This window comes from Nomascus leucogenys, chromosome 7b (genome assembly GCF_006542625.1).
Source record: "Nomascus leucogenys isolate Asia chromosome 7b, Asia_NLE_v1, whole genome shotgun sequence".
NCBI classification, from domain to species: Eukaryota; Metazoa; Chordata; class Mammalia; order Primates; family Hylobatidae; genus Nomascus; species Nomascus leucogenys.
The window spans coordinates 23,116,118-23,260,296 of NC_044387.1; the positions used below are offsets into that span (position 1 = coordinate 23,116,118).

Genomic DNA, 144,179 nt, shown 5'->3' on the forward strand with positions numbered 1-144,179 from the left:
TCTGGTGCTCAATACCTAGATGTGGCTACTATTAGTGGCTACTGTATTGGATAGTGTAGCTGTATTTATATGTCTCTTTGCATTTATTTTTTAATGATTGTAAAAAGTCTAACCTTACTAATATTTTTCTCTTATGATATGTGGAAAATTTAAAAACCTGTGAAATCACAATTCTACTCAATGAAAGCTAAAGGCAGACTTTAAGGATAGGCTTTCTTTATACCTTCTTGAAATAATTATCTAATACTTGGAGCATTTCAATAAGAAATATGAAGAATTATAATGTTATTATAGCATTTTTTGATAGCTCCATGGTCTTTCGTATGCTTTGAAATGTTTTATGATTAGTGCAGTAACTCTTAAGATGATAGCAAAAAGTGTAAAGACATTGCAAAAATAAGATAAGAACCTGTAAGGTATCTGAGATTTATAACGTATAACAGAAATCTGAGACTTATAACATTTAACATGGACTATTAAATATTAGAATATTGCCCTGGAAGAAACTTACTAAACCAGAAGCTACCTTCTGTCTTTTTAACATGAGAGATGTTATTTGGGGGTTGCTCTCCATGCAGCCCTCTTACAGAACTGTGTACCAATGAGGATCATGCCCTTTTTTTTTTTGTAGATGGACTCTTACTCTGTGGCCCAGGCTGGAGTGCAACTGTGCGATCTCAGCTCACTGCGACCTCCACCTCCCAGGTTCAAGCAATTCTCCTGCCTTGGCCTCCTGAGTAGCTGGGATTACAGGTGCCTGCCACCATGCCTGGCTAATTTTTTTGTATTTTTAGTAGAGACGGGGTTTCACCATGTTGGCCAGGCTGGTCTTGATCTCCTGACCTCAGGTGATCCACCTGCCTCATCATCCCAAAGTGCTGGGATTACAGACGTCAGCCACTGTGCTCAGCCAAGATCATGCCCATTTTTTAATGCCATTTCCACCATTCCCTCACACAGAGAGACTTTCATATAGAACAATCATAAAGTCAATACTAAGTAACACTGCCAAGAAAACCCCACACTAATGTACTTTATTTATTAAAAACATACTTTACCTATCTTTATTTTCTTCATTTTTCCTATCTGTGCTTGTTTAATGAATGACCAGACAGTTCAAATGTTACTCAAGGTTTCTTTCAGTTTTAAGACTACATTGATGTTAAAATGAGAACTAGTGAGTTATAATTACCATGTAAAGTGAAATTTACTGTAAAAATAATGGCAAATTGTTGAATAGGTGAAAACTCTGCCAGTATGTTTATTACCATCTCCAAAATAGTGCTAGTTCCTTAAATAGAACTATAGTTGTTACAATATGATTTTTATCCTTTGGTTTTTTTTATGCTTTCTTAAGTCTTGGCATTGTATTATCCGTGTTTGTTTCATGGTTGAATATGAATAAAACATGAGAAACTAGGTTATATGTCCAGATAATATAAAACTGGCTTGACCTCTCTGTAAATATCATCAAGTCTAGCAGGAAAACACATTTTCTTTATTTCCAAACTAGAAGGTAGTTTCTTTAGAAGTAAATTACATGCATTTGAAAATATGGATATAGGAAACTACAAAGAATAAAAAGAGCATGTAGGTCGGGGTAATGATCCTTTGCTTATCACAAGCTGACCAAAATCTATAAATGTTAAAATACTTTTTAGGATATTTTCTCTGCACAAATTTCAAGTATTTGAAAAACTGGCACAGAAATGCTATTCTTCACTACTGTTTTCTAAACACAGCCCAATTTTCCTTTTGGTGTTAATACTTGTAAGAAAATATGTAAACATCAGGCTTATGACTGCAGGGGCTTAGAGGAAGATAATTAGAAAGATTAAATCTAAAAAATAAAAAAGATTTTGTAGATGAAACAAAAAAGCGAAATGAGCTTTTTTTAAAAAAAGAAAAAATAACCATAAGCAACATGTGTTTTTCTTTAACTAAACTTACTTTTTTGTCTTAGCAACTTTTAGAATGAAATGGGATTACAGGTAAAATTTACAAATGGGTTAAGATTTTCAAGTTTTCGTATTTTGACTATATCTAATACCTGAACAATACTTGCAACTAGGATTGCTTTTACTTTAAAAATAAATCTACCGTTACAGCGACTCTACAGTTTGAATTAATTTATTGGAAATTAAAAGCATGGCAACAAACACAGGGAAGACAATAACTGCATTCTGAGTTCTGCTCTGACCTTTATCTTTCAAAACAGTAACTCTCCAAAATTGCTGAAAGGTTAACTAATCTCTTAAAAGGTCACCTGTCTTTAAACTAGCTGCAGTATATAAATGCTTTTCTGCTATCCTGGAGCAATTCATCAATAACTCATTAAAATAGCACTGTTTATTTCTTGAAGTTTTTACTTTCTTGAAACGCTATTTCCTCTTGGTCAATATAACATTTAATATTATGTCATAATTTACAGAAATATAATTATATAAAACTATGTAGTGCTGTTCAGTTAATTAAAACTATTTTTGAGTATGTAGTCTATGCCAGGCATACTTCCAGTTGCTAGAAAAGAAAGCTAAGAAATACAGAGCCATAGACCAGAAAAAATGTTTGTTGTAAAATGTGTTTATGTATAGTGAGTATGGTGTATGCCAGCATGTAATATTTAATCCAATACAATGGCCAATAAACCCTTTGAAAGATAATGAACTTATTTCAATATTGTTGAAATTAATTCCAACATTTTCAAAACTTTTTTTCTAACTCGTTTGAGAGCCGACAGCATTTAAAAAAATACCCTAAAGGTTAAATATAAATTAATGCAAAAATCTGTCCTTGAATGTACAATTGGATTCTTTTCATGTGATCAAATACCATTACAAGTTTAATGGGTTGAACAAGGTGACTATGATAGGTGACTATGACAGGTAAAAAGGGGTGCCTACTTGCAGACAAGAACAGAATTCTAAAGTAATAACACAGAATTGCTTCTATATTCTGCAACTGGTTTGAGACTATTTTTTTTGTTGTTACTCTGAAGGAAATAAATATTAGTTGTATAATCTTTGATTATTGTTTAAAATAAATCTCACTAAAGCCCACCAAAATGTCTTAATCATTACCCCACTCATTAATTGAGGCCCAGTATTTCATTCTACTCAGAATAACAATTATATACTTTATGAAGGCAGGCCTTTCTTTCAAAGAAATAACAATCTGTCCACCATTTGGATGAACAATTGCAGTTTTTAATAAAAGTACAAACAGTTTATAAATCCATTTTGCTTAAAAGAGTTCTCATTTTGCGTCATTTTGGGTATTTATTAAATTTATGTTTTTAAAACTGGCTTTTTGACGTATAGTATCCAAGTTTTAGCAAGCATAAAAGAGTATGAAACAGAAAATGCATCAATAAATACCAGAGTATTTATCATATGTGGTAGAACCAAGAATTGTTTTATGAATCTTGTGTTTTAATTTTGTTTCTTTATATGTTTTTATATATAATAAGTTGCAATGCATTTCTTACAAGAGTTTCTTTCAAAAGACTTGAAAGACACTGAATTAGAACATAAAGTGTGACAGCCTGAAAACATCAATAAACAATAATGTCTGATTTTCACAAATACACATTAATTTCACATCTCTTATTTTTCTTCCTGAAAGCTTCAGCATTCATTGAATGGAGATATAAATACTCATGTCTATTTGAATAAGGAACACAGAGTTTGATTGTAGTTACAGGAAAAAAATAGAAAAACAAATGGATATTATTTAAAGCCACTTAGCTATATTGACATTCAAAATATAAAAGTCCATTTATTATACCACACAACTTACATATATCCATGAGATAAACTTAAATAATACAGTTTACTTGGAAAATCATTTGCAATTGTAGCTATGTTAGCTTTCTAATAAATTTATTTTAAATGAAATTATATATATCATAATCTAGGCCTTTAAAATATTATATTCATTCAGTTTCTAATTCAATGAGGGAAATGGAGGTGACAGTTTTTGACATTGATGTTATTGTTGCATTTTAACTATCCAAATGAAATCCTGTAAAGCTTACTGATTCCTTATTTTTGAATTTGCATTCTTGTGTAGGGTTGAGTCTTAGTATACTCCTGTGTTTCTACTGAAAATTAAATAGGTACTACTCTGTTCCTGTCTTAGTATACATTTGTCAAGAAGTCAGAATTTATTCATTTACACTGACATCTACCATACACTCAATTGTTGTCCAATACAGTAAGTATGCACTTGTGCATATGAAGCATGTTATAAGCATAAAAAAACTGTGTAAAATATAGTCATATAGTTTGAAGGATTATAATATTATAAACATCCCTCTACCCACCTTAGAGATTAGAAAGTGAGTATTTTCAGAATTGTCCACCCTCACGAGCAACAAATGAAAGGTAATAACTTATGTGAATGATGGGTTCATTAGCCCCTTACTTTCTTTACAGATATGAGTCATTTATGATTCCTACGTATCAGACATCTCATTATGGACATTTTAAATTTTATATAAACAGAAATATACTGTATAAATTCTAGGCATGAGTCACTCACACCGATTTATATAATAGATGGTGTGATTCCCTGTCCAGATACTCTGTTTCACTGCTGTATTCTTTTCTCTATTGCTGAGAGTTTGGGCCATTAACAACTCAACAGTCCCTCTTATCCTCCCCCATTATTTTGGAAGAATTTTTTGTTTCACAGTAAAATCAGTACCGGGAAGAATGTGTGTCCCTACCCTTCAGGTGCCCCATGCCTAGTGACTGCTTAAAAGGAGGCAAAAGTGTCTGGTTCACTTACCTCAATAGGAGAAAACATTATTATGTGATGTGCGCTTAAGAGCCATACCCCCGTGAAACAGGCCAGGCTTAAACTTTGTCTCAGACTGCAAATTTGTTCACCCTTTTATCCTTATTTCTGCTGCTAAATTTCTTCCTTTAAATTTGAAATTATTTCTGGAAACGCATTCCATCAAAAAGTAAATTGGACATTAGACAATGAAGGACAGTAATTCCTGAAAGAAGGGAAACACACAAGGGAAGTTCTACAATTATCCATGAGATTATATTTTCCAGACCTTTGCAAAACAGAAATCCAGGAGAAGACTGGCAGTCTTCCTGAGTTAAGGAGATGAAGCTGGGAGTCCAATAGATTGAGTGGCTAGAGTCCACAGGGAAGGAAGGATATCAGAGAAGACAGAGCTATAATGAGGAATGTGTGGATCTGAAGAAGGTAGCTCTTTGAAGTCTATAGCTGAGAACTCCAGCATGTACCCATGAGGACAATGCCCAATATGGGGTAAGGAACCACTCCCCCAAAATCAATGGAAACAATATCTGTGTATCACACAGGGCTGAGAAAGCTTCTGTTCTCACTAGCTACCTGAAGGCATAGCAATAGAAACTACCAAAAATGAAAAACAGAAAAGAAAAACAACAAAAACAAATGAATTTATATTAGTGAGGTGTAGAATCTATTCAAGTGAGCTAATATGCATACAATTGTATGAGAAAGAGGGTGGAAGGAAAAATGATTGAAGAAGCTATGGCCAAAAGTTTTCAAAATTTGATTAAGACTATGCAGCCACAGATCCAAGAAACACAACACATTTCAAATATAAAAAACACAAAAATAGGCATATCAAAATCAAATTGGTTAAAAACAGCTGTAAAAAGCAAATCTTAAATCAGTCAGAGTGAAGAGCACATTATGTTCAGAGAAAATGTAAAAATAACATCAGACTTTTTTGGAAGAAGCAAGGCATCCTAGAACAAGATGGAATTGCATATTTCAAAAACAAAAGGGCAGAAAAGACATCAAACATATAAAAAATGAAAAACGATATCAGCAAAGATGAGAACTTCAAGAAATGTTAATAAAAGTTCTTCCAGTAGGACATAAATAATACTATGGTTCTGTCACATTTTGTGAGTGAGATGCGGTCATTGTCTGCCCATTGTTCTTTTTAAAGATGTTGTATAGTGCAGAAGTTTGGAAGATTGAGTAGATGTTTCTGTCTAGAGTCAAGAGCAGGTTTCCTCAGCCTTGAAAGATAAGGATAATGTATCCTTCTAGAGCAAATGGCAAGTGTGCTTGCTGCCCAATATAACAGAAAGTGTGCCCTATGGAAGAAAGCGAAGTCATGCTTACTGCCTATTGTAAAAGACTCAGATTCTCTAAGGTAAGACTTCCTTTCCTCTAATGCAACACAGGTAGTTTCTTGCCTTTTTTATGTTGCCCTGTGGGAATGAGGGCTTCAGGAATTAATATAAAATGATGATACTCTTGCTACTGCTATTGCTTCTGGTAATGAACTATCTTTTGTCTGACACAAGAACACAATAACTTCTGTCAATAACAATGAAACTCTGTCAGACTAGTTGCTTAGCATGAAAATAAGGTAAAATTAAACTCTTCACTCTTCTTGATGCTTGAACATATGCATTGGTCATTTCTTATTTCCTTGATACAGATTGGAATGCACATACTTAAGAGTTGGTCAAGTACTCACGCTGGTTTCTTTACCTGTAGTGTAAGAGATATTGTAATAAAAATGACCAATTGGAATTCCTTAAACTGAGCATCTTACACTTTGGCTGTAATAGTAAACTTCTGCCTTTCAAATACATTTCATATAAGATTATATCTCAACATTTTCACTTCCAATATGTGGACTCTGAGCTCTCCTCACAAGCCTAGATTTCTGTAATAGACTCCTAAAACTGATGCTCCTGATTCCACTCTTATAATCAATTAAGAAACAATTCTGGTTAAAAAAAAAAAAAGAGCCACTGTAGTCATTCTAAGTAGGAAACATTTTAATACAAGGCTTATATTTGATTGCAAATTATTTAAAAGGCTGAAGGAGCAAGTATTAGCTTGTGCCTCTGAGGCACACTCCCAGAATAATAAGCAGTCCTCAGAAATGTACCTGCTATCACTGCAGTCATGACTGTACCTATGACTTTCAGGGTCTGGAATTATCACTGCGCACAGAAGCCTCTGATATCAGCGAGCTGGAGAATAGGCACAGTTCTGACTTGAGGCTATGGTATCCGTTCAAGAGGTTACCTGTGATGATATTGTTTCTTGAAACTCAGGAGACCTCAGGTTTAGAATCTTTTTCAAAAGATCCCAAACTGTCAAATATTGGTTAAAATCCAGGAGCTACAAGAGGTAGTGTTCCTTTGACTTCCTTCCATGCCAAGTGTCTAAATGACAGAACTTTCTTTGCGTCTAGAATCTTAATCGAAAAGGAGGCTGGAAAAATAGGCTTAGCTTTCCAACGCTAGAAAATAGAAGATGTAATGATGTTTTGAGAAAAGAAATTCACATTTCTACTACAACACCTCTATAAGGCTTTTCCCATACAGCTACTTTAGTGATATCATTTTGTTACATAAAACATAAAGCCTTACCATTGTATATAGAATAAACCATACAATTCCTATTATGGCTCAAAGGTTACTCCATAATCTAATTCCTTTCTTACCCCATCTCCTGCTTTTGCCCTTCTCTTCATTACACTTCATCCACACTCATCATCTTTCTTTTCTGCCAACACTAGGATTTTTCTCTTTAGACTTGGAGAAATTGTCCCTGGAATTCTTCACTAGACTTTTGTATGGTGAATGAATTATATCATGTTTTAGCTCCAGTGACAATCCCTATTAGATTTCCTTTGACACTCCAATATTAAGCAATAACAAAAATTTCACATGTCGATTCATAACTTTTCTCAGTTCTAGTACTTTTTCTTCCATAACATTTTTATTGTAATTTTAGTTATAATTGTTTTAACTTTTTATCAACAATGCCTATTAATGGTTAGGTCAAAGTCTTATTTATGTCTATTATATAAACTTATCCTTCATTATTTTGAAACTTGTTTTTCTCTTGAATTTTTTGGTCTATTTTCTATTTTTAAAAAATTTAAATTAGAGGTATTTATATATTCTTTTGTTTTTCCTTTATTTTCATATTATTCTGTCTTTGGGGATATTTTATTTCTGTCTCACAGAGAATACCATTTAGAATTTCTAATCATTCTTTGCTTTTTTTTAGTACTGGTAACAACTCATTTTTTGAATTATTTTTACTTTCGGTTAAATGTGATTATTACTTTTCAACAGGCCTAGTCTTATTATTTGTTTTCTCTTTTTACTCATTATCACAGACACATATGTCCATCTGTTTGCAAAACACAGAGCCTTACTGTTTTATATAGAATAAATCCCAAAACTCTTTATGGTTTAAAGCTTACTCCATAATCTAATTCCTTTCTTACCCTATCTCCTACTTTTCCCCTTCTCTTCATTATGCTTTATCCACACTGACCTTCTTTCTTTTCTCACAACAGATGGATACATCTATTTTGTTTTCATTATTCAGTGATTTCTAAATATTCTTTTTGGACATTTAATTGTGAAAGTGACAAGGTCATATAAATCTTGAAACCTAGTTTCTAGTTCCTGTTCATCTGTACTATAGAGGTATACTTTTCAACCTCTTATTGAACTGGAAGCCCCTTTCAAATCAATATATAATCACATGAAAACTATAAGGTGTTATTTAAAAGAATCTTCAGTATAAAATGTATTTTAGTTCAACTTTTATTAAAAAATGCATTATAAATTTAGTTTAGATATAGTATTTAATAATATTGATAATATATGACTAATGTTTGTGATTGTATATTTAATAGGAACACATTCTTATTAATTTAATTTATTATAAATATATGGATTTATTGCCAAAACTCTCTGTGTTTTAAATGGAGTGTTTAGCCCATTTACATTTAGGGTTAGTTTTGATATGTGAGATTTTGACCCTGTCGTCATGTTGTTAACTAGTTGTTAAGGAAACTTGACTATGTAGCTCCTTTATAGTGCCTGCGGGCTAGATGCTTAAGTGGGTTTTTGGGGATAGTAGGTGTCATTCTTTTGATTTCATGTTTAGCACTCACTTAAGAACCTCTTGTATGGCTGGACTACTTGAAACAAATTTCCTCAGTCTTTGAGTATCTGAGAAGGATTTTTATCTCTCCTTCACTTATGAAGCTGAGTTTGGTGGGACATAAACTTCTTGGTTGGCATTCGTTTTCTTTAAAGATGCTGAAAATAGGTCCTCTATCTCTTCTGGCTTGTAGGGTTTCTTCTGAGAGGTCTTCTGCTAGCCTAATGGGAGTCCCTCTGTAAGCAACTTAACTCATCTTTTTAGCTGACTTTAATTTTTTTCTTTTTCCTTAACCTTGATGAATCTGATGACTATGTGCCTTGGGGATTGTTGTCTTGTATAGTATCTCGCCAGGATTCTCTATATCTCTATATTTCTTAAATTTGAATGTCAACCTCTCTAGCAATATTAAGGTAATCTTTGTGAACGATATCCTTAAATATATTTTCCAAGTTGTTTATTCTCTTTCTCTCTCCGGAATGCCAATGAATCATGGATTTTGTCTCTTTATATAATCCTATATTTCTCAGAGGTTTTGTTTATTTTTATTAATTATTTTTTCTTTTGTCTGACTGAGCTGATTTGTAGAACCAGTCTTTCAGCTCTGAGGTTCTTTCCTCAGCTTGATCAATTCCAGTGTTAATACTTCCAATTGTATTATGAAATTCTTGTAGTGAATTTTTTAGTTCTAGAAATTCAGTTTGATTCTTTATTTAAATGGTTATTTCATCTTTTTGTTCTTGTATCATTTTACCAGGTTCCTTATATTGGGTCACAACTTCCTCCTAGATCTTCATGGGCTTCTTTGCCATACAGATTCTGAATTCTATGTTTGTCACTTCAGACATTTCAGACTGATTGAGAACCATTGCCAGAGAGCTAGTGAACTTGTTTGAAAGTAGGAGACAATCTGGCTTTTTAAATTTCCAGAGTTGTTGCACTGATTCTTTCTCATCTGGGAGGGTTGATGTTCTTTTAACTGTGGTACAACTTGTGTATAGTCAATTGCCTTCATTTCTAGATATTTTCACAGGGCCAGGGCTCTGGACAGGGTCTTTATGGCTGAATTCTTGCCCTTGATTTCACAGGGAAGTATATTAGAAAAATACTTTTGGTATTGTAGTTTAGGCTGCAATTCAGTAAATGGTGCAGTTGTGTTCTGCAGTTCAAGGGACAGAGAAGTGATCCCTCTTACCTGGCCCACTCCTGGGCTTTGGGGCAACCCCATCTTATCACTTGCCCTGCACCCACATTTCTTTTGTTAGTGGTTCCAGGCTGTGGGGTTCCCTAGGCAGAGGCCACAGCAGGGAGATAGGTACACACCCTTTCCAGGACTGCCCTGCAGAGGAAGGCACATCCCACTCCCACTCCAGCCCACAAACCCACACATCTCACCTGTATTATTGCTGTGAGAGTGTAGGCTTCTCTCCCGCTCAAGTGCTGGCCATAGATCTCAGATTGGCCCTCCTAAGTTACATGTTGCAGCCCTGGGGGCCCAGGATCAGCTGGCAGCTTTGTCCTTTGGACCCTCTGAGTCAGGTTCTGGGTGTGACTGGGTATCTGAAGTGCTCCCAGGCTGCCAGGAACATAATCAGGTGGATCAAAGCACCCAGGCTAGGCAGCGGAGGCTGCACTGTGCACATGGTCTTGCAAGGAGGTCATACAGGTGCCATGGGAGGGCCCGCAAAACAGATGTGCCCTAGTCCCATGGGTAAGTCGGTGCCACATTCTCTTTGCCCAACGGTCAGCTGGGACTAGAAATTATTGGATGGAGATGGGGAGCCTTGGGTAATGGAAGCCTATGGTCACACTCACTCAGAGCTACGCCATGCACAAAGACCCTTGGTTCCACACCAGCTGAAACCCTGTCTCAGTCTACTCTGTGGGCAGATCCCTCTGTCAGCTCAAATGTCCATGGGAGACATGGGATCACCTTCAGCCAGGATTCCAGAGGTTTTCAGAGAAGGTGGGCAGTCCCACACTCCCTTTACTCACCCATTTCCCAGGAGCCATTTGGAATACCCCATGTAGGGTTCCCAGCCTCCTCCTTCCTCAGCCTCAGTGTCTGCTTCACATCTCCATCCACTATTGGTGTCTTGTCTCTGAAGATCTGTTCAAATTACATTTGTTTACTCAAAACCTTGGTCTGTCTCCATGAAAGTGAAGTTTCCCAGCCATGTCTAGTCAGCCATCTTATCCCCGCCACCAAAAAAAAATACCTAAACCCACTTTAGATATAATGACACACACTAGATTAACCAAAAATTCTGACAACACCAAGTGTTTGCAAAGATGTGAAGTAATCCTCTTATGGTGCTGGTGGAAAATGTTGTCAGTGTCTACTCAAGCTGGGTTTCTGTCATACAGTATATTATTGTCATAGAGAGCACAAGGAATTGCAATTCCAAATTGACTAATTATCAATTGCCAGCATCTCTGTTAAGGAGAATTCAAAACCTGTCAGACTTGGAGCATTCGGGGCTGTGATACTTGGGGATATATTCCAATATTAAGAAATTTGGCCTTAACAAGAAGTGTAAGGAAAGTAATATGGATCAAAGCCTAACCTACTGTGTTCCACCAAGGTTAGACATTTTGTGTAAATTGCCTATTCTACAAGGGGCATCATTTAAATTGCAAGCTATGTAAATGGAAGGCTCCAGACCTATGAAGTACACTCTCCGATGATTTTACGTGATGGTCCTTTCCATGAGCAGATAACAAAACAAACTGAGGACTGCATATAAAGAATCACATGTAAAAATTCACTTGGGTTCACCTAAAACTAACAGTTGAAAGAAAATAGAGAAGATGTCTGTAAGTATACCTTTGTAAAATATTTTCAGCAGATAATAACAATAACTAATAAGACCTTGACCATAAGTACCGGTCAATGTTACGAGTGAAAGATCAACTGTTTTTGTGCACACTGCTAGATTTAATTATTAAAATAATCATCTAAGTGGCAATCATAATGTAAAATGAAAGATATTGCTTTCAAATAGATTATATATTTAAGCATTTATAAAAGAAAATAAAATAGGAAGCAGCCAACTTACAAATGAAAGAACGTTAACATTTCTATCTAACTTTATGTTAGGTAAAATAAAGCAATGAAGTATTTTGTTGGTATACAGCAATTATGAACAATTGGTGCCAATCACAGTAAATTGGATAGAAAGTGGTAATAACTACAGTATTAATAGATAAGTTTTTCCCCCTGTAGTATGATATGTCAAAATGTTGACCATACAATAGGTTATATTAAAAAAGAAGTGCATTTTCCCTCATAGTATTTGTGAAACAGTCTGTTAACACATTTTCCCACTAAAGTGTTTTGTAAATAAATAAAAGATTTTTCAAAATGAAATTATATTAAAGCCATGCTTCATTATGAAATCTGGTATATACATATAAATTAGCTTCATAAAGTATTCCATTGGTTCTGAAACTAGATTCACTGCCTAGTAAAAATATAGATAATACAGAGAGCACATTTATTCTTAAAAGTTACCACCACATGCAATCTATCAGAACACTGTAGCAGTAATGTGTTATGTGACCCCCGTTAATGTCTCATCATGTAGAAGCTTATTTTTGAGGAGCTTCTGTTCTCTTTCATAATCCACCTATAGGGCACAGAAAACTTTACTCTTATACTAACCACTACTAGTTAAAATTCCCAAGCTTAAGGTAAATGCTCATCATCAGTATAATAAATTTTTGAAAAGAAAGGAATTGATTGTCAACTTTGTGGCCATATCTTAATGGGAGACAAAGTAGGGAATAATTTCAACAACTGGAAAGTTATCTATTAACTCTCAAGTCTGCATTTGTTTCTTACTCCTAGTATTAATTATTCTGGCAGAAAAAAGCAATATGAAATACATTTGGAGAAAGTTATAAATCAAATATTGAATTAAGTAAAAAGGATTTATATCACTTTTCAAAGAAAAGACACTGATAGTGACCTATTATGAAAGACATTAAACAGTCTTTTCTATAAGCCCCGCAAAAATTGAACAGAATATGGAATCATCTTCCATTATCTCCTCCATGTATTTCTTGGGTACTCAACTTCTACGCAGGGGAAAAAGAAAGAATTTCCCAAAGATATAATCTTTGTAAATTGATTTATTTAATCTGTCTAATATTTATTTGAAGAAAAGTTATTAATTACCTTCTGTTTTAATAAGAATACAGTTGATGGCAAAGAATAGAACACCATCACAAATTAATTAATGATAAAATGATAATTTATTTCTCCTGAATTCTAAAATGCAAATAAATAATGACATCAGATTTCTTTCTCTTTCATTGGCTCAGTTTTGCTTACCTTCCATTTTTGTCTCATTCTTATTTCTTTCTCTGCAGATAGCCTGTGTTTACTTGCTTGGAAAGAAGAAATTCCAGCATCTTCAGAGTTAATGTCCTTGTTAGGTAAAATCCAAAAAGAGAAGGTAAATACTACCTACTTACAGTTCAGAAAATTCTGGGCAATGGGGCACTTTGGACTACACGCCTATACTCCAGGTATGGTTCAATGAGCAATAATCACACCAAGACCACAAGTAGTAGTTATCTACTAAGCCAACACTTTCCTAAATTTATGTTGTACTCTCTCAACTGGTTGGCTAGCCTTCCTTGTTGTGTTCCAAACACCTAAAACCATGCCTTGTACATAGTAATGCCTGGTATAAAATTATATGATTGTATACATCAGTGGTTCTTAAAGTATATTCCAGAATCTCTCAGGCTTTTTAGACACCTTCACAGGGTCCACAATATCAGAACTATTTTCATAAAAATACAAAGTTCAAAAAGTTGATTGATATGGCTTCAGAGTTTGCATTGCCAGTAACTTTTGGAAACAACAATTTAAGTTTTAGTATAGTATCAGGAAAAATATATACAAGTATCTAAGAAAAGTATTAAAATATCCTTCCCTTTTTCAACTATATGTCAACTATCTACTTTATATTCTTTAATCCTAAAATTACATAGCAAGAGATTAAGAATGGATGCATTTATAAGAATCCAGTTCTCTTATAATAGCTAGATATTAAAAAGATTTGCAAAGATATAAAACAAGGCCACTCTTGTCTTTTTTAATTAATTAATTTATTTATTTACACAAGATCTCACTCTGTCACCCAGGCTGTAGTTCAGTGACACAATCACAGCTCACTACAGCCTCGTCCTCCTGGGCTTAAGCAATCTGCCACCTCAGCCTCCTGAGTGGCTGAGACTACAGATATGTGCCACTTCGATTGGCTATTGATTTTTTTAAATTTTTTGTAGAGATGGAGTCTCACTACATTGCTTTTGAACTCCTGGGCTCAAGCAGTTCGCTCACCTTAGCCTCCCAGGGTGCTGGGATTGCATGTGTGAATCTGCAATCTATTGCAGATTGTGCTTCTATTCTATTGTGGCTTCTATTTCTTGTTTTGAAAAATATGGTTGTTAGTTATAAAGGTATATTATTTATATTAATATGCCATGGTTTTAATTTTTTAAACTTTTCATAAGTTTCTACAGATATATTTACAATTTTGTTTGTTACTTTTAATACAGAAAATATCAGTACATAAAACCCATATAAAACAAAAGGTCATTGGTGTCCTCGATAAATTTTTAGAGTGTTCAAGAGCTTTTGACCAAAAAGTTTGTGAACCACTGCTATATGCACATAAATATATAAATATATATGATATAGTAAACCAAATACAATTCTGCATGAGCAATTGAACTGATTTTACTAAGAGGCTAAATTGTTGTCAGCATGAGCTGGGCATTTTCCAACAAAGAGTCCTTCCAGGTCAGAGCATCAAGAGTACCAAAACGGCCGGGTGCGGTGGCTCACACCTGTAATCCCAGCACTTTGGGAGGACGAGGCAAGTGGATCACAAGGTCAGGAGATGGAGACCATCCTGGCTAACATGGTGAAACCCCGTCTCTACTGAAAATACAAAAAATTAGTCGGGCATGGTGGCGGGGTCCTGTAGTCCCAGCTGCTCGGGAGGCTGAGGCAGGAGAATGGCGTGAACCCGGGAGGTGAGGTTGCAGTGAGCCGAGGTGCACCACTGCCCTCCAGCCTGGGTGACAGAGCAAGACTCCATCTCAGAAACAACCCAACAACAACAAGAGTACCAAAACAATATTGTGTATTTTAAAGTCTGTACATCAAGTTTCTTCATGAGACTGAAAGTGAAATATTTTCCACAATTTTAAATTTCACTAGAGCATTTTCTTGTGTACATTTTCTTCTGTACACTTCTTCTTCTGAGACTGAAAGAATGGAAATTATGAAAAGTCTAATGGAAATATGAAGTGGAATGTTTCCACTTTAAAATTTCCAAAATTTTAAATTTCATGAGAGCACTTTCTTCTGTACACTGAAGACCGAGCATGAATAAGACACTCAGAATGTCTGCTCTCATAGAGTTTATGTACTTTTGGCTGCATACAGAGACCATGCAGGTAAACAAAATAGAAAAGATACTTCCAGATTCTTATTAGCATTTTTAGAAAAGAATAAAAGAACTAAATAAGCTAGTAAGAGACTTGCAAAAAGTCCATAAGAATTTAAGTGAGGTATGGGAATGTCTCCATGAGGTGAATTTTGAACTGAGATTTGAATGACAAAAAGAAACCACACAGCAATAGATGTTTGGGAAAAAAATTTAAGACTTTGGTTTTGGACATAATATGTTTGAGTGTCATATGACATCCAAGTAAAAGTTTTGAGTAAGCATTTTTATAGAAAAGTCTGTAGTTATCGGGAAACATAGAAGGCCATATTATCTCTGCTGTGAATCTGCAATCTAACAGAGCCCAACCAACTACACATTAAATGAATACTTGTTGAGTAAATAAATTAATGAAGCATCTACTTCCCTGACTGTTAATTTTTACTCCTCATGTAGTCTTCCATTTAATTAGTTCATTATTAATTACCTTCCAATCTTGCTCTATATGAGGAATAATGACATAAACAGGAAATCTGAGCCTTCACTTACTGAAATCTTGTTAAATAGATTCTTAAATGTTTCTTATAATGGAGATAACATTAATACTTACCTACTATATGAAAAAATCACTGGAATAACTAAGAAATTTAAGTTTCTGCTACTATATTTGCCTATTGTAAGTGTTTACCATGACAGGCTCTGCCTAAGATGAACATATGTATTCATGTATGTGTTCATTCATTCATTTATCCATTCATTTTTGATAAACACTTTTGAGTCTTTACTCTGCTGCAGCAATTTCTTAAGTATTAAAGATATTCACATATAAGGACAATGTCTGTCTCTGCTTTATAGGCCAGAGCTGGAGACTGTCTGTGCCTTATAGGCCAGGATGGTAACCAGTACTTTGGATTCAAGAGAATGGCAATTATGAAAAGTCTAATGGAAATATGAAGTGGAGTGTTCTATCAACTTCCTGGGGAAGTTAGGAAATATTTTGTAATATTTACATGAAACTTGGAACAGAGGGTGAGAAAGGCCAGTCCAAGCAAGGGCAACAGCATGTCATCTAATTGACATATTATAAAAACATTGTGGTAATATTTTTACACGTATTTATTTATTTATTTATTTTTGAGACAGAGTCTTGCTCTGTTGTCCAGGCTGGAGTGTAGTGGCGTGATCTCGGCTCACTGCAAGCTCCGCCTCCTGGGTTCATGCCATTCTCCTGTCTCAGCCTCCTGAGTAGCTGGGACTACAGGCGCCTGCCACCTCGCCTGGCTAATTTTTTTGTATTTTTAGTAGAGATGGTGTTTCACCATGTTAGCCAGGATGGTCTTGATCTCCTGACCTCGTGATCCACCCTCCTTGGACTCCCAAAGTGTTGGGATTACAGGAGTGAGCCACTGCACCCGACCGGTAATATTTTTAAAGAGAAACTGAAAAGGTTGGTGGAAGGGAAAGAGAAGAAAGCAGGAAAATAGGGACAGAGAACAGAATTGGAAAGTTATTTGAAAAATTCAAGGGAACTCCCTGAACTGAGGCAGTGACAGCTGGGATGAAGAGCGGCTTCCAAGTTTCAGTCTTTGAACTTTGGGAACAGATAATGTCATTCATCTGGAGGTGCTGAGGGTAAAATGGAAGATTAGAATACCCAAATGGAAGTATCAGATGGGCATATCTGGAAGGAGGTTGAAATTTAGTCTTTAAAGCATTGTTATATAAGTGATAATTTAAGAAATGACCATGAATATGATCACCCAGCAAAAGTAAAGAGACGATTGGAGAGGTAGAACCTAATAAAAACATGTTTAGGTAAAGGAAAAAAAGCATATGTAAAAACCTGAGTAGACAGAGATAAAAATATGGAAGAAAGGGGATGCGATGTCTTGAAAACCAAAAGAAGACAGTACTTTGAGGAGAAATTAAATAGTGCCAGATGACACCACTGTGAGTTTCAAAGTATAATATTTTAAATCAATTTTGATGTAGTGATGCAAGATGGAAAAGAAATAATAATGTCCTACTGTCATTTAGACCAATGTCTAGAATTTTGCTGGGAGATTTTGTGGAGTTTTGAACAGTGTAATTCAAGAAAATGCTCTTTGGAGAAGGTTTAAAAGATAATTAAAATGCTACAAGATTTGGCACAGCAACAGAAGATTAAAGAAAGTACAGATCTTCAGTCTGTGGAAAGGATAATTTAATGTAGTTCCTTGAGTAGTTCTCACTTATATGGAGAACTCTTAAATGCAGATTGTCATCTGGAACAAACCTGTGGAAGTCAAGAAGTTAAGACCAGAATATTTCACTGGGAAATGCACTATTCTAGTTTAGAAGAGTAGAACTAGTTTGTGATAAATGAGAAATGTATGTGTGAATTTGTTTGGGGTGGGAAGCATTAGGGAGGAGTTATATAGCCACACATTATGGTACCTAAGGAAACACTAATGTTTAATTCAAGAAAATAATGTCATATTGAAGTATTTGGGGAAGTTTTATTTTCAGAAAAAAATAAATATACATGAGTGTGTTTGTAGACTATATGAAGGTAGCATTTTATGGAGATTAAATAGCTTTTGCTTCCAGTTAATAAATGAGTAATACTATGTCACTTTAATATTCCCTCTAAGTTTCAACTGTAGATGCAGCTTTATATTTCTATAATGAGTATGGCAAGCACAGTAAAGTCTTGCTTTTCATCTCCAGTGGCTCCTGAACCTGGAAGATATCGTAAGCATTAGAGTCATTATTTAACGTTTATTAGATACTCTGGGATCATATGAAGGTTGAAGCTATAATTTAGTAACAAAAATAAGTATAAACTTGCTTTATTTTTGTTGCAATCCAAGAAAATAATGTAAATCTGTGTTATCCTTATAATTCTGGTTTACGACGTATTTTTATTGATCTTAATAGTATGAAAATAGCAAAACATTGTCTGCTTAGCTATACATAATACTAGACTTTAAATGATAGAATAGTATATTTAGAAATATATGACTGACCTTTCATAATTAATGGTTTGTGATTTATTATTTTACTTCCTTCCATAAAAGTGGACTTTAAGAGAGTGACAGATACTTAAAAAAATTGAGGGTTTTCTTCCTGTCCAAATTTATGATGGACTTTATTATGCTTCCAAGAAGGAAAAGGATAGCTTCAAGGATGGTGATCTTGAGTATAAATTTAGCCATTATTGATTATGTTGTACTCTAGTTGAAGTTGCTAATCCTTCAGTTGATAGCAAATGAAAGTAGAGTAGGCTGATTATTTCACTTTGAATTTTAAAAGGCACACAGTCAAGTTTAAACTTAGCCATCTAAAAATAAAATAATGGAAAAAGGTGTTGTCAGCTAACTAAACAAAAATAGATATGTTTTCATTACTTCAAAAATAATGAAAATATATTTTAGTAAAGGAGATATCAACACTCCATTTCCCAACATTATTTTGGAAACAGATCTTAGAATGACAATGTAAGAAGACCAGATGGAAAACACAGGAAATAAAAATTAGATTTTTGAAATAATTTAGTATATGGTATAATAGAATCTGGAAACTAAATCTGTGCTTTACAAATATAATTAATTACACGAAATTTACCAAAGATCTTTTTCATTTGGGCTTACATAAAAAAATTAAAGTGTATATGTGTGCACACATATATGCACTTATATAATGTCTACATATTCAAACTTGTGTAATATAAAACATATATACATTCATGTACAATGTATGCATATTTTTGTGAGTGTGTATGTGTGTATAAATATGCATATGTTTTAAACATATCTTGGTCTCAGTGAAGTGAAACAGAAAATTGGAAACCATTCAGTTGTTTTATAAATTGTGTAAAAAATAAATTACAAAACCTTTTTTGAATGTCATAACACATAATATGGTACTAAATTTAACCAACTGTAGCATATTAGAAATTATTTTCACAAACAGCTTGCTGTTATGACCATAATAGAAATGATTGCTAATAGTTTCCTCATTGGAACTTGTACTTTGTGTTTAAAGAGAACTTCAAAGGCAAATGCAAAGAAAATAATAGTAACATTCATTTCTTTTCATTTCAATAGGAGAGAAATGACACACAATCTAAATTAATGTTAATGTATTATATATGTAATTTCACATTTTGGTTAAATAGTCCATTTATCCAAACTTCAGGGCCCAATTTTAAAAATCAGTGTCTGTAATTTTTTAAATCAAATACCATTGAACAAAGTTACTTGTACATTTTTTACAGCTGTGCAACATCAAATATAATCAGAACTTCATAGTTAAAAATACATAGAAAATTTATTAAATTATTTTGATCACTGAGATCAATATTTCAATGTAATTTTTTCATATGGCTTCTTTTGAAAAAATAAAAGGGTGGACCATGGAATTGAAGCAATTGACTGTCAAAGGCTTTTATAGTTTCAAATAATATGATTAACCTTAGAGAAATCTATGCTGAAGAAGATGACTATCAGTCATGAGATAGTTTCAACCTATTAATATATATTCTTGTGAATAGTTTAAACTATCTATAAAAAAGGAAATCACGGAGCACTTTAATATATTTATATAAAGTGTTACAAGTAATTCATTCATTAAGAGCTATTAAACTTACTATTACCCTAGACTATAAAAGGTGCTTAGAATAAAGACATGCATAGAATGCGGTTCTTTAACTTGAGAATTGGAGTATCTCATGCAGTGGGTAGACATTGTAATCTAGCTTTTGTATCTCTGCATCGATCATCTGTATACCCATCTTTCTTACTTCTATCAGCCCACAATAGCCTACCCTTATTCCTCAGTTGCCACAAAGACTTTCCCACCTCAGTTGTTTGTGCTTGAGTTTCCCTCTGCCTGGACTGCTTGACATGAGTCCTTCTCAGTCTCCAGATCTTTGACATCCAGTGCTGTTTGCCTATACTTCCCTGTATAATACTCAGTATGCCTTATCTTTCCTTAAAATGTAGTTTAGGAGACAGAGATCATATTTGTTTTAAGCCAAATATAACAGCAGTCTACAATTTTCTAAGCTCCTTTGCTGTTAGAGCACAAGTAGTTCTCAGTTATGAGGATACAAATTAAGCAAAAATCTGCTGTGCACTTTTTTATGAAAGCTTTTGCTTCCCTAAAAACAGACATAGATGTGACTATTCCTTACATCTTTCTGCTTTGATCAGAAGTAGGAAAAGAAGTTATCGCAGCGAGGTATGCAAAAAAGTGAAGGAAACTTCAATCAGGTTAAAGAAATGTGATGGAAGAGGACTGATATATTAAAGAGACTTACGGGTTAAATCTATGCTTTAGTGATGAATTATAAGAAAAAAGATAATGCCATGCAAGTATTACAAAAGGAGAAACACTTTAGGCAGAACAATGAAATCAGTTTGATTCATATTGATTATGAGATTCCTATAGAAGAGTAAGTTGCCATTATGTCATGATGATCGCTAGGCAGTAGTTAATCCTAGCTTGAAAGTCTAAGAAATTGTCAGGTCTGAAGATACAAACATACAGGTGTCTGTTGAGAATATGGGAGTAGATAGATTCCTTTCATACAGTGCATGGAGAGTAAAATGAAAAGAAGGTGCAGGAGCAAACTTTGGGAAACCCAATATTGAATGGGCAAGGATGAAGAGAAAGAGAAAGAAAGTGAGAGAGATGGAGAAGTTATAGTTAAAGACCTAGGAAATCAGAAGTGAGAGAGATGGAGAAGTTATAGTTAAAGACCTAGGAAATCAGAAAAAAAAATTCTCAGAATGCAATTAAAAGGACAGTACCATATTTGGTGATAAAATATTTTAAGTGTTAACAATATATCAAGTTAGAAGATAATGTCAGAATGCATGCTGGATTTAGTATTTAAGACGTCTGCACTCAGAACAATAGAAAAATGTATGTTACATATAAATTATTTTTTGACTGATATGCATTTGTGTACATAACTCTCTGCTTTTTCCAAAATAACAGCAGCTAAAGAGGAAAGGTCCACTTTAGTGCCTGACAGTGGACATCCCTCCACTCTGGTCAATGTGATATTAGAGCCAAATATAATTTAATTTCAGAAATCAGAAGATATTATACCTACAACTCGCAACTTAAATTGAGAGCACTACTGAATATGACTACCTAGTGCTAAATAAAGAGTATATAACTCGCCAATGTATATAATTCTATCAGGAGCAACCTACACATTCTCAGGTTACAATTTCCAGTCGTTTTAAGAATATAAAATGACAAAAAACTGCTAGTTAATATTATTGAGCTGGGAGCAGTAGCTCCCATCATTCCCTCAATATAAGAAAAATATCTCTCTATTTATTGAGGGATGTTTCCAACTTAGATTTATACAGCAACACTAAATTTGGACCTCCACATTACATGGTACAGTAGTTTTTGTATACGTGATTATTTGGCCCTGTATAAGTTATTTTGAATTCTTATGGCTACCTCCTCTTTATGCATCACAAGCAGTTTATTCCTATAACAAAATTCTCCAACATCTCCCAAGAAGGACCTTTTTATTTTTGTATGCCTTTTCAGCAATTGTGTTCTTTATAGTTTCTTTAACTGTTTGCTAAACTTTAAAATGCATATAGAAAATTGCACATATCATAATCATAAAGCTTAGAATATTCACAAACTAAACACAACTAAATAATTAGCACCCAGGTCAAGAAACAGGATTACTCCAACACCCAGAATCCCTCCTCATTCACCTTTGGATAGTCCCCAACAAAGGGTAGCCATTATCCTGAATTCTAATACCATATATTATTCAGCTTCTTTTTGTACTTTATATCAAGATAATTTATAATGTGTGCTACTTTGTGTTATATTTTATTAGCTCAACCTTATATTTGTGAGAGTGCTCATATTATCCTGTATAATTATAGATGATTTATTCTCATCGCTATATAATAATCCATTGTATACCGATAATTACACTGCATCTATACATCTGCTTTGGCTGGTCATTTAAACAGATTTTGTTTTGTTTGTCTGTTTTATGGAAGCTACCTTTTTTGTTTTCTTTTAATATATTTCTTTTTGTGAGTGTTTCGCACAAATAGAGATTCCAGAAATATTCTCAAAATGGGTTTTGGTGAACTTATGTAACACTTTCTTGAAATGATTCCTTCTTAAAATGTGATGCTCAACTTTGGTCAATACTGCCCATTTTTCCATACTGAATAAGAGTTTTTGTTGCTTCACACCCTGCCCAAGAAATTGTAGTGGCTGTTTTTCATTGTAGACATTATAGTGAATTTGTAGTGTATCTCATTGTGGTCTTAACTTGCATTTTTCTGATAACCAATGTAGTTTAGACCTTTTTATATGTTTGCTGATCTTGGCAACTTGGATCTTTTTTATTGAGTATCTGTTCAAATCTTTTGCTCATTGGGTTTATTTATTTTTTTCTTATACTATTACTTTGTAAGTGTTCTTTGCTTATTTTGAATACAATTTCTTTTTTTGTTTTTGGGTACATATACTGTGAAACAGTTTCCCACTCTGTGGGTTGCCTATTCATTCTATATATGGTGTCTTTTGAAGAACAGAACCTCTTATTTTAAGCATTCCAAATTACCATTTTCCTTTATCATGAGTTGCATTTAAGACATCGTAATTCCTCCAAAGTGATAAAGATACTACACAATTTTTTTTCTAAAATGTTCACTTCATTGGTATTTGATTTTTGTGTATGGTGTGAAGTAGTAATCAACACATACACATAAATGCATACACATACATATATGAATATATGCATATTTAATGCATATTTAGCTAAACCTACTTACTTCAGTTTTACTTTGATAACATAAATGGAAAAAATTCTAAAGCTGCATATTATAGGACCCATTATTTTAAAGTGCCAGCCTAAAACCTTTGAGGCTTTCTTACAGTTTTAACAAGCAAAATATTGCAATAAGGCAAGACCACGCTATCCTGACACCTACTGTAGAGAGTTAATTACAATGAAACACAGAAAATCACACACTAACACTGCATTCTCATTATGAAGATCCTGTAATGCGAAGCTCACACAGAAAGCACTGAGCCATGGAGAAATGGAGACACAGAGGCTGGAAGGCAGAGTAGAGAGATATATAAAAGAGATCTATTGGCCAGGCCCGGTGGCTCACGCCTGTAGTCCCAGCACTTTGGGAGGCTGAGGCAGGTGGATACCAGCACCTAGGGAGGCCGAGTTCAGGAGTTTTAGAGCAGCCTGGCCAACATGGTGAAACCCTGTCTCTACTAAAAATACAAAAATTAGCCTGGTATACTGGCGCACACCTGTAGTCCCAGCTACTCTGGAGGCTGAGGCAGGAGAATCGCTTGAACCTGGGAGGCGGAGGTTGCAGTGAGCCAAGGTCCACCATTGCACTCCAGCCTGGGTAACGAGCTAAACTCCGTCTCAAGAAAAAAAAAAAAAAAAAGAGAGAGAGATCTATTTAGTGAGAGTTTTCATAAGAAACTAGGCATACTATAAAATTCATACGCTCTACTCTGTTTTCCCCACAACAATCCTAAATTTCTAACAAGACCCACTTAATAAAGAATATTGATTTGAAAGAGCACCAAGATAGTAATCTAAAGATGGCAGTTGTATTTCTCAAATCCTGGTGCATAATGGATTTCACTTTATAAAGTCATGTCACATCAGTAGTCCTGGTAATATATACCCTGTAATGTTTCATGTGTTTGGGTATGAGTAGTCTCTTATAATGTCTGAAAATGTAGAAAGCTGTGGTGGATACAGAATGACAAACGATATCAGGAGCAGATGTACATAGGAGATTTCAGCAGGCTTTCTTGTCCAGCACATCATTCATTAGATGGCCCAAGATATTTTTATAACAAATAACAGAAGATATAAAAGTTACACTGTTTAAAGTGTTTCTGAGTCAAATGACATTGATGGTTTAAGTTACTGCAATATAACAGACACAAAAAAAGAGAAATACATTCTCAGAAAAAAACATTTGCCTCTTAACACCCAAAGTTCAATACTGAGGAATCATTAAGTTTATCAGAGATTTCTTTTAACATTTTAAGTGTAAAGATCAATTACTACTAATGCCTAACTTGCTTCGATGGGAAAATAAAAGCAGCATTTTTTGCCTATCTATATATTATGAACTTTATTAGGCTACTCATATTTTGCTCTATTTTAGACTTGATTTCAAACTCGAAGAATAGTTTGTCTGCCTTGGAGCTCACAGCAGATCCTAAACCAGAAAATATGCTCAAGAAACGTATATTCTGTAGTTTTAGGAAATAATAAGTAATGAGCGTATTATCTTTTACTACAGAGAGGAGAAGTTCTTTTTGGTGGCCGTATGCTTACATGTATATTGTAAAAACAAAAAGATACATTATTTTATTAATACAGAACTCAATAATTTGGAAAAATTCAATAATTCAATAATTTTTGTGTCTTGCTTGATAAAACTTTTCTTATGACAATGTAATGGCATCGTCCTGATTACGGGTAGTTTCTTGAGTATGGCAGTGGAGGAGCGGTCACCTGCTGATGATAGATACGACAGTAGTTCTCCTAGAACTTAATCTTACAGCATGGCTTTCCTAAAATCTCAACCAAAATCTCTCCTGTTTTATCACTACTCAGGATTATGTGAGCCATTTAATAATCTTTAACGAATTCCTTCCTGCTTAAAATACCTACAGTGGACTTTTTTTTTTTCCCAATTGTACTTTCACCAACAGTGTTTGTGGTAAGAATTACATGTAATGTATATTGTTTAACACCATGATTAGGATACAGTCAAGGTTCAACAAAGGTTAGTGAGTATCATGATTATTGAGAAGTTCTCAAACTTACACGAAGCATGAGCTATAGTTAACCAATTATAGATAAAATACACTCCTAAAAAGTTTAAAAACAAAGTAAATTCATGGGAATTTTGAAATATGACTGGCTATCTTCTACAATTTATCCTTGTCAATTGTAACTTACTTTAGAGATGTTAAATTCAGTGTGAAGTGTCTAACAGCATGCTGCCTCACTTATAATTCAGAAAATATTAAAAACTCATTTCTGATTGCCTGCTTTGAAACAGAGTATGGAACATAAGATATACTTGATGATTGAATGAAGGAACACAACTGATCTTTGGTTGTACTCCAAGCTTATTTTTCTAAATTTTGAATTCAAGCCAGGAAGGATGCTATTCTGCTCCATCTGATAAAAGGATAAAATAAATTTTTCAGACCAGATGAAGGCAATTCAGTCCTTGTCAGTTCACATTTTAGTGTTCTTCACAATTATAGAAAATTTGTGCATAATGGGAACATTAGAATATAAGCTTTTGGTTGGTTTGTTTGTATGTTTTAAGACAGTTTCACTTTGTAGTCCAGGCTCGGGTGCAGTGGCATGATCTTGGCTCACTGCAACCTCTGATTCTGGGGTTCAAGTGACTCTCATGCCTCAGCCTCCCAAGAAGCTGGGGTTACAGGCGCACACCACCCCTCCTAGCTAATTTTTGTATTTTTGTTAGAGATGGGGTTTCACCATATTGATTGGCTAGGCTGATCTCGAACTCCTGACTTCAAGTGATCTTCCCACCTTGGCTTCCCAAAGTGCTGGGATTACAGGCATGAGCCACCTTGCCCAGCCAGAATATAAGGTTTTGAACACCAGAGCTCTCTTACTTATTGAATCTCATGGTCTTCTTTCAGGACCTGTAGTAGTGGCTCACTTAAAAATCAATATTTTTGCCATCATTAATATCAGAGCAACAGCAAAAAGTCTACCAGTTATTGTCACTTTATAAAATGTTCATATGGCAATGCTTGAGAAAAATCATTACAAACCCAAATTTACCTAGGGGCTCTGAGGCTCAGGGAAATTACCCACAGTTACAAAGACAGTGGCAAAACCAAACATCAATCACAGATTTGTTTAAAACAAATGTTAATGAGTGAATAACAGAAAGCACCTTTAGTGTGAAATATTGTTTTTCCTATGGCATTCCAGAGATTATGCCACTATCTGCCTTTTCTATTATTTTTATCAGATGAGCACAATAGGAATTTACTGACCATTCTGTTTCTACAACTAAAGTTGTTATGGCTGTTCAAGTTTCTCCCCTAACTTAAAGAAAAATAAATAAATAAATAAGAATGTCCTGCTTGAAGCCAAATTTTTCTCTGTGATTAAGTTAAAAAGATATTTAGAAAAAAATATTTTATTAAGAAATAGAAAACTGCCAAAGAGAAAAAGATACATCCACATTGATTATGCAGATTCCATAGGGAAAAAATGACAAATATTGTCATTTTTTAATTTTTTGAGACAGAGTCTCGCTCTGCTGCCCAGGCTGGAGGTGCAGCGGTGCAATCTCAGCTCACTGCAAGCTCTGTCTCCTAGGTTCACGCCACTCTCCTGCCTCAGCCTCCCCAGTACCTGGGACTACAGGTGCCTGCCACCGTGCCCAGCTAATTTTTTGTATTTTTTAGTAGAGACGGGATTTCACCATGTTAGCCAGGATGGTCTCGATCTGCAGACCTCATGATCCACCCACCTCAGCCTCTCAAAGTGCTAGGATTATAGGCATGAGCCACCGCGCCCAGCCCAATATTTTGATTTTTTTAAACATTAAAGTATAACATAAAATAGTGAATTTTTTTTGGAAAACTGCTGTATGTCTATACAATTTTCTCTGCAGAATATGTCAATTATTCCTAGAAGTCACATCATTTCATTAACGACAATTAAGTCACATTAGGAAGATACAATTATAAAGAGTTGGAACGCTATCCAGGTATCCCTTCTGCTCCAAAGTTAATTTGTCTCTGCTTTTATGTCATAATAAAAAGATTACATTACTTCTCAGATTAATGCAAAACATCAACCTGAATTGAGCAGCTTTATTCACAAATCCTTTCAATTTGTATTTATTTAAACCATACTAAGCACTGGACTTGGCACTAAGCTCCTGGGTAAAAAAAATGAATTCTTTATAGTTCCTGATTTTGAGAAGATTTATTTCAAACAAAACCCTGCAAATAGAAGAATCCTAAATAGTAATCATCAAAATAGTAATTTAAATTAACATGGAAAAGAAACTTCACAATGTTTTTCATTTTATTGCTCTAAAATATCTAGGGTTCATTTGGATGATAATATATAGATAAGATAGTAACTGATATATTCAGCAAAAAGTTAACTATTCTTACACAAATTTAAAATTCCTCTGTGGTTGTCATACTAAATTCTTTATTTCATCAACATATTGCTTTAATATGTAAGTATTATCACATCAACAAAATAAAGTGAAGTAATACCCACCACAACACCTATGGTAGGAGCATACATATTTATTACCTATAAATTATAATAGAGGTAATCTACTCACACATAATTGAGTTTCATTTGTCTTCTGTAATCTCTACTTAAATCTAATCTTCACAAATAAATTATCCTCTACCTGCTTTCACTCCAAAATCTCTTACCTCATAAGTACACCTTAGACAATTCTTACATATTGTCTTTCTCATTTCTAAACATTTTGTATATGATTTTTTGTTTTTGTTTTTGTTTTTTTCCTGAGATGGAGTTTTGCTCTTGTCACCCAGACTGGAGTGCAGTGGCACGATCTTGGCTCACTGCAACCTCCTACCTCCCGGGTTCAAGAGATTCTCCTGCCTCAGCCTCCTGAGTAGCTGGGATTACAGGCATGCGCCATTATGCTCAGCTAATTTTTATATTGTTAGTAGAGACGGGGTTTCACCATGTTGGCCAGGCTGGTCTCGAACTTCTGACCTCAGATGATCCTCCTGCCTTGGCCTCCCAAAGTTCTGACATTATAGGCATGAGCTACTGTGCCTGGATTGTATATAGTTCTTAGATGTCACTAGATAATAAACTCCCTGAAGCCAAAAGTCATTCTTTGATTCATTTTCAAATCACAGTAGTTTTCATTAAATCTAGATAAGTCAAAGACAGCTCTAGAAAATTAGCATATGACCCATTAAGGAGTGAAGAATTAATAGGGATTCTTTGGGCAAAAAGTAATTGAGAATGTTTTATACACAATGAAGTAGTTTATGTTTTAACCAGTAAGGCAGTGTGGTGTTCAAGCAATATTAGCAGTGAAAATCATTTAAAATGTTATTTGATATCTTAGATATGAAAGTAGAATGCTAATAGTTAGAATAGTAACCCAAATATCCAAATATCTTCTTGTCACAATCCCATGTTCAACACAATTGGCTCTACTAAGTTTTAAGATTTTTAAATTAAGATCATGGTTTCATGTTCATGCAAATAATGCCTTCAGTAAGGGGAGGACTTGACTCATTTGAGTTGGAAGAGAAGCTTACCAGCTCTTAAAACGTGGGCAGAACTAAAAGCGAATTATAGTTAGCAATTGAATTATGCATGTGCTAGCTTTAGAGGGGACCTGTTTCACTTCTGTGACAAATATAAATCTAAAGCAAAGAGGACAAGTTCTAAGGAGATTCAAAGTGAGGTTTTAATTTTCAGATATATTGAGTTTGAGGAGCTGGCTTTTAAAACAAGATTTGAAGCGAAAAGGCATCTGAGTGTTTGAGCTAGGGTATCTTAAGACAAAGGGAGAGATTACACATAACAATGAATTTAGATGTTGTGGAAGTATATAAAAGTTTGGATAGACTGGACATGTTTATATACTGAGGGAAAATACACTGGAAGGGATAAAGAAAAGGAGGAGATGATTGATGGACGTCCAAGGAGGCAAGCAGGAAGAAATGGGATTCAAAGCACTAATGAATAGATGAATCTTGGAATTTCAAAATTAGTCTTCTCATTTGGATCCTTGAATGAACTCATGCAGGAGCCTTCCAGTTACCTGAGCCAACGTTGTCCTTTTCTCTTAATCCAGTGTGGGTGGATGTTCTGTTGCTTATAATCTGACTCATATAAATAACGACCAAAAAATGCTTCTCTTAAAATGTAAGGATGGCTGCAGATGATGGTGAGATTCTGAGCGTCTTAGAGGATGTTATAGAATCTTTTCTGATGCCTAAATTATTTCTCTGAACTAGAAAGCAAGATTATCCACTGAATAGTGTGGGTGAGGCAGGCCTGAAAATAGTAATGGAAACATTCTAACAATTTAAAGGAAAGAAAGGAGAATAGAAGTATATGTGATAATCAACAATGAAATGTAACTAACTATAGAGTTACTAAGAGAACATCTTTCAGATTCTCAAATTTGCTTAAAACTCCTTGTCTTTTGAATTTAGAATATATACATACTAGAGCTATTCAAACTTGAAAAAGTTGTTACTCACGCCTGTAATCCCAGCACTTTGGGAGGCCAAGGTCAAAGATCGAGGTGGGCTCACGAGGTCAAGAGATTGAGACCATTCTGGCCAACATGGTGAAACCCCGTCTCTACTAAAAGTGCAAAAATTAGCTGGGCGTGGTGATGCTCGCCTGTAGTCCCAGCTACTCGGGAGGCTGAGGCACGAGAATTGCTTGAACCCGGGAGGCGGAGGTTGCAGTGAGCCGAGATCGCGCCACTGCACTCCAACCTGGCGGCAGAGGGAGACTCTGTCTCAAAAAAAAAAAAAAAAAGTTGTTACGTGACTTGCTATTACTGATAATTGCACACATCAAATATCAAATATTAATCAGGTAAATCATGTTAGAAAGCCTTTCTGTAATAAAAGAAAAAAATCATAATTTCTTCCAGTGCTTACATTAATTCTTTTCTCTCCTCCAAGGTGTTATTTCAATCTCCTTTTTAATTAAGAATAAGTGATGAATATAATTTATCAGTGTCTTCAAGAGCTCCTTATTGGCCTTGATTATATGCAAATCAATTACTTACTAATAATCTGTTTTTAAACAAATAGTATTATTTTTCACATTATTTCTGAAGAGCAATAGATATACTTTTAGATAATTCGGTAAAATACCATTACATAACAAATATATATGTATATATATATACACAAAAATAGAAATATATGTGTGCATAAAATATGGGTGTATACACATACCCACACTCAGTATATATAGTCATCTTTTGGTATTTGTGGGGTTGGGTTTCAGGACCTCCATGAATACCAAAATCCAAGGATAATCCAGTCCCTTGTATAAAAGGTACGGAAATTTGTATAACTTATGTACATCCTCTCATACTCTTTAAATCACCTCTGGATTACTTATAAGACCTAATACAATATATAAATTGTTGTTATGCTGTATTTTAAAATTGTATTTTTATTGTTTTATTATTTTTATTGTTTTGGTTTTTAAAAATATTTTCATTACAGTTGATTGAATCTATAGATGTGGAACCCATGGATACAGAAGGCTGACTGTACAGAATGTGACCATGTATCCTGGACCCAACTTTGTAAAAGAATGTTTATTTAAAATTCTCACTTTCAGATCAAGAGAGCTAAAATATATTGAAGTGTGAAATAAAAATAAATTATATGTTTGCATTCATTATACGTCTATATAAATTATCTAAAAAAAGAATGTTCTACAACAGTAAAATCAATAAAATGTGTTTTATCCATATATGGAGAAAGATAAGGCATTGATTATATTTTCATCTGTATTATTCAAAACATATGACTGAAGAACATTATTTTTGACAATCCCTGGTTATAAATAATTTCTTCGCTAAAAGTTAATTTATAAGATGAATTTTTATGTTATTGAGGTGTTCCCAGGTCACCTGGCTACCACATAAAGACTATTAAGCAAGTAGATAAAACTGTATATATTGATAAAAGAAAATAATTTTACAAAAGTCAATATAATTACAAATTGTTAGAATACTTAGCTAAAGCTCCCTTACACAGGTATTCAAGGCATAATTAGGTAAACTTCAAATGTGACACTCACTTATAGTAAAGTGTACATAGTTGATATAAAATTTGTACTATCTTTTATCTGATGTAGAGAAAAGAAGGAACAGGTGAAGATAAGCAATGTTTTTCTGGAAAAAAAACATGAATGTTATTAAAAAGAGGTTTTAAAGGTGTTTTAACATTCTTATAGTTATGGTCTTTTTAGATTTTTTTCTAAAGTCAAATATTATTAAACTGATAAGCAATTTGTATTATCTTCATGTACTTTAAACAATCTGTCTCCTTCCTTCAAATATTATTCTCACGTTAGTCTTCAAATAGGAAATACAAAAACACTGACATCATTAAGTCCCTGGTAGGTGATCTGACTACCTTTGACTTCTAAAATATAAATCATTGTTAAGTATGTAATAAGGATGAAGAAATAAGATTTTTAGCACCTTATTACAAGTTATAATTTACAGAGAGACATTTATAATCTATATGGTCTGACTCTGTGTCCCCACCCAAAACTCATCTTGAATAGTAATCCCCATGTGTTGGGACAGGGACCTCATGGGAGGTGACTAGATCATACAGGCAGTTCCCCCATGATGTTCTCATGACAGTGAGTGAGTTCTCATGAGATCTGATGGTTTTACAAGGGGCTTTCCCCACTTTGCTCTGCACTTCTCTCTCCTGCTGCCCACGTGAAAAAGGACATGTTTGCTTCCCCTTCCACCATGATTTAAGTTTCCTGAGGCCTCTCAAGCCAGGTGGAGCTGCGAGTCAATTAAATCTCTTTCTTTTATAAATTACCCAGTCTCGTTTATTTCTTCTTAGCAGCATGAAAATGGACTAATACAATAATCCTCCAATAATCTCATAAGTATAGTTGTTGCTACTTCCATTAATGAACTAGTGAGTGATATATCCAGTATCTGAACCCACACAGAGAAATTCCAAAGCCATGTCACAATTTTAATTATTTCTCACCTGTCAGACATGCAATTCTTTAATGATAATGTCCAAAGGGTTTTTTTTTTTCTTAAGGTGAATTCTCAGCAGTACCATCTCTTGTTTCCTACCAATACACAAACAAGATCCTAGAGCTTTATTTGCAAACTTAATGATAAGGAACTATGTAGAGCATTTAGTACCTTGTAATAATTCTTCTCACTTCTTCTACAATCTATCTAAACATATATAACATACTACAACATTTATTGTAGTCATGATGCATATAAATTTTATATGCATTATCCATGGAACGTGCTGATAATCCAGTGAGGAAAGTTAAATAATTAGTCATGAATTACAAAATAAAAAACTAAGGCACAGTTTGGTTAAGAGATTTTTCAAAAGTCACATGGATTTAAAGTATTAAAAGATGGATCTCAACCCAGGACCTCTACTTCTATGTCCTGAGTTTGATGTATACATACAACGTATCAGCTTTGTGTATTTCAATTAGAATTCTGCTACCAGTTTGCCACAGGACTCTAAGTCACACTCCTCTGGGCCTAATTTTCCACTTCTGCAAAATACATGGAACAATAAATCAACATTTCCCAAAGTATGTCCCTTGTAACTTTCATTTATGGCTGCTAATTTTATAAAAAATAGTTTCATGATCAGTGGTTAGGAATAATAGGCTAAAAAATGTTAAATAAGATTTTTTTTTTAATTGAAGAACTCTTAAGAGACTTTTCTTGTTTTTGTTTTGTTTTGTTTTGTTTTGTTTTGTTTTGAGATGGAGTCTCACTCTGTCTCCAGGCTGGAGCTAAGGAATTGTACATCTTTCAGGAATTGATATAGGATGCAAATCCACTTGAAAATAAAAATTCCAAACTTCACTTCCACGCCACTCTCAGTCTAGTGGAACTGAAGGCTTAGGGAGCATACATTTGAGAATTTTAAACAAGATCTTTAGATCTGATTTTATTCCAGTGCATTATACTGTGCTTCACTGTATACTATTCTATTCATTACCAATAATGTTACCATCTATCCTAACCTCATTTCTTTCTCTCACTCACACACACACACACACACAGAAATACACACACACACACACACACAAACAATATAATATGAGATATACTGTCATAGTTTGGAGATGTAGAAAAAAGCATAAAACCTACTACTTAAGTCTTAAAGTCTGTTGATCATTTCAATTATTTGAACCATGAACTTTGTTTAAATAACACAGCTATTTGGTTTAAATATGGGAGGGATTTATGTATCTAAAATAATTTCTCTTTAAAATTCAATAATAAGATATATATTTTAGACCTTTTTAATAAATGTTAAGTGATGAATTGCTTCATTTTATTTTGTCTTATTTCCCATACCACTTAAGGGAACTAACAGCAGGTGTCATTTGGTCAGAGGTCACTTCTCAGCTCCAATACTCACTAGCCTTATAATTAAGAAATAAAGGTTGCATGATCTTCACATCTTTATCATTTTAAACAGATTAAAGATAGTACCTTTCTCATGCAAGTCTAGTGATGACCAGCATAGTACTTGTCACAGAAGGAGCACTCAATAAGTATTAGCTTTCACTGTAACTTTAGAACTATCTTAGTTTTTATTTTTAAATGAATCTTATATGCTTGTCATGGTTTGTGCCACAATTTGGAGTTGCATTTTCTTACAAAAATTTTTTTTATTACTTTTGTTGCATATGTTGGTATGGACTTGTATAAAAACTCATGGTAGAAATGCTCTTCAATTCCCTTTATTCATTGGAATAAAATGAGATCTAAAGATCTTGTTTAAGAAGAGATGACTTGTCATGCCTGCTTATAAAATCTAGAAACTACTATTGCCCATCACCAATGACTGGAACAATTTTAATAAGTCATTAAGAGTATTATAAGATTTTAAATGTTTATTTTGCTTTTTTATTTCTATCCAGAACTTCCACTGAACAGGGAACTCCACATGAATACATGCAATGAGTATGCCCCCAGATCATAAAAGATTCTCCCTATAAAATGGAAATTATTTTGTCTAACATCATTCTGATTAAAATTTAATTCATGACCCTAATTCAGATATAAGAACTAATTTGTGTCTCTGAGTTAACTAGCGAAACTTCACCAAGGTCACATGATTTTAAGTAGTAAAGTGAGAGTTCAGTTTGTAATAATTTTAGAGTCATCATCCTATCCATTATATACTTTCTGTGTATTTCCAAAAGTATCAATTAATTAAGTGGCACTAACCTAATATATACCTTAAGGCATAGGTTTGAAACTTTTGAATTTTTAAAAACTTTATGTTAATTATTTCAGGAAAAAAGCATTGTAGTAGATTGTATTTTTTGAAAAATTGTAGTGTCAGAGCTAATTAACAATTATGCTTTCCTTAACTATTATTTGAGTTTTCATCATTTCCTTCCAATCCATGCTTTACAGATTATAAGTGGTAAAGTTTGCAAAGTGCAAAACATGGTAGAATTTCCTGGCTTAGAATGAATATCTAAGTATTGTATTACTCACATACACAATTCCCTTTGAATCAGCATTAGTTTCAAAGTGTATGCTTTGTTCAAAAAATTTTTGCCCTCCTCTTATACTGATTTCAATTGTACCTACTTAATATCTGCACATTCTAGAAACACCAGAATTAAGGGGTTTTTGTCTTAAATTTAAAAAATATTTTTTTTTTACTAACAAGCCCAGATAATGTGGATATTCAATTCCTTTGTTTGGATGTAATTTCAAGAGAGGATATACACTGTAAGAAGAAAAAAAAATGGATTCTCTATGAATAGCTGATGCAAGAGAAAAATTCTAAGATATATTTTTACTTAATTCAAAATAGGTATGATAATTATGGGATATTAAAAGTTAACAGTACATACTTTTCCAATATAAAGTTGAGTTTCTTTATAATCTGTTTTTAAATAAGCATAGTATTGATTTCAAGTTGTGAACATACAAAAACCCATTTCTTTTAATCTTCCTGCTGTTGGTAAGAAAGAATGTGGGTGCTTTAAATACTCTTGATGTGTCTGTCACTGGCTGAATGATTGCCCCTCCTGTGCAGAATAGGCCTTTGTCTGTTGAAGATTGCCATGTTGGTTTTCTATCGACTTCTTAAAATATAAGCACCTCATCTAGGCTGCCATCTCTAGAGTGACAGACTGGGTAGATGATTCTATCACTAGATCGCACTGTGTTTTGCCATTTGAAACCAGCTGTCATTTTTGGGAAGACAGTTAACGCTTTTGTCAGAGTATTTCTCTTGTTTCACTTAACATCTACTCACCTTTCAGTATTGAAGAAATACAAAATACAAGCTGATAAGGCTATACCCAGGCAGAGTTTTCATGCCACCCATGGCAATCTCTGCAGTTATAAAGACCCTTCAATAATCTGTCAAAAACTGACATCACTGTGTGAAGAGCCGTTCATTTCTATATCTCATTTTGGATTGATGTATGTGCACTTTTATATCCTTCAGTTCGACATAAGATTTGGCCTTTCATGTTCTCCGTTTAAGCTACAGGGAATTCAGAGCTATTTCAAAGCATAATTATACCAATCTGCATATAAAAGGCTATATGTCCTACAGAGGATTCTATGGAAAAGCAAACTTTTTCAAAGAAGAAAATTAGAAGTAATTCCCACAACTAAAATTCACTAAAGTTAATACATTTTTCATTTGATGAGGGCAGCTTTATTTTTTTTAAGCCAATAGATCAATCCCAAAAATGGTGGGGATGATTTTTTGTGTGCAAGGTCAGGGAAAGAGGAGTAAGCAAGAATTGAAAATTGAAGAGGAAGGTAAAGCAACAGGGTGTGTACATTATACATATTGGTTTTGAAAATGGCCACATCACACCAGAAAAATCAATACTTCATATTACTGTATCAGACAATAGGATTCTCACCTACATAGTGTATTAACTATTTATTGCTGCATGGCAATATACCCCAAAACATAGCAACATAAAACCACAAATATTTATTATCTCACAATCTGTGTGGTTCAAAAATTTTAGTGCAGCTTAGCTGGATGCATCTGGCTAAGGACTCTCAGAGGTTGCAGTCAAATTGTCAGCAGGGGCTGTGGTCTCATCTGAATGCTCAACTTGGGAGTCTGTTTCCAAGCTCACTCATGTTGTTGTTGACAGCCCTTGACCTTGTGCCACATGGGTCTCTCCACGTAGCTGCCTCCACAATAGCTCTGCAAGGAATCCAGAAAATAATGAGACAGTATATAAGAAGTTCCTCAAAATGGAAACAATAGCATTTTGATACCCTAACGTCAAGTGTGAAATCACTTCACTTTTATCACATTGATTTTTTAGAGGTGGTTTACTATATCCCACCTACATTCAGGGGAGAAGTATTACTCAAGGCTGTCAATGTTAGGATGTGAAAATCATTATGGGCCATCACAGAGGCTGTCAACCCTACATAAACACAGTCATGTTAAATTGCTTTAGGTACTTTTTTATATTACAAAAGACATTTCAAAATGCAAGTTCTGTCAATGTGGTTTTAAACTAAAAGTAATTCTACTACACAAATTCTGCAGTCTTTTTTCCCAAATATATTGTTCTCCAAATATAATCTTGCTAGTTTTAGAAAGTTTCATAACTTGTAATTGATGAGTATGGTTACTTACATTTTTTAAGTAACAATTTTTATCTTTTTTTAAACATGAAAAATTGAGATTTGAAAAAAAAACAACTCACAAATATAATTGTGTAAATTCTGGAGCTAAAAAAGTACTTAGCAGAGAAGTTATGCAGCATATGGTTATCCTAGTCCCAAACAGTAAAATGTGTCTGTATGTGCCAGCTCTTAATTATCAGCTCATTAACACTCAGGTGTCAATTGCTGGTGGCAAAAGCAATGCCCAAATGGCCTAGTTTCTGTCATGCACAGTGTAATTAAATTGACCTCAAGTATTGAAGCTTGCTAGTTGTCTGATACTATTTGGACACTAATTTCAGGCCACTATTCAAAATAGAGTAATATGGTAAATAAACCAATGCAACGACCAAAAAGTGACATTGAGTTTTATATTGTAATATAATATAATAACCTTAGAAACAATTGAATAAATAATCACTATTCTAATCTATAACAAATATAACAATGCATATTACCCCTTTGGTTTTAATATTATTGATTTAAAATTACCTTAGATTTCAAGATAATGATATTACAAAAAAAGTAAAAATAAGTTATTATAATAGTGGCATATGGAAAAATGAATTACTATTTTATTATTTTGTTTATTGATATGTAATAAAATAAATGAATTATTAATATTTTAAATTTTAACTATCAACTCCAAAATGTGATTCAATTTCAAACATGTCAGTGCTTTTCTATATAGTCCTAACAACAGCAATAAAAAATATACTAAAGAGAATCCCACATTCAAATTCTCAACAATGTAAGATCAAATTTCCTCATGACATTCTGCATTATGCTTATAAGACTTTTCTTTTCATGTCCGTAGTTTATTTTCAAGCTCCCAGTTACAGAGAGGGGAGAGGTCAATTAATGCACTAACCTTTCTTCCTCCTAAAACTTTATGAATGTGAAAAAAAAATTTACTGAAAAAGCTACAATGACAAATAAAAGACAAACGATTGAGGAAATAACTATGACAACATTCTGAATGTTTGGAAGTAGATAAAAAGTTATAATTGACATAGTAACTGCAAAAGTTTCAAAACCTTAGCTGGAAGCTAAGAGTGTAAAGAAGAAACCTGGTTTATCCCACAAAAAATTCCCAAGGCTCAGTAATTGACAGCACAAATTAGTTCTGAAGTAGGCGTAAAAATAAGCCTAATAAAAAGGACGAAAAATGTTATTAAGAAGCAGTTAGACCTCCCAGATGTCCTCATCAACTGTGCACATGTAGGTGATCAACTATTCCCTCTGGTTAAGAGACAGGAGATTTATTATTCTCTAAGGAGGTTGAAACAGAGAGCTCCTACATTACGAAATAGCAGGCACAGTTTAATGTGCAATCATCATACCAAGAAGTTTGGATCTTGGGTCTTCTAGATTTTTTTTTCCCAATTAGTTTTCAGAATTCAAGTACCCAGGCTTACACCTCCAGGCAGAAGAACTGAAAATATTTCTTTTGGTTATCTAACAAGACTAAGAAGAAAAATATGTCTAAACATATTGACTAGGAGTTCCCCAATTAAATGTCACCCAGATTACCCTACAGACAAACATACTCAACAAGCCCTCCACATAGGGACAGAATTTATCTTCAGCATTTTAGAGTACCTACATTCTTAATTATGAGCTGACAGCCAAGTATCATAAGACATTATGAAAAGTCTCTAACATAATTCTAGGAGACACTATTTGGAAAAAATAAAATGAAAAATAAATTGTCATCAATATATTGGATAAAATAAAGCATTGCATACGCAAAGGGTTAAAAATACTTTAAAAGAGGAACATTCCGAAAACAAGAAGAACTCTTAGAATTCAAGAAAAAGTAATAATAGTAATAGAGATACACAACAAAATACCCTAGAAAGTATATTTTTAAAATATAGAGAAGAAAAAGTAATGAAAATTGACAGACAAGTAGAGGAGGTTCAGCATCCAAATAACGAAGGAGCCAAAAAGATGTAGAAAAATAAGGGAAGAAATGATGAGAGTAATAATTTGAGAAAATTTCCAAAAGTTGAAAGGCTTGGGTTTGAAGATTGAAAGAGCTTACAAAGTGTCTGCAACATGGATGAAAATGGACCGTCAAGTTACACAATACCAAATTTCAGACCTTAATCACAAAGAGATTCTCTCACAAGTTTACAAAGGAGCTGGGGGATCCTGTGTTCATGAAAAGTTTATTTACAAAAATGGTCCACTTACTTTAGAAGATGATATGTAAACCCTTTCAAAGAATCAAAGCTTAACAACAGAAAAATTTGACATGAGTCAAGCCTGACCAAGACCTAAATTCTTCAAGTGTTCACATAGAGTTTTGGTCTTTTTCATACTAGATACTGTTCACCCTTAGTGTCTGAGGCCTAAAATTAAGGCCCATTTTTATGTGTTGGCATCACTAGGAAGGCCTCAAAAAGCCTAACTTCAAGTTCCCTTCCCACTCTGCTCCAGAAGATGAGGTCTCCTAACCAAACCATTCTCCTTATCAAAGAGACCATGCACAGGCCCTGCTTATCCTGGGTTTTCTGGTAGTGGGTTTCAGTTCCCTGCTAACACAAGGAATTGTTCAAATAAGCTAATCACATCATGCCCTTGGAACCAGGGTGCACTTCTTGAAACACAAAGCTTTTCTCCCACAGTCCCTCGTTGTTCCCTTTGTTTCCAAGTGCAACCTCCAAGTGGTCCTGTGCAGAATGCAGTGTTCTCCTCTCCCAGGCTGTGAGAAGATGTGACTAATAAATTGCTGTAGATGCCATTTGTCCAGTGTCCAGTTGGAGATTCTCCATCCCAATAATCCCAGGGCAGGAATCCCTCCCTCACCAATAGAGTGAATAGGAGGCAAGTAAAATAACCTCTTAAAGGATGGCACAACCATGACCAAGGACACCTGGTCAACTTTAATTCACTGCTTTTGGATAACTATGTGATTTCATGATACTAGGAAGGCCAAATGGGAACAAACCACTAATTGGTTCCAGCACCACTTTGTTCCCTCTCTTCCCTTTCTAGGAAGCTCTTGTTTTTCTCCAAAAGAAGAATTCTTGTTAATTGACTATACATGGGCATGACTGATGATTGGGTTTGGTCTGTTTTTGGAAAGTGCCACTGAGTCTCCTGCCCATAAAAGTAGTGACAACACAGCACCTTAAAGGTAGGCTGGTGCTTGAGTCCTACCTATCAAGGGTAAGCTAGAGCTCTCTGCTTACAGCATCTAACATAGTGACCTTCACTAGCTGCTTGGGACAGCCATGTGGATGTTAACTGTGACTGTACACCCCCAGGAGGAATATGGGATGACACATTGTCAGGTTTGTAGAAAGGGAGGAGACTGATACCCTAGAAAGAATTAAGCATGGCTCCCAGGTTGCCTTACAAGAGCCTCCTTTCAGGCAAGGGTAGCCCCTTGCCCATTTTCTGTGTAACTGTTTCCCTCAATGCATCCCATGCATCCTCCTGATTCTCAGGGGTATAAAGGTAAACATCCATGGCAGCCCATGGTCAAGGCACTGATGGAAAAATAATGAGAGAGAGTTTAGGAGCATTTCTTGCCAGCCCCTCTTAAAACAGTGGAGCAGTAATGCAACTGCTCTCCCGATGAAAAACACTACCCAAAATACTTAGGCTTTTCTTAGTGTTGCTGTTTACCAGCATGCAAAAGTACTTCATTGCCATGCCTGCCTCACAGTCAAAATGACCTTACTAGATGCGGACTCCAGCACTGAGGAGACTGAGTGGTATTCCCTGAGGAACGAGATCGCTGTCTACAGGTGGACTGCTAGGCTGCCAACATTTTTACCCTCAACCACACAGAAGGTCTGAACCAAGAGTGATCAGGAAACGGACTGAAAGCTGTGACTATTAAACTTTACGTGTTTAGAAATTCAAAATATTCTGAGGAAATTTGTACAGAGAGACCAGAGAGATTAAAAAAAGAGGAAGGCTGCATGCCTATAGTAGACAATGGTTTTGAGAATGACCTCTGGGTCATGACCCCAGAACTCTTCCATTGTGCCAAAATGTTGTCTGTTTCTCTGTTGCAACAAAGATTACGATTCTCAGCTTGATAGGGTAAAATACCCATGACACCCCTCTGGCATAGCATAGGTGTTATTTAAAACCCAACTTGTCTGGGGCTCTTAAATCCTATGATGCAACCACTTCCTTGGAAAAGGCCCCTAACCTTTATGATAATTATTGGAGGCTTTCTAAAGTAAAAAGTTTATAACTATGAGCAGAGTACAGAGGGGAAAAACAATTAAAAAAGAAAGAAAAAGAAGGAAGGAATCTTGAATACAAGGGGAGAGAACAAAATTGAAATAAAGGTATAAAATTGGACCACTTCTCATTGATCCTGTAATCTCTATACTATCTCTATACCATGGCCATAAGCTGACAGTGGACTTCTCCTTGGCCCTACACCATACATCTTTAGAGTGGCAATTTTTGGCCACATACTGGGCTTTTCTGGAAATACAGAACTCTCATAGACATTGAGCTTCTGATCCTCCATATCAAGCTGGCCATTATGCCTTGGGTCATGAAATCAGCATTCCATAAGCTCTGCATAGCTACCTAGGACTTCCTTCAACAGACTGGCACCAAACTGGATCCTCTAATATCCTCCCCCTGAAAGAGCGAGTGGCCTCACCTCTCCTCAGCCCCTTCTCTGATGCCTCAGTGCTAGAAGAGATCAACTCACTTGTGGAACTCTTGACAACCTGGGAACAACTGAGGGAACATGTTGACATACTTTATGGATCAACTACCACCATTATACATGATGGAGCTCAATGGAACTTTACTGCTTTTCATCCATTAGTCAGGATGTCCCTGATAAACAACAGGATGAAAGGGTCAGCATAACTGGCCAAACATAACGCAGTCAGTTTTGTGCCAAAAGTCCAGGACAGGAAATGGCTTCTTCTGTACATTTTCATAATCTCTCAATCTGTTGTCTAAGAGTTGACCCCTTGGAGGTAAAGATTCCTGAGAATCTCTTGCCCCACAGAGACACAATATAAAAATCAAGGCAACAGATATCACTATATGTACTAGGGCCACAATACAAGGCCTCACCAGAATACCTCTTATTCCTTTAAAGTTGCAAACATTATTGATAGTGACTAAGGCATTTACTTTACTTCTTAAAATAGACAATGTTGGGCTCTTGAATAAGGTACTCAGTGCAACTTCCATGTACCCTAAAGACCTTGAGCCGCCAGTTTAAGTAAGAGGCATAATGCCATCCTCAAAGAATTCCTATTTAAGCTACTAACTGGCAAATAGAAACCCTGCTATTGCCATAGGTATGGATTAGTTTAAATCCACATCTGTATTCTCTGCAATAAATCCACACAGGTCCCTCACTTTTCTTTATTGGCCATAAAAGGGATACCACTAAAGTTTATGTTTTTGAAGATTACTTCATGCATAGCCCTCTTCACCCCGGTCAAATGCCTACTTCACATCCTAGGGAGTTTCTTCCACTGCATAGCAATCTACTTATCACAAAGATATAAACTGATGCCAAGGCTTCAAGGAGCTAATGGGGGTCTAAAATTAAGGCCCAATATTATGTGCTGCCTTGATAGCTTGTATAACCAAGAGAGCCTCAAATGCCCTAAGCCTTCTTTCACTCTGCTCCCAAAGATAAGATTCCCCTAGCAAAAGAATTGTCTTTATTAGGGATCCCCAAGCCCAATTCCTTTTTTTTTTTTTTTTGAGATGGAGTTTCACTCTTGTTGCCCAGGCTGGAGTGCAATGGCATGATCTTGGCTCACTGTAACCTCTGCCTCCCAGGTTCAAGCAATTCTCCTGCCTCAGCCTCCAGAGTAGCTGGGATTACAGGCATGAGCCACCATGCCTGGCTAATTTTGTATTTTCTGTAGAGATGGGGTTTCTCTATGTTGGTCAGGCTGGTCTCGAACTTCCGACCTCAGGTGATCTGCCCACCTCGGCCTCCCAAAGTGCTGGGATTACAGGTGTGAGCCACCTTGCCCGGCACAATTCCTTTTTATCCATAAGTAGTGAGGTTTCAATTCCAGGCCCAGCCCCACAGATTTACTCAAACAATTCAATTACATCCTCTAGTGGGAGGTTGTTTGCTCTGTCCCTGAGTGCAACCCCAACGTGGCCTTTTTTGTTGTGCAGGGCCTTCCCCCAGGCTGTGAGAATATTTGACTAACAAATTTCTGTCATTCTCATCCGTCTATACACTGTTAGGTGTGCGTGTCTCCATCCCCATAATCCTATGGTGGGAATACCTCCTTCAATGGAGTGAATAGTAGGTGATTAAACTACCCTTTACATGCCTTCCTATTTTTCTTTCAATGTTTCACTAAATTAGTTAAAGTAAGTTGAGCTAACTGGGGTGGAATTATTAGGTGAAATGATGATGATTTTTTAAAATCAGGTTAGTCAGATTTACTCTTGGTGATGCAGCAGTTTGTTCAATGTGATTTCTCTGGGAGACGTGCTCATATTTGGCTGTAATTGTGCTTGTTCATTACCAATATAACATATCATTAAGAGGAATAAAAATGCCTACATTTCATTTTAATATAAATCCATAAAAGAACAGTAAGAACTGTCTTTAGTTTCTTAGGCCAAATTTAACAGTGCCTTATACGAGAGAATCATCGTTATGGGTGAACACAGCAAGAACTGGAAATTTTCAAATATAAAGTGAGGTTCTAGATGCTATAATTTATTTGTATATTTTCAAATATAATTACTCCCAAGATTTCAATTTTAAAATAGGACACAGAGAATGGAAACATAGCTTGGCACAGGTGGAGAGTTCAGAGTCAAGAGAAAGGATTAGGGTGGGTTGTTAAGTTTATTGTTAGGTTCTTCCATGAGTTGCCTTATATTTGTGTCATTTTCTTCATAGGTGGGATTCAGACCAAAATCTTTTTAAGGCCCTGTTCTGCATTAAAATTCTATTATCCTGTGGGACCCGCTTAAAAAATAGAAAATAAGCTTAATTGCTAGTAGAGGTTAGAAGATAGTTGATGAATATAGACTTAACAACTTGAAGGTGTTAAGACTTCTTCAAAAATATTTGTTGAAAACATTAGTTGCACTCAGATGCATAGGAAAGATTTTTAAATGTCTTTTACAATTGTTACATCTTTTAAATGTTTTATTAACATTATCTTTATTACTTATTGTTATGGGTGTGTGTTACAAAAAAAAAAAAAAGAAAAAGAAATGCCAGAAGGTTTGACTTAACCTGTGTCCTTTTTACATGGGTCAAGCCTAATTTTGGTACATATACTAGCCAAAGTTATACATACAAAAAAACTTTAAAACTAATTATAATTTACATATGATATATTTATAAAATTATTTCTAAACATTATTAATGAGAAAGTTTGACTTCAGAGATATAATTTAAATAATATTAATAACCATCAGTTATTATACAGAGAATAAAGTAGAATGTAGCATGGATAGTACCATTTTATATTAGAATAAAAATAAAAGGCCGGGCGCGGTGGCTCATGCCTGTAATCCCAGCACTTTGGGAGGCCGAGGTGGGTGGATCACGAGGTCAGGAGATCAAGACCATCCTGGCTAACACGGTGAAACCCCGTCTCTAATAAAAATACAAAAAAATTAGCCGGGCGTGGCGGTGTGTGCCTGTAGTCCCAGCAGCTCCGGAGGCTGAGGCAGCAGAATGGCGTGAACCCAGGAGGCAGAGCTTGCAGTGAGCCGAGATCAGGCCACTGCACTCCAGCCTGGGTGACAGAGCAAGACTCCGTCTCAATAATAATAATAATAATAATAATAATAATAATAATAATTAAAAACAACCATGGAGTTGTTTAAACATAATGCAGTTCAGGCCCCACATGGGCAGCAAGCATAGTAAAATTAAATGATAGAGAAAATTAGAAAGACTTTCTACAAATAAGATACCTTTCTGCAGAGTTTTTTTCCTTCACATTAACTTGTTTAATGGCAGCATGGTCCTCTCCGGCAAAGAAGAAAACATCCATCATCATCATTTCTCTCTCACCTTCATCAGCTGACTGACCATTAAGGTAGTGAGGAAGTACATCCTATTTGTCCCCTGAAATGCCCCTCAAGTGTATCCTCTCCCCTCCATTTTTACCAGTCCATTCTAAGTCAATTGTGTTCATTTGTTCCTTACCTAGAGATTCACAGTAGTCTCTTCTTACCCCAATGTCTCTTTCTTTTTTTTTTTTTTTTTTTTTTCCCGAGACGGAGTCTTGCTCTGTCTCCCAGGCTGGAGTGCAGTGGCGCGATCTCGGCTCACTGCAAGCTCCGCCTCCCGGGTTCCCGCCATTCTCCTGCCTCAGCCTCTCCGAATAGCTGGGACTACAGGCGCCCGCCACCACGCCCGGCTAATTTTTGTTTGTATTTTTAGTAGAGACGAGGTTTCACCGTGATGCGAATCTGCTGACCTCGTGATCCGCCCGCCCCGGCCTCCCAAAGTGCTAGGATTACAAGCGTGAGCCACCGCGCCCGGCCCTCTTTTTCTCTTTTCCATTGTTGCAAGTTATCTTGCTAATTAATTAATTAATTATTTTTTCTTTTTTTGAGACAGGGTTTCACTCTGTCACCCAGGCTGGAGTGCAGTGACACAATCTCAGCTCACTGCAACTGCCACCTCTCCAGCGCAAGTGATCCTCCCACTTCAGCCTTTCAAGTATCTGGGACTACAGGTGTGGGCCACTACTCCTGGCTAAATTTTTTTAAAATTTTTTTTGTAGGGACAGGGCCTCTCCATGTCACCCAGGCTGGTCTCCAACACCTGAGCTCAAGCAATCCGTCCACCTCGTCCTCCTAAAGTGCTGGGATTAATTACAAGTGTGAGCTGCCAGCCAGGCAAGTTATCTTGCTAAATCTAAATTAGGCAATTCTTAGTTATTTGTAGCATTTATTTTTATCTTTTATTGTTATTATATCTAGGACTGGGATAGACACTTCTATAGAGTGTTAAAAAATGCTTTCTCACACACACAGAAATACATCTTAAACTAAAAAAAAATCACCTAATATATCCTTTTCACTCCAAATAACAGATTTGCAGCTAGAAGCTTGCTTCCCACCTCAGCAGCAGCATCTATAACCAATAACCACAGTGCTGTAGCCTTATCATATAGCTTGATAAAAAGCTATGCCAGTATTACATATTTTTGCATGATGTTAGTGGTGTCACCAATTTCCCCCTATTCTGGTTTCTAAAGTTATAAGTACATCATCTTAGAATTAGGAAGACACCTTTAAACGGAGTAATATTTGCAAACACTGTCATGTGAGGCCATACATCATTGTCAATGAGACAATGGAAGCAACGTAAGCATCTATGGAGGCATTCAATGAGGTGGTTTGATATTACCACATTTTAAAATAAAATTTAATATGCCTCTTAATGTTGCTTAAGGGGTATTGTACCACTTTATTTCATTCTTTGTCAGGTTAAAACTAGAATTACTTATCATTTGTTTTCATTACTTTTTTCCTTGTTTTAACTTATGTATGTTAAAATGTAACTCACACACATCTTCATTCTCTCTGTCTTTAATTCAGTTTTGTTTGGTATAATCTGTTGCAACCATTGTGTTGTTTTTTTGTAGTCTTTGTAGCCCTGTCATAAATAAGGGTAGTTTTCACACAATGTTAAAATAAATCATTGATTGCATGGTGTTGAAAAGCCCATGCCAGCTTGTTGATGATCAAATACTATTGCTTTCCAACCAGGCATTTTGATACTTTAAAGACTAATATTAGAGGGGAACAAAAGGCAGATGTTTTACCTATAATATAATCTTTTATGTTCATATATTCTTTCATATGAGCCTGTTATTACATTTCCCAATCTCACACACATACACACACACACACACACACACAATTTTGAGAGGAATACTTTGCCAGAGAAGTTTGAAATTGGCTATTCACTCTATTATTAATTAGGAAACACAACTGAGAATAAAAGAATTCTCACATTTTTGAAATAACATTGAGAGTTGTGGGCTTACACAATTCACCATGCCAACATTTCTTTTCTTCCTTTTTTCATGATCGAAAGAAGAGTTATTCACAATGATAGGGAGAAAATGGAGATGGGGATTGTGTTTCAGATTAGGTGATTGCAATGTTATCTAAATGTTCCTATCTTTCAGACAGATTGGTTGAGGAGTTGTCCAATGATCATCAGATGTTTTCTATGAAAAATAAAGAAGCAAACCAAAACAAAAATATCTTCATCTACACAATATTGTCATTATGGATCAATAAATTCGCTTCACAAATATGAATACTCCCTTAGAAATACCAGTTAAGTTACAGATTAATTTGAACTACCTTAACTGGGAAATTTAAAACCTAGTTTTCATAACAAGGAGATAAAACTTTTAATTGATTCAAAAGGAAAAATAAGTAAAAAGGAGATTTTAGTTATATTCTGAACACCCAAAGGACACCTCTAGGTAACAGAGCCTGTCAAGCTAAGTAATGACAACTTCAAGAAGTCTACTATTAGAGCAACTTTTAAAATTCAATTCTATTGAGCAGATACCAAATACTGCCCAAATTCATTTTTATGAAAATCATATGCAAACAAAATGATTCTGTCAAATATGCAGTATTTCCAACAAGCATTTATTTGTATGGAAATACATATTCAGAAAGGACACTGGGGTCAGATAAATATGTCCTAGTGCAAACATACACATGCATTTTTTAATAGTAGAGATAGAGGACTATTTGAGAGTTGTAAAAGGAAGTGGAGGAAGAAAGCGAACCCAGCCAGATGTGTTTTATTTCCTGTACTCCATACCACTGATAAATGGAGAGGCAAATATGAACTGAGCTGATGAGTGGATACCAATGGCAAGTCCACTTTCATCTTGAGGTTTTGAAATTTGCACTGCTTAGACACAATTCTGTGGCAGGTTGAAATTTTGAGAAAAGAATTTCTTTTGTTTGTAGACTGGATTCTATACTTTTGGTAACCAAGATCAGTGGTTAAATGTTGAAAAAATTTATAACATATACTACTTGCATTGTGAAACTGCCATTGCAAAATTATAACTGAGAAAATTATTGCAGTTAAAGAGATCTGAACTAGCCAACTCTATCTTGCTTTAAACTCCAAGCTGTCCTTGTTTACTCCTGAGCATAGGCCAAGCTAACTTTGGGAGGAATTTGGTTTATAGTTTAACTTTGAAACAAAGATGATAACAGGCCTTTCCCAAAACAAACCACTCTCCTGTCTGGGGACCAGACTGCCTTTGTAGGACTAACAAATTAGCCACAGGATTAGAGATTATGGTTTAGGAGTCATGCAGCTGGAAGCTACAAGATTCTGACCTTTTCTAAATTGCTTCTGGGGATAACCACACTATTGTAATACCTAAGATCACTGCTTGAGATATTATGGAGACCTTGCACTTAATCAATCAGCTGGCACCACCCAGGTTGATAAACTGGTGCATCCGGTCTTGTGACCCCCAGCCAGGAACTAACAGTGCAACATGACAGCTTAACAGCTTCTATTTCCTATGATTTCATCTCTGAACCATCCAATCAGTACTCCTGATTCACTGGTCCCCCCACCCACCAAATTATCCTTAAAAACTCTGATTCCCCAAATACTCTGGAAAACTGATTTGAGTAATAATGAAACTCTGGTCTCCCTAACAGCAGGCTCTGCATGAATAGCTTTCTCTATTGCAATTCCCCTGTCTTGATAAATTGGCTTTGTCCAAGCAGTGGGCAAGGTGAACCTGTTGGGCAGTTACAAGTCTGTGTTAGAATTGTGCTATGCATTTCAGATTCATCAGTTCACCTAATCCTCACAGCAATTCTACAACTAAGTGTACTTATCCATATTTTACAAAGGGTAAAAGATTCAGATTCAGATGTGCGGTAACTTCAAAAATATCTTCCCTGTTTCCACAGCATTAAATAAGTTTAAATTTGAAATACAGATCATATGGTGCAGTGCTTTTCAAATATTTTGGGGAGTGATTCACAGTAAGAAATATATTTTACATTGTGACCTATTTTATACATATATCTGAAAAAAGTTTCACAAAGAACCATTTGCTTTTACATAAATGATGTATTTTGATACTTTTCTAATGTATTTTTCTATTCCATTTACTTATTTTTTATGTTATAATCTCGGGCCACTGATAACTCTCAACCACAAATTTTGATCACTTTATTATTTGACTATTTAATATTTTCCTCCAATTTCCCTGGTAATTATAATTTTCCTAAAGGCAGATAGTACCATTCATTCTTACTTTCTCTCACTGTCAGACCTCAGTATATGTCTGTAATCTAATACAATTTAATTTTACCACTGAAAATTCATAATCTTAAAGAGTCTATATTTCCCAGAAAGAGTGAAAATAAGGGATAAAAGGTAGTGATATACAGGGGGAACCAAGGCAACTTGTAATCATAGCTGTTAACCTTTCATTGAGAACTATCATTCTTCTGTATTTTATTCGGTTCTTTTCCACTGAATTGGTTTATTAGATGTTCAAAGCAAGAGAAACACCTAGCCACACCCTCCCCCTGGCTAACTTATTGCCTTATAAAATGAACCTTGGTCCAGATACATGCAGTTTGAACTCAAGAAAATCAGTTACAGAGAACACACATGAGATTAAGACACACATTTCTTCTATTACCTTGTAGTTAATTCAGACTTAAATTTCTATAGGGTAAATTCTGATTATTTTAATATTGTAAAAAGTATCTATCCCTTAATTCATATTTTCTTCTTGGAAAATGATACCCATATGGATTTTAGTTTTCCTTACATTTCTATCAACTTTAAATATGAAATGCTGTGTTTCTAAAGTTTTAAGTAAAATCCCTTTCTTTTATTGCTTGAAGGCGCTCATATCTTATGTACAACCTCTATGTTAATCTTTGTGGACCCTTGGTATTACTACACATCAAAACAAAGTTAAAAAGTAAATACAGCATTAGGTGGAAAAATATATACTTCTATGATTCATTTTGGGTATCATGAGAATCATATACAACTAAATGTCTACTTTCAAAACTATAAATATAATGAAATCCTTTAAAACCTAGCATATGCTGCTTCAAATGAGACTCAGTTTTGAACAGATGTCCCCTTAGACCTGTTATATTAAGATTAAAATTACTAAATCAGCATTAGATGTTTTTAAACTTAGAGCCATATTTGCCACTGATTTTTATTCAAAGCTCCCACAGGCGTCAGTGGAAGATCCATGCATGGAAAAATGGCATAATATGTATCCTAGTTTTATTTATTTCATATGTATACAGCAGTATAAAATAATTTATTACATTTACACTCATTTTACTTATGTATTATTATAGCATTCACAGTAACAAACACTATAGTTAAGATTGAAACTCATCTTTTGTTATAATACCCTGTTTTCACTCACAGATAACTGTCTCAAAAATGTGTTTAGAGCTGAAATTCCCTGCTTACTTTCAGCTCTAGCATGTATGAATGTATTGGAAGTCTGAGTTCCATCATTCAGAAATTTTTGAGTCTCATGTGAAATTTAATATTTTTTGAATGATGAATACAAGATTTTTATGCAACTCAAAAACATCTGGAGAGTAAAACTTCAAACTAAGCATGTGACAACTTTTCAAGAAATAAAAGCAATTTTTCTAATTTTACAAATACTTAAAAAATAACAGTGATTAGAAATACATGCATGCACACTAAAAGTATTAGAATTTTAGTCGTATTATTGCCTGCAATACTCTGGCGGCACCCATCTACCTGCATTCATACAGAATGCTATAATCTAAAACCTATGCCAAGATTTGAGGAAAAAAATACTCTACTGAACAGTTTCACAAATTACTGTATAAGGATTTTGTCTGACTTAGCAGAGGGATGTTTCTTGAAGTACTAACAATATATAAAATAATTTTACTACTCCATGGTGTAAAAAATATGGAATTCCATTATTTTCTGTTTTTCCTTGTTAGAAAGGAACATAAAAGGATGTTAAGTGCAAAGCCTTTACCACTACAAAATTAGACTTGAGAAAGATAAAGAACTCAAGAATTTGTAATATGAAAAATATAAGATTTTTCAGAAAAATCATCAAGTATACCAATATTTTAAGTATTTTTGAGTTCCTTGGGTATCAATAGCACACATAAAAATATGAGGGGGAAAAACACATGCAATGACAAATAACAGTGCTATGATCAGTCAATAACTTAAATACTTTTCTTGATCTTGCTGAACTTTTGCCACACTCTGCCTGAGTAATTGTTTTAAAGATTAACTGAGCTCCAGTAAATAATGTTTAGAAGATAAAATGGTACAATTAATGTACAGTTGCTAAAGATTATGTTGGGAATTGTGAGATTCTTTTTCCTCCTCTTATTGAAGAAGCAAGATAGCTTCTATAATACAGAGAATCTGATGGCAAATTACAACCCAATTAACAAATAAAACAATGAGAAATTAAAATATTTAAATATTCTACTATAGTTCTTAATTTGCAATGTTTGATAAAGGCAGTGCATTTAATATCTTCATAAAATAAAATACACATATTTCCTTAATATTTGCCAAGAAAAGATGATACGCATATCATTGACACTATTATATCTGTGAAGTAATTCTGATGTGATATTTAAATTTGATTTAAGATGATTTCACCAAACTATGTTCACACGTTAAAAATTAGAATTCTACATGTGGATGAAATATTTTCTAAAAATTGTCTTTTGACATACCTTTGAAACATTAAGACACTGTTTCCACAGGAAATTTTTTTTGACTTTGACTGCTCTAAAACTAACCATGTTAACAAGGAGTAAATGACATGATTATTTTTTTCTGAAATAATTTATTGACGAAATACTGTCTAATACGATGGATATTATTCTTTGATGTATATAAAATTATGTAAGATTGGATATTAGAATGACCAGATTAAATAGAAAGCCTATTCTAAAATTCCTTGATATATTAATCTAGTAAATGCTTAATTAGAAACCTTCATTATTTGTTGGTTGCACTTTCCATTTTATAGTCCCCCTCATTGGAAGAAAACCTTTTAACCAACTTACAAGAATCATATCCTTACTCTGTTATAACTTCTAATTTACTTTGGATGCAACAGATAATTGATTAATGACTTAATAATTTAGCATTTTATCCTTAAACAATTCTATTTGTCCCCCAAATTAGGAAGAAGTTCTGGTTTTGGTTTTGTAGATTAATGATATAATTTAAGAACTAAAATGTAAGTTAGTATAACTAGTTACTAGGATATATGAAAATAACTAATACACAAATATATAATATAAAAAGTTGGTTCAAGGGAGATTATATACAATGATATAAAAGGTTAAATAATTAAAGAAAATGTCTTTGAAGTAAATGACTTAATATAATTACTATACATGAAGTGAGTATAATCTTATTTTCAATGCATGCAGTAAGGAAGATGGATGTGGATATTCACCCATGATTGCAAAATGATGCGTGAAACATTTTAATTAAAGCAGAGTGACTCAACAAGAAAATCATTTTCTTGTTAAAAAAAGAATTGGAACAAACAGACTTTTTCCAGTTAAATTATGTATAAACATTTCCTTACTAAAATAGTCTATCTATCATTCAAAATATTAATGTAGTAATGCCAAAGTTTAAGAAAATGTTACTGCTGCACTTACTGAATTTATGTGCTTTTTGTATTACATATGATCTGTTAGCTTCATATATGTTTAAAGAGACTTCAAAAGGCTGGAACATTACATACATTATTTTGATATACAAACTGATTGGAATATGATATATTAATATCTAATTTGATAACAGTCAAATGAGTGATACCAATATATCGCTCTAAATGTACATATCAGGACCTAAGTGTGTGTGTGTGTATATATATATGTATTTTAAAGTTAAATCTAGGGAAAAATTTCCACTTAGGTTACATAAAATTTGATGAAGAACATTTGTCAAATGTTAAGTTTTAGTCTATTCTTTAATAATACAGTGCAGCTCAAACTGTCATTGAATATAAGATCAGTTAAAAATGAAGGAAAGTATTTCAAAACAGGTTTCTAATTTGAACTGGGCAAACATTTTGATATAATGTTGAAGGTCTGATATAATGTTTTGATATAATGTTTTAGAGGGTGAGGGGAGCTGTGACAATTCTGCTTTTTGCTTGAAAGATTATCTTATATTCTCTGATTTTTCTTCCTCTCTCGAATGTGTTCTAACAAGCCATAAACAACAGTAGAAAAAATATATAAAAGAAAGGAAAGTGCATCTTACTAAATTTAATAATTAATATTGTTGACATAAAAGTAAAAGGCAAGCTTAACTTTTGAAGGCTGACTCATGAAGAAATTTTTCATTAATCAAACACTGACTACATTTAAGCTATAAAATTTTCACATGGAATACTGAAACAATAATGTACCATGATTCTATCTCTAAATTTATTTTAAATTTAGAGATCTTTCATATTTTATAGTTATTCTTCACCAGTTCAGATGTTTCTATATCTCTATATATTCATATAGAGTTGTAGATTTTATATTCATGTGTAATTAAGTCACAAAACTATGTAAAACTATGTAAAATAAAATTCTGTGTGAGTGATATGACTGATGACTTCTTAAAATAGTAATCTTCAATTACATATTTTACATCACAAAATGTACAGACACCCAGTTTTTTTCTAACAACAAATACAGGTGAATTTATCGATTTTTTATAAAAGCTTTAAGTGATTCTAAATTCAAAGCCATAGAAATAGAATCAGACTTATGCAGATTGTTAGATAGCTTGATAGTACATAGTCAGTGCTCTGTCTGATAACATCAATAGCTACATCTTTGGCATTGAAAATTCAATATGAGTTTTTGACAAAATTTTGTAGCTTAGAGCATCATTTGCTTTTAAACAAGGAAAAACAGGGTTGAGTAAGATGAAAATTGGGAGAAAACTATTAATGATTTTTTCTTAGTAAGTTTGTCTTTGGGACCCTGAATTACCTTTTATTTTATTGTATGATGTGGACTGTATGCATCCATTTAAAAACCAACTGAGTTGTACCACATTTTAGGAAAATTATATAATATAATATATATATTTTATATTTATTTAGAAGCTTTGAAATAGTACAGTAAACACTTTGCAACACGGTGTATAAACTACAGAATGTCTTTGATATTTTGTGGGTCTTCAGAATACAACATTTTTTATAACCCACAGGTGAAAAGAACATAATCACAATTTCTCTTGTAAAGTTGGAATAGTTTGGGGAACACTTGATCACACAAAAATAATATAAAACAGTCAAGTTTAAAACAGTGATATTGCATTTATAATGCACAAATTTCCTTTATCTTTATGACTGGCTTCTCGTGGTGAATATAAACATCTAAAGGGCTCAGTGACATTTGGAGAGAGAAAGATAGATAGTGCTGTAAACAGGCACACACTGATCGGGGAGGCAAAATCAGTTGCCTCTAAAGTTTCTACAGTTCTGCACATTTCAACTCATTTCTCAGGCCTGCTGAGAGCAATTAGGTCCTATAATCGGCCATGATGACTCCGCCCGAAATCTAATACTCAGTTACACATGACTAACTGGATGGCCAAGATAATGAAGTTGAAAAGTTGATGCTTTTGTTGGTCGACTTTGTGCAAATCATGCTGCTTCAGGTAAGTCCTGTAGAATTGACTAGCATATCCTTTTCCGTGCTGTGAAAAAGAAAGAAAAATACTCTAAGAAAAAGAGGTTGACTTTTGGAGTTTAGAATTACACGTTATTGTAAAAGAAAGAATACAATTAGAAACTAGTTGTACCCTCATACCAAACACATGTTGTGTCAAACTTTTGCACTGCTAGTAGTCACAGCCATTCTGTTGTTTGGTATTCTGGGAATGATAATTTTGATATTCTTATAAATTAGTTTTGCATGGGAAATGTATATTTTATATACCAAAGATGAAATTTGTGAAGATTAACTTTTTAAAGTTATCTAAATAAAACAATCCCTACACTTCACTATTTATGCACAGAGTATAGAAAAAAATGTGTGGCCCTTACATTTCTAGAAAAAGTTTCTAGCAACATCTATAAATAACTTGTTTTACATTTAATTTCATAAACTATCAAATATATATGTTAAACCAATATTCATTACAGAAACCTGTACCAGAAAGTGTTTATGTAGTTAAATAATTTAAAGATGACTCACATTTTCTAGGTTTATTTAATCTCATTTATAAAATTTTAAAACCAAGTATTTTTATGGCCCATACATTTTTTTAAAGTATTCTTACTTATAAGAATCATTTTTCTCATAAAGGAATTAATAAAGGCAAAGGGGAGAAAGATATTATCAAATTTGCTCCAGTTGTATAAAATATATGAAATTACAAAGTAGAATGCCCAGATTTGATTGCCCAGATTTCATAATTTTAATTATTTTGTTTATTTGTAATGATAAATAACATTTCTTCCCTTATCCATAAACTTTGTAATATTTGACCATAAACACAATGAGAGCAGAAGTTGTATCATATCTATCAGTATCTGGCACATAACAGACATATAACAAAAATGTGCTGAAAATAAAGCTAATCGAATTTAGATTAAATTTTCATATATCTCATTAAAAGTTACAAAGTACCTTAAATAGCAAAACAATTATTTTAATCTCATAAATGGTTGCTTTTTTAAAACAAAGATAAGATCACATTGATCTTCTCAACCTTATTCTCTGGTATTTCAACTCATTTCACGACTATCTAATTATCTATTTATCCTAATTTATTTTTCCTCAAAATCTCAGTTTCTGACCATGAAACAGTTCTTTACTAGTTCACCATTTAGCAGGCACATCAATTAAAACCATAGCAGTCGGCCGGATGTGGTGGCTCTCGTCTGTAATCCCAGCAATTTGGAAGGCCAAGGTGGGTGGGTCACTTGAGGTCAGGAGTTTGAAACCAGCCTGGCCAACATGGTGAATCCCTGTCTCTACTAAAAGTACAAAATATTAGCCTGGCGTGGTGGTGGGCGCCTATAATCCCAGCTACTTGGGAGGCTGAGGCAGGAGAATTGCTTGATCCCAGGAGGCAGAGGTTGCAGTGAGCCCAGATCATGCCATTGCACTCCAGCCTGTGAGACAAAAGTGAAACTCCATCTCAAAAAAAAACAACAAAAAAAACCCCATAGCAGTCGGGCACCATCATCAACAGAAATGAAAGTGAAAATCTACATGTATTGTGTAGTATAATAACTAGTATTGAAAGAATCAGAACATATTTTGTAATATATGATATCAATAAGTATAAAATGAATTTGATACAATATATGGTAGCCATTATAACCAGGTCATAACATTCCAGAGAATATTCTACGAGTAAATGGAATTATTATTTTAATAGAATGAAATCCTATTTTTCTGTGTCCTTGAGTTCAAACTGTTTCATGAGAAACTTATATGTGAAATAATTCAATTAAATTTGTTTACACCAATCAGAATTGAAAATTATTCAATAAATTAGAATAGTGAAACCACAGAAGTCCAAGTTTATAAAATAAATCAGAGCAAATAATTAGGGTCACCAAATAATTTGTTGTCCAAACTGGACCCACTGGTGAGTGAAAAGAAACACTATTATTAATTACAAAAGATGTTGTGCTTTCTGGACAACCCAGGAAAATATTGTCACCTACAAATAATATTACTTCTTTCAAAATAAGCTAGGTTGGGGCCTTTCCTGTTAATAGTAAAAATCAGAAAATGTTGATTTAGAGGAAATATTCTTTTCTTAGTTCAAGAACAAAAGAAACTCAGGAGTGACCTATAGTCAACCTATAAACTAATTCATTATGTCAAAAAACTAATATACTGAAAAAGTACATTTTAGTATAAATTCAGAAAGTAGCCAACCTGGCATATGTTTAGAGTAATAAAATATCATTTCTAGTTCTTATGGCTTAAAAGCCATTAACATAAATATTATATGTTCACTTGATTTACATAGGATACAAACAGAAATTGTTTCTTTTTAATAAAAGAAATTATTAAAATGGTTCACAGTTTTAAGAACACAGAAGCTTAACACACATTATACTCAATATCTTAAATATAAACATAAACTTAAAAGATATCTGTTAATTGCTGCTTAGAGTTACGTGTTTTCTTTTTTAAAGTTCACCTATTGTACTTGTTGTCTGAATAATATAATCACCTTTTATTAAATTTACTTCCTCCCACCTATGCGTTAATTCAGTAATGCAGATTTGGATAGGACAAATACAGGATCTGAACTTAGATCTGATCTAAGTTCTGAAGGTCAGAACTAATTAGATTGAGGAAGGAAGATTTCCTCCATGTCAGAAGCTAATCTTACATTTATGAAGAGTTATCCCTCAGTGTCTGTGAGGGCCTGTTTCCAGGTTGCCCCCAAAATCGGAGGATGCTCAAGTCCCTTATAAATGGCCTGTAGTGTATGCATATATCCTATGCATGTCCTCCTAAACATGTTAAATTATCAGGTTACTTACAACATCTAATATAATGCCTAATACCAGGCACATCACTTCATTCACATAAATTCAAGGTAGTACTCCGTGCATGGCAAATTCAAGTTTTGCTTTTTGAAACTTTGTGGGACTTTTTCCCAAATATTTTTAATCCACAGTTGATTGAATCCACGGACAAGGAGCCCAAGGATACAGAGGAGCCAAAAATCCTGCCAACCTAGAAATGGTTTATACTATTACTAAAGTTTTAGTCACACCCGCTTTATTTCAAACCTTTTAAGAGTTGAGTTTAAACACTGAATAACTATTATTCTTGGCTGGGCACGGTGGCTCACGCCTGTAATTCCAACATTTTGGGAGGTCGAGGCGAGTGGATCACTTGAGCCCAGGAGTTTGAGAATAGCCTGACCAACATGTCGAAAGCCCGTCTCTACTAGAAATACAAAAGTTAGCAGGGTTTAGTGGCACAGGCCTGTAATCCCAGCTACTCCGGAGGCTGAGGAACAAGAATCACTTGAATCTGTGAAGTGGAGGGAGGTTGCAATGAACTGAGATCCTGCCACTGCACTCCAGCCTAGGAGACAGAGCAAGGCTCTGCCTCAAAAAACAAACAAAACCTATTATTCTTTTAGAGTTGCATGGGCTAATGTTGGACAAGTAGCAAGCAAACATTATCTGACCCTCCCCACAAAAAAATATTAATTGATGACATATTAGAGCCAGTACCAGGACAATTATTCCAGTGTTAAGTAACATGGCTATACATTTGCTGATGCATTTTAGGTTCAACAGAGTGAGTCAAATACACAGAGAATCTCTATGCTTTCTAATATGTTCTATGTATGTTTTGGAATTATCAAAGCATACTCGGAGAATTTCTTTTTCTTTTTATTTCACAAAAGCATTTTTTTCTTGTGATGCATCAGCATGTAGGGAATGGTCACTTGACAGGTAAGAAGGTTTTATTTTCAATTAAATGAAATCAGAAGTAATAGGAAAAGGACTGTGTTCCTTCTTAATTTTATTCATTTAGTGCATTTATTCTCCATAGTGAGTCATAAATGCTAGATTAAGACACTTACCTTAATATCTAAACTACAGGTGAAAATGTATCCTTAACGCAAAAGAGATTCTCAAATATCTACCTTCTCATAACTTAGCACAGATATAATTTTTAATAAAAGTTCCATGGTATATATTTTTCTTTATATTGTGGAATCCTATTTTTGCCCTTTATAATTTGCAACTGATATTAAGCTATGAGAAAAATTAAATACTTAAACAAATTAAAATTTTAAGGTATTAAATTGACTAATGACAAGACAAATGACTGTCACATGTATGTTGCAGAAATAACTGTAAAATGGTCAGTACTGATATACTGTTCATTGCATGTAATTGCCTGGTAAAAATTATTTTATATTATACATTAAAATAACAATTTAATAAATTGAATATTCACATGGTCAAACTTGCAAACGAGGAAAGAAAATACCCTTTATACTTTATGATTATATAAACCACAAAAATTAAAGCAATACATTAAGTTTATGAAATAATCTATTTCTGCAATTTAAAGAAAGGACACCCTTCGAATATCCCTGATGCCTGAGACTCTCCACTACAGTGAAAAATTTCCAGAGGCTGAGATCAGTAACCTACTCCAGAGCTTATTCAAGTGTTCTGTAAGCCTCATCATCAGGACACTTCTTTACATATAAATGCATGTAGCGTACAAGAACTTGAACAAATTACTCCCTGGGGACGTCAGAAATATCTGCTCTCTGCTCTATGTAAAAGCACATCACACACTTCAGGATAGTTTTAAAGTGAGCCTCCATTAGAAATTTGTACAGTTAAACAATCCATTTCTTAACTTTCCTCTGTCTTATTCTTGAGCCACGTTTAACGGTTCCCTTTAAAATACTTTTGAATTTTTTTTTTCAGTTTAACCTTATATCCAGAAATGAGCACAGTAGTGTTAACTATTGAAAGAGGGTAACTGCTTGATTTTTCACTTGCCTTCCATTTGAACACTCATATTTGCTTTTATTTTTGAAAATATAGTTGTATATTGTTTGGATTTTAAGTCATATCTTTATCTCCCCAAAAATTATGAATAGATGAAATTCTAAATTTAAAAATATATATTTTTATATTTATTTATATGTGTAAATATATAAATATATACGTATCTAAATGGAAAAGTTAAAAATGATTACTCTGTTTTTAGATATCTTCCTCAAATCAATTCAAATAATATTCAAAGTGTTTTGTCTATAGAAGTTAATATACTATCACTAGTTTTTGTTGTAGTTAAAAGCACTCTTCATTCATATAATTAATTAGAAGTATTATTAAATCAAACAAAATTGAGTTACTATAACTGCATCTATTCTCTTAATAATATGAGAGGTAGTTGACATAGTTGCAGTAGTCCATTGGGTAGATATTTCCTGGTGAAACAGTTGTAAATGTACTATTGCCTTGTAAGAAGGTAGTTCTCATGTGTAAATATATATATTTACACATATAATATATACAAAAGATTTTATATATATAATATATAAATACATGTAAATAAATATAAATATATATTTATATATTATATATAAATATATGTAAATAAATATAAATAACTTATTTATTTATATTTATATATAATAAAACCTGTTTATGTATTTATTTTTGAGACACAGTCTTGCTCTGGTGTGCAGTGGTGTGATCCCGGCTCACTGCAACCTCAGCTTCCTGGGTTCAGGCAATTCTTCTGTCTCAGACTACCAAGTAGCTGGGATACAGTTGCGCACCACCACGCCAGGCTAATTTTTGTAGTTTTAGTAGAGATGGGGTTTCACCATGTTGCCCAGGCTGGTCTCGAAGTTCTGGCCTCAAATTATCTGCTCACCTCGGCCTCCCAAAGTCCTGGGATTATAGGCATGAGCCACTGTGCCTCGCCAAACTAGGGTTCTTAATTTTAATTCAGAAGGTTCATACTCTCTTAGATTAAGTTTGCTTTTTTCCTTTCATCAGACAGAATGCTTTAATGCTTTTTTATTCTATTTTGACAGAGATAAGGGATTATAGAACATAGGTGGAAAACAGGAGTTTGGAGATGGTAGTATTATAATATCTACTATATGTAAACCTTATTAGTCTTTTAGAAAGCAAATCTTGTAAAATAAATGACTCAAACAAAGCTTTAGACCATTAATGTAAGAAATACATAGTAAAGGCAGGTATTTATTTTTATTTTATGTGTATATCAAATACTTACAACATAGTTTGCAATTAATAGTTATTAAATTAAAATTTAAATCCAGGGTTATTTAAAAATAAGAAATTGACAAACACAGTTTTGTGAAATAGAAATATACATCAATGAATGAATAAAATGTATAATTTCAAATAGAAGAGAGAAGCATGTTGAGCACAATGATTGTCTCACAGACATTCTCGTTCTAGCAACTCTGGCACCCTTAAATAGTTGGCCATCTCTCCTAAAATTCTAATGTTACCATTGTGAAATAGACTATTTACAACTTCAAGCTATAAATTAGAAATGGATCCATCCTAATTTTCTGACCTAGCAGAGTGTGTGCAATGAATAAATTTATTTCATTATCTGGGAGATACCTTCCAAATCAAGTAGAGTTGATATACTGTGAAAGGCCCTAAATTTACTACCAAGAGAATTTCAGAAATTAGTATTGATCAGTGTTTATTTTTAAACCAAATTTCATTGCTATGCAAAGGACTTAACAGCTTTAAAAATAGGAGCTTTTATTTGTCCAAAAGTGTACTCCACAAATACAATGGTATACAATTACCCTCACGTAGCTTTGTATGACAAAGTGAATCCACTGAAACATTACAGATATTTTTTCCAGATAGAAGATCAGTAGGCACTGAGAAATTTCCATATATGTGTATGTACATGCATATATGTGTATGTGTAAATCAAAACTACCTTCTCATAAGGCAATAGTACATTTACAACTGTTTCACCAGGAAATATCTATCCAGTGGATTACTGCAACTATGTCAACTGCCTCTCATATTATTAAGAGAATAGTTATAGTAACTCAATTTTGTTTGATTAAATAATACTTCTAATTAATTATATGAATGAAGAGTGCTTTTAACTATGACAAAAACTAGTGATAGTGTATTAACTCCTATAGACAAAACACTTTGAATGTTATTATTTGAGTTGATTTGAGGAAGATATCTATAAACACAGAGTAATCATTTTTAACTTTTCCATTTAGATACAAGAATTGTCAGTACTCTAAAGATCTACTTTTGAAACTCTAAAAAATTAAACTTTTAAATTAAAATATTTGTTTAAAAAAAAGCCAAGACAATGTACTAGCATAGAATTTTGTAAAATGTTCTTGAACTTAGTTCAAATTTCTCTAAAAATGTGAAAAATTATGTTTTAGAAGCATAATAAATTTTCCCTCAGGAGAAAATAACAGGATATGACCCTAACCTGGGTACTTTGGCCACCATACCAGGCTCTATTTGACAAACAGAACACCATAGCCCAATTAGTATCTCAAAGTAAAGTTTGGAGACTGAATTATTTTTCACATGTTCTGACCCTATGCTGGTGTATATTTAGGAAATGTAAATATAACTTATCTTTCTCTGCATGTTTATAATATCATTGAAAATTTTTCCGGAATTCTTCATCACAGTCCACTAAAATATGGAAATTGTGATTTGTTCCAGAAATATTTGAAAATAGCATTGTTTACATTATCAATGAAGTATCCTTAAAATTTATTTTGAAGACAATTCACTGAGTTATATCTTACTTTAATAATAACAAATGATAGTTTCATTTAAGTTACTTTATCAGTACTGTGTGTATCTGAAATTCCAACAAAATTTCCATACTTAAAAAAATACACAATTCTTTTTTTTGAGAAGTACAGAGCTGATAATATTTAGTGACATTTAGACACTTACTTTTCAAGCGTTTTCCTTCAAAACAATATTATAAGAAGACTAAATTAGCACCTTTCCTGTGAGGTTGAAGTTAGCATTGATTTTCAAAACAGAAGGCGTGAAAATGCTGAATGGGATTGGTCATTCCTAACTACAGGAATGCTGTGCTTGTATAAACCTATTTGCACCTACTATATCACAATATTTACTCCAACTACTTGTGATGTGCACAACTTCATCATCTTTTATATGAAAATCAAGTATAAATTCCAGCAATGTAAGATGAGAAAAAAATACAAGTAAATAATAAGACCTTCATTAAAAAATATATAGCCATGTAGCTAATGTATTAACCATCAATAACCTATTTAAAAAAGGGTAAAGTTTCAAAATAATTTAACCACAACCCAACAGATCTAAGAAATGTAAACAATTGGAAGCTCTGGATTGGTAAATATTTCTAAACAGCCTATTCAAACATATGTTCAAAGAAGACACAACACATACAACTTAGAAACAGTGGGTAAATGTATGGCTATTTACATACTTGAGGATCAGATTTCCCCTAACATAATTCAGTTACTTCTATGTCAAGGCAAATAGAAGGTTAAAAGCAGGAAGGGCAGACTAAGAAGGAGGTTAAAAATGTTCACACACTGAAAACTGGCCACAGAGAAGAGATACAGAAAAAACAACCCTGCACTAAAGCACCAAGACTATACGTTCTGATAACCCCTTGAGTTGGGTTGCCAGAAAAAATACAGAGTGCTCAATAATCTTTGAATTTCAGATAAACAATGAATAATTTTTAGTAGCTGTATGTCCCATAGAATATTTGGGTGCTAAGTATTTTTTATTTCTTAAGTCTGGCAATGCTGTCCTCAGGGCATCTAATTCATGATAGCACAGATGACACTACCTACCACTAAAGTCAAAAAAAAGTTGCATTGCGTTTTTAAATTATAATATAGGACTAGTTCGTATAAAAAGTTATCTATATATTTCCATCAAAATAATTTAAAATTAAGGCATGAGAGTTCAGAAAGAGATAAAAAAATTATCTAGAATATAAATTTTTAGTTAATGACTAATTGTCTGATTATTTTATAATCTTAACTGTTAAATTATTTCTTTCTATTATGATTGCATTTTGCCCCTGTTTTTTGAGTAAAATTTTTGTTTTTGTGAGATGGATATAGCATATTAAATAAATATTATTTCTTCTTGGCATAGTAGGTATAATTTTTAATTGCCTATCCTAAAATGAAGGCCTGGGTACATACTTTAGCTTTAGTTATACTCTAGAAACCCATTAAACCACCTCTTTTTCTTCCTTTCAATTTACCCTGTCATCAGATAATTAGAGATTTGAAAACTGATAAGCAATGAATTAAACTTAGCTTTAAAAATATCACAAAAATGCTAAATTATTGAAACAAGATAATATCATGCTTGTTAAAGGTTAAAATTTATTTAATTAATTCTAATTAGATGCCAAGATTTAGATCCTTAAATCATTATGTTACTTTTGAAAACTTTAAACTTGGTGTTGAATTAGAGATCATCTTAATTGTTATAAACATTTAATTACATAGTGAAGTAAAAATGTTGCATTTATATTTACTATTTATGCAAAGTATTACAATAAATTTAAATAAAAGTTCAAATTTTAATTAATCAATCTTTCTTGGGGCCAGTAAAGAATTCTGGTTAAAAAGTTTTGAAAATGTATACTTACATATATGCATTATCATTAAACTATCACAAGTGTACAAAACTACCTACATATCTCATAATAATGTTCTCGTAAAGAAAGCAAAATTCTTCAACATGATATTAAAAAAACAGCATCTGATGTACCCATTCATTACTACAATGCCATAAAACAAATATAACTTATATAATAATGACGATAAGTAAGAATGCCATATACATACAAACTGTTAACATAAAAACTTCAGAAACCTAAAGGAAAAGTCAGATGAATTGCCTCCAGCCATAGTCCAGTACTATCAACAACCTCCTGTTCATAATATTATACATATCCACAATGGCTCACCCTTTATATTTAAGATTATCTTATATTTACTTAGTGTTTACATATACGTTTTCCAATGATACGTGGCAGACAATTGAAAAGAAAATAGCTTAGTGAAATTAGCAGGGAGTGATGGTGAAACATGAGCTTCAAGGAGTTGTGAAAGACAAAGTGATATACCGGAAGAAAGAATAAAAGAACTAGCATAGTTAAAGCTAGAATAAAAACAGAAAATTATGAAAATTTGAAAGAAGATAAAATACAGTGGAGATTACTTAGAACTGGAAATGGTTAAGATTTTTTGTTGTTTTAGTTTGCTTTTTTTAATGTCATTCAGAGACTACTGTAATTTTATTATTTATCTAAGTCAGAGTAGAGGCCTAGACAAACTATCTTGAAGAAAAAAGAATTGCACCTCATTTCCATTCAGAATATTTCATTTATTGACTCACTGATGTAGTCTATAAGCATTTATGAGATCTACTTTGTTCCAGACACAGTTATGGAACATGGCACCCTTAAATGGAGCAAATGATTCAGCTCTAAAAGATTTTACAGTCCAGTGGACCAACAATTGTTTCACAAAATATTCTAAAGACAGCAATTATGTATGAGAATCTATAAGAAGTTACAGTTAGAGTGTCTGTATCTCAGTGTCTGAGAAGTCTTCTCATTAGAAGTAAAATAAATTGAATCTTGATTGATGAGTAAGAGACGGTCATGCAGATGAATGGAGAGAAAAGCGGGTTTTCAGATGAGAGAGGATGCCAGAACAGAATGTATAAACACACAAGGGCTTGAGAAAAAGTATCTATGAAGAAGCTGACAAATTATTAAATGACGTGAAACAGAAATGTAGGCAGAGCTTAAGTATAAAAGTCTTTAAAAACTGGAATAAGTATGAACGTTACTGTGGCTTCAACAGAGAGTCTCAAAAATGTGTTAAGAGAATATGAGTCAAATGTTTTGGAGAAATAGTCTAATTAGTTAATATTAAAAGCTAGATAGTAAAAGAGAGGAGTCCTCATTGATTTTGGTAAGCTAGTCAGAAAGGCCTGGATTTGAGGAACCCAAAGTATACGCCTGCTTTCTCACAGAGCCCAGTGGGAGAACTCAGGGTTAATACTTTCCATATCTGGAAGTAGTTTGCATTCCATTACTCTAAATCTTCAGAATGTAACAAAACACTGCACTCAAAAAGACTGCCTGGCTACTTTGTGGCCAACTCAATTCTAAGGATGACTGTGAAAGGAAAAAAGTGATGAAATGAGATGCTTAAAGAAGGGATTCCATGCCACTATCTCAAGCCTCGGGTAGTGTCCACAGCAACAAAATTTAGGAAACCTATAAAAGAGTACAGGAATTTTTTTCCATAACATTCAATGAAGAAAAAATAAGGTACATAATGATCACAGACTAATATTGAATTCACTTTATAACTGTGAGACTGAAACTTTTTAAAATAAATAATTGCTTCTAGGTTTCTTCTTTCATAGAGAGACACTCACAAGTAAACCTTACCCTAGGAAGATCTCATCTGCAACTCACAGAATTAGTGAAGACACATGGATAATTTGAATTATAGCATTTCAAATAACATATTTCAAGTGATTAAAAGTAACATACATTTGATTAAATCTTTCCTATGCAAAAATAACCCCTGCTACATTTCAATTTACCAGTATTTTAAGTTATCATCTTTCCTCATGTCTATTTTTTGCTTCCAAAAATTTTAATTAAAAAAAAAAAAGTACAGGCAGGGTGGCTCATGTCTGTAATCCCAGCACTTTGGGAGGCCGAGGCAGACCGATCACCTGAGGTCGGGAGCTCGAGACCAGCCTGACCAACATGGAGAAACCCCGTTTCTACTAAATATACAAAATTAGCCGGTCTTGGTGGTGCATGCCTGTAATCCCAGCTACTCAGGAGGCTGAGGCAGGAGAATCGCTTGAACCCGGCAGGCAGAGGTTGCAGTGAGCCAAAATAGTGCCATTGCACTCTAGCCTGGGCAACAAGAGTGAAACTCCATCTCAAAATAATAATAATAATAATAAAAAGAAAGCACACTGGCTTTTTGTGCTGTCTCAATAAATGCTAACTACTATTACTTTTGGTATAATTATTCAAAACCTGTCTTGGTCTATCCAAAACAACTTTCAAATCTTAACCTTCACTATACCTCTGGATATATCTGATAGATTGGACAAGTTAGAATATTTACTTCTCCAATTTATTATTTGCTCTCTAATTCTGCATTTTGGTTCATGCACCTTCCTGCTCCTAGAATGCCCTTGGTCTCTATCCATTAAAAATCACACAGATAGTGCTTGAATTGTGGCCCCAAAGTGAGCTCTACAAATTCTTCCTTGATTACACTGTAAGGAGTCTTTCCCAAAGATAGTCAAAGATATTTTATTCTAATAAATTAAATATCACATTCCTCTATTAATGCGATGAGAAACGTATAGACTCATTGAAAACTAGTGCATTTTGATAAGAGGAAAATGCTTAATTGCAGATGACTATGGCAATTGCATTCACAAGCATATTAGATTAAAAAACAATTACATTTGTTTAATATTTAATTTCTTCCATTGCTAGAAATAGCAATGTTAAATGCAAGAGCCTTATCATTGTATAAAAAATGAGAAATTTTTCTTTTCATATGAGAAATAGACATAAATGAGAATGATTCTGAAATGAAATTGGGCACTAAAACTTAGCTGTTAGGTCTCGTTATTTGGGCAAAATAGTGATGTACATGCAAAACCGATGTAGAAGTTAGAAGACAGAAACACATAGAATCAAAAAAACATGAGAATTACACATAGAATCAAAAAAACATGAGAATTACACAGAGAGCCCAATGAATAAACTATAAGCTGAGACTAAAGTTTGGGTGGTTTCTTAGGTGTTTTTTCAAAGGGGTTTGTGACACTATTTGTTAGTTCTGTATCACTTTGAAAGACAAAGGTACAAAAATACAAATAGAAAGCTGATTGAGAGAATCAGGTTTATTAGATAATAAGATTTTAGAGAAGAACAAAGGAGGCAAAAGTATCCCTAGGCTTTTATGTGTTCAAATATTGATCTGTGACAGATATATATATATATATATATATTTGGTATATGTTACAGAAAGACGTAATTTTTCATATTAACAGATGGCTTTCATTTACTTTGATCATTTTAGGGCATCTGTCTTTTACACAGGGCTATCAGAACTCTCTAGGAAAACAATATTTTGTATAAGGCTAGAATTTGCACCAATATGCCAATACAATTCTCTAAACATAGATGAGTCAAATTTTATATGGTCATTGATTTTCATTATTTTAATTTTTTTGCCTGAGCAAATAGAAACCCTTTATTTTTCTACAATTATCAAATATAACATGCTACTTCCTATGCTGAAATAAAAATCTGTTGCTTGAAAAATGAGTACTCTTCAGACAATTTTCACTGTTGTACATAACCAAGTATCTTTACTTACTGTAAGCATACAAGTTAAGTAAAATAATGAGAATATGAACTTTTAAAAGTTATAATCATGCTTTGTGATTAACACATGAAATAAACAAAGCTTAATGTTTGCTGAGCATCATGTATTTGGTTCTATAATATCTGTTCCATTGTTTTCTTGGATGGAACAGAAAAATAGGGAGACTGTACTTTTAAAACATGTATTATGTCAAAGAATATATATACTGCAGATGTAAAATAGTGATATATTGTGGAAAGAACATTTGGAGTCTGATTTTTCTCTGGGAGTAAAAGAGAGCATAAATTAGTTCTATTTAAGCCCAGAATTGTAATTTTGTCCATACTCATGCTGATGTCATTGTTCCAATTTTAACTGAATATATGGTTGCCTTGAACACTTAATGAGTGCTTCTTTTGGGCAGGCACTCACTGCTTTAAATATGTTAAATAATTTAATTTCCACAGTGAGCTTTGGAGGATGCATGTCACAGATGGGGAAAAGGAATTATAGGAAGGTTAAAGAAAATAGAGAGGTCCCACAGCTAGTATCTGGCTGGGTCAGTAGTTGAAACCTGGCTGACTGATCCCATAACTGGTGCTCTTCACCACATTGCTTCTCTGATGCAAGAACATGTACAAAGGTCACTCATAAATCCATAGTAGGCTATAAGTTCAAAGAAGGTAAAGGCATACTTGGAGAACAAAATAAAAATGGTATCTTCTAAAATTAAAAGTTACAAGTTATAATAAAGTCAAAATGGTAAAATTAGTGATGCTTACGGAAAACCTATTCTGAAAGCAGTAAGAACAGGGTATGTTTCAAGCATGTATTTACTAAGTATACCACATCCAACCAGGTGAGCAGGTTGTGCTTCAGGCACATTTTAAAGCTGAAAACTTTTCAGGAGTAATCCAATATGCCCAAGGTTGGTTTATTCATTGCCAAAAATCTCAAAGGAAGAACTGATTTGCATAAAGTTTGGAGAAGGGAAGGAGGATACAATCATTCAAAACACTTTTTCATTTTTTCGTGTTTTGCATTTTTCAGTGTTTCCAGGATGACCCAGAGCATATCACACTGAGATAATCTGATTGGAATATTTTTATTTGTGCAGTAGGTACAGATCACTTAACATCAAACGAGGATGCATTGGGCTATGTGTGGTCACTAGCAATTAAGTTGATCTAATTCCCTTTACATTATCAACCAGAATTCTGATAGTATTTTTATTTTTCCTATGGAGATCTCTTAAGAGTATTTCAGTTTATTTGGCTATTATATTGGTATTTTAAATTAAGATAATAATCTTATTTCCATATATCAGCCTGTGATGAGTTCATGAAACATAAGCATTTTCCTATACTCCAGGCCATGAGAACATTTATATAATCTAGTTCTAGGCCAAACAAAACTGAAGACCACTGTGCTTGGAAAACAGTTGTGCCCAACAATGAGTTTTCTTGAATGTGGGTCACACTGTTCTTGTCAGTAGCTTGAGAAGACTTGCTTAAAGCAGTTGGTTAAAAAGTTTTTACAGTTTTAAATTGTTATGGTGCTTCTTTACAATAAATACTACTACTAAAAATAATAGGGCCAATTGATGTCCCTTTGAAATTAGAGAGGAAAGTAAGTTAAATGAGAAGAAACTTAAAAGATTAGAAAAAAGAACACAGACTTAAAATTAACTTCAAAACAATACGATATGCCTTTGTAACTACTTTAGGTGTTTCCTTGAAAAAAATAAAGGTAATCTTTCTCTATATTGGATATATAAGCACACTTTTTATAAGCATTATGAAAACAATTTCTATAAAAATTACTACAAAGAAAATGATTTACATTATCAAGGAATATGTTACTAGATTTCAAGCTCAATTTTAACTGTGAGAGACAAATATTAAATTATTCAATGTTAAGTATTTTCTAAAAATAATTCTAATATGAGCCTGAATTTTTAATGTTTGTAATAATTTCCATAGGAGTTAATATTATGTTGTTATAACTTGGGAAATAATTATCTTCACATCACTCCATAATATAACTTAAAAGTATAGATTTCCTCAATCATTAGCTTAATTCAAGCTCTAAGAAGTTAGAATTCACTCCAATCCATCAAAAAAGGCATTTCTAAATTGTCTAATACCAGTCATTTTGCCTATATAAAATTATGTATACTTATATAATAATATAAAAATTCATAAATTGATTCTAAAATTATTTACTATAGCCTATTTCACAGGACATACTGTGATCCTTGACAGAAGAGAACTGTCACCTTGTAACAATTTACAAAAGTGATGTATTTATTTTGTCTTATTTCATTTATTCGTGCCTGTAAAATGGACACTCAGTAGGTAGTTATTTCTGTTATTATTAAATTTAGTATTAATGTTTAGCCAACATAAGTTTTCCATTTGATTATTTTCTCTTTCATTTTATTTTTCTGAAGTGTATGACTAATTCATGCTTCCACATTACCAAGCTAGGATGTATTATAATTTAATCTCCAAATATCAACCCCAGATAGAATAATTATATATGGCATATAAGATTTGCTTGCTATATCTTCCAAAGTGATGAAGAAAGCATGTATTACTTCTAGGTTTAAGGGTAGTAGGCAATTATGACTTTGGATGATTAATAATAGATGTTTCATTTTTATTTAATTGTCAGCTGTTCTATACTAACTGTCATCATGGATTGCCTTAAACTTGAATAGAGGATGATGTGAAACCAAAAGTGAAAATTCTCATTAAAGCCAATGTAGTAAAGAGAAGACGCAATATTAGACAAGGTTAAGATATTTATCATCTAGAGTCAACTGACTTCATTGTATAATAATAGCTTAATGTGTAAGCTATTATTACATACAATATGAAGTTTTAAACCTGAGAGTTATGATGCATACTTTTTAATATACACAATCTATGGTATTTATTAGATGTGTATATATTTGACATTTTCATCCTCAGCATTTATACTCTATGCATCTCCCCAAATCTCTTTCTAAAACTACAATATCTTTGTTCCTGGACATTTCATTCACCATTGCAATTCAACATGTGAGATGAGAAAAAAAGAAAAAAAGACTTTGAGAAACTAAGTTTTTTTCCTCTAAAAAATTCCAAAGAAAGAAAAATAAAAAGTCATTCCCAGAGAAACAGGAAGGGAGGGAAATGAAACAATGCTTTTTCAATTGTCTCTTCTTCATCTTCAAGTAAATTGAACTTTTCCCTCCTTTGCCAGATGCAGATGAGGAAAGGCATTTCATGGGAAAATACAATGCAGGGCTAGAACGTGGTATTTCACCAAATCACAGATGGCATATGCATATGTATATCGTTTATAAAGCTTTCTAGGTAAAATGTTTCCATATCCCTCAGGAGGAAGAACCGATGTCAAGGTTAGGATATTTCCTGTAATGTGTAATTTAAATCTCACAGGAGCTATATAGATACATTTCCTCTTTTCTGCTCTCCATAAAGACAGATTAACTGATTACCATCTTATCTGTGTAGCATTTGGTTAAATACTTAACATTTATTATGTCACCTCTGTACTTTTCCTCTCAATTCACAATTCCTTGAGCCATTTAAACTTTCTTCAGATATGCCATTTCCCAAAATGTTAATCTCTTTACTCTATTTACAATTTCCTTTAAGCATCATAGTCCACAATTTGTCACAATCTTCTAATCTGCGTTCAAGGAAAAATGAAATACAAACATCTCAATTTTTCTACTTTTTTGCTATTAGATGGTATTCAAGTTAATATATTTAAATACTTGTTTCTATAAAAGCCAAAAAACACATGAAGAAATGCTCATCATCACTGGCCATCAGAGAAATGCAAATCAAAACCACAGTGAGATACCATGTCACACCAGTTAGAATGGCCATCATTAAAACGTCAGGAAACAACAGGTGCTGGAGAGGATGTGGAGAAATAGGAACACTTTGACACTGTTGGTGGGACTGTAAACTAGTTCAACCATTGTGGAAGTCAGTGTGGTGATTCCTCAGGGATCTAGAACTAGAAATACCATTTGACCCAGCCATCCCATTACTGGGTATATACCCAAAGGACTATAAATCATGCTGCTATAAAGACACACGCACATGTATGTTTATTGCGGCACTATTCACAATAGCAAAGACTTGGAACCAACCCAAATGTCCAACAACGATAGACTGGATTAAGAAAATGTGGCACATATACACCGTGGAATACTATGCAGCCATAAAAAATGATGAGTTCATGTCCTTTGTAGGGACATGGATGAAATTGGAAAACATCATTCTCAGTAAACTATCGCAAGGACAAAAAACCAAACACTGCATGTTCTCACTCATAGGTGGGAATTGAACAATGAGAACTCATGGACACAGGAAGGGGAACATCACACTCCAGGGACTGTTTTGGGGTTGGGGGAGAGGGGAGGGACAGCATTAGGAGATATACCTAATGCTAAATGACGAGTTAATGCGTGCAGGAAATCAACATGGCACATGGATACATATGTAACAAACCTGCACATTGTGCACATGTACCCTAAAACCTAAAGTATAATAATAAAAATAAAAATTAAAAAAAAAAGAAACAAACCCATATGTTTTGTTAGAAGAAGAGAGCTCCTCTATCTTGACTATTTCTGTATCCAAGGTGATTCAGAGTTTAATCCAGAAAATATGTTACTTCTATGCTTATGTCTTGTTTAAAGAAACTTAGTTGAAAAATATGAAAACATTTTGAAATATGTTTTATGGAATCAAGTGGTAATTTTCAGCCCAAATATAGTGACTGACACAGATGAGCCTTAAAACACTTGGTGATAAATTAAAGCTAATTTTCTAGTTTGTGTAAAATAGATGATGAATATCAAACACAGGTAATATTGGAATCCAGTGTAAGATTCAGGCCAATCTTAAGGTGGGGAAAACGTCCTACTGACTACAACATTTTTACTAGCAGTTAAAAACACTGCCTTTCTCATAATACATAAACACTAGAACCAGAAACCTGTTTCATCTACAGTGTCATAGTTTTTTTTGCTATACTTAAGCACTGTAAACTTAACAATCAGTACCTTAAAAAAAAAAATAGACTACCTGGGTGAGGTGGTTTGTGCCTGTAATCCCAGCACTTTGGGAGGCCGAGGCCAGGAGATAGAGATCATCTGGGCTAACAGGATGACACCCCGTCTCTACTAAAAATACAAAAAATTAGCTGGGTTTGGTGGCGTGTGCCTGTAGTCCCAGCTACTCGGGAGGCTGAAGCAGGAAAATAGCTCGAACCCGGGAGGTGGAGGTGGCAGTGAGCCAAGATCGCACCGCTGCACTCCAGCCTGGGTGACAGAGAGAGACTTCATCTCAAAAAAAAAAAACAAAAACAAAAAGAATATACTAAAATGAATTGAATCATGTATCTGTTTCTCAACAAGCACCATATTGTCATGTTAACAGCTTCTGATAATAAAGTAGCCATTAGTTAAATACACTGACTCCTATGTTGCACATAATCAAAGTCTGTTTGATAGATATAATTAAAAATTAAATTTAACTGATTAAAAATGTAATGATTCTATATGGGATGTAAACGTATCTGAGTGTATCCACACCACTGAATCATGAAACCAGAGCATATAAAATGTATTTATAATCCCTTGTTGAATGACTTAAAGTTATCATTGATAATTTAGGCTAACACTGTATTGCGTAACAGTGTGTATATATATATATATATAGACACTTTATCAAAGTTAATTTCAAATATTGTCTCTTCAATCCATACAGTCAAAAGAACTGTATCTCTAAGAGAAAGAATATGGGTAAGTGCCTTGCTATTACCATACATAATGTATATACATGATGTCATATAAGGTACAAGTTATAGAATCATAAATAAAATCCTAATTTTTATCTGCAAAATTTCTAGCTTATAATTTGTTTTTATCTATGTCTTTTGGTATATAATTACATTTTGGGAGACAAGGTTTTTGAATTTCCTACACTCTCCTCACCTAAATTGAAGTAGGTCAAGCTTTACAGTGACTAGGAAGTCTTATTGAAACTCAATACAAACCTAAAATATTTTGTTATACTCCAGGAAACATTAAAATGACTCACATTATGCTGAGTTTAATCTTAATTCAGTAATATTATTTAAACTTGAACAGTGAATCTCAGTGTTTGAAACAGTTTCTAATCTATATTATCTAAATGACACAATCTAATCTCTATTAAAAGGATTGAAGATGACGAAGACTCACCCAAAAAGTGTTTGGCACATTGAGTATTGAATAATGTTTAATGATATTTATAGGCAATTGAATTTGTAGATTCCAGACTTATTTACAATATCTTTATAACTTAACACATTCAAATTTTGACTCATAAATCTTCAGTATAATAAAGCAGGAAAAAATTCCCAAGTAGGTATTTCTTTTCATTGAATAATTCTATTTATATTTTAATTGATAGTCTTATTTTGTTAAGCTCATATGATGGACAAATTCTTACACAGTTTTACATCAATGTACAAAATAAGAAAGAGGATGAAAATGATCTGTAATATAAAATGAGGTATATAAATAATGTTAATATGCTAAATATTAATTCTAAGAAGTCCTAAATATGCATGAGATAAACTGCTTTGAAAAACAGTTGAAGAGTCATACTAAAGAACTATACAATATTGAATAAAAGTGGTGTAATTAACTTTTATCGATTATGTTTTCTCTATATGCCCTTAAATGACAATATTTTACTTAACCATATATCTGTGAACTCAAAAATGTAATTTTAAAATGCAAATAAATAGATCCTACATGGGAATTAAATAAAGAAAAAAGGTGACTAAAGTAGAGGAAAATATAAAACTATTAGCTTTATAAAAAGATGAAAGATGAGAGCTAACATATTAAGCTGCTAGCAAATAAAAGAAAGATGGTACTGCAGATGGGGAAGAATGGGGAGTAATTAAAATTGTAAGAGGGTTAAGAAATAAGAAACAATTTAACTCTGCCTTAGGATATGAAATAAGTTCTTAGAACAAATCAAAAGAAGTTTAACATCTCAAAGTCCTGAAACACTCCATGATATTTTACACAGACGCCCTAGTTGGGTGCATTTCAATAGCTTGAATTAGTTTAAATTCTACTTCCCTATGTAAAAATCTGTAGGTGTAGCTAAAAAAGAATATAACTAATTAAAACATTTTTAAAAAATTAGAAGAAAAGAATAAAGTTTGCTTGGAGGTATCAACAACTGTGTGTGTACATAAATGAATGAATAAATAATGACAACATTAATGAAATTTTGCATACTTTAAAAATTCCCATTAATTCATTTTTCATCACATAATTATTTAGCATTTGTAATATGCATAGCTGGATAACGAGTCTAAATATGCCAAGAGAGTAATTGTACTGGGAAGAAAAATCGTAGTAGAGCTGGAGCAGATTTTAGCAAAGTTAATAAATGGTGAGAAAGCAGTTGCAAAACATAGTACTTATAATTGTATAAGTTTTGAATATTTAGAATATAAAGGTTGGGGTGAACCACATGTCAAATTGTCAAAATAAAGTCAATTCAATTTGAAGTCATTAAAATGCCATTTTTAAATATTACAGATAATTATAAAGATAAATATATTGATAAAAGAAACTTATGAAATTGTTCTTTAACTGGGGGAATAGAAACTTCTTGGGTGAAACTAGTTCAAAATTACCCACAGGCACAAATTTTAAATGGCTTGAAATAAGTCACAGAGAAGTACTGATGTCTGAGTAAGTAAAAAAAAAATTGCTTACAGAAATGACCAGATATTTATATATAAAACAACTGCTGTGTTTCATATTTATAGCTTTCACTTTAAATTCTACTAGCTGAGATAGACGACTATACAACAACTAAAGAAAAAGAAACAAAATATTATATCTCATGTATCTAGTGTTACAGAGAAGTTCCCATCAACTGCTGCATCAGTTAGTTAACTGGAGGAATGACATGAACTATGAATAGATGACCATATTTGAGAGAAGTAGAATATAATAAAATTCACCAAATACAATAAAATAAGTAATATTTTAAAATAAGTAGCATAAAATATAATAAAATTCAGATAGAGAAAATGAACAGGGTTAAATTTTTTTTCTGATGCCAAGTTACCATTTGTTTCCTATTCATGGAGTTGAAGTGAGTAAACTTTTTGATAATGCCAGATTTATTCATAATTCCCGGATAAAGGAATTTAATGAAAAAATAGAATGACTAGTGTATTTCTAAGGCCATAAAACTGTCCCAAAGAAATAAACTGAAAAAGTGAGAAAATTAGGTTCACCAATCTGTATGAATATAAAGAGTAAAAGAACAACAACAACAAAAAACCCACCCTCAGAAACAGAGTAGACAAAGTAGCACAACATGGAAGAGAACTAATCAGAAATTAACATATCAAGTTAAAAAGAAAAAATCCTACAAGAGAGGTCCACTCATTTAGTGGTGTATGGGCCTATATGAAAGCAAGGCCTTCTATAAAAATATTTATTTTTGGACTTTAACATTGGATAGTGAGGCTATATTTAAGTCATTAGAGGAAAATGCAAATCCTAGAGAAAACACTATACAGAGGTACATAAGTATGAGGGTAATGTGTATCAGTAAGAAAAGTCATTTTATTTTGAATTCTATGTATGCTCTTACTGCACTACTGAGTTCAACAAATTATGAAAACTCACAGAAGGCAGGCTGAGATAATGAAGGGATTGGAAGAAATGTTACTAAACAAAACATGTTCTACAATTTCAATCAACTAAAAACTTGAAGTGCACATAGACATAATATAGATGCCTAAAATTTTCCCCCAAATAACGTCTATTGATAAAAGGTCTAGATACGTTTTAGCAGTATTTTAAATGCACTGTTTTAGAAATTTATTTTTTTAATCATCATATGGGTGCATCAAGTTGAAATTTCAAGAAGATTAACAAGTTGGCAAAAATACAATTAGGTCAGGAGACAACCAGAATGATTTTTAGTATACTTGGACTAGTCTAAATGTTGTATAATATGAAAGCAGGATGGGCCATGAAAATAAATGGTTCCCTTTAGACTCTAGAAAGCTCCATTGATTTAGAAATTTAGTCATTATCATGCAGTTTTTTTCACTTTATTCAGTCCAATTTTTCATTGTATAACACTTAAAGAAATATTTTCACAAGTACATTTTGATGTAATTGTATTGAGTATCTTATGATTGTCTTCAATTTTTAGGAATTGATTAAGTTTATTGGCAAGAAATCAAGTATCCAAATAACACATACTTGTGCCTTTATTACTGTATAGTTTAAGCTGATAGGAAGTGAATTTCATGTTCATTTACTGACAAAGATCTTAAGAGATGGTGTTCAAAGTATAAAGCCAAAATCATAAGCAGGAATGACTACAAAAATATTAAAATGTTTTAACTAGTAGGGTTTTCTGAAATCATACTAATAATATAACTTTTGTCAATTACATTCTTGACTTTATATTCATTTTATATTTTTATTTATGGAGATTATCCAGATGGTTTTACACATAACTTACTGTGCCATTTGAAAGACTGAATCATTTTAAATAAGATGTCTATGATTCTAAACAAATCATTAAAATGTTCATGATAAAAATGCAATGTTATTTTAAAACTCCAGAAAATATTTTTTCATTCTAACATGATTATTTAAAGTGCTATAGGCAATTATTAATTTTAATTAAAAATGAAAGTGGTATTTTAGTGTTTTTAATTATGCTAATGAAAATTAAAGGTAAAGTAAAACTGAAATTCATTAACATTTAAGGTAAATCTAAATATGGCATTTCTGAATATATGGTCATGATCTACCTGTTTAAATTTATTTACTCAATCTTTGAGTGTATCCCTTTGCTCCATATCAACTTAACAAACTATAACATTATAGGAAAAATAAGAGAAAGCAAGCTCAGAAAGTGCTCATGAATAACTCAGCAAGTATTGAAGGATGTGTTCAAAATTATTCCTGATTTTTAAAAAGTCTTCTTTTATTAAATACATCATGTATACTCTTCATGGGTCTTTTGTTAATACATTAAAATAAAAAGAAATGTAAATGTAAGCATATTTTTAAGAACATGAGGTACATTATTTAATGTTTGCATCCACTTATTTTTGTGTAAAAGTTGGTTTCTTGCAGTTTTTAGTTTTAACTTTAGCAATCGGAGGTATAGACATCAAAAGTTATTTGTATTGACAATGATCTCTTTTGTATTTTTAAGCATATCATCATTTCCTTGTCATTATTGTATAAATGACAGTGACAGTCTCATTAGGCTTTTTAGAGCTTTACAAAAACATAAGTAAGTATACTGCTATTTTTCCTAACATCATATACATTATATTCATTATGAAACTGCATATTTAGCAAAAAAAAACCCTATGACTTTAATAATTAAAACATTCTGATTAAAAGCAAGTAGTTAGTGTTAATTTTTAGCTTTTTTAATTATGTAAGGGCCTTGCTTTAGACTTAGAAGATGACATTATTTCTATTCTGAATGAAAAAGTACACAAGTATCAAAAACTATCACCATATGAATTTGAGGGGCAAAATGGTCAGGAATAGTTTTGTTTTAGAGTTTGTATTATCAGACTAACCATAAATTTTTTATGATTATTAAGTCAGAGTCATGGTGTAATTTTAAATATAATCGGATGACTCTAAGATGACATTAAATACTAAAAGTTAAATAAAAAAAAACAGTCTAGACATGATTAAAGTTGTATGAAGAACTAAGAAGAGTAGAAGTGAAAACAACAAAATAGCTATTCTTCTGCAAATTATCCACCACAGGTCACACGTCAACCCAAACCCTAAATTTTGAGCGGTGTGAACTGGCTAAAACAGATTAGGGAAAAAGAACTACTATTAAAAACTAACTCATTCCAACATAAATATATTCATATATATATGAATATATGTATATATGAATATATGTTGGAATGAGTTAGTGCATATATATACACACATATATGAGTATATGTGTGTATATATATGAAAATATGTATATAATGAATATATATGTGTATATATATGAATATATATATAATGTGCAAATAATTAAAATTTTCCTGGTGAAATAATAGGTTCATTCTTTTGATTTTTAGCAACACACATAAATGTTAATAAATTTCATAATCCCTGAATCAGATTTCTAAATGAAAGACTAGATTCTTAAGAAATAGAAAAATTTGCATTAAAATATATGCAGCATTAATATTTTAATAATAAAAATTGTTTCTGTTAGTCTTATTAATAAAAAAATCTAGTCAGTAAAGAAAAGACATTTGTAGATGTTTAAAATTCCAGGTCTGTATGTAAGTGTAATTTCACCAAGATTAGTACTCACTAAGAGCAAAAGAGGGCAAGTTGATTTTCCCACTGTATTTGAAGTAGATTTACCTGTTATTACATGGTAAAAGCAAATATTTGTATTTATTTAGAAATGCAAATTTTTATTAATCTGAATCATATACCCTTCACTTTTTGCCTTGAAATGATTAATAATGTATTTCTATAATGTACATTCTTAGTTTAAGTGAAACAGTAGTTAAATATGCTGCTTAAAATTTGGAAAAGTTTTACTTTTAATAATAAATAAAATTTTGAATCCAGAATTCAGTTTCAGAGGCAAAGATCTCATCATGTTCCTCACTTATTAAAATTTGAGTTTAGGCTATTTTAGTTCACTAGCATGTGTGGATTTGTGAGTTAAACTTAAGACATTAGCATCCAAATTGCATTTTAGACATCTCAATATTTCCTGTCTTTATTTGTTCTCTCTTTGTATAACTTTAAAAAATAAAGCAAAACAAATGATTTTTTGGTTCTGAAGTGCTAAAGTGGTACATCATGCTGGGGTATTTGTGGTTCTGAGTAATCTGAAAAGCTGAAAACAATCCTTCATAAAACACCACCTGACTATTGTTGTCACCACAATGTATGCATCTAATAAAAGACCATTCCTTTAAGCATATAACACTTGTCTATTTGCTTTATCTATGTCCAGGTTAGTAGTCACAACCTCAATGCATTCAGTCTTTGCTTTTCACATTATACTTCATAAAGGCTAAAATAAATATTCTTCTGTTTTTTTCTTTAAGTTTTTAAAAACACTTACTTTTCAATTTCATCGGTCATAAAAGAAATGATATATCTACAATCTGTCTCATCATTTGTTCTAGCTTATAAGTTCCACAGTTATTTTTGTAGTAGATGAAGTAAAACGTTATGTAGGATGGATCTGCTATATAAGATAAGTGATCTTTTGATTGAGTTGTTATGAGTTTTATCTTTATCAAACATTATTTATGTAGTTTGACCAAGATATTAAATTGTCAGTAATATTTATCCATTAACTAAAAGAAAAATATTTCTATTTCTCATTACCAAGATCCTCAAAGGAAACATATTATGGAATCTCAAAGCATTTTTATTGTTCGCAATGATTATATAAAATAATCAATTTGGAGAACATAGTCTCATATTTTGAAAGAGCTGAGTGCAATTATTAATGTCTCAATGTTAGAGGAATCTATTATTTTAAATAAAGAATATTGCCCTAAAGTGCTGCCAGCATCCAGTCACTTTTATCTTTATTTCTTAAAAAAACCTGAACTCCATTTTTACCAAAAAGAGTGGAATGTTGAACTTTATCTCCTCAAAGGGAACACTTTAACAGAGCCCTTTGTGTAATACTTACTCAAATATGGTGGTTTGTAAGGCGCTCGCGTATTAGACAGCAGTCCATCCAGCTCCTTCCTCTCCAGAGTGCTGTGAAGGGCCTTCTCTTTGCCAAAGGTGGAGAAGGACCGCTCTGCCCCAGGCTGGGCTTCTGGAGTTTCAAACACTTCAGTGTCTGGAACAGAGTCCATGCCGGGAACATGCAGATTGCTGCGATAATCAGCAGCCTGGCGTCCATCAGAAGGGACAAAAGAAGGCATCCAGCACCGATCTGAGTGGCCCAAAGCTTTACATTCCTCAGTGCAATTGGAGAAGAGATCCATACCTGTAAGCAGAAAACAGAAACTACGGATGTAGTCTTCACCAACATGACCAGTTACTTAGCAGTGTAAGATAACGGGTAGCATAAGGGTGACAAGTGAAGGTGTCTTAACAAATTTTTCCTGGCTTACCCTGCAGGAACCAAATATTGTTTTGTCTCATTTTTGTTCATCACGTTAAAAAGAGAAAATGATCTGCAAATGTAAAAGATAAGACTCTTCTGGCAAAGAGGCATCTGAGATAGATGTTTCTAAACTACTTGGGGTATGGGAAAAATATTGGCTCTAAACAATTTAAATAACTGGGAAATGGTGAATAAAAAAAGTACACATCTTTTAAAAAAATCTCTTGTGAAGTTCAAAACAGATAAAACAACAAGGTGTAAAAGCTTTAAAATCCGTGATCCCTAACAATGATAAATATCTGACTTTTTCCCTTAAAAACAAATAAACATAAGAAATATGCCAAGCATCAAAAATGATATTTAGATTATGAAATTTGAATATGAAGCAGAAAGTGACATTAACAGAAATGTGGCATACACAGAGGAAAATCAGTAAAAAACAAGAATAAAACACAATTTCATTAGCAGCTAAAAGCATATTTTCCGAGGTTTCTAGGAAATGACTTCCTAAAGGTATTCCTCAATGACACTCTAGTAGTCCATATTACTAAAAACCACTTATCATTTACCATCTTAGACAAATCCAGAACAAATGACTGTAATTAATGAAACCAAGGTAACCAAATGCAGTGTAAATCAACTGCAGATACTATTGACAAATACCTTATTACTTGCTCCATATTGGAACACACTTGTCCTAGTCAACAGAGTTGTTTGCTTACTAATCCTATAATACCAAGATTTCAAAGGACAAGTTCAAATTTCATTGTCTTCCTTAGATTGACAAGATTACAAATATTATCTGATTATGATCAAGAAAGGTCATTCAGTTTCTTAAGCAAAGCATAAGAATTTTCAAGCACTACAGAATACTATTTGATATTAATGCTGATATATAGCACTACACAGAAAAACACATACACAAAAATAGGATTTTAATGTTTTTCTAAACATAGTAACATATCTATCAGATATTTTAAAACAGGGCCGAAACAATCTCAACCTATTCTCAAACTTTAAATGGCTAAGAAGCTCCCCGGCTCACTGGCATGGAGCTGGGTATGGAATGACAGTGCCTAATAGGCCACTTTATTTTTTAAATAATATTAAAAAAAAGAAAAAAATAATAAAATTTTAAAAGAGGATCAATTTGAAAAACAAAAGTATATTATTAGTCTGTTAAAACTAAAAGTATATTATTAGTCTGTTAAAACAAAAGTATATTATTAGAAAAGAAACTCAAATCCATGCACAGTCTGGAAAAACATTTTTTAAATCAAAGGAATAATATTTATTTAATGAATATACTTGATTGTTACTTCTATTAATATCACAAGTGATTTGAGCTCTTAAGCAAGTTTTGGTTTTTAAATTCCTGATAGTATTCTGTTATATATTGATTTATGTGTATTTGTGTATATGTTATCTGCATATATAAAATAAAATAATTTTTCAAAATTATGAACACTCTAGTTTGTCTAATACTATCTAGATTATCTAGATTATCTAATACTTAACTCTAGTATTTTGGAGTTAAGAACAGCAAATTACATAAATTTAAAAAAGTAACACCAAGCTTCTTATCATATATTAGTCTCACTGTGTAATGACTTTTTAAAAATTTTATATTAAACTATGTAGAGTGCTAAGTCTGACTTTGATTATAATATTTCACTGATAATTTTCCTGTATAAGTCTGGAAATAAATTACTGATCAGTGAACTGCTAAGGAACGGAAACGTGAGCTGAAGCTGGGATTAAGGAAACTGACTGACAACAGCATGTAAAACATGTAAATGTTTCACTAGACACCAAAGAAGCTCACTCCTTTATCCTATTTTTGCAAGAAGACATGTGAAAAGAAAAAAGAAAGGGAAATAGAATGTCCCTGATACACATTTACATACTAACTAGGTAGAGGCTACAGAACCAGAGAGAAGATTGATACTTTGATATGATAAATGCTGTCTATTTATTAATAGAATGATGGCGGAACATAGATTTTTTAACAGTAGAAACGTCCTTTAGAGTAAAATTATTATGAGTAATTATTTATTTTTAAAATAAACTTATATACTCAATTTGAATAGCTGATATAATTACATTCCAATATAAATTAGAACTAATATCATTTTTCTTCACATGATAACTAAATATCATTTTAAATATGCTAGATAAGACAGTATACAACCTTTCACATATTTTTTTTGCACCTAGGCCCAACTACTCTTCTAATTGTGAATATGATGATTCCACACATAATTTTAATAATCTAGTATGTCAACATATATTAGGATACTGCTTGATTTTGGTAGAAATTACTTTTATGTAGTTTATACCCCAATGTGCCTATTTTCTTATCTGGCAAGTAAGTTTTTCTTCTGCCTCTTTTGATTATTTGAGTTTGGTTAAAATTTCCTTAGATTACATAGTAAAGTTCACACAGTTTAATCTGTATTAAAAATAAACTATAGCATGTGCATGGCAAAAAAAAAAAAAAGTGAGGATATAGAAAAGTTTTTTGTTAAATGAACAGTATCACTCTACAGAGGCAATAAACATGTAAATAATGTTCTTAATAAATCTATGAATTAATCCTTTTAAAGTAGAAGTCCTTTAGTAATAATATACAGCTTCATGTAACTAGAAGGAAAAGTAAGGTGGCTCAAATTGTACATAAATGTTTCATCAGTTTTATTGATAAGTGTACCTATTTCTCAGGAAGAAAAATCAGACATAGAAACAAACATTTAAAACATAATGTAAATAGTAAATCAATAAACTTAGATAAGTAACAGAAAAATTCATTAAAAATTGATTTTTTCATTTGTTGTGTAGTTATATAGTTTGAGAGCCACATAAATTTATTCCATTACGATTCCTCACCTTCGGAAGATACTGTATAACTAACATTTTATCTTTTATCACCTGTCGGTAGTCCCATTAAATATAGTACTTTAATTACCAAGTAAGCAGAGGTATATTTAAGTTTTGTTGTGATAAATGACTTCATGATGCACAGGGATGCCAGATATTACAGTAGCTAGGATATATTAAAATGCATAACTTTAACACTGCTCTTATAATTTTTTAATAGCTCAAATTGGCAGCTCAAAAGTTAATAAGTTTAACTTAATTTTTCTTTTTCTCATTCAAATGCCCTTACTATGGAAACTGTGGGATTTTACAACAGAAAATTACAGACCAAACCTCAATTAAATTAAAAAACAATTAAATAGACTTTAGGGATACAAGTGCAATTTTGTTATGGTGGTGTAGTCTGGATTTTTAGTGTAACCATCACCTGAATAATGTAAATTGTACTCATTAGATAATTTCACAACCCTCACCTGGCTTCAGTCTTCCCACCTTTCAGAGTCTCCAATGTCTATTATTCCAAACCTCAGTTTTGAAATTTTGGTAATATCTAATAAATGTTTCAACATATATCTTTTACTTGCAATCTCTTTTTCTAGTTATTTATTTTTTCCACTTTTCAGAAATAATCTGTTCTGCAAGGGATGACAGCTGACATGATAGACTGCCTGTTATGCAAAGATATATTTAGACAAATTTTAAAGTACATGGTTTTCAACTGGCTAGTAACTTGTTCTGTATACTCAGAGGCAGTGGATATTTCCATTGAGACCAAATTGTGATTTCAGAAATTTTAGAATTCAATTTGTGCTACTTTTTTGGTGACTGTCATAATACAATATTGCGTGAACATTTCTTTTTGTGCAACAAGCTTTCATTCAAAACGTTTATTTTTTTCCAAATATGATAAATTAATTTTAAAGAAGATATAAAACTTTTCATTTTTTGAGAAGATTTCTAGTCTTCTTTTAACTACTTAAGATACATTAATTGTAACCACAAAAATTGCAGTATGTTTTAGAAAAACATGGTTTTGAAGCAAATAGTTATTAACATAACTCACGCATGAAAAAAATAAAAATATTCCCATCAAAATTTTCTCCCTACCAATAATCTTTCAAAATGTATATATTTTTCACCATTTCCTCTCAATATTTTGTCTTCTATATTGCTTCCAGTTATAAATCTCTCCACATTTTCAAGTTGCAGCTCAAAGTTTCACCAGCGAATAAGGTTTTATAAATACTGGTGTAAATCCATTTTATATATAAACCCAAAAGCAAATTTGGCAATTATCTAAATTCTTAATGGAGTTTGGAAATATGTATTTGTGTTTATAATAAACCAAGAATTCTATTGCTGATATTGTAGTAATGCAATGGCTTAATGCATTTCAATGATATATTTTATCTACTAATTTGAAATTGCTGACCAATCAAATTACTTTATTTTTAAAATTCATAGCCAAATTTTGACCATGTATTATATCTATATCTATAATTAGTTAGAAACTAAACATATTTGGAAGATAAGTTCTCCTATAACTGAAAGAAAAAATTATTGAAATTTGACAATTTTCAGAGAATGTCTAACAAGTAATTCAATCACTTATTAGGATTCTGTCTTCAACATATTTTTTTAAAGGCACAAGGTATTAAAAAGAAATCTATAATTAAGCTTAGCATTATTGACAGTGTAGATATTTTATAACGGGAAAAGCAACCTCTCACTACTAAGCAGATCACTTTAGATATAACTCAAATAATATTAAAATGTTTAAGATATACAATTTAAAATATTCTATCTGTATCCTAAAATAAAAGAAATAATTATGCTTTAATATAATGACATAATAAAGTTGAAAATATATTTCTTTAAAGTCCAATTCTTTGGCTATTTAAGCTGTGATTAATCAGTTTTTCCTCTTGTGATGGTTTATGTCTGCATTTACCACTTCTCCTTGGAATACTGCCGTATCTAACCAATACATCAATAGTGCACTGAAAAAAACGGGAAGCACCTTGACAAGGCTATAGAAAGAAAGTGCCACAGAGCAGTGGTCAAGGCGAAGAATTTCACACATGGAGCCAGGTGCAGTGGAAAACTGAAAAAGCTTATGTGATTCTCTGTGCAGCTGCCTTCGTGTTTAAAGCCCTTCTATGAACAACATTGGTGACAGCAAATGGCTTAGAAAAAAGAAAAACAAGAAGGAGGGGGTGGAAGATAGAACAACAACAAAAAAAAAACTATTCATAAAAGAATAAATAGAAGGCATATCTAAATAAATAATACAGAATAATGTTAATGTAGAAAAAGAAATAGGAATAAAGAAAAAGATACGAAGTTTAAACAGGTGAAGCACTAAGCTAAACAGTCTGTACACTATAGTGTGGAATACGGTACAAACTGAAAGAGAGAATTCGGAGTCTTTATCTTTCCAATGTTAGTTTTGCTTGATAATCTAACTTTTCCCTACTAAAACCTAGTTAAGTGAGATTTGCTTATTATAACATAATGTTTTTTTCCTATCCTGAACTTAGAAAGCTATGCTATGAGTAATATTACCTAATTTTGCAAAATTGGAAGATCATTAATATCTGGGTTTACAATGAAATAAAACAGATTTATCTGAAATGGGCTTAAATTTTTGGAAATAGTCTAGCTGCTTGATGTGAGGTTTATAGTACATAACAGCAGTATGGATTGAAAAAAGTCTTTAAGTAAATGCATTTTAATTCTCTGCATTTGAGTTTTTATACTTAAAAAAGAAAACACTTCAAAATCATTCTTACAATAAAATTACACATTAAATCTGATTTCAATTCAGCACACAAAGGTGCAATCACTTCTTAACATAAGTGCTTTATTACAATCCTAAAATAGCTATTATTGTGCCCAGTATGTTGTGGCTGCCCTGTAACTACTAATGAGATACATAAAAGGATTGCTAATTCTGTAACACTTTTACATGTTTAAGAACTTAAAGACACGAAAAAAATTTTAACATTTTGATAAAAATAAAAACTGCCTGGCTAAAATGTTTTCCACAACACATTTTAACATTTTAGTATTCTTTTAAATGCTTTGACACCTCCAATCATTTGAAAGAAACATTACAGAAATGGTAACACCGAGTGACTGTGAAATAAAGTAGCTACTGGGAAGACGCACTGATAAGAATATGTTCTCATCTATCTTCCAAATTTGGCTCTTTTGCAGATGTTTATTCATCTCTCTTTCTTCAGTTAGGTTATTATGGGTCATTATGTCTGAGGGACTAAACTAATTGAAATGTTCATTGAGATTGAAGTGCTACAGGAAAAACAAAGCGGGGCGTGTGGGGTGGGAAAGGAGTAAAATGCATCCAAAGAAACATGCTACAGATACTCTTTTTAAAACATTAAACATTTTGTTTTAAAAGTTTTAAAAGGTTGACAGTTAAATTAGAAACTCTGAAAAAGAACAGGAATGAGCAATGCTAAATGTACAGTTTTTAAAGATGACAATAAATCATATGCCATATATAGGGCAAAAATGAAAGGGACTTTGTACTCACATATAAACTTCTGGCAAGATCTGGTTTGTTGTCAGGTTCCCAGACACTAAATAGATGCTCTGTTCACTTAGCGTGAAGGCCCGCAAGGGGCAGAGACCTCCGGGGATTCTTGGCAGTTCTCAAGTCTCATTAGGCCTGCATATTAATGACTCACAGCAATATAAAGAGACCCTTGAGCAGCCTTTTTTCCCTTCATCCTGCCTGGGTTTCCCAAGGCTTAGGCAGCCAGACACAGCACACATTAGCCAAGTGAGAGGCTTGCAGCAACCATTGCTGCCAGGCCACCATGGGGTGTACGCTGCCCTTTGACACACTGCCTCATCACCATCTAGAGGTCCACCAAGTGTGTTAAGGAATGGGTGCTCTCGAGGACTAATATCACCTTGAAAATAAGAACCTATCACTCTATGGTTATATTATTAAGTAAAATAAAGGTCCAGTCTCAAGAGAGTTGAGCTGAACCCAGAGACAGTCTAAGATCGACATTTTCAGGAGTTAGAAAAGTTGACTAGCCTTTCTATTTCTTCATGTGTCAAATAAACACAAAACTAGATAGAAAAAGTAAAATATTCAACAAACACCCTTCAAAGATGAAAACCAAAAAATTAGGAAGGACACCAGAAGTTTATTAAATCATTTTCATTTTAACATACATATTTTATTTCATGTAAGAGTTTCCTTTTAGTATTAGTAATGAGTTACCAGGATGTCATAAAACTTGACTTTCTAAAAAGAAAAGTAAAATAAAATGAATATATAGCACATTGAAACCTATCAGTGACTACCATCAAGCCCACATACAAATATACTCAGAGTTCACCTTTTGATGTGTCATGGACCCTGTTGAAAATATGAAGAAACCAAGGACACTTCAAAAAATACACATTATCACATATTACCTAACGTTCTGAAGCCTAAGACTCAAGATTAGAAACTGTTTTCAATCCATTAATGACTTTTAATCACCATTACTTTTCTCATTCAATACTTGGTGGTGTGTAAAATGCATTGCCCTGGAAAACAAGAAATGTGGATTCTAGTCTTCAGTCATCCATTTATCTTCTTGTGACCTTGTGCAGGTCAATCAATTTTATCCATCTTCAGTTATCTCATCCACAAACAAGTTTAAGAATACCTTAATTGACTGAAGACTGGTAACTGGACCAGGTGAGAGAGCTATGTCTTTCTGTATGCAATGTGTCCATTAAAGAACATTACATAAGCAAGATATATTTCGTATTCTGACACTCTCCACAATGAATTCCTAACATTAACTCTCCAAAGGAACACTGCATTTTTACAATTCTCTTTAAGTCTGCAATTATCAAAGTAGAGTGACACTATTTTTCTGTAGAGTTACCAGCATTAAACCTATGGAAAATTGCCTAGGACATCATCCTTCCTAGGTTTATTTTTAAAAACAGAAACTATAAAAGTTAGCATTTAGATTGCCCTTTGATCACACTTACCAGCTGACTGGGCACGGTTGGTGGCATCATGATCACTATCTCCCTGTTCACTGTCTCCATGACCACTGTCCTTAGAGCTTACTATGTCGGCTTCCTGGAATGCAGAACTAGAAGTACAAAAATGTGAATATTAGAATAAAAAAGGTGAAGAAACAGAGAAAACATTCTTCTGCCACCACATGGTCACAGATGGTGCTGCAGACTCACAGACCTCTTAGTTGGCTTTGTTTCTGAATAAAGCTAGCTTTTATAGCCTAAGCGTAACTATTTAAAAATGATCGATTAACAGTCATTTTGAGCACTTAAGTCACGTAAAGTTTAGGCATTATTTTATAATTGGAGCTAAATACATGTTTATATCATTTTCATAAAATAGATATACATTTGGAACAGTGAGGAAGACTATCAGAAACTGTGTAGGAGTGTAAATTGACAAAATATTCAAATATATTTTAAGCGTTGTATATAAATGAAATATAATGTATAATTTTTAATGTATTGTCTAGGAAACACAATATAGTTCATATTTATGTCCTGCCTCAATTGAAAATATTTTATACATTTTAATTTTAATTTAGAATAATATACCTACTTCCTACTTTTACTAGGCTGTAAATTGTCCATTACTGCTAGGGAAAAAAAGAGTCCATACCTGTTAACTCGGCGAGGTCTGTCAACTAGATAGCTGAGCTCTGCTCGCTGGTGTTTAGTCTAGGAAAAAAATAAATAAATCAAGAGCATTTGAATGCTATGGGTTGAACTAGTAGTCTACTTTTGAGGTTAGGAACTATAGCTTAAGTAATCGTATATATTTTTATGAATTTCCAAGCTCTCCTAAGACCTCATCCTAGCGATTGCTGTGTAAGGGCAGGGGAGATATGCAGAGACACTTGAATCCACATTTTAGTCACTTGTAAAGGTTAAAAAAAAAATTGGCTAACTTTAAATGTGTGTATTTTTTTAAAGAGAAAATGCAAATGACCTCATGGCTAGAGCTCATATACTATTGTCTCTAACAGAGTCAACCTGTTTATATTCTGCTGTCTTTTTTTTCAGTGGCTTAAAAAAGTGTTTAGGTGAATACTGGTTGACACAAGAAAAACAGCACGCTCAATAAGCAAAAAGTTTGGATATTTTATGGAATTATGTTGTTGTTTATTTTCAAAATGTGCTTAAGATACAAATGAGCTGTACAAATATTCATGAAAGTCAATCAATAATATCTAAGACTCAAATAAAATAACCTGCCAGGAAAGGAGTTCATAATCCTGCCCGCCCCCCCCCCCCCATTCTTTTCCCCTCCAAAGGCCCTCTGCATTCGCCTCCCCACCTCTACCACCCACACACCTTTCCGGTCCAAACTTTCTTTCACATAAACCAACTTTGTTCTCCCCCCAACCCCCACCCTCCAACTTTGTCACTTCTCCATCCTTTTAAAAAGAAGTCAGAATTGACAAGCCAAATTCTTTTATGAAGAAAGCCAACAGCAGTGATTTATCCAAAACAGTGGCAAGGAGGTGATTATTAGCTAAAAAGATATATTTAAGACAACAATTGTTTAAGCCTTTCGTTAGTTTACTCTTAACAGGGGTTTGTGCCAACGCAGCTTCATTCAAATTCACACTGTGTGGGCGCTCGGCTTCAAGAGCGTCTGTAAATGCTGTCCAGAGCCGAACTGAAGGCTTTTTTTGCAACCCGAGTTCAGAGGACAAGGATCTGGTAACTTGTTCACTAAAACATGCATTCGAGGTTAGACAACTGTGTAAAGTTAAACAATCTATAGCTTACTTGTACACGCGACTGAAAGCATCGTTAAACAAAGCAAAACAGAGCCAACTTTATTAACGCCTGGGACAGACGCAAAGAAAAAAGACCTTTGCCAGTGCTAGAAAGTAAGTCCCTCCTCCACATTTCCCTCTCCCTTCACGCAGTTTCCCTTTATCCCCAGGTTACTGAGAAGGGAAAGGACTGACAGGAATTAAGGTTTTAAAGGAAAGATTGAAGAGCAAAGGAGGGAGCTCCAAGGTGGCAAAGTACCAAGGGGACGTAAATGAAAATAAATGTGAAAGGGTGGAACAACGCGAAAGTTAGGTTACACACGAAGGAGTGGGAGAAGGTGACCGCCCATCTCCGCTCCCACAACGATACACATAAGCTAATATCCTAAAAATAGATACACAGTGCACCAGAGATACAAGGGCCGGGCTAGAGGAGGCTTTCTGATGGAGGAGATGAGAGATGGTGGTCCTTTCGCTTCAGCCTTACCTCGTTGGACAAAATGCTTCCGTTGGAGATGATATCAGGCTGCTGGTCGGTGTAACCGGTGACGATGGCCCCGCAGGGGTTGTGCTCAGTGTCTGTACTCCGCGAAGGGCTGCAGGGCTTAAGAAACATCAGGTCGGTCTTGGCGGACTCAGGGGTCAGGCATACCTGGTAGCAGTAATTCTGGTTGTGGTGGTGGGAGCCAAAGCCCCCGGACTCCTCCACCGGCACCTGGGCCGGGTTACTGGGTACATTGGAGCTCTGCACCAGCATGATGTCCGACTTGCTGAGTTTCTTCTTGCGCGCCCGGGCTTGGCGGCCACAGCAGGTCGAACCTCCGCCACCGCAGCAGCAGCAGCAGAGGCAGCAATCGCTGGCCAGACAAGTGTAGATGTTGAGCTTCTTCTCTTTTTGACAACGCACGGCCAGCACGATCATGGCCAGCAGGAAGATGAAGGACACCGAGCCCAATGCGATGATGAGGATGAGGGTGAGGTCTAGCGAGGTTTCCCCTCCGCCAGAGCGGCTGGGGCGCTGGTGCTCTCCTGACCCTCCGCCTCCGCTCCCTCCCCCGCCCTGGGGCTCCACGGCGCCATCCACCAGCTGAACCACCAGGGTGGCGGTAGAGGACAGGGGCGGCTGCCCATGGTCGCGCACCTCGATCACCAGCTCATAAGGCCGCTGGGGGTCGCGCTTGGCCGGGACTCGGCGTGCTGTGCGCAGCTCTCCGGTGCGCCAGTCCATGCGAAAGAGGTTCATTTCGTTGCCACGCACGATGCTGTAAGTGAGCCGGGCGTTCTCGCCGTCGTCCGCGTCCACGGCGGCCACGCGGGTGAGCAGGTAACCCGGCTCCGCCGAGCGGGGCAGCACCTCACGCGCTGGAGTCCCGTTGCGCCCTGGTAGAGGCGCCACGATGGCAGGGGCGTTGTCATTTTGATCCACTATGAGGATGTTGACAGTGGCGTTACCAGCCAGCGCCTGGGGGCTGCCAGCGTCCCGGGCTTCCACCTGAAAACTGAAGTCCTTGAGCTGCTCATAGTCGAAGGAGCGCAGGGCGTACAAGTAGCCGTTCTCAGAGTTGATAGAAACGTAGGTGAAGACGCTCATGCCCTGGATCTGGCACTCGAGGATAGAGTAAGCAAGCTGGGCGTTGGCGCCCTCATCGCGGTCGGTGGCGCTCACCGCGTAGATGTAGGCGCCAGGCACGTTGTTCTCAGTCACATACACGTCGTAGACCGGCTGGCTGAAACGCGGCGCGTTGTCGTTCACATCCGACACTTGTACCTGGATCGACTTACTGGTGGAGAGCGCAGGCTCGCCCCGGTCCCGGGCCACTACGGTCAGGGTGTAGGAGTCCCCCGCCTCTCGGTCCAGGGGGGCTTCGGTAACGATGGTGTAGTAATTCTTAAAGGAAGACTTGAGGCGGAAAGGCACGTCTCCCAGTAGCTCGCACTGCACCTGCCCATTCTCCTCTGAGTCGCGGTCAGTCACGCTGAAAAGGGCCACCACAGTGCCGGGCGCCGCGCCCTCGCTCACCGCCTCCTTTACGGTGCTGAAGCTGATCTCTGGCGCGTTGTCGTTAGCATCCAGTACTCGCACTAGCACCTTGCAGTGCGCAGGCACGGCGTTGGGGCCCAGGTCCTTGGCTTGCACGTACACTTGGTATACTGGGCTCTCTTCATAGTCCAACTCGCCGCTTACCTCCAGTCTGCCAGTGCGCGGCGAGAGTCCGAAAAGCTCCCGTGCCCGGGGCGAAATGTGGCTGCTGAAGGAGTACACGACCTCACCGTTCTGGCCCTCGTCCGGGTCGGTGGCGTTGAGCTGGATCACGAGAGTGCCTGGGGGAGAGTTCTCTGGTAGAGACACAGTGTAGACGGGTTGGTCGAAAGCGGGCACATTGTCATTGGAGTCCAGCACTCGGATGGTGAGTAGGGCCGTGCCGGTGCGCTGCTGCTGGGGGGGCAGGCCTGCTCCCCCGCCACCTCCCCCTCCTTCTCCTACTCCTCCCCCACCTCCCCCGTCCACCGCGGTCAGCACGTAGCGGTGCACCGCTTGCTGCTCTCGGTCCAGTGGCTTCTCCAGCACCAGCTCAGCGAATCGGTTGCCATCCCCCTGGGTCTGCACGTCCAGGGAGAAGTAGCTGTTGGGGGTGATCTCGTAGTCGCGCAAGGAGTTGGTGCCCACGTCTGGGTCGAATGCGCTCTCCAAGGGGAAGCGAGTGCCTGGCGTGGCGCTCTCAGAGATTTCCACCGTCAGGTCTGGCTCCGGGAAAGAGGGGGGGTTGTCATTAATGTCCAGCACCTCGATCTCCACCTGGAACAGCTCCAGGGGGTTCTCCAGAAAGACCTCCAGGTGCAGGACACAGGAGGGGCTCTGTTTGCAGATTCGTTCGCGGTCTATTTTCTCGTTCACGTACAGCACCCCTGTCTCCAGGTTGAGGTCTAAGTACGGGGTCCTTGAGTTGGGCACCGTCTGAAACCCGCGAGCCGAAAGTTTTGTAATGTCCAGACCCAGATCTTCAGCGATATTCCCCACGAAAGTGCCATGTTCCTGCTCCTCCTGTACCGTGTAGTGAAGCTGGGAAAAGACTCCTTCCACCATCCAGAGCAAGGCAAACAATAATAGCACAATCATCTCCAAAAGGAAAGGAAGTAGCTTCCCGCAGCCAGTCAGCCACCCAATCACCTCCCCCACCACCACGAAAAAAAAATCTGAAAAAATACAAATAAAAGTGAGCTACGTGGGGGCTCCTGTGGCTTTCTGTCTTTAAAAATCTTACTTCTTTTGCTTCATTCTAGAGCTTCCCGCAATCCAGCCTCATTTTTTTAAATCTAAGCACAGGAAGGGTGACAGGCGTCCCCTTCCCTCATCTGTAATCTTTCCACTGACCAATTAATAAAATAACGATAATACAATAGTCAGCGTCCTTTATTCCGACAGTCTTGGCGCAACGCGGCTCTGGCAAATCCCAAAGAGGAAATTTCGATATTTCAAGACTGTCCTCGGTTTGTCTTCTTGCTGATGGGAGGAGAATGAGGAGGAGGAAAAAGAGGAGGAGGAGGAGGAAGAAGAAGAAGAGGAAGAGGAGAAGGAAAAGGAGATGCTGTTGGCACCGTTAAACATGCCTCTTAATGTCAACGGCTGGCAAATGCAAAAGGGCTTAAAACCAGCGATATAATTTTGTGCCGGAAAAGCACAGAACGGCTCTGCAGCTTAAAACTTTCATTCCCTTCATTTCTCCGGATGGATGTTCTTCTTGACATTTTCTTCCTCTTTCGCTCTATTTGTATTTTTTGTCTTTCAGAGTCTTGGTTCCCTCTGTCCTCATCTCCACCGTTACTCGCCTCTCTGTAAGTGTAATGAGCAGTTTCTTTTCTGCTGTTTTCTTCCCAAGCCTCTTTCCCTCTAACCTGTCTCTTTTTCCTTCCAGTCCTTCCTTCCTCCTGCTTCAGCCTCTGAGCCTGTGGTCTGGGCTGGCAGTTTCTGAGCTCCGAGCGCTCGGCTTCTCCGTTTTTGCGCAGCGCCCTCATTCTGCCAACCAATCGCCGAGGAGCACCACCCACCGGGCTGCCGATGATTGGCCAAACCGGCCGCCAAACAGACACGTCACGCGGCACCCGAGCGGGGCGGGACAGAACTCTCGCCCGAGCGGCCGGGGTGAGTGTGAGTGTGAGAGCGAGAACAGCCCCGCAGGTCCCGAGGCGCTGGCTGGGGACAATGCCGCGGAAAGTTCCCAGTCCCCAGCCGCAGGTAATGGGGAGGGAATAGAGAGGTTCCCCTGTTTGCATCAGCAAATGCGAAAACATAGTAGCAACAGCCGCGGTATCCTCTCCTAGGAGCGGGATTTCCAATGATGCTAACATTCTTTTTCCTTTAAGGTATTTTCCCTAATACGGATCGTGGAAATAAATTGAGAAGGGGAAAAAGTAGCGCAGGGCCCACTAATTGGCAAGGGTTACCTAATTAAGGGACCCTAGCAGAGACTGGCAGGGCATTTAAAAAGTGGGTATTATATGGCATGTGTCAATCTAAAGGTGAGGGGTCTGACGGGGCCGTGAGGAAAGGGGCGAAGCATACGGAGTAGGGGTTGGAGGTGACTCCTAAAAAGCGGAGGAATTCACGCTAAAGGATGTGCGCTGACAGCGCTTACAGACGGGCAGACGCGTTCGACGTGCCTCTTTCTTCCCTAAATACATATTCACAAAATACTTACCAAGTAGATTAACTCACTCGAGGACCTAGCTTCGAGTCGTGAGTGCGTTCATCAGTGACTGAGCAGTTGATTTGAGCCGCTTCCTACGAGCCCGCCATCCTAACGCCGGCCTCTGGGGCGCCGGCCTCTGGGGCATCCGCCTCACAGAAACGCCAAGCGCTGCAAAGCGCCTCTGATATCCCTGCGCCTTGTGCGGCCAAGTGCCACGCAGCGGCTGGGAACACTGGCTATTTTCTAATTTTTTTTTGGCAATTGGAGATCGATCCCTCTACCCACCATGCTAGATTAGACCACTGATTTCTGCCAATCCTGGGGTCAGCCCGCGGGGTGAGGACAGTGGGGCGGCGGCGAACGCGGGCGGGGTGGGGTGGTGGGCAGGGACCGTGCACACGAGGGGCCCGAGTGTGCACCGCTGCGGGTATCTGCGAACACGTTTGCACATGCACGGTACTTGCATCCATCCTCCCTGGCCCAGGGCTTAGCTCTGTGTAAGCCCCAGCGGAGCTTCCCTGAGTTCCGAAGGTTGCGCTTGACCAGCTGTGAGTGCCCATTCCGGAGGCGCAGGGGCAACGCGGCACATCCACATAGCTAGTTCTTGTGAAGTTAAAACACAGCGCGAACTCTTTAATGCTGGAGAGTGGATAGAATGCCAATTCTCTAACGAAAGATATATAAATGTATATTTTTAATTAATGGGCCACTAGCAAGGAATTGGTTGTTTATTCACGAAAGAAGCCTCTATTCAATCTCCTTCTTATGCAAAGAGATAGGAAGGTCCTTTGCTGCTTTCTGGTAATGAATGACCCAAGAATACCACCACCACAACCTGCTGGAAAAGTAGAGTCGTTTTCTGACCCGGAGATACGTTGCCATTCCCTCCTGGCAGGGAATTAAGGAGGGCTAGTGTCCATGGGCGTGATTGTAGCCTGAGACGTGCTTCTGAGAGTCCCGCGAATGCACGTCTACTGCCCTGATTTCTGCGCCCCCACTCCCCGCAACGCCTGGTCCCCCCGGCCCCCGCACTTGGCTCTTTCATGAAGATGGGTCCTGCCTTTGAGCGCTTAGAAGGAAAGGATGCCAGCAAAAATGGCTAATCCTTTTCCAGCTGCAGTAAATTGAAGACTGGCCAAAGCCAAACGAAAACCGCTGCAGTTAAAATGATTTTAGCATCACGTCTGCGGCTGAGAATGGAGCGGCAGTGTATAAAGGGACTTGTGGATCAATGAAAAGGAGATTATAGTGTATCTGAATATTAATACGGTATTGCATCTGTACTTCCACCCCTCCCCCCTTTCTTTTTCTTCAGATCTGCAGAATTGAAATGAAATGTTTTGAGCTCCTCAAGCTGACTCGTCAGAATCCTGGAGCCTTTTAAAAAATGACGGTAATTTTCTAATGCGTTCATTTGTACGTATGGAAACACTTGTGTGTGTGTGCGCGTGAGTGCGCGCGTGTTTGCATGTGAGAGACATGCAGCTGAATGACAATGCAGATCCAGAAATTGGGGAAGAGGGTTTCTACCCCCGAAATGTAGATGAAGTTTGAGCTGACTTGGGGCGTATGCTGAAAGCCAGAGAGGTTCCAGAGGTGGAGATGAGATGGCCAGATTTGCCTGTAAATAATCACTACATCCACTGTAACACTTGAGCTGCTTTTATTTTTTTTATTTTTATTTTTTTTTTGGTAGCAAATGTGTTTGAATGGAACTCTCTCCGCAAACGTGGGTTACAGGCGTCTCCTAGCGGCGAAATCAGCATAGGGCAGGCCAGAGAATTTTGCTTTGGAGAGCTCGCCTTTTGGGGGCTCAACAAGATTTCTTGGGTCATAGGGGTCTGTGTCCGCACCAGCGTCGCTGAGCCCAGGCCCCCTAGAGGTCTCGCCTCTCCGACTTCTAGTCTCTGTGGCGCCAGCCAGGGACCGGCGGGGTGACGGTGGGGTCTTCTTCCCGGCAGAACAGAACAGAGCCTGGTCCTCCGCCTCCCTCTAGATAGCTCCAGCCAAGGGCAATTCCGAGAGCATTTTGTTTGGAGCCAAGATCACATAGTGGCGTTAATAGCCTTCTGTGCCCCTTTACCCTAGAGCCTTTAAAACAACCATACCCCGTCACCCACAAAACAAAACAACACTTTAAATTTGCCTTTTAAAATGCCTCTAAAATGTAACAGGTTTACTTTTTCCCTTGCTGTGCCAATCAAACAGATCCCTGCCTTTCGTTTTTCTTTTTCATTCTTACTCCCGTGGACCCCAGAATTTAGTGAGATGAGGTTTGTATATACGGCAGCCTCAGTAATGAGACTAACTACCTCTTTGAAGGGTAGAGCATCATGTATATTCTGTGGTCCTCAATCCCCCCGTTACTGGAGCGGAAAAGGAGAAGGAAATATATTGTACCTAATCCCTTCTTCACCCTCCCTCGTCCACCCCCAGGAGCGCAAACTGTTTGATCCAGGACAAACTGCACCCTAAGAAACAGAGGAAAAGCAGTTTTATTATTTGGAGAGAGGTTATCAAAATCAGTTTTCATAAAAGTCCTGGTTTATGTATTAGAGTGATAGTGCATATTTTTTATTTCATTGGGCTTTAAGTGCAGCAGAAACAGAGGGGCGCTAAGGATCCCACAAGTGTGTTTTACAAACTTTGAAACTGGGTTAAGGGATTGCTTTCTTCCCTGCCCTTTGCTGCAAAGGGTGGGGCAGAAACAAGTTTGTTAACCAGCCTTTGGATAAATGAGTGTTTGCAGTGATTTAACATGACTTGAAAGCAATTTGTTTCTAAATCCTCTTATTATTGCTATGTGCCCAGAGCTTTGAGGGAAGTTTTTTTTTTTTTAGAATTGGAAGAAAAAATTACTTTATCAATAACCAGGCTCCACCAGGATTGACCTAGATGGTTGTTCTTGGCACTTGTCATTCTCAGCAAGCACAGCTCAGAGAACAAATACAAAAGACCCAAAGTGCATTGCATCTTTTATGGGTAAGTGTGAAATAGGTTTATTTGTGGTAGTGTAATCTAACTTAAGAGGTGGGAAGACAAGGCTTTGGAACCAATGCCACAAACATTGTGTTAGTTTTTGTTTATCTATAGTAAAAAATGAATGCTGACTGGCATTTCTGGGAAAGATTTATAGCATATGCAATTTTAAGCATTCAGGTAACTCTTTAGTTACTGTGTTTTAATCCTTCAAGCCCATCAGAGAACAAACCAATCCTTGTTCTTGGGATTGAAAATACTGGATATCCCATCAAGCACCATTATCTTGATATTGAAAGTAGAAATGTGCTTCTCCATTTTGTTTAACCTAGTTAATATTGGGGTGGCTTCACATTTCAGTGCCTTTTCAGTTATCAAGCAGGGCCAACATTTTGTTAAACTCTAAACAGTGAATTAAAAGCACTGAATGAGCTGAAGCAGCCCTCTAATGCAAAATGACAAATTGCACTTAAGCAATACATGAACAAAAAATGATTTATGGATTTCTACAATGGTCTGAGCAAATGAAAGCAACATGAATTATACATCCTAATGCTCAGAATATCATTTTCTAATAATACTGTTTCAGTTCAGATACTATACTCTGCTCCTTTCTATAAGAGAAATTGATCAATAAGAAGTCCAGGAATGTTTTTAATTTGGGCACTATTTTGTGATACTGATTCCAAAGTGTGTGTGTATGTGTGTGTGTGTGTGTGTGTGTATACATATGCATATGTATATGTGTGTGTGTACATATATTTTCTTTTGGTTTTGGGGAGGTGGGTTGATGACGGACATTAAACATGCATTCTTGTCAGATTCTTCACGTATTGTGTCTTTTGGTGGTAAATAGTCCTTTGAAAACTTTTGTTTGTTCCGTATTATCTTTCAGAATGCAAATAAATAGATTTCATTCAAAATGACAGTCTTTATTGCCTTATGACTTCTTTTTCTAAAAATTAAAATGTATTACCTCATCTTACCCTTTTCTTCCATTGCTTTGGATATTAAAATATCTTATTTCTCCAAAATGTCTCTTAACCTCATTATATTTGTTTTATCCTCTCTTTTTCAGACCATTGTTTTATTCTTTAGAGCATTAGAAACATACCTGGGCTAGTAAAAAGGTCATGGCATCTTAGTTTTATAGCCTTAGTAGACAAAATATACACTATGGGTTGTCTTAAATTACAGAAAAAAAATCAGTCAAATAAAATTGTATGTGCTGTTTGTTTTTTGAGTCTGAAAAATACAAAAATCTAGTTTCCTTTGTGTTATGATGATTGACTACTCCTAGCAGTTTTATTTAACCATTTGTGGTTTGTGTAAGTGGTTATTTTTTGGGAGGTATGTAGAATTTTAAGTGAGGGTGGTGTCTGTGCTGTGTTGCATCCTCAACCACAGGAAACTGCTTAATTACCCAGAGGCCTCTAAAGTCACATTATTAGGCTTAATCTTAATTATCCAGGTTTATTTAAAAAAAGAGAAAAAAACATTGAATCCCCATTTCTGCTTTTGACAGCATTAATAACTACTTTTACTGAAAGATTACTGAAATGAATGATGTGATTAGGATTGTAAATAAGAACTAAAAGACATCACATTTAAAAAGCCAGCTGCTTTGCTTAACAGGGAGATGTGTGGGTTTTACTGACATGGCCCAGAGACAGAAAATGAAGCTTCAAATATAGAGGTCGATACAGAACAATTTCAAAAATTAATTGCAAGTCCTGATGAAGTTCATATGAGTAAGAGAGAAGTTGTCTAGAAAGAGCTCTTTTTTTTCCTTACCCAATGGTTTTACTTTTTATTTGATAGTGATACAAAACCTGCATAGTTTTAGTGTTTGCCTGGGAAGTGTAAACTATTTCCTTAAAGGGAAACCCCTTGAGTTTTAAAATACAGAATAAGATTATTCTGTATAATAAGATAAGAACCCAAATTGTGATTAGGGTGGCAAGTCGTAGAGCTATATTCTTATTCTTATAATAAGAACCCAAATTGTGATTAGGGTTGTAAGTCATAGAGCTATATTCTGAAGAGTTTTAAAACATTATTGGGGACAGACATTATCAAAATAATATAAAACACAGCTTGAGAATTACATTAATAATTAGAATTACATTAGAATTAAAAGAGTAAATCAGAACAAACAGTAAAACAGATACTTCAATTAAAAAAAAAAAGTATTTCTCTCAGTTTCACTGCCTGCTTAGTATAACTCTTTGTATAAGAAACATGATTTCCATGATATCTTATTTAAACGGGCTTGGCAAATGCTGTACTTTGTTCCTCTATTTTATTGCAATTTCATCTATTCTTTTTAGGTGAAAGTTACTAATGGTTTTTAAGCAGCTTAATATTTACCTAGAATTGTTATGTAAATTATATTTGGTATTCTCCATCTATATAGGTTTTATTATCCCAACATTATAATTAATGTTATAAGGATGTTCAGAGTTTAAGTAACTCACTACATTATTACAGAATTCAAATCCAGATCTTTTGCTGCCCATATACAGGCTCATTTTATTACCCCATGGGCTTTCTTCAGTCTATCTGAATTGAATTTACTTAGGAGGTAAAACAAACAAAAATCTCAAATTAACTTACAAATGGAGTTAATCCAGATTTTGGACTGACAGAAATGCTGATTTTATCCTAGTCAAATTGGCTAGTACATTACTGAGTTGAGTGATGGAGGAATTCATAAATATGTTTGAGGGTTTCCTTCTTCAGGGATTTTTATCAGTGAAACAAAGCTTGAATATGTTTTCTTACAAGAGAGTGATATTATAAGCAGTCATCTTTTTCTCATGCAGAAGTGCCCAGTGTGGAATTCATAGATTTCAAGGAAGGAACAAGAAAATTGATGAAACAAGTTCAAAAGAAAGGTACCTGTGCCTCAACATTCCTAAGGAACACTGATCAATGATCCCAGAAGCATGCCATGTTCTCTTAATTCATCAGCGATTGAAAGCAAAGGAAAATCAAGAAATGTACGCAGTTTACACGGTGCAAATATTGGTGTTTATTTTGTAAACATTTCTGAAGCAATCTTTAAAAAGGGAAATGTGTTTTTGTTAAATGAATTTCAAGTATCACTTCATGCTAATTTCATCTTCAATGTTGCTTAAAAATGGTTTTCATTATAAAGTTTCGAAAATTAAAAAATTAAATTTATTCATGCCAGGAGAAAAATGGACAGGAACTTAAAAATACCTTTAAATTTTGAAAGACATAATCAAATGAAGATGATTGTGGCATCATATTTACTACTATAAGTAAAATTTATATTAATATTTTGGTATAAGAACTGACAGAAGAAAAACATGTTTATTTTAGAAGTGTACTCAGTAATTCAGAGGATACGTAATGGGCTCTATAGGGTAGGTTATACATCTTTTTTGCTCATTTCTGAAGGTACCTGACTATGACAGGAGATGATATGGTAAATTTATGAGAACCATAACCTTGAGAATTAAACCAAATTGGGTTCATATTCTTGCTTCTCTAAATTTTTGAACTTGGACAAATTACTCTGAAGCCCTATTAAGTGTGTCAAACATTTGAAACATTTATTAAACTATGATGATACATTGACCTTGTTATTTTGAGGCTTCAACTGAAATGATATAGGTAAAATTCTTATTCTATAGTGGATTCTCAGTAAATATTAACTATTTGTATGGTAAGATGTTTTGGATGAGGTAGTCTATAAATAGATATTTGTTGAGAATAATTGGCATTAATTTTCTTGGGGGTTTTCTTTCCTGTATCAAATATATATTATTTACTAAGCAGATACCAAAACATTTAGTGTCCCTATTTTGAGGGAAATTGCAATATGATTTTGAAGACTAGGTGAAAATGATAAGTGAAGAAGACAACTAACTAAGTTTTAGTTAAGCTTCAAAAATATAAAAAGTCAATTATGAGCTTTTCCCATAATTATATATCACATTTACTTGCTTTCTTTCAGATAAACTTATATTTTCGGTAAGTTAAAATTTATATGATAAAACTGATAGGCAGATAGATTATAAAAATCATTTTCATAAGCAGATAGTTCATTCATTTTAAGTTTTTTTATTTAAATATTTGTCAAAATTTTATTACTAAAGGGCTTTAACTTGATAGAGTCATTTAGTTTTTTTTTCCAATTCTTTAGCATAATATATTAATACCTTCTCCTCTATTCAGGCCAATGAGTGCTAAAATTCTCAAAATTAAAAACAAATTGGTGAAAAATAAGCCTCCTAAAATAGAATGAATTCGTTAGAATACCCAATTCTGAGCCTTAAGCCTCAATTGTATTTGAACTTTCTTTTCAGCATTTTCCTTGCCATTTTCTGCCTATGATTGCTTTTATTAACATTCTCTGTAGTAATTATGACAATTTGAGAGGCAAAGACTCTCAAAAACATGCATTGGTGCTGCATTGGAGCCTAGCCATAGGAATAGTGAGAGAATGGAAAATAAAAGTAAATTATGATATATGTTTCTCAAGAATTTCATAGTCCTTGATTTTGTAATCAATTTGATAAAGAACATATATGTTTAAATAACTTCATTAAGAGTATGAAAAGTATTAAAACATATAATGACTATGAGTGCTAAAGGCATAAAGAATGAAGAAAACACTTGGATAAAATAAATTAAGCAAAGATTTCTAGAGGACAGCTTTTGTTATGATTTTAATGGCAACAGTGGTGCAGATTGGCAGAAAGAAATATCTGAAGAGGGTTAGACAGACTTGAGCAGTAAAGAAATGAAGGCAGGGATAGCAAAAACATTTTTCTAGAAAGGTCATAGAAACAGCAAATGAATGTATTCAATTATGGGCCAATATCCTGAATTTGGACCCAGTTGCTTAAATGCATAGTTCCAGCAGTCCTCAATTTTGTTTCATTTGATTTATGTTTTCCCCATCTCCACTAGAAGCTTGGCCAATTTGATGTCAATGGAAATGCATGAGATCTTTATTCAGCATTCACACCTGAGCAATGCTTTTGGTATGTCTTGGGCTAATAGCCAATGTTCAGTCTTATAATTATGATAAAGCCTAATATTATTGCTTGTTCCTTAGCATATATATTTGAGAACCTTGGCGGCTGCTGCTAATTTAATGGTAAAGTGCTGATTGCTGATTTTCGCAAAGCTTTTTTTAAAACCATACCTAGTCAGACTACCTAACCAAGTACCTAATTTAACAATAACATATTTACATTTTGCTGGATGTAATGTTAAGTGGTAAAACAAGTGGTAAAAGTATTGTTTAAGCCCAAGGAACCTGACAAGCATTCAGTTGGTCACAGTTTTTGATGGATTTGTTGGCTGCATAACTAACTAGTACTTAATGAAGATGTGCTGACTGGATGAATGAATTCTGTTTTAAATTTTAAAATATATTTCTAAGATACCTCAGTTTCACAAGCTGTGTTTTTAATAATCTGTATTTGTAACAAGTCTTTTAAAATTAGTTATTTTTAAGAAACTTTACCTAAAATGAAAAATTCACCATACCTAATTACAAGTGTGTTACAATACTTGATGTCTCCCAACTAATAAAGTGCATTTCTCAAAACTGCCACTACTCAAAAGTGGTATCTCTTCTTATAATTTTCTTTTGTTTTCAGATTCTCTTCTCATTTCATAATACTATGTTGAATATATAAATATGTATAGAGTAAGTACAATGGCCAATATTCTGAATTGTTTTGTTCATTTTATAAGGTCATGATGTCATACTAAGAAGAAACCACCTGAGATGAGACTGCTAGATGTTAAAAGTATGGCTGATACAGAAATACATTTGCTGCCCCAGGTAGAATCAGGAGGTATTTTAATTTTGAAGCATGTTGCAGGATTAAGTTAAAAAGAGAGATTGATTCACCTGTTAGATTTAAAATGATGTCTCGAATTTCAAGTCAGAGGGGACACTGTTTAGCTTCTAGTGTCTCTGTTCTTTAACCTTCTGAAATGGAGATATTTCAGTTCAAATATGGTATGTTGGTTGCCATAGTATATTTTCCTTTTTCTTCTCTTGGGTTGATGGCTAACCCCAGTCTTCTTTATTCCATAACTGACACATTCATATTGTTTGTGGTTTAGTTATTATGGAGTTTGTAAATACTTAACTCTATATTTTGGCCACCTAATAAAGCATAGACAGTTGTCCAGAATGCAAGAGTTTAAGTGGAAATGTACAACACATGCACACGTGTGCACACACATACACATGAGGAAAAAATGGCATTGCAGTTAAAACTTTGTTTTTGTCATAATAAAATAGAAACAGATCTGTGAAACAGAAGTGATCACAAAATCAGACGATGCTACACACAGAGTATACTTGGATTACAATGGAGAACTTGCACAACCGTTGTGAAAAAGAAGGTTTAATTTTTTCATTTTATACAATATACAAATATGAATTACAGATGGATTTAAAAATTCATTAAAAGTATAAAACCATGGGGTAACTAAATTTATAGCATACTGCATATTTATATAACTCATATGTTTTTTAAAACTGGGCTTAACATTGTACCTTTTCATGTCTACTCCCCAAGGCAAACAAAAACAAAAACAAACCAACAAAAAAACCCAAAACGAAACAGAAGTTTCTGAAGGACAGCAGAAATGGTAAGTTTTTTCCATGATGCAAGACACAATGGAAAGTAACCTTCTCTTGGGAGCTACACCTAGGTAGCCCTAGTCATGTGAAACCAGTGATGATAGCAACAGATGAAGATTCTGGATGGGGACAGTAAGGCTTGAAAATTTTGGATATGTCTGTTATTAAAATGTAAGCCTCTTTTGACATTGGAGTAGTAAGAGGGGGTAAGTAGGATTGTTAGCCTTTTAAAATATTCCTCATTAAGAGGATTTTTTAAAAACCCAATTTTTGGTGTTAAAGTCCGAGACACTCTGGAAGGTGGCTTATTTCAGTTGGAAAGATAGTAAGCTGGTTTTCAGGGCCCAAGTAGACAGTATATTTTGGAATCCTGAGGTCTGTTATTTCTAACATGCATGGATAGCATTGACAAATTCTCTTCTGACTGAAAATCTAAGTTACTGAGGTTTTTGATGGTTATTTCTTATTGCAGTTCACACTGGAATTTTCCTAAAGGTTTTTTATGTCTTCATTTATTTGTTTTAGTATAATGGTTCTTATCTGATTAATTATATTGTTTCCTAGAATTAAAATAAGATTATATTTATCTCAGAAAGGCAAAGAATCAGTAAATATTTAACCTAGAACACATGATTTGTTTATTTTAAAAGTCTATTGATCTTTATCGTTATTCTTTTTAACAATGTATCAGAATTAGGCTATGTTGAGATGGGAAAATTCATTTATAATTTTAAAACGAATGCTTCTCTAAGTAAAAATGTTTCTCTTTTTTCTCTTTAAAATTAGTAGTTTGGGTTTAGCTGGCATTCTTATGACTTACATAATATTTTTATGTTTAAAATAAGGGTATGCTTGGAAGCATGAGATCTGATTCTTAGGTTGGGGACTGTAACAGTAACTCCTATTTATGTTTCTGTTTTAAAATCAGATCTACTGTATACAAAGAAGAATTTTATAGGTAATAGCAGAAATATAATAGATCTTTATGAATGACTCTTCATTCATCCAGTCAGCACATCTTCATTAAGTACTTGTTAGTTATGCAGCCAACAAATCCATCAAAAACTGTGACCAACTGAATGCTTGTCAGGTTCCTTGGGCTTAAACAATACTTTCACCACTTGTTTCACCACTTAACATTACATCCAGCAAAATGTAAATATGTTATTGTTAAAGATCTAAGTTTAAATTTTAAAAATTTATTAAAAAGATAAATGCCACGATATTTAAGGACCTCTATTTAATATGGTGCTTTTATCTTAAATTATTGATGTTCACACTGTCCTTGCAGAATTTTATTGCATTCAGGAACATTTGTGAATTTTCTTTTATCTAAGAAGAATGTGTTATATTTCAGTGAATTATAGGTGGCAGTATACACAGCTAAATTCCATGTGTTACTGCAGGTAGATAGAAGGTTTTTCAATTGTTTAACAATTTTATATTTAAGCTTATTGTCATTCTAGCCCCGTTTCTTAACCACCTCCTGTTTTTGGTCTTAATATAAGAACACCAAATAAACTTCCTTTGATATGAGAATGCTGGTGAGAAGTATTTTGAATCTCACGTTTATTCTGAATGTTAGTTAAGATGCATTTAAAAAATTTTGCTAAATAAAGATACATTAGAAAGAGTATAATATTCATTGACTGCTTGATTTAATATCAAAATGAGAATTTAAAACTAAATGAACTCTTAAAATTACATATCAAGCCAATGACAGAGAATTTTTTATTCTGTCTCTTTCATTTTCTGTTTTAAAAGTTACAAGCAAATATGCTTTGACTGCTAAGTTGTGAAAATGCAATACTTTTCTGATTTATTATCCTGAAGTATGATACCTATCTATGAGAAAGTTAAGTACAAAATTGCTGTTCTTTATGCCTGATATACACCCTGAAAGTATTATATTCATGAGAATGATGAGAAAATTATATATGGTATCAAGAAAGAGAATAAACCTTAAATTGATGATCGATAGCTATACTGTGGCATCTCATGGAGAATAAAAATGCTGAGCATTAGAGCAGTCTATTAACTTCATTCCTTCGAGAAACTTTTACAAAGTGTATCTAAAGGTTTTAATGACAGTTATTCAGAGACATATGGGGTGGTGTAAGTGAAAGTCAGTGAGGTAAACAGGTCAAACTCTGGTGCCCTGCATGCTTTTCCTATTGTTTTGTTTTACATACTGAACCTTGTAAAATGTGACACCCCTTTTCCTTTGAAACTGAAATTATTTTATCTAATCAAAATTTCTCATGTGTAGAGGAGGAAATTGAGAATGAGATATTCTTAGTGTAGGATTGACATTACAGAATAAACCTCTGATAAGTAAGCATTACTTCGTTTTTATTTATGTTTACTTTTTTTTTCTTCTTTTTTGAGACAGGGTCTTACTCACTGCAGGCTCAAACTCCCAAGGCTCAAGCAATCCTCCCCCCTCAGCCTCCCAAGTGGGTGGCACTACAGGCGCACACCACCATGCCCAGCTAATTTTAATATTATCATCATTTTGGCCAGGCGCAGTGGCTCACACCTGTAATCCCAGCACTTTGGGAGGCTAAGGTGGGTGGATCACGAGTTCAGGAGTTCAAGACCAGCTTGGCCAACATGGTGAAACCCCATCTCTACTAAAAACTACAAAAATTAGCTGGTCGTGTTGGCACGCGCCTGTGGTCTCAGCTATTTGGGAGGCTGAGGCAGAAGAATCACTTGAACCCGGAAGGTGGAGGTTGCAGCGAGCCGCGATCGCGTCACTGCACTCCAGTCCGGGCGACAGGGCGAGACTGCATCTTGAAGAAACAAACAAAAAACAAAACAAAACAGACAAACAAATATATATATATATATATATATAATCATTATTTTTAGTAGAGATGAGGTCTCACTATGTTGCCCAGGCTAGTCTTGAACTCCTGAGCTGAAGAGATCTTCCCACTTCAGCCTCCCAAAGTGCTGGGATTACAAGCATGAGCCACCACACCCGGCCTATTTGTGTTTTCTTGAGTGTGGGATTTTTTTTTTTTTTTTTTTTTTTTTTTTTTTGACACGGAGTCTCAGTCTGTCACCCAGGCTGGAGTGCAGTGGCGCAATCTCAGCTCACTGCAACCTCTGCTTCCCGGGTTCAAGCAATTCTCCTGCCTCAGCCTCCCGAGTAGCTGAGATTACAGGTGCCTGACACTGCACCTGGCTAATTTTTGTATTTTTAGTAGAGACGGGGTTTCACCATGTTGGCCAGGCTGGTCTTGAACTCCTGACCTCATTATCTACCTGCCTTGGCCTCCCAAAGTGCTGAGATTACAGGCATGAGCCACTGCGCCCGGCCCAAGTGTGGGATTTTTATTTGTTTTATTTGTTTGTTCTTTCCCTCACCATAATTAGTTTATTCATTTTAATATACTCAATTACTTTATAATTATTGACTCATAGTCAACTTATAATTTTCTAGTAGGTATTCTTGTTTGCATTTGCTCACATTCATGCTGGCCAATTGTTTTGCACCATTTAACACAAGCAGATATATCAATATTATTGATTCTTATCTGAAATAAGCAGATTTAAATAAATCCAGATTGAAAATGTTTCTTCATATTATTTCCGTGTTCTTTTTCAAGGTCCTTAAAGATAGAGTCTCAAAACTTGTATGTACTTTTCAATGAATTTTTATTGCTTTTTGATAAGATATAGTTCTTCAGCATTTGAAAGTCTGAACACTCCAGCATTTGGAGTTAAAAATAGGGATACATCTATAGAAACCCAAGGAGATTTTAGTTAAATGTATTAAACTAAGTTCATTTTAAAATGTGAAGCCATGAAAATCTGCTAAAATAGGACACTGATCAAAGAGTCTCTTTTGGGATGGAGACATGTAATGGGCCCCAGGTTTTATCTTCCCTTTTTGAATAATTTACTCACCTTGATAGCTCTTGAGTCAGATAGTGTGTCGAGCATGAGCAACTTTTCACCTGAAACTAATACTAGACCTAAAACTACCACATTCCCACAGGATATGTCTCCCTAAAAAGTATTTTAAATGTACTAGTTGAGATTTCAATACTTAAACTGTTGCCTAGGTTAAAGTAAAATAATAAAATAAACGTCTTTGAGATGTGGATGTTGCCATAGAAGTACAACTGACTTATTTTGCATATTTAGCTAGAGCCTAGGAAAAATCATTTATATAGGTTGTGCCTACATGGACCTATATGATAATCTAGATATTAGGTCCCTTACTTTTGTGGACTCACATTTATATAATATAGAGCCTTCCAGAAATTAGTAACTTGTAATGCCCCATGTAATTTCACTTTGAAATGAAAAATGGCAAGAAATTTTGATTACTCACTTAATTCATTTATTCAATAAATATATATAGCACACCTGTAATATGCCAAGATGCTTGAACACATTAGTGAACAATGTTCTTGCCTTCATTTGTGTGTGTGTGTGTATAGACAAAAAATATCAAATAAGTATAGTAAATAAATAAATCATCTTGAATACTAGGACATTAAAAGTGCCATAGAGAACAGAAAAAGCAGAGCAAGTTAAAGGAATCTCTTAATTTTAAATTAAGCACTTTTTCATATGAAATTTTTGGAGGTTATAAAATACAGATATGAGGTTGAATGGGATAAAAAGTGAATATGGTTGTTATGCCATGAGAAGAGAAAAAAAAACAAAATTTTGGTTGTTCTTTTTCAAGGTTTCCTTCAAGAGTTGCTTTAAAGCTGATTTCTCGTTAGCCACCAGATTGAATGTTTTCCCACTAGGCAATTTGCCCCAAAGACTAAATTGGTGACAGAAGCACTGAAATAACTTCATCATTCTAATGGCAAGAAGGCTTTTAAAGATATTTTGAATAAGTTTCCATTTTTTGATAGTTGTCTTTTTTGCAGAAATATGAGGTAGTATTTTAAGTGTCAGTGGAGTTTAAAACATTGGTTCCAGATGTTGCGTACCTAGCAGGAACCCTTGGAGGAATTTCTGTTTACCTTAATAAAACCGTCATCATTTATGGGGAGTAGCTAACAGGAAAATACACGCAAGGAAATAAAAAGCAAAGACAAATCTAGTTACTGTTATTTGAACAAGTAAATTTCATATAGAAACTGATGACAGCGAAATGTGTCAAACTTGACTACTCTGACTGTGTGCCTCCATTGATTGGCCTTTGCAAAAGTCTGATTTGTAGTCAAGCTGTAATGAAAATGCTTACAGATGCTGAAAGTCAATATAATGGGCACTTTTGGAATGTACCACATGTTCAGTGTGCTTCCAATATACATTTTATAAGATTTCTCTCAGTTCATTTGGTTATATTATTAGATAAGCACTAATCTTAGAAAATGTTATTTCCTCTGCATGCAAAATCTGTAGTGACAAAATGCTCATTTCGTGTAGTTCTCTGGAAGATTTTGTCCTGCTAAAGTTTCATAGTTTTGTTCTACCAGTGTGTCTATCACCCAAGGTTACTTATTTATTTGCTTACTGTCTTCACGTACTTACTTATTTTAGAAAAACATGAAATAATTAGGTTGGAACTTTGTGATAGGTGCTTACAAGTGCTTTTCTGGATAAAAATATTCTCATAGGAAAAGTGGTAAGATGATAGGGCCAGTGTGAGTACCCAAGTTTTGAACCACCAGTTAGTTATGTCTGGGTCATAGATGTATGTAGACTAGAAAAGGAGGGATGGATCCCAGGATAAAGGTGGGAATATCACTAGACGTAATAATATTAGAGAAACAGAAACCTGGATAAATTCAGTCAAGTTCTACATATATGATGTTCATAATGATGACAGTCAAGAAGAAAATGTTAAATATTGTCACCTGTATGCCTTTTAATGAGGCAGAGGTATTTTTTAATTCATTTCAGAAAGATTTCTGTGAAATGGTCCATATTTATATAAAGTAAATAACAAATTACGTTAATGAAAATAATAATTTCAGTAATGCATGAAGTCCTTGACTAGTTATTTTAAAAGTGCTTTGATAAAGAAAATTTTTTGTATGTATTATCTATTTTTAGATTCTGATGGATACATCATTACAGATTGTATTCAATCTATTTTTAAAAAACTGCTCCATATATATTTAACTTACTGATTTGCCATTCCTCATTAGCTGCAAACCTGTTTCTCAATGAATTTTCTATTATTTATAGGCTTACAGTGCAATGAATTAATATATTTACAATTATAATATATTAAAAACTTTCTCAATCACATTTAAATCATTCTTCCTTCTGTATACAATGAGCTATATTTTAGCAGAAGATATATGGAATTATACAAATTTACCTGTAGATGTGTTTCTAACTTAATTTCATCACATGAAGTTGAAATTGTATGTCTTAGTGTCTGTAGACAGATTGTTAAATTTATATAATGTCTTTCTGGGAGAAATGAGAGTAATTAAGAGGCACAAGGTTACCTATTTAATTAGCCTATTTGTATCCTCAAAAGAATCCTTAGTTGTGAAACGTATGAGAGAGCTTGCCCTTAGTTAATTGAATCAGAGGATTTTTAAAGTCATTTACATTTCTCCCTACTCATTTGGTTTAGTTTTGTTCACTCTAAAATGGCTCACCAAAAGATTCCAGACCATACACTTTTGTCTAAGTAATATTTTGTTGAAACCTGTGTAAATCTATGGTCAAATCTAGGGTCAGTATCAGCCCTATTTTGTTACCAGAAAGCACTGAGTATATTTTTACAATAAAGAGGTATTCAGATATAAAAATATATCACCTAGATCTTTAAGAGTAAGGGATTTAATGTGTTGACACCCATTGAACTATTCAAAATGCAATTTGAGAGCTACTTAATCTGTCTTTCCTGTGGATATTGCTAAACCACAGGCACAGACAGCTTAGTTTACATATGGATCCTCCCTTCCCCAGATAATTGTATTTACTAAGATAAACTTTACCTATTTTACTTTAATATTTCTCTGAAAGGTAAGTCCCAGTTTAGAAATTAGTGAATGAAAGGCATCATGCTTTTAATTACTCTTAAAAAGAACCTAATCTATCTCCTTTGAAAACTCTAAATTAGATTAAACTTTTGGGGGAGAAACAAAAGCAGAGGGGAGTTGCCAGTGAAGTGTTTTGAAGCCAAATGTAAGTTACCAATCCTTTTATGGAATAAAGGAAACTAAGAAAAACAGCAGCTGCCATTTCAGCTCAATAACTCCAGTACCTCCTAATGAAATCATTTTAAGACTGCTGAGTAGAAATAGTTTAAAGGTCTATTGTAAAAGAAACAAGAATTTTATTCATTAATTAGACTCGTCAGAGACTGCTTTGAATTTGCAAAACTGAATAACCTTTTTTTCCACGGCTATAGTTAAATCCTTAAGCTCATTTGATTTCCTATGTCCCATTTGATTTCACTTTAAGTTTTCACCTTTACAAATGCATTATAGGCCAATCCCATAATGTTTTCACTGCCCTCTCACTTTAGTAAAAAGGCAACAGAGTAACTCTTCATAAAATTAACACACGACTGTGGGAATATAAATTGCAGAAATGAAGTCTCCTGATAATGCACGAGTAATAGAATGGAGAACATTTTTGTTTATGTGTTTTCTCAACTTCAGGTAGCTAATGGAGACTTATCTTTTTTAAAAAAAAATTTTAATAGTGACATTTTTATGCTGTAGAATATTAGACTTGTGCAGAGATTACTTTTAGTTTTGTTACTTTTCAGTTGAGATTTATTCAAATGCAGAATTCATGGCAGTATTTGAGATTTTGCTTTCTAACAGGTATGAGACATTAATTTGTACTTCATTAATTTAGAATTTCTGAAAATTTGAGTCTGGTATGATTTTTTTGACAGTGAAAAAGAGGGTATGCTAAAAAATAGTATACATACTAAGTATGTAAAGTATACATATATACTTATGTATATACTAAGGAAAAGTATACATACTTAGAAATCAGCAGGTTTCTAAATTTTAAGAATAGTTGAATATGTTCAAAGCATTATTTTTCAATAACTTTATGTCATGGTTACAACTTACTAATTATATCATTTATCTTCGTAAGAAATATTTGGTTGTTCTAGAGCTTAACATCACATTATTACAGTTTCTTGAAAATACTTAAATTTTTTTTCAATGTAATACTTTAGAATTTTAATCAAACTGTACAGTGAACAAAACAGAGATCTATTGCTCCAGCCTCCCTATCAAGATAACCAATCCCCAGGGGCAATACTGTGAATCTTTCAGCTGTTTCTTCTGGTATTTGTGCATGGCCCAAGCAGTACTCTGATATTTCTGTTTCTTGATTTTCTACTTTAGAATGTATGTTTCTATTAATGTCTCAGAGTGAGATTTCTTTTAACTATCTGCCCATATGTACAAAAACATGCTTCCTCTCTCTCCATTATCCCAAAAGAGCTTTATTATATTTTTTTAGTTAAAATATTATTTAGTGTTTATATTATTATGAGCATATAAATTTGCTTTTATCTGAGCTTAGTATTATACTTTGAATACAGTTGGTTTCTTGAGCAACTGTTTTTATTGGAGTTTATGACTTGTTTTATCATATGTTTAATTTGCATGTACTTACCACTCCAACACTCCAGAAACACTATAAATCCTGTCAGTACAAACACATCAGGTAATCTCCTGGGTGTTTTTTTTTTTTTCCTTTTCTGAATGCCAACTTCTGGAACAGCTGATCTCTAGGTCAGCTACATAGCTGCTAACCCCAGACTTCCTATCACCATCATCCCAGACATTTCTTTTGCCTTTCTCATGTGTTCAGTCTTTTGCTTATCCTCTTTCTATTATTTCTTAATTTTAGGCAAACATTTCCTCCAGAAACTTATGAGAAAGGAATCATGGGCATTACATTTTTGAGATTCTACAATTATGAGAAACATTATTGAATATGATATTTGACTGAAGATGGAATTCTAGTTTAGAAATTAGTATTTTTCCAAATGATGAAGTTGTTTCTTCTAAATCTTAAGACGTTCTGATTCTAAATCCAGATCTGTCTGATGTGAATTGTTGTGCTTGTTAATCTCTCCAGAAGATTTTGTGATTATCTCTTTATCTTTGGTATTCCAAAATTTCAAAATGGTACATCCTGTGTGCCACTCCCCATAAAAACACAAACAAAAAAATACATTTCACTGGGTTGAGTACTCAGCAGGCCTTTGTACATTCTGAAAGATAAATATCTTTCAATCTTTGAAAATATTTTGATATCATTTATTTGATGATTTTATTCTTTTCTTTTGTTGAATTTTTTTTCCTTGAAATTTAAATCAGTGCTCAAATTGTCTTACCTTTTATTGTCTGTTTTCCATATCTGTGTGATTTTTCTGCATTCTAAAATGTATTCTTAACTGGACCATCCAACCCTTCTGTGGGTATTTTTATGTCTGTTACTATGTGCAGTAACTTCTAAGAGTTATTTCTTTTACTCTCAGTTTACTTTTTTAATAATCTCATTATGCTCTTATGGATACATTATCTTCTATTATGTCCCTGGAAAAATTAATATTTTCTTTTGAATTATTATCCTTCTATGTTTCTTCTTTTTCATCCAAGATTTATTTTCTATTTATTGATTTTGTTCACTGTTTTTCATTTAGAGAATTGGTTTACATGTGGTACTCATTGACCATCCATTCAGTTTTGAATGCTGAACAAAAATGTTGATTTACTGCTCAGAATAAAAGTTGATTGGATGCTTAGTGTGCATGAGTCAGCTTGCAAATGGCTGGTATACCTCACAGTAAGGAGAGTCACTTAATTGAGTATTTTTAAGTGTAAATGTTTAGGGTCCATTTATCCTGGTCTGATGTCCATAGAGAAGAATTTTCTAATCTTCTGCAGGTGAATGTATGAAATTGGCTGGGGAGTTCCATTTTTGATGATGCAGACGTTCATATTAAGCCTGTTGTTTTTATTTGGCTCCCGTATTTCCCTCCACTCCTGTCAGCTGTGTCTGGTGATCCAAAGATAAAACCCTCTTTTGCTTAACATCTCCATAAAGTTAATGTGTGTTGAGGAGAGAGGGCTACTTTAAGGACTGGTAGGAAAGTTAAAAGTATTTTTAGAGAAGTAATCTTTCCTGTCATTCAACAAACCTCATTATTTTCGGTCTCGTCCCACAAGCTTTAGTAGTTCTTTACAAGTCACTAGTATTTCCCATTTCTGAGTAATTCGGTGGTCTGCAAAGAGGGACTTCGCTTGCTTCTTTTGGTTTTTCCCTTGAGGGAGCTTTGGCATTGGCTTTCTTTACTATACTGTATCTCTTACTACGTATCTATCTACTTTTCTTTTACCAAAAATTTTTTGACATCTCTCATCTGCTGTAGTTTCTTCTCCCTTTCTTGTATTTGTGTGAATGTTTTGCATTCATTCACTTGTCACATGAATGCAATTGAGAAAAAACATGCTCAACCAGAACTCAGTGCAACTTCAATTTTGTAAAACTATTCTGTAATTCAACAATTTTCAAATTTCATTTTAGTGACTTCACATTAATGACACTTTGCATTAGCTGAGATAGCAAAGTGTTCTTGTGAGGAAATGGTTACTTGGCTAGCTATGGAATTCAAATCTTGTCTTCTCACCACTGGGATAAAGTTGATTTGAAAATGAATATATCTATATACTGACTGAATTCTTCAGTCAATAAAGAAATATTCCTACAATATACCAGTGTTTAATTGATTTTCTGTAGTACTCAATTCCAAATACGAAAAACAATGTTAATCAATGAGACAGCCTATCAGTAGTATTGCAATCTATGGTTAGCTTATTCCTAGAATAATTGCTACTGTTATTGTCCATGAATTTTAGACATCACTATTGATGATTGTTAATAAAATATTAATAAAATTGACCAATATCATAAAATGTCTTACTCAAATATATAAGATTCAGTGAGCATATTGATATATACTGTTAAATTGCTGTAACTGACAAAGAGATAAAAAGAATATACTATTGCAAAGGGGGTAAATTCAAGGAGGAAATGAATTCAAAAGTTATTTGGTGATAGTATTTTTGGCTATTTTCTATTACAAAGGGAAGATGAAATGTAGTTTAATGTTGTTTTTGAATTAGTGGCTAGATACTGGCATTGATAATTGAGATATGAAATATAGGAAAGAGAGAAGTTTGGGTGAGAAATGTTGGATTTAGTTTCAGGCAGGTTAAGCTTGAGGTTCTTTTAAAATATTAAACAGCAGCCTGTAATACAGTACTGTAGCTCATCAGAGATGTCTAGGTCAAATATGTAGAATTGATCAGATTAGCTTAGCTACACAGAACAGAAATATTCCCATATCACAAGTGTTTAAGCAAAATAAAAATTCATTTCACTGCAGTCGAAAAAGGCTATGGAAGGCAACTTAGGCTAATTTGAGCTCAACAAAGTTATCCAGGCTTTTTCCAGATGTCCACTCTGCCATCCCAAAGACTGGCCCTCCTCTTATGAGATCCAAAATTTTGCATGTAAATGCTTCATCACAATGGTGTCTCCAATAGCTAAATGGAATAAAGGAAGAAGACATCACCCTTCTGTTTTAAAGACACTTACTCAACCTCCATCACCATTCTGTTTACATCTCTTTGGCCAGAATTTATTTGTATCTCATGAAGCTACAAAGAAGTCTTGGGAATAGAGTCTTTTAATCTGTATGGTAACTCGACAGGCTAAAAACCAGCTTTCTGTATTTAAATAAAAATAAGAGAATAGAGGAATGAGTAGGTACCTGACAGTTGTGAATTAAGTTACTGACACATAGATTGCATTTTGAAATGTAGACGTATATGAACCAGAAAAAGTATGTTAAAAATCTTATTTTTAAATCAGATTTTTGCAGGTTGAGCAATGAATGCAGATGAGGAACTAAAGAGAACTAGAGACAAATCCTTCAAAGAACTTGAATGAAAAATGAGGGACAGGACAGTATCTCAGAAATACAGGGTTTGTGAGAGAGTAAAGTTAAATCAGAAGAAGGCCAGTCAAAAATGGGGGACGTGATGAGCCTGATGACCAAGTCGAATTTTTAAATGATGCGATATAGTGATTCTCTACTTAATGAATGTATGTGCACTAATCCTTTACTTGAGGTATTATCATCTTTTTTATATAAGTGCAAAAATGTAGGCCTAAAAGGTTAAATAACTTACATTGAGACACAGAGCTGTGAATTTAACCAATGCCCCAATCTCAACTCGTATTCTCAATCTATCCCGCTACCTCTTCTTCGTTAGGAGGGATCTTAACTCTTAGACATAATTAATTTACATTCTTTTTAAATTAGGAAGCTAAAGAGCTCAGTGAAGGTGAGATGGTGTTAGTCAGAATGAACAATATAAGTATGCTTTCAGTGGAAAAAACTTTTTAATGGTGACAAATTTCAAAACAATTTATCTAGGATCAGATACTGAAGGTGCACATTCTAATTACATTTCCAAAGTGGAAGCTGATCACTATATATTTTTTTCAGTGACAGAATTTCTTTATATTTAAATACATAACTAACTCCTCCAAATAACCCCCAAACAAACAAGAAACCAGATTAAATAAAATTCACATTGAATATGCCTAACCAACATCTGTATGTGCAACTAAACACTGTGTCTATTACTGCAGTGTGAACCTTAAACAATATAAAGTGTTCTGGGGAGTTGAAGAAGCCCAAGTTTTAACTCTGTGGTATTTGGGGAGAGAAGATGCAGGAAGTAAGAGAAAGGGGAAATAAATTTTATATTTCTTAATTTTGTCCTTCCAATATATTCATAAAGACCAAAAGAGAAAAGGAAGCTTGGGATTGTAAATAAATAGAGGAATAAGGAAGTGTGGGACCCTCTCAATGCTACCTGACCAAAACATATGAAAGAAATTAATTCCTTTCAGATTGAAAAGGTGGGAGAAGAGATGAAAAGTGACCAAAGAGGATGGGAAAGAGACAAAAGGAGAGGGGACCATCCAGGAGAAAAGAAGAGACCCATGGCAGGGGAGCAAGATGGAGTTCAGTGCCAGTAAGTGCCTGTTTCCATCTGTATCCCCATTATCTTAGGCTCCACTTAAGGGTCTGTCTCCTTTCTTCAAGCCTCTATGCTGTCAGGATCCTCCAGTCCTCTCCATCCTGCCCCCGCCCCTACTGTGCCTGTCCCTCCCTTCTTCTATTTACTAGGAGTTGGCTTGTTCCATAACCCTCAAGTCATAGTTCTTTTTAGCCAAAGAGGGAGACTCAGGCGTTTGGTACTGCTCAGAGCCAGGAGAAACCCTACATACAGAAGGGCTCCTACCATTTGCTGATTCAGTGAAATCCTGCTGTAGTACACTGGTATGCCACCTGCCAGGAGGCCTCCTTGCACAGACTGGCTCACAAGGACTAGCATGGGTTGCTGGAAGGAAGGCTGGACCACATTTTGGTAAGAAGGACCAAGCTTGCATCTGGCCCCCCATTCTGCTTCTCTGGCTGCTGAGCAGGCCCTGGTACTGGGATTGTGGATCCCATTCAAGCCTCTATAAGCTGCCTGCTCCTAGTTAGGCATTGTGGGATATAAACCATTATAGGATGGTTGAGGTAGCTGTTGACCACATTGGGAGCTGTAGACCACGGGGCGAGAGAGAGAGGTCAATATTTCTGATTGGAATTAGAATACTGTCCAAGAGGACAGTAAAAAATCTGGATCTGTTGAGGGGGCTGAATGTAGTTCTGGGCAGAATTGCTGAGTGGAATAGTCGGAGACGGGAAGGAGCTGTCTTGTGGGAAGGGCTGCACTGCAATGAAGCTTATCTGCTGAGGATGCTGAAAGATAAGTGGGGACCAGAAGAGAGGGGAGGATGGGTCAGCTGCTTCTTTAGAATCTTAGTGGTAAAGGCTCATTTCTCCGAAGGGGTTGCTGATGTTGTCTGCCTGTGAGATCTTGTGATTATTCATGGGAGGCTGTTGCTGAGGCATGGGTGGGAAGGCAGAAAGTTGCTGCTGCTACTGCTGGGCAGTATAGGGGAGAAGGCCCTGGACAGACAGGGACGAGGTTACCTGGTTGCACATTTCCAGGGCACCTAGTGCCATACCTGGCCTGGAGATCCTTCTTGCACTGCCACCTTTACTGCTTCCAATGCTGTAGTCAGGTGAAGATGGAGATTCTGCTGAAGTAGCTGGGCTTTGGTAGCAAAGGGTCACATGTTTCAAGGCCATGGCTCTAAAGATTTGAGTTCACTATTGGTGCTGCTCTGTTGGCTGCTTAGGGAAAGCTCAGCCCCTTGAGTGGCAGCTCAGCCCCTTAAGCCAATCCCCAGCTGTCATGTAGATATCTGTTCCAGACAGTCTCGTTCTGTACTGAATTGTTTCTCTTGAGAATCAATCTCTGTTAAAATTCTATATTCTTCTCATCCTTTATATGTCCTGAAAACTCTGTTCAGGCAGTCTTGTGTTACTGGTTTTGTTGATGATGACAGATTTTCAAGTTTGAGCAACATTGTGGTCCATCCCCAAATAGGCAGCTATCCAGTGTAACTGCCTCCAGTGATATAAAGTCATCTGAGGGAACCTCTTAACTGGTTAGTTTTTAAATAAATTCCTAAATCTCCTACTTTCATATTAGTAGCATCATTTTGTTCTTTGGGTTCTTTTTCAGTGTACTTACAAGAAATTCGTGGAAGTCTATTCCAGCGAAGTGTGTATAATTTTGACTTGGGTTTCTGGACAACATCTTCCTTAGGACCTTTTTTTTGTTTGTTTTTGTCCTTGTCTTCCTTTTCAGAGACTTCCTTTGAGGACTTTTATTCCTCCTTATCAGAGGGGCAACTGATGTGCAGTTGAATATTATCCTTGGCCCATCACCAAATAGGGTGGAGGGCTTCTCATATTCTGCTAGGCTATACACAACTTCAACTTGGAACTGGACTTGGCTGTTTTTTTCTGACGTGACGGCATTTGATGTCCATCTCTGTGTTTCCTGAGTCAAACTGATATCTTCCCCTCTTTCTCAATTGCTTTCTTGCCTGGAGTCTTAGATGTAATTTTGTCTTTGATTGTAGGTTCTTCCATCAGTTTTTTTTCCTGATTCTTTCATAATTCAGAGGATGTTTTGAAAAGTGTTACTGTTAGACGTTGACCAGCAGTGAAAGACTGATATACACTAGTAGTATGTATTTAAATAAATTATCAATAACTAACAGAGATGAGAATGATAAAGACCTGTGTGGTAGAGAAATATCCTTACTTTGTGTAGGTAAGCCCCAGCTGGGACTAGTTGCTTGGTGGTCTGAAATAAGACTACAGCATATTAATTTGATTTAGTATATTATTAATACAAGGTTAGCTAAAATATTCTAATGCATTCATCTCCTAATAGGATGTTCTTACTAGGAGGTGGCTCATTCCATAACCCTCAAGTCATAGTTCTTTTTAGCCAAAGAGGGAGAATAATCCATTCTTTATGGCTCATTGTGGGGAGAAGGTATAAATGTGTGTAACTATTTGGGCCCTTAATATGTGCCAGTGCATTGAAGTTTTTTAATGTTTTTATTTACCTTTTTTCCCAACATTTTGAGGTTGATAAGATTATTCTTCTTTTACAAATGAGAAAACTGAGATTGAGGTCGAGATTAAAAAGCTTGTAAGTGGTTGAATCAGAGTTGTACTCAAGGCCAGCTGCACAGTACAAAATCTAAATAATTCACTATATAATATTGTCTGCTTGGATCCATGTATTTGTTTCCTGGGGCTTCTTTTAAAAATTAGTCACAAACTTGGTGGCTTAAAAAAAAATGGAAATTTATTTTCTCACAATTGTAAAGACCAGAACTCCAAAATCAAGGTGTTAGTTTCCTCCAGAGCTTTCAGGGAAGAATTGTTACTTGCCTCTTCCAACTTCTGGTAACTTAAGGATTAAGTTACCTTTTGGCAGCATCACTCTAATCTCTACCTTCACCTTCACATAGCCTTCTTCCCTGTGTCTGGGTGTGTTACCTTTTCTATCTCTTATAAGAAAGCTTGTCATTGGATTTAGGACCCACTGGGACCCCTGGGTGATTTAGGATCACCCAGGATGATCTTGTCTAGAGATCCTTATCTTAATTACATCTTCAGAAACTCTTCTAAATAAAACTGCATTCTGAAGTTACAGGTGGACATATCTATTGAGGGCCACTATTCAGCTCACTAAAATGAGCATGACAAAATTTTTTAAAACATGTTTTTGAATTGTGAAATATAATAAATATACAGAAAAATATATAATACTAATGTATGATATAATTAAAAATTATGATCACCCATGTAGCTACTACCCATATCAAGACATAGAACATTCCCAGAACTCTAAAATACACTGTTTCCTTTAAGGATCACCTCATTCCTGTTCATTGGAATTATTATGACTTTATGGGAATTACTTTCTTGCTTTTATTTAAAATCTTACTACTCATTTTGTAAAATAAGACAGTTTACATATTTTTCAATTTTATACAGATGAAACATTATGTTTTACTTTGTGTTATGCTTCTTTTAATTAATATGATATTTATAAGAACTATATATATCGAGTGTGGCTGTAGTAAATTTATTTTCTTTACAAACTAGCTATATGTTTTACATTTGTTGCAAAAGTTTATCACATTCTATTTTTGGCTATCACAAACACATATTATAAATATTTTTTGTTTATTTATTCTGGTATAACTGTGCAGTTTTATATGAGATGTGTGCTCCCTACATGACAGGTTTACAAAGCAGTTATAGCAATATACCTTTCATTAGCAGCTTGTGTGAATTCCCAATGTTCTCACATATTTAATAGCACACAGTATTGGCTGAAATTTTAGTTTTCTTTTAATTTCATAGATGTGCAGTAATATTCCATGGTGGTTTTAATTTATTTCTCTTTTTTTGAGAAAGGATTTTGCGGTGTTGCTCAGGCTGGTCTTGAACTCCCAAGTAGCCAGGATTACAGATGCGTGCTACCTTGCCAGGCTTATGGTAGTTTTAATTTAAATCTCTCTAATTACCAATAAAATTGACAATACATCTTCATAGGTTATTGGATTTATACTTTCATAAACTTTTTGCTGGTTCAACAACAGTTGAACAGTTCCTTCCCATTTTTCAATTTGATTGTCTTCTCTTATTATTTGTCTTTCTTCTTATGGTATGATTCTGGATAGGAGTCCATTTGTTAATCACGCATTCTATAAATGCTTTCTTTCTTATAGTAGTTGTCTTTGCTCTCTTTTTATTGTGTGTTTTCATGAGCAGAAGTTCTTTTTATAATGTAGTCAATTTTATTCATTTTTTATTTATGGTTAGTGCTTTTGGTACTTAAAAAAATCTTTTTTTACCCTATCTTACCAATGCTTCTAATTTTAATTTTTCTTTTTCTGTGCTTCTATCACCAGCTAAACCCTTTGCTGATTGACATATTCTTTTTCCAGAGATGGTAATATATTTAGGTTGTAATCAAATCTTGCTTAGTGGGAGCAATTCTGTCACTTTAAGATGTGTTGTATAATTCTTGTACATGATTTTTCCAACTTAACTTGGAAGCCAGTCTTAATTTGCTCATTTTCATCTTCTTAGCAGATCTGTTATGGTGGGCCTTAGCTATCCAGTAAGTATGAATAAAAGAGGATTTCCTTTGAAATTGGTTTGCTCTAATAGTGCTTTGGTTAAAGAATCTCCCCAACTGATTTCAGAGTTGATGATACTTTATATTAGTTAGGTATTTGACTACATGAAAAAGTTTACTGTTTACCAAATATTTTATATATGATACTTCAATGAATTATCTAGTGAAAGCTATAAATACATATAACTATGATAATTTTATTGAAGACTCTCAGATTCATTAAATTACATAATCAAGGGCAAGCTAGGAAGTTAAGTGCTGAAATACGAAATCAAGTCTGCCTTTTTTTCAGTTCTTCCCTTAAATGAAGTTTTAAATTTTGGAGTGACAGATTCACTTATTTTAAATTATATCACCAATTTTAAGAAACAAAAGAGCCATGTCATTTAAACTATGTCCAGATTTCTCCCTACAAGCATTCTTTCTTTATCCATACTCATGTAGAGTTACTCACTTTTATGATCCTTTTGGTTTACATGTTAGTTAAATGTAATGTGTTTTCTTTCTCCTTGGGAATTTTGGGGTGAGGTGTAGGGAGCCTCTGTCAGATAAAACTTGCTTAAGCAAGTGGATTTTATTTTTTTCTTGTTTGCTTTTTTTTTTTTTTTGAGGCAGAGTCTTGCTCTGTCGCCTAGGCTGGAGTGCCATGGTACAATCTCGGCTCACTGCAACCTCTGCCTCTCGAGTTCAAGCAATTCTCATGCCTTAGCCTCCCAAGTAGCTGGGATTACAGGCACGTGCCACCACGCCCAGCTAATTTTTGTATTTTTAGTAGAAACGGGGTTTTGCCGTATTGGTCAGGCTGGTCTCTAGCTCCTGACCTCAGGTGATCTGCCCCCCTCAGCCTCCCAAAGTGCTGGGATTGCAGTCATGAGCCACCATGTCCAGCCTCTTGTTTGCTCTTTAGCAAATGTATTAGATGAGTGAAGGGCAGTATGGGCAAGAAAAAGAAAAATTATTCAATTCAAGAAGTTTATTTACTATTTGTCTACAATACCATTTGACTATGGTTGCTTTTTAAAAATATTCTAGTTTAGCTTATACAGTTTTAGAATATATAAATGCCAGCGCTTTAAAATCTTAAAATCAGATTTATAAATTTGTAATGGGCAATTTATAACCTTCTGTCTCAGAATTTACTTTTTAAGAGCAGATTCAGTGATTCCAAACTCTTCCACTAGCTCCAGACTAATGATGAAGATACATAGTTATCTCTGAGGTTATGGATGGGCTAGGGAAGAAGAAAAAGTGGGCATACGGATATTTTGTCCATATTTGCAAAAAGAGATGAAATATTATAATGAGCAGGTAAGATTTTTAAGAAAAACAATATTTAAAAATGCAGTGTCTAGACTAATACAGCACTTTTGGATAAAAATGCTCACAGTTGTGTAGTTGTGTGATTTTTCTAATCCCCTTTGCCTTCTAGCATAGGACCATGGACAATTTATCATGTAATTAATTCTTTAAAATTATAGTATATGTATAATAATAAATTGTAGTGAAAACTTTGGTATTCGAAATAACATCTAACATGTCAGACTAATATTAATCACCAAGTAGTAAGCCATCTTTTCCACGTGTTTCTACCTAAGGTTTCTTCTTAGTATTATTTCTCATTTTGAAACATTTTGGGAGTTCCTAGATTTGAAATCCTAGTATAAATACACTTCTTTAAAAAAAAATCTTTTGTTTTTAATTATAATCACATCTTTTTTAAGAGAGCAATAGAGAGGGTAGCTTTTATGTGTCAGTTTCTCCACTGAGTTATGCCCTATCATGCTTTCAGGACATAAATATACATGTCCTACTAGTTGGTATAGATTGAAGTCAGAGTAAATCTTTATCATTCTACTGGGTGTTGGGGGGTTCTCTTAAAATCATGCTTTTCAATTTACTTGGAGCCTCCTTGGCTTCATCTCCTGCTGTTGTAATCATTAGCAGAAGTTCATAGATAGTGGAATTTCTCAAAATATAGACAGTTTTTTTATTCAGAACATGAGCCCTGCAGGCATTTCTTTTCAATTTTACTTAGCTTGGGATATTTAGCTGCACCTTTGACTTTAATATGCTTATTACAGAGCCTGAACACAGAATATGTTTCCTCCTGCTTTAAGATACAGATGGCAAAAATCCTTAGTCTGCCAAGGAATTTTATTTGCTTTTAAATCCTAACGGTCCCACTATATGACTTTGTTATATTAAGATTTTAATAGTGCAAATAAGGGTCAAGGCTTCTTTGTTGATGAAATTTTAAATCACCCTTTGGCTTTCTTGTATTTGACACTTATTTTCTGTTTCATCTTTAAAAGCGGAAGTCCATGAGCTTTTCATCCAGTGATGTAGTTGGATTTTATTCATGTTCAGACTCATTGAAACCTGCCAACCACATAAAAACAGTTGCCAATATGGGAGAAGTCTTCCTTGTGTTGTGATAGAAAGGATTTCACTGTTTAAAAGTAAACTTAAAACAAAAATGTATTCCCCTCTTTAAAAGAGGAGTATGTGCCTGCTTGTCCCAGGTGGCTTTCTATAAGAATTAGAAACAGGGTAGACTTATTTGATAACATCTTCAATTGTTTTTCAAATTGTTTGTATTTATACACATGCATACATAATATTTATGTATACACACCCATACACAAACATCACCCTGTATATATATACATATATATACACACATACATATATGTATGTGTGTGTGTGTGTGTGTGTGTGTGTGTGTGTGTATATATATGATGTTTGGCCTTAGAAACAATCCCCATTTCAATGTCAATTTTGAATTGGTTACAAACATTACTTAGACTTGGTTTTCGACCAACTCGGAATGCAAAGAAAAATTTTTCTTTTTCTTAAATTAATGCTTCTATTTTTTTTGACTTGTAATTGTGATTTATGTGTCTGGATTTTAAAATTATTTAAAATTAGCTGAATTTTGAGTCAGTGAATTTCTCTTGACTTTACACTTAGTATGATTTTGCTCTACTACATGAGTTCTTTTTGGTTTGTTATCTATCTAATCTTCTGTAGCAACAAATATGGGATCATAGTTTTACAAAAAAAAGTCCTATTGATTTTGCCACTTTGACGTTTCCCTATCATTTCCATCCCTTCCATTCATTCTGTCACTGCCCTAATTCAGGTCCTCAGTTCCTTACATCAAATTTTTGCAAGTTTCTATTTAGCCATTTTGCTTTCCAATTTATCTCCATTCCAATTCATTCTAAACATTATTTTCAAAAGTGTCATTTTTCAAAAATATAGTCTTATCACACTTTTTTCTACTGCAGAACCTCCTGTGTCTTCTCATTGCTTTTGGAGTAGTTTCAAATTCCTTAGGAACGGCACAGTTCAATACAACGGCCACTAACCATATGCAGCTATTTAAATTTAAATATAAACTTAATTAAAAGTAAATAAAAGAAATTGAGTTCCTCCATCACAGTAGCCCAGTTTCAAATACTCAAAAGTCACATGTGGCTAGAGATAACTGAATTGAACAGCATCATTCTAGAATATTTCTCTCATCATCAAAGGCTCTATTGGACAACCATGTGTGGAATGTTAAGACACCCCTTCCAACTTATTTTTAACCATGTTCTAGCTTATGTTTTCAGCCTCATTTTTTCTACACAGTGTTAACATGCCTCTGTGATCCAGTCATATGCATCTACTGATTGTTGAAAGCATCAGTCATTCAATCAACAAACTTCACTGAGCACCTTCTATATGCTAGGCACCAGTCTATTGGAAGCACCACTGTGAATTAAAAACAAAACAAAGCAAAACAAAGCAGCTGTCATGGAATTTATATCAGTGGGGCTTATAAACATCCAAAATGTTCAAAATGTAAAATATCTTTTGGCAAAGAGTGCTAGAAAGAAAAATAAAATCTGGTAATGTTTAAAGAATGATGGGTGGGTGGTTAGATGGGGTGTTCAGGAAAGGCCTTTTTGATAAAGACCTATTTCAGCAGAGGCCTGAATAAAATGAGGAAATGAACCATGCAGCTCTCTGGGGTAAGTGTAAGCTAGTCATTCTACTGCCTTCAAGCTTTTTGCTACTCTTAGCTTTGTGGAAATATTAATAAAGGTCATAGCATTATTAAGTGGTAACTTCTTATCTTGCTCTAAAGTTCTTTGGTCTCAAGCCAGAATGTAATCAGAATCATAGACTATTAAAGCTAGAGACATCTATAGAAATCACCTAATCCATTTTGTAATTTTAAAAAGGAGGTACCTAAGATTTAGATAGGGTAATTTATTTGTTTTAAGTGACAAAGTGAAATAATGGTAAGTGGCAATTAGAACCCTGGACTCTTAGTATTTTCTGAATAGAACTGAGTTTTCTGAGTAATGAGATCCAGATGGATATGACGTCTTGAACCTTTTAAAAATTTTTTAAAATGTAATATTTAATTAATACTTTATTTTGGTTTTCTTCAGAAATTTGTTGACGTTGATATTCAAATGAACCATTTGTTTTTCTCTTTACACTAAGATTCCATATGGCCATTTGGAAGATACATTTACAATGATATACACATGTGGCTATCTTTTAAATTTTACTTTCCCAATGCTATAAAACATTTATTAGCATTATAAACATGATACACACATATGTATATATGCATGTGCATGGTGGGTATATGTGTATCTCTGTCATAATTCAAATATCAATTTCATGTTCTGCCTTTGTATTCACAAAACTCAAATTTCTTTGTGTGTAGTCCTAAATGGCATAAAGTCATGAATTTTAATTGAATTATGGCTTTATTCCCCTGATGGAATCCTGATGTATTGCTCTAAGAACTCACAGAAGGTGGCTTAATAATGTTTTTTGTTGTTGTTGTTGTTGTCGTTATTGAGATGGAGTCTTGCTCTGTCGCCCAGACTGGAGTGCAGTGGTGCGATCTCGGCTCGCTGCAAGCGCCGCCTCCCAGGTTCACGCCATTCTCCTGCCTCAGCCTCCCAAGTAGCTGGGACTACAGGCGCCCGCCACCACGTCCGGCTAATTTTTTTGTATTTTTGGTAGAGACGGGGTTTCATCATGTTAGCCAGGATGGTCTTGATCTCCTGACCTCGTGATCCGCCCTCCTCGGCCTCCCAAAGTGCTGGGATTACAGGCATGAGCCACCGCGCCCGGCCCTTAAGGTGTCTTAAAGTCACCTACGATGGGTGAGTGCTCAGATTCCTCTCCTTTGTGAGGTGCAAGTTCATGACAGATTCCTCAAGGTTAATAGCTTAGTAGTATAATTTTATTGCAGTCGCTATATTGTCAACGCATAGTAATCTCGTAATGTACATCTTTATTTAATAATTCTGAAAACATTTTGAGCACCTAACTTCAGCTATTGAGAATAGATATAAAATTATACATTATGCTCTATAATTTTAGGAAAAGAAATTATTATCTTATTACATCAATAAATCTTGCTTTTACCTACATCCTTTCCATATAATAAATATCCATTTCTCTTTCATATGTCCATGATTAAATGCCTTAAATGAATAAAATATTTCTTTTGAAAATATACAAAATGATTTGTCCAAACATGTAAAATGCATTATATGGTTCCAAAATCTGTTTTTCATGTTTTTCTTTGGGGTGTGATCTGTTCCTGATTAGTTTAGTGTTTGTGCCTTAATTGTAGTATATCCTTAAGGAAATTGAGTATCAGTAGACTATTTATTGCAGTTGAAGATATAGCAAAAGAAATAATTAAGTTTCTAGGAGGGAAATACCTACAAGTGAATGATAATACAGTGTTAGTGTAAAACAGTCTTTCACTAAAGAATATATATACCATTATTTACTCAAAAAATATTCAGCAACAATTTTACCCACAGGTGAAATGCACTGGAGTGTCCTAATTTTGTTATCATGTGTCCTTTCTGCCATTCTCAAGCTAATGGCACTCTTCACGACAAGCCTAATTGCACTGTTAAGCTCCAGAGGAAAAAATGTGGCTATAGAGTATATTAAAGTACATACAATTGAAAAGGAAAATGTTCATTTTTGCAAGCAGAAGATTACCAACAGAATGCTAAAATTAAAGGTCAGTTTTACAATGAGCTCTCATATTATGGAGTGAGTTTACGAACAAACTATGTATTATATAAGAAAAGAAAAAACAATTTTATAACGAAGTAGTGCTTTCAAAAAAGTATATTATTTTCTTATAGAAAAGTAGAAAAATGAAAAATACACGAACTCTTTCTTAACCTTAATCTATGTTTTTTAAGAATTTTAAAAATGTTTCTTGTGTGAGGCAAGAAAGTGAAAAGTGTTTTTTAAAAATGGAGACACCATGGGAAAATATAGGCGAATGAAGGAGTACAAATAGAAAATGTAATTTTATTGAATAACAGAAAAGAAAATAGTGCAAAACAGCCTCTCTATTCTTTTGTTCTTGGTATCAAAGCTTTTATTCCTGGTGATTGGTGGAACCCTTTTGGTTACTAAGCTCCCTTGAACAAAATCTAAAATCATATTAACTCAAATTCTATGCTATTACAAACCATCTCATCTCATAACAGGACTTTAGTATATTTTTCTTAATGTCAAAGAAATTATATGGGCTAAGTAATTCTCAAAGCACCACATAAAGTTTAGATATTTCTTTAGAAGAAACAAAATACATGTTCTTTTTCACATTCGTGTTTGATTTTATTATAAAATTTGACAGAAGAAACCAAGGAAAGAGAAAAGAGAAACCTCTAGAGACTTTGTATTTTCTTAGCGGACAAAAAGGGCTTCAGTTTTAGCAATTTTTCTTTCTCTGTTTACTTTTTATAAGGTCTGACTGAAACCAGACAAGAAAAGAATATTACATTCTGTTTTTGGCTTTTTAGGGTTTTTTTTTTTTTTCAGCTAAAAGAAAGATTTGAAGTGCCTTTACAAGGTTATTTCCAAGGTAATTTTTCTTTTATTTTTAAATAGCAAATTTTTTTGAGATTTAAAATCAACATCCAGTCCATATGCCACTGAATATAAAGTTCCCAGTGGTGAAATAGGCACAAAGTTAGCCTTGCAGACTGTGACTGACAAATGTGGGGATAAGGAAAGGAAAGATTTGAAATATGAAAATTCCAAGCCTAAGCTGTAGGCCTTGGTTTTTGGTGATGAGAGTTAGAGACACAAGAGAAATCAGCTGTATTACGACTGTAAACAACACACACCTTGCTTTGCTTTTGTGTCTGCCTATATGGTTATAGTCCTAAAGATTTATGGAAAGGGCAGAAAGAAGAAAGCAAGGCTCTTTTAATGCAATCAATCCTATTGCGGTCACAGAAGAAAATATGTTACCTGTGATAGCAGCTTAACAGTCACAAAGTTTCCATCTTAACAGTACAATCCACAGATTGTATTACTCTAAGGAGCCATTTGGGTAGTTAATATGGAGGGTGCAGAAGTGAAGAATGTAATAATGCTGTAAGTGTTCTTTCTAGTGAATACTATGCTTAAGTGATGCTCAAATTAAGATGTTTGACCAACAGAGTTCTTTCTTGAATTCCAGGTAGCCATGATCTTTGCACATACTTTTAATTTTAAAAAAATGTTTTTTTAAATTTTAAATATTATGTTATCCAGGAACTCAGATCTCCTTGAGGTTACCAATAGACATGATTCATTTGTTGTTGCTGTTCTTTTCTATATCACACCATATGACATTTCTTTGAAAAGTCATAATCATTTCAGCATTAGCAAAACCATCAAATTTAAATCATTGATAGAAATCTTTAAAAGGTTTTGAGATGATAATGACTCCATCTGTGAAGTATCTAGTCATTTAGTTCATTTCAAATACCAATTATCATTTTGATTTACTTGAGAATAATGAATGTAAGAAGCTTTGTGGTAATTTTTACCTGGGTAGAAAAATACAGCATGCACTCATGAATGTCTTGGTATTCGTTTCAGATAGACTTTTTTATTACAGCACATGGTAAAAATTATGCCACAAACTATAAATAAATTAATTATCATAGATAATGCCCCCATAGATAACATTAGGTACATTAAGTAGCTAGGATCAAGGAGGCAGCAATGCCCTGACTTTTTTTTTGCTGAAAGCGAGACAGTTACCTGCATTTATCTGGTTTCTGATTTTTGAAATTCCCCCAGAAAGTGGGAAGAATGTCCTTCCTTTAGAATCTTGAAATCTGTGTATGTAACCCTAACTAATATAGTTTAGTTTTGCCCTGTTTTGAACTTTATATAACCAAATTTTGTGGTATGCAGTATCCTATGGTGTTATTTTCACTGAATAACATGTTTATATAAAATTCACCCCTGTTGTTGGCTGTAGCTTTTGATTTTCCCCTTTATGCTGCATAGTATTCCATTATATGCTTATACAACAATTTATTAATCCATTTGACTGAGTATTTGGTTGTTTGGTGGCGGGTATAATAGTGCTGCTATGATCAATCCTACATATTTTCTAGAATATATTCACAAACATCACTGTATATATGAAGCGGAAGCGATGAATCGAATGTATGCATTCAAAAGTTATTACAGCAATATATGCTTTTGTCTGTAGTTTTAATGATTCTGGGTGCTACATACAGTAAGAATCAACTGATGTTTTCAGGCTTTATGATTGTTGCAAACTGGTGGCTGTTTAGTGGTATTGTGATTTTAATTTGGAATTCCTTGCTTACTAATAACCTTGAACACCATTTGGGTTTATAGGGCATTTAAATTTTCTCTTTTTGTAGTTTCTCTTCAAGTCTTTTGACCATTTAAAAATATTGTTTGCTGTGGTTTTTTGATTGATTTTTTTTTAGTTCCTTTCATATTCCACTTTTAAATCCTTTGTCAGTGTTATGTGTTGCAATTATCTTTTTCTGTGCTGTGACATCCTTTTACTTTCTTCATCTTTTTTGATGAACACTTTAAAGAAAAAAACAAACTTACTCACTTTAAAGTACGTTTGGTGTTTTGTTTATTTTTTCCCCCAAGATTATAAAGATACTACCCTCTTTTACTATGTTATTCTCTCAAGCCTTTGCAGAGTTTTTTGTTTGTTTGCGTTTGCTTTTTTATTATTTTTTGACATATACGTCTATAACCTACCTGGTGTTATTTTTGCCTAGTGTGATTGGTTTGGTCCCGTTTAATTTTTTTCATGTAGATACCTAATTATCCTATTTCTTGAGAAGTCCGATATTTCCATACAATTCTTTTCTGACAAATCTACATTGTTTCTTTTTCATAAGTAAAATATCTATAATTCATGGGTCTGGGTTCAAGCTCTCCATTCTGTTTCCTTGTTCCATTGTCTGCCTTTGTGTCAGTACCAAACTGTCCTAATTGTAGTGGCTTTATAAAAAGCCTAAATATCTTATAAAGTATTTGCTTCAATCCTGTGATTATTTTAAAAGATCTTGACCTTTGATTTCCACATGAATATTTGAATTAACTGGTCAAATTCCACACATACACCCTACTAAAAGTTTGGTTTATGATTACATTAAATTAGTCTACAAATTAGGAGGACAGTCATCTCTCTGCAGTATTGATTTTTCCAATCCATGTAATACTATATATCTGGATTTATTTAATTCTTTAAAATTCATCAATAATTTTTTTTTAAATCTTGCACATCATTTGTGAATTCATTACTGAGAACTTGATATTTTATTAATAACATTCAAAATGATTTTCATTAGTTTATTATTGGTACATATGCTACAGCATTGCTAAATTCTTACTAATTCAAATAATTTAACTATTCCTTACTGGGTATTTTATTGAAATATAGTCTTATTATTTTTCTTAAAATTTGTATAAATTTTATTTTCTCCTCTTGCCTTGCTACACTGATGGCAGATTCCAGCACAGTGTTCATTGAAATCCGTATTTTCTGGTTACCAATCTTGTTACCAATCTCAAAAGGAAAACTTTCAAAATTAAATATATTTTTGTAAAGCTCTTTAGATCTTCTAAGTCTAAGGAATTTCCACGTTAGAGTCTGCTTACATTTTTATAATGAGTACTACAATGTTTTCTCTGTCTGTATTGAGAATTCCATATGATTTTTAAAATATCTTAAGATGGCAAAATACAAATATAGATTTACTAATGTTAAGACAATTTTGCTTTATTGGTATAAATCCAACTTAGACATGATATATTATCCTTTTTATGTAATTCAGCAAATTTATTAATGCTTATAAAATTATAAATATTAGTAAATTTAAAAAACTGCTAAGTATTTTCTTACATGTATTCATAGATGAGATAAAACTATAACTTTTCTTTTTGGTTTTGTCCTTGTCAGGTTGTGGTATAGAAGGTGCATATACTCTTTTTCAGTTCTCTTAAATGATTTATATATATTTAAATTGTTTTTGAGATTTTAATAAAAATCTCTAGCAAAGACATTCAAGCCTGCTGCTTTCTGTCCAAGAGGATTTTTAAATTTAATACAATTATTTAATTAATTGATTATTATTACTTAAATCAGATATAGATGAATGTTAATGGTATAGGAAATTCAGGTTTTGCATGTTTTGAAATAGTTTTGTTCACGTGTAATTGTTTAAAGATTTGTCCAGTTTTGGTAACATTTCGAATATCTTAGAATTTTTTGTTCATAGTAAACTATCATTTTGTGATATCTACAGGTCATCTGTCTCTTTTTAAGAGAAAAATAATATCCAAAGAAGTTCCACCGCTCAGAAGACTTTTACATTCCATGTCTCATTTGCCAGAATTTCTTCTTACAAGCTGTAAACCAATCATAGTTAGGGTAATGTAATTACCTTGATTTGTTTTTAGGTGATAGAGTTTTCCTTCCTTTTTGATGATTTTACTATGGAAGCGTTCACAAACACTTGAACAACTCAGTCAGCAATAATGAATGAGGTTAGGACTGGATTTAGCTGGACAATCAACATTGTCTAATACAGAAAGAAAAGAGAAAAAAAGTGAGTTCGTTTAATTTGTTGCTTAAACTGATTGGAGTTGGAATCCCGACCCCTTGTAGCTGGAAAAGTCCTGATTACTTTTCCTGATTGCTTGCAAAATAGTGGTTCTTTATTTCTTATTTTGGTTATAATTTATTTACATAATGTAACTTGATATCTGAGGGATAATTTTAGTTTTTAAGCCCAGTTGGGATGCTGTAGAATCAGTGGAGAATGAGCATGTGATATTTTAAGGAATGATGTCATATCTTTACCTGAGCCAGTTTGAAAGTGCACTGGGACTAGGATGAGACACTTTCTTTGCTATATTAGTATTCAGGAACGCTAGTGGCTATGACAAAGAGGCCAAAACAATAATGGTTAAGACAGAATAGTATTTTATTTTTCTATGTCTGAAGTATATATATTAATAGTTATACTAACTATATATAATATATTGCTATATATAATAATATAACAATACTTATATTAACAATATATTAAGTTGCTTAATTTCACAGGAAGGTAAAAGAGAAAGTGATCTTGAGAGCCCAGACTGGAAGTAGGTTACATCACTTTTGTATGCTTACCATTGAAACAATTTATTTAAATGGCCACATCTAACCTCAAGGGACACATGCAGTATAGTTGGACATGGATATACATAGTACTTCCATTATTGAAAGGAACAGAATTTATGTTTTGGTAAACAACCTGTAGTCTCTGCTCTACTGCCAGTCATTGTTTAAAGTTAGCGTATGTATCAGAAAAAGAAAAAAAAATTCTTAGTACTAAATTTTGCAATGTTTCTAATAGTTTTTCTATGACACAAAATATTTATAATATGATATGCTTATAAGTAGAACAATGTTTCACAGTTAAAAAAACTAGAATCCTACCACTTGTATGTCTTAGTAAAAATGTCATTTTGCATTGTATAAAACGTTGTGTATTTCGAATTTTCTTTCAAAACTAGTATGTACTCTTGGTTCTGATGTGAATACCAGCCATTTCATCACTGGGTTATCTCTATTTATGTGGTGATGGTAGCAAGCTTTTCAATACTCAGGAAACTTATTTATCAGTGAAATAGTCCTTCACAAATGTTAAGTCAATTGAGAGTTTTTAGGTTGTTTTTGTTCTTGTTTATTATTTCTGATCTCTACTTTCATGGATGTATTATTGTGTTCTAACGAGATGAGGCTAATCTGACAGAATATGAATACAATAGAAATTAGATAAAAGATATTATAAAAGTAAAAACACCTTGCAGAAAAGGAAACATCAATATTTAATATGTTCATTTGTATTCTGTGAACTACATCTAAAGAAAATACTCTTTAAGATTCTTTGTAGATTTTGTACTGGGTGAAACACTGTCAAAATGGAAGCACATTGTTGACACACAAAAATGTTAAATTAAAACAACGACAACCAACACTGAGTCATCATACGCTCCTCTAATTGTTATCAAAACACCATACTGACTTTAATGTTTTACTCTTTTAGATATATTTATCAAGAAATTAGGCTCAAATTTTGGCAACATTGCAACAGTGGAAATTCTATTGTTTTTTTCACTTAACCTAATCAAATATGGTTCTTAGAAGGTGTTTGTTTCAACAAAGTATTATATGATAATTTTCGCCTAATTTTGTCCCCCTTTCTTAAAACATTGATCATGAATTAAAAAAAAGTTTAGTATCCTGCCTCTTAGTCTTCTTGTAATTTTCTTTTTAGTAGGAAGATGACATTACTGAGGGTATTGAGTTTACTCCTATTGTTTTTAAATCTTACAAGAAATTACCACAATTTCTAACTTAGTAAATAAGAACCAAGATAAATTCTTTTTTTGTACTTATTTATTGATTGTAATAGACATTAATTTTTTGAGCAGTTTTAGGTTTACAGCAAAACTGAGTAGAAAGTACAGAGATTTTATTTACACTTATTTATTTTAGTAGACTAATTTTTTGAGCAGTTTTAGGTTTACAGCAAAACAGAGTGGAAAGTAAAGAGATTTCCTGTATACCTCCTGCTCCCACACATGTGTAGCCTCCCCATTATCAGTATTGTCCAACAAAGTTGTAATGATTGATGAACTTACAGTGACATCATAATCACCTGTAGCCTATAGTTAACATTAGGGTTTATACTTGGTGGTGTGCATTCTGTGGGTTTGGATAGATTTGTAATGGCATATATCCACCATTATAGTATTATACAGGGAAGTTTCACTGCCATAAACATCCTCTGCACTCTGCCTGTTCATATTCCGTCCCTAGTAACCTTTAGCGCTACTGATTTATTTTTATTTTTTTATTTTTTATTTTATTTGATTTATTTTTATTTTTTTGAGATGGAATCTCGCTCTGTCACCCAGGCTGGAGTGTAGTGGTGTGATCTCAGCTCACTGCAACTTCCGCCTCCCGGGTTCAAGCTATTCTCCTGCCTCAGCCTCCTGAGTAGCTGGGATTACAGGTGTGCACCACCACGCTCAGCGAATTTTTTTTATTTTTCGTAGAGACAGGGTTTCACCATGTTGGTCAGGCTGGTCTTAAACTGCTGACTTCGTGATCCGCCCGCCTCAGCCTCCCAAAGTGCTGGGATTACAGGCATTGTGAGCCACCGTGCCCAGCCGCTGCTGATCTTTTTACTGTCTCCATACTTTTTCTACTTTCCCGAAAGTCAAACAATTAGGATTAAATAGTAAATAGCCTTTTCAGACTGGCTTCTTTTACTTAGTAAATGCTTTTATGTTTCCTCTATTTTTTTTAATGGCTTAATAGCTCATTTCTTTTTAGCACAGAGTAGCATTACTTTGCCTGGATGTGCCACCATTTACTTACCTATTCACCTGCTGACTGACATCTTGGTTGCTTCTAAGTTTTGGTAATTATGAACAAAGCTAATATAAGCACCTTTGTGTATGTTTTTGTGTGGACATAAGTTTTAAACTTTTTTGGATTAATACCAAGGGAGCATGACTTCTGGATTGTGTGGTAAGACTGTATTTAGTTTTATAAGAACCCACCAAACTGTTTTTCAAAGTGTTGTATCATTTTGTATTCACATCAGCAATTAATGAGAGTTTCTGTTGTTCCACGTAGTAAACAGCATTTAGTGTTGTTGGTGTTCTGGATTGTGGCCATTCTAATAGGTGCGTGGCATCTCCTAGGTGGTGGTATTGCATTGTTGTCTTAGTATATTTATTTATAGATATATAATTTCTGGACTTATTTATGAGCATTTCTACAAAACAATGAAAACATTAATCAAGATTGTATATTCTCTATCCTAGTTTTTGTTTGAGCAATTTTTGTTGTCTATTATGTTGTAAAATTATTACAAATAACCATATTTGTTCCAAATCAAATTAACTGTTAGTTTGATTCTTTGATACCTGGGTTAGCAAAATAGTCCTTGAGTTATTAAGCCATACACCAATATGGCCACCCTTCAAAATAATAATGTTAGAAATATTTATAAAATTGCGAACCTAAGGGTGGTCATATTCAGTAATGACAAATTTTTTATAAAATTAAACATCTATATTAATTTTGTATTGGTTTTGTATTAGTCTGTTTTCACACTGCCAAGAAGATATTACCTAAGACTGGGTAATTTATAAACAAAAGAGGTTTAATTGACTCATAGTTCCACATGGCTGGAGAGGCCTCAGGAAGCTTACAGTCATGGTGAAAGGCAAAGGGGAAGCAAGGCACGCATTACATAGTGGCAGGAGAGAAAGAGTGAAGAAGTAAGTGCCACACTTTTAAACCATTGGATCTCCTGAGAACTTATATCAGCAGAGAACAGCACGGGGGCAGCCACCACCATGATCCAATCACTTACTACCAGGTCGCTCCCTCAACACGTGAGGATTACAACTGGAGATGAGATTTGAGTGCGGACATAGAGCCAAACCATATCAGGTATCAAATATTCAAACATTTATTGCCCTCATGTAGCATTTCCTAACATAAACTTTTGGAACAGGCTATTTTTGGCTCAATTAATTTATCCTAGAGAATATTCATTTTGGAAGCTAAAAACAAGTGTTTTCTTCTTAGTCTTTGTTCTTTATGATGATCAACCTAATATTTTCACTTAAAGTACTAATCAGCATGCAAAAGCTTAATTTTTTTCCTCCTATTCTACCTTCTCATCCTCCTCCTCTTGTCATTGTTTTCTCTTTCTTTAGAAATAATAATTGCAGTGAGGAAACAGCCATGACAGCCTATTTTAATAGAAATGACATATTTGATTAAAACTTGATTACTTTTAAAAGAATATTATTTATACTACTTTTCAGCTCCATTTTACATCTTTATCATCTACCTTCATAGCTGTCTTAACTATAAATGTATTGGCACCCTTTACCCATACCAACTCAATAGTCAAGTATAATAACCAGGATGACTATTTATGTTTTCCCTTTTATCATACTAGTTATTTTAGCATTAAGAAAGATGAAGCCTCTATACTTAGTTCTTAAGTTTCTGTATAGGTACTCACACTTTTTGGTCTGAAATTACACTATTAGAAGTTGTTGAGACCAACCCCAAACACTTTTTTAAAGTTTGTTTTTCTGGCTTTTATCTAACAGTGTTTACTGTATTAGAAATTGAAACAAACATTTCCAAAATATTTTTATTGCATATTAACATAAATATTATGGAAAATAATGTCAGTTTTGAAACAAAAATGAGAAAAGTGGTATTGTTTTACATCTTTGCACATCTCTTTAATGTCTGCCTCAAGAGGAGATTCATGGATTTTTATATCTCCTTCTGCATCGGTCTGTTGTCATGTCGTATGTCACGTAGCCTTTAGAAACTTCTCCTGCATTCTTGTGTGAGAAGAAGAGTGTTAAAAACAAATAATGCCTTATTATTATAAGAAAAATACTTCTGACCTTGTGGAACCCTCGAAAAAGGTTAGAATCTCTAGGAGTCCTTTGACCATACTTTGAGAACCACTGCTATTGAAAAATATTATCCTGCTGATTCAATACATCTTGCTTTTCTCTCAGTTTCACATCTGTTATGATCAGTTGCTTGTGAATTTTTACATTCCAGCACTACACTAATGGATTTCTGATGATATCTAGGTCAAAGTATGGTGTTAGAGTTATCTCTAACTTTGCATGTGTAATTCCTCTGCTAAGGAAGTTTTCACTCATCTTCCAAACATTACTCAGATGTCACTTTCCCTGTGATACATTAATCACTTGCTTATATTTTTCTTTTTATGTACTTCACAAATACTTTTGCTATTTCACAACCAGTCAGGTATTAATTACAGTTTGCAAGCTGAGATGTGTTTAAAGTATTACTTTATTTCCTTTAAATAAAATTGATTTTTACTCTTATACTCTGGCTTTCTAAATTTACAGGAAATTATATCTCCAGTGTGGTAGGTTCTCCTTCCCCAACCTAATGTCCATTCAGAATCTGAGATGCCTACTTTGTGCCCAAGGAATGGACAGGAGTTTCTGATGACTGGTGATGGTCCATACTGACATTCTCACTGCCTGTGCTTACAGTAGTTTATTCAACTAACACTTTTTAGCTGTTCCCATGCCATGCTTGTGGCATCAAATCTCTGCTGTGCCTGGTGACCAGCCAACGACCATTCTTCTTTGAGGCCTTGAAGCAATGTTCCATTACTGTTTGGATCTGTACCTCTGGGCCCCACCAAACAATAGTTTAAGGGGAACCTCAACTTCCTGCTTTTCCAAGACTCTTATTATCTTGCCACAAAAACTATTATGCTCAGTAGGTATAGGACTTACAAAACAAGTGTTCAGAATTCTGACAAGCTAATTTTAATTTATTTTTAGTTATATACCTATTCCAAGTACATGAGGCTTGAGGCATACTACTTTCTTAAAGAAGAGGCAGAAAAAAGGTAACAATCTGGGAGAGGGAAAAGAGCAATAATTAATATACTAAAGTTTACCCAACCATGCATATATTAGACATGTTATTTTATTTGGTGAGTATTAGCTTTGTAGAATATACACATGTGGATGGACACACATGCCAATACAAGATGTGAAGTCCTGATGTAGGTAGATTCTAGTGCCAAGCATAGTGACCAGCATTTATATAATACGACTATATAAATGTTTGTTAAAGTCATCTAGAAAAATATAACTAGGTATTTTTAACTACAAATACATTGTTTATATCTTAATTCTCTTTCCTTTCTCTTTTTTTAAGAGATGGGTTTTTAAAAGATGGGTTAAAGGCTGTAGTGCAATGGCTCTTAAGAGGTGCAATCGCAGTGCACTATAGCCTGGAACTCCTGGACTCAAGCATTCCTCCTTCTTCGGACTCCTGAGTATTGGGGATTACAGCCACGTGCTACTACATTGGCTTTCTCTCTTAATTCTCTTTGAAAAAGGATGTAAGCTATAACTTGTTCTTTATTATCTGAATTGAGAAACTGAAGGACTAAAAGACCACATATAAAATATCGATACCCTTCTTTACGGATTTTAATATACTAAACAAGTTTTTAATATACTAAGAACATTTACTGAATATCAATGCATTTTAGACTCTTTATTGAGGTACTGATAGGAAGTATGCAATAGGTAGGCAATATGTTTTCTGATCCAGAATTGTTTATAAAGTAAAATTTCCTTGCCAGTGCTGGAAAATTATAGCGAACTAGCATACTGAAGTATGCACACTGATGTATTTGTCTACTGGAGTTTCTTCTGAGCATTAAATGAAATGATATTTTAAAATAGCTAATACAGTATGTCATGGCTGTTAGATTCTGCTCAATAAATGACAGCTATTTACTTTACTTTTTTATTTCCTTCTAACTATAGACCTTGTGGGTGTATAGCACAGCTAGCTATTATATAGCTATGAGGAATACCAGTACCTGCTGCTGCCAGTAATTCCTTGATGGATTATCTCATAAAACTAGTCCCAGATTTCAAAAATTTGTTTGAATTTAGGAAATGAGTTAATATTCCTAATTGTAAGTATCATCTTTGATTTTTACCATACAGATTTTTTGTTGGCATCACTATTGAAAATACTTCCTTTTGTCTGACAATAAATCAAAACAAACCCTCATTGTGTTTATGTGCATGGTTACATTAAATATGTTATAAAGGCCTCTTTTCTCTGAACTTGGTCTAAATATGCTTTTCATTCTTAAATAGTTACAGGAATAGATGAGCTTTTCCTCTGTTTTCTTTACCAAATGGTAGTTTTTTCAATCCCAAGGTTTGTTCAGTGATCACTATCATTGAAATTCTGAGATGTATTTCATTTTTATACTCACTGTTAACTTGCCTAACTTAGTTCATCTAAGCTTGTGTGCAGGTCAACTTTGACAAGTAATTTAGAAGGTTGTCATATTTGACATGAAACTTCTGTGATCATGGATTTTCCACTCTATTAGTGTTGTCAACTGAGCTGTTTTCTGACATTCTAAAATAAATGTGAACTCTATTTACTATTATTCCAAAGACAGATCACTCAACTCCTCTGAATGAAAAATATTTTACTGGCTAGTAAGGAAAGTTATATTCAAAAAATTTAGTGGGATGATCATTAAAATCCCCACCAATGTAATTTAATTGGAATTTTCTTTGGATATACTTAAATTTAACTATTGTGTTGTTCTTTCTTAGGCTAAATGAATACAGCAATAATTTTTTAAAACTTCAAGTCAAGAGGTTTTAGGCTGCCTTTGTTTGTTTCCATTTTAAATCAGCAAATAATTTCTCTAAAGGTTGCAGTGTAAATGTACCATGGGAGGCAAGCCTCTCCCTCCCCCCTACCGCTTGATGGAGAGGGAAAACTCTTGAATGAGTCTTTAAATTAAGCAGAGGCTCTCTTCCAGAATGAAAGGTTTCTGTCGATGTAGTTCCAGGAAGTTTAACTGTTTGCAAGAAAGTGAGTGCAGCAATCTATTAATCAGCATAGAATAGTGGTTAAAAGCAGGTTCTTTATAGCCAGATGTCCTGGGTATACCGTCCTGTCTCTACCAGATTGGACCTTGATTAAGTTACTTTACCTCCCTTTGCTTCCATTTTCTCAATTGTGAAAGGGGGATAAAAATAAAGCAACCTCATCAAGTTGTTATGAGGCGCAAATGAATGAGTTTTCATCTGTTATTTTTAAAACATTAGGAATTATGGTGGGCACACACAGTAAACCGTATATGAGTTAATAATTATATAAATACATGAAGTTATTTATTACCAAGATGTGCCAAGTACTGGGTTTAGAGAAACAAGAGAGACAGACATGACTCTCATTCTTAGGAAGATTATAGTCTGGGCAGCAGGGAGTCAGTACACTTGAATAGACTGAGATGGAGAGGGAGGGTGCCACAAATTTCTGCAAGTCAGTATACTCTAATGACCTATTTTCCTTCGGCATTTGTGTTAATTCCATATGCTTTACTCACATGGCCTCTGCTGGGGCTTCATTTTTTCCACTATGAACAGCGAACTTAATCCATTGCATACCCTCACAAGACAACTGCCATCAATCTGTTCAGGAATGATGGTGTCCCCTGCTCATCAATACATTTATTAATGCCTTAGAAAAGGAAAACTCTTAGTCATTATTTCTTTTAATTTTTTATGATCCTATTAATTATTATGCTCTTTATTGATTTGTTATCATCCATATTCTTCTAGTATGTAAACTTTCCAGTGTGTTAGGGTAAGTCCTTCTCTGTCTTATTCTTTTTTAATTCTGCAGTACCTAGGATAGGTTCTAGTATATGGAGGCACTTAGTAAGGAATGCATGCATTCATGCATGAATGAATATGCCCGTGTGCTCCTGTGTAAATGTTAATGTTGGATAGGTTTCCAGAAATTTGAATTGCTTTATCTAAAGTTAGGGACATTCTAATTTTATGATGTACCATCTAATTATCCTTCAAATGGATTTTACTAATGGACATTTTCATCAAATATGTATGAGAATGCACATTTCTATAAATTCTTACCAATACATGACCTTAGTTATATTATCAGTCAATATTTGAAAAATATTTATATTGATTTAATTTGTACATCCTTGATGATTGGTAAATTTGAGCATTTAAAATATATATATATATTTTTATATGTATATATATGTATACACACACACACATATACTGGCCCTTTATATTTCTTTCTCTGTAAATAGTCTGTTTACATGATTTGCGCATTTTCTTATTTTTAAAAAATTATTGATTTTTAAGAAGTCATTTTGGTCTATGGATGCTATTCATTATATATTTTGGCTTGTACTCTACAACCTTTATAAAATCTTGTGTAGTTATAGTATTTTATCTGTGGTTTCAATTGTATTTATGATATAGTATATCTTCTTATTTTTGAATAACAGCCATTTTCCTTCTTCCCATTTTTAAGCATTCTGTATATTGTTCTTGCCTACCGCCGTAGCTCATACTCCTATACTCTTCAGAATAGGAAAGGCAATCACCGGCTAACTTGTCTTCTCCTTGATCTTAGAGAAAATGTCTTAATTATGTTTTTATCTGTCGATTGTTTGTTTTTGCATGCTTTTTATCAAGTTTAGGAAGTTAATTTATTTTGCTAATTTGCCAATAGAATTTTTTAAAGTTATGGATGGATGTTTAATTTTATCACCATTTCTATTGAGAGGACCATATGATTTCCTTTCATTAATATGCTGATGTGATGCATTATATTAATTGATTTGTAAACATAAATAAACATACTTGCACTCCTGGAATGAACCCAACTTTGGCATAGCTATTTTATTATTGTTTTTTAATTTTGATTGACCTCGGTTTGTCTATATTTTGTACCTAAATTTTGTACCTAAATTTAATCATGAGTTTTGATTTAGTCTTTCTTGTGATGTTTTCATTAGTTTTTAATTTCAAGTTTATGCTAATAAGTGACATTTACTTTCCTTTTATTTTTCTTTTAATTTCTTATTTTCTGTATATTACTATAATCATTGATTAATACATGATTATATGTATATATTTATATATGTATGTGATTTCAACAACTGTGAAAGCATCCCCAAAATCATAGGGAAAATTAATTCTTTTAGTACTATTTGTAAAATAGAACCTAAATTTTCCACTGATGTAAAATGCCATTTTCTTATCATATATTAAGGACATGTGCTTCTGTGTTCTTTTCTGTTTCATTGGTCATCTTTCATCAATAATATATTCCTTAATAACGACTTTTTAAAATAAAAACTCTTTATAGGTAAAAGACCATAATCCCATCTCTAACATTTTGTTTGTTCAATACTATCTTATGGATTAAATACTTAAATGTAAAACCCAAAACTGTGAAAACCCTGGAAGACAACCTAGGCAATACCATGTAGTACATAGACACAAGCAAAAATTTCATGACAAAGTTGCCAAAAGCAATTGCAACAAAAGCAAAAATTGACAAATGAGATCTAATTCAACTAAAGCGCTTCTGCACAGCAAAAGAAA

General features: G+C 34.3%; 1 protein-coding gene, 2 long non-coding RNA genes and 1 pseudogene across 4 annotated transcripts in view; 2 read left to right on the forward strand and 2 right to left on the reverse strand.

The window, feature by feature from the left end:
- Positions 1-35,922: 35,922 nt before the first annotated feature.
- On the reverse strand, positions 35,923-94,800 carry PCDH10 (protocadherin 10). Of its 2 annotated transcripts, none has more exons than XM_030815700.1 (5): positions 91,319-94,084; positions 89,706-89,764; positions 89,054-89,160; positions 80,726-81,031; positions 35,923-36,455 (listed from the first exon to the last, which is right to left on the reverse strand). In XM_030815700.1, the coding sequence occupies exons 1-5, from the start codon at positions 93,947-93,949 to the stop codon at positions 36,385-36,387; spliced, it is 3,174 nt and encodes a 1,057-aa protein (XP_030671560.1). In that variant the 5' UTR covers positions 93,950-94,084; the 3' UTR covers positions 35,923-36,384. The 2 variants fall into 2 exon arrangements, with proteins under 2 accessions (XP_030671560.1, XP_030671561.1); XM_030815701.1 differs by lacking the exon at positions 35,923-36,455 and adding an exon at positions 54,028-54,674 and having other exon boundaries at positions 91,319-94,800.
- A 177-nt stretch (positions 94,801-94,977) lies between these two features.
- LOC115835958 lies at positions 94,978-101,501 on the forward strand. The gene is made up of 4 exons (XR_004030934.1): positions 94,978-95,065; positions 96,835-96,912; positions 98,360-98,501; positions 101,324-101,501. It is a non-coding gene; the product is annotated as an uncharacterized LOC115835958 (long non-coding RNA).
- Positions 101,502-118,326: 16,825 nt separating this feature from the next.
- Positions 118,327-125,135, reverse strand: LOC115835833 (annotated as a pseudogene).
- A 15,372-nt stretch (positions 125,136-140,507) lies between these two features.
- The window catches only part of LOC115835959, a 9,278-nt gene continuing 5,606 nt past the window's right edge, over positions 140,508-144,179 (forward strand). Inside the window, exon 1 of the long non-coding RNA XR_004030935.1 lies at positions 140,508-140,695. This is a non-coding gene — a long non-coding RNA (uncharacterized LOC115835959). The remainder of the gene's footprint in view (positions 140,696-144,179) is intronic.

Coding starts and splice junctions, on each gene's coding strand:
- PCDH10 (XM_030815700.1), bottom strand. CDS start 93,949: ATGATTGTGCTATTATTGTTTGCCTTGCTCTGGATGGTGGAAGGAGTC. Junction 89,765..91,318: donor GAAGCATTTTGTCCAACGAG/GTAAGGCTGAAG, acceptor TTTTTTTCCTAG/ACTAAACACCAGCGAGCAGA. Junction 89,161..89,705: donor AGACCTCGCCGAGTTAACAG/GTATGGACTCTT, acceptor TTGTACTTCTAG/TTCTGCATTCCAGGAAGCCG.